Source organism: Hirundo rustica, chromosome Z (assembly GCF_015227805.2).
Source record: "Hirundo rustica isolate bHirRus1 chromosome Z, bHirRus1.pri.v3, whole genome shotgun sequence".
Classification (NCBI taxonomy): domain Eukaryota; kingdom Metazoa; phylum Chordata; class Aves; order Passeriformes; family Hirundinidae; genus Hirundo; species Hirundo rustica.
The window spans coordinates 18669145-18811857 of NC_053488.1; the positions used below are offsets into that span (position 1 = coordinate 18669145).

A 142713-nucleotide genomic window follows, 5' to 3' on the forward strand; every position below is an offset into this window, starting at 1 on the left:
TCATGCCGTAGTAATTTTCCCAAGGAGGGAAAACTAACAGTTCCTAATAATGATACATTCTAATACAATTGTGAACTGCTAGCAAAATCTACTTGGATGGGATAGACTGAATGTCGTACTTTACATTATGGAGGTGTTTTGTATCTCTTCATAAATCTTATCCCTCAGGTTTTTATGTCATGCTCTTTAGACTGGCAGACTGTATGAAGTTGAGAGTTAGGTAATGTCTCTGTTGAATAAATGAACACAGGAAAAACTTCTAGCACATTTGCTTTCACTGCTAGTGACAGCCAGTATGACATGGACAGGGAGGGAAGGAGCATTTTCATTTCCCTTATATGGGTTTTAGAGGCCTTACTACGGGGGCATGCTGGCAGGAAAATTTAGAAAAAGCATGCACAGATGCACAGCCCATTCTACACCAGTTTTCTGTCTGAAAAGTGGAATTCAAATCAGAATGTTTCATGTGTTTCACAAACACTAAAGTTATTAGTAAAAAACAATGTGTCTGCATCTGTTTGAGCATATTCAAATTGCTTCTGAAATGTTAAGTCAATTGTTTTAGAACACTTGAGGGATGGTGTAGTTTGCATAAACAAAGAGTGGGAAGAAAATTAGAGAAGTAAATATCTGATAATTAAAATATGTTCTAATGGGAGTGTGGACAAGAAAGCTCCTCTCATTGGTTTTGCGTAAAAAAACCCAGTAATTTGCACAGATAAGAATAGCTGCACTTACTATGCTTTTTTCCTTAAGGTTTTTTTTTCCTTGATTTTGTAATTTGGAATTTCTGAAACAAATTGTATGACTGAACTATGTAATCAGTGAGGGTATGCAATGTATGAGATACACACTGCAAGCAGAGTACAAGCACACGGATTGGATCTGTGATCAGAAATTCTATCAGACTACACCTGCCAATACTTTAATCTACATGCCTTGTAAGACACTGATGTGTTGCGTGAGCGACATGTTCTCTAACCATTAGTCTGGAGTTTTCCTCTGGATTATCAGAATTAACAGCTGTGGTCAGCTGGTCTCAAAATCCGAGGACTTGGTTTTATGAAATGTTACAGTGATGGTGTGTTTACCTCTTCCCCTGTGAATCTAACACTGATAGCATCACCATTTTAAACACAGACAAACCAGAATAATTTTCCATTACCAGCAGCACTGAGGGTCATATAGAGTAAGTCTAGATGATGCAAATAATTGAATAAGTTAATTATATACTGGTTATTAATTAAACTATCACAAGAGGACATTACTCAAAGACTTCAAGAAGTAGAAATTAATAGTTTTCCCAGTTCGTAATTGCACTACAAGCAAACATCTTTTGGGTAGAAATAGGCTACATACGCAGATTATCTTACATAAAACAGCTGGCATAGTCATGCATTGCCAGTTTTGCAGCTAGTGAAATAATTTAGGGAATCATTTATGGTTTATGGAGAAATTTTTCCAGTTACTTTGTTACAGAGGTTATTTTGTGTATTACATAGGTATTTTTAAAAGTTCACTATAGAACTTGAGTCATATAGAGCTAAGAATGCCTAGTTTTCTATGGATTTATGTCTTGAAATCTACATCATGCATTATAACTCCTTGGTGTCTAAAACGGGCATTTCTCAGAAGCATTTTTCTAACTTCAGGAACTTTTGAGGCGTCTGTTTCCATGAAGAAATTTTAACTACTCAATGACCAAACTAAAGATAGTTTTGGCCAGCCAGGGGTTCAAAAAGTTATCACAGTGGGAATTCACTCCTCGTCCATATTTGTGTCCTATAAGGATACCAGGTTTAAATGCCTATATTTATTAGTTCAGTTTTGGATGAACTAATCTGTCCCTTAATTCACTGGGTATATTGTTTTAAAGTCACTGAAAATGGGGCATGAAGACATGGCATGTCACAAACTGAATATATCCCAAAATAGGTAAAGGGTCATTTGACAGATTTGTGTGCCTTCTTGCTGTATATCAGGTGTATGTTCAAATCAAGAATTGTAGTGAGGGAAAGTCTCTAATGACCATTTTGTAACTAGATCCATTTATAAAGTAAGATGAAAACTGTAAGTAACATTCCACTAACTCTATTTCATATGTTATAGAAAGTTAAAGTCCTTTTCCACAAAGACAATGGGATATCAGACAATCTGTGTACTCTGACAAAGAGCTAGTCTGTTGGAGACTTTGTTCTTGGAACTATAGATTAATCACTTCATACCCTGTGTGTCAGCATTATATCCAGAACTTTAAGATTTCATCTACTCATTTGACTTTACATTTTTAAAAAATTACATTTCATACTGTATGCTTAAAAGCTTGCTATGGGAATTAATTCAAAAGACCATAACATGATAATTTCAGGACTTTGGAATAAAATACTGTTCCACATTCAAACTTCGTGGTTGAAGCTGATTTGATTTTCAAAGATCAAAACAATTCAATATAAATAGACAACACACAAAGCACAAAATCTTAGAGGAGCAACTAAATGGTAAATTTTAGGTACCATTATTAGGTAAATTATAGGTACCATTCAGAACAGTGTCATAAATTTTCAAAATCTCTTACATCTTTCAGGTCATCACCAGGATGTTGTATTACCTACAGCCTTGTACAACCTAAAAGTTAATGGTTATACAGAATGAGGCATTTTCTGGATAGCAGGGGAATTAGTTATGTTTAAGTGGTCTCCTGGTAATCTGTTTTGCGATATTTTCCTTCAAGGCTAAGGTAATCAGTAGACAAAAAATCCTCCTACCCACCAGCAAAGACTGGAGACAGCCTTTGTCTTGTGGGAAGGGCTGAATGGCTGCAGCTATGTTCGTTTCTTGAAACTCTTGACAAAGCACTGTAGAAGAGTGCTGCTTTGACAGGCAAGAGCTGCTGCTTCAATCCCTTCCCCCAGAGAAGATCAGGGACAAGGTGAGTAATGAGAAGTGCGTGTTTAAGTGAAGTCTTCTGTGCAGAAGGACCGTCTGTGGCAGTCGATGCCTGTGTATGCAGTTATTGATAATCATCCAAACCCCCACAGAATTTCTGGACTCCTTGCTTACAATATTAAAAAGTAACTCAGGATCGATTATTTATTTTCTTTAAATTATTTTTATTTTTAACCTGGACTCGCCACACGCTGTATCGCAGCGCTGTGGCCAGGTCCTTTCTGCGCTTCCTGACACTGACAAATGTCAAAGAGACCCGAACAGGCATGGAAAACAAAAAGAGATTATAAACTACATGTACCTCGCCAGCTCCCCGCACCAGATGCAGTATTTCGTCCTTCTAAAACACAGCAGCCCGTGCTGTGTTTTCGCAATTTTCTGGATCGTTTTCCGAAAGTTTTTTTCCCTCCCCCGCCCTTCTCCCAGGGAAGCAGGCCGGGCACGCAGCGAGGCAATCCCACCCGACTCCCACAGCCTACCTGGCGCCGGCCCCACGCCTCCCTGCTCCAACGGGGCTTTATGCCACAAGTAATGGGGGCACTCTCGCTGTCCCGAGGGATGTGGGGGGACGCAATTAAAGAAAATGGTTTCGTCTCACAACACTGCTTAGTCTCAGAATTCCCTGTATATTCCCCAAAGCCATCTGAAATTTCGGTAATACACTTTTTATCCTATTTGCCTTTCTGCGGTGCTGTAAAGCCAGCATATAGAGCAAGAACAGGAGCAGCAATCCTTGAGATTTCAACACACAGAGTCTAAGACCAAGTAATTGCTCCCTTTAATCTCTTTAGCACCACCGCTGCCTCCCGGGACACAGAGTACTGCTGGGCCACTGGCGGCATTGTCGCTGTCTCCTGGGACACGGGAACACTGAGGGGTACTGGAACAACGTGGGGCACGGAAACCACTGGGGTACTGCTGCTGTGCTCCGGAACACTATGGAGCACTGGGGAGCAGCGGGAAGCACTGGGGACACGATCACTGCCCCCTCACGGCGGGGGTCGGTCCCGCACCCCTCACGGCGCCCCGGGACCCCGGGCGGGAGCACATCCGCCGCGCGCCGCCTACGTGCCTCGCACCCCGTCCCGCGCGCCACCAAAACACGGAGAGGCGCCAAACAACGGCGGGCAGGGGGAGAGCTCCCTCGTCTGCGCATGCGCGGGCGGCGCTACCCCCGGGCGCGGGGTGGGGCACACGCTCGCCGCGCGCTGTGCCCCGATTGGCCGGGGAGAGCGCACGCGCCGGGGTGGGCACGCTGGCCCCGTCCCCACGGGGGGCGTGTGCCCGGCGGCGCCGCTCGCTATTGGTGGGGCTGGCGGCTGCGTGCGCGTTGGGCGGGGCGGCGGGCGCGGCCGGGCCATGTGTGCCGGGCGCCGCCGCAGAGCGGCCGCAGCCGCCGCCGGCAGCGCCGCGCCCGCTCCGGGGAGCGGCGCAGAGCCCGGGAGATGTTCTCCTTTTGGGGTTTCCCCTGCGGCCGCCTCCGCCTCGTCGGCCGGGCGGCAGCTCGCCGCTCCGCGTTGCTCTACCAGTGGGCGGTGGCTTCCCCCGCCCCGCCGTGGCCGCCGCTGCTCGGCGGCGCCCACCGGCGCCTACTCACACTTGGCGGGCTGAGCCCCTCCGCGGCGGCGGCGGCCGGGAGGGGGGCGGCGGGGGCCGCGCCCTGCGGATCGGGGGCGGCGGGGCGCGGGTTTCGGCCGTCGCGGGTGGCGGTGGTGGTGAAGACGACGCGGTACGAGTTCGAGCAGCAGCGGTACCGCTACGCTGGGCTCTCCGAGGAGGATCTGAAGCAGCTGGTGAGCGGCGGGAGGGGCCGGCGGTCCCGGCCACCGAGGGCGTTGCCGCCGGGGCTGCAGCGGGGGGGGTACCCAGCGTGATGCCCGACTCCGGCGAGGGATGACCGGGGTTATGACCAGTTTCGGGGGCGTTTCCGGAATGATGTCCTCCGGGCCGCGGTGTCCGAGTGCCCCTGGGGCTTCCCTGGGCCCTGGTGGGGCGGAGCCGGCAGCCGTGGTGGTGAGCGGGGTCGCGGCCGATGTCCCCTGCTCTGCTTCTGCTGCCGGCAGCTCTGTCCTCTCGCCGCCTCCCTCCCCGGGCCCCCGATCCTGATGGAGCCAATGAGCGGCATCGTCTGGGAGAGGGGCACGAGCCGCGCCGCTGGACATTTATCGCTTGCAGGCTGCCGAGAGATTTGTGTAGTTAAGCACGTTTGGGTTTTACCCTCGGAGGAATCCCAGCAGTCCTTAGCAAATTGCAGTCTTTTTCTTGCTGTGTGTAATACAAAGATTAGAGAAGTGCGAGCTGAGGAAAACACAATGTTGTGAAGAATCCACTCTGTTTCTTTGGGTGGACTGATTCGCGTTTCCTCAGTTTTCTTGCCTCATATCCTCACTCCATCCTTCTGTATTTTTCTCCACCCAGTCAGCCAGATCCATCTCAGATCCACCCTTCTTGTTACAGTTTTTAGAAAAGCCTTTATCTTCAGTCTCTAAGAAACCTTCAATGTAAAGGGGGTATACTAAGGAAAACAACTGTCTCTGAGAGTTGATGTGTGCACCCAGCGTCTTGTTGTCTTCATCTCCATCATGCTCAATGACCTCACCCAGTTCTCCCCTTACCCTGTGGCTGTCTCCTTCCAGTGTTCATCTACCACTGGTGGGGTGGAAGATGGTACCTGCAGGAGTTGCTTTGATAGCAGTCTGTGAAGTCTATGTCATGAGTTCATACTATTATGCCTTCATTTCGAGTAAGTCCATTACCTTAATTTGTCCACACATTAGCTTGTGTCTGTCAAGTCTGTGGTCTCTTACAACTGGAGATGTTTCAGATCTCTCTTATTTTGGACTAAACTTGTACATGTGCTTAACTTACATAGCAAGGACAAACAGCTGCATAGCCTTGCTTTGTAAAGAATTGGGATAAAATGTACAGTATCTACACCAACGTCTATATGCTTCAGTTGGTCATCTGTCTCCTATGGAATTCTTGCCCAAACATTTTTTGTATAGGTCTGTAGTCACAGTTCAAGAAGTTTAATGTCAAGTCTGTGTTGATTCTCATGTAGGTTCCTGTTGCTGAGGTGTCCCAGTACTTCCTTTCATACAGTGGTTAGGGGGCAAAAAAGGTCTCTCACAGCTTAACTGTAAGACTTTTTCTTTACATTTAGCTTTTTGTGAGAAACTATTTATTGTTTTTGAGTACAGAGGTTGTCCTCAGTGTGCAGCTAAGCCCCGGAAAAGCAGACTGCGTGCGTTTGGTTACTTTTTACTAGCTGCTTCTGTACAGGCAGGACTGGGACACTAAATCAGTGAATAGTATTGCACATCCTTTAATGTGCTCATGACTGAATCTAGTGGTAGCTGTAGTTTCTTTTCTCATGATAATGTGTATTTTGTGTGATTGGTAACCTGTATCACTCTGAATATGCATTTTTTTGAAAAGTAATTGTGGTCTCTGTGATTGTAATAGTTGCAGGATTACATTAGAGTTTGTCCTTTATGAGAAACTTACAGGTACACAATAATTTTTGACATTTGTGACAATTCTAGAATTTCTGTTCTAGGACTGCTGCTTTTTAAAGATCTGTCTTTACCCTTAAAATACTGCCTTGTGAGGAATTGCAGCAATAGAACTTGGTGTCGCCAGGTAGACAAAGCCCAACTTGCCTAACTATGTGTGTAGCAATATTGAGTTAAGCTCTTGCTGTATGGGCGTGAATAGAAAGATTGGTGCAAGAACACATTGAAAAGGTCTTTTAGAATTTTGTTTTTGAAACAGAAAATAAGAGAGCAAAGAAATTATCCTGGCTTCCCATTTCTCAAATTTTTTAGCTAACCTGTAAAAATTTCTCTATTTGCATTCTGCTGTGACTCTGGTCTCAGATCTTTTTTTTCTCAGACTGAGTTAATGGTAGCCTCACTGAATATGTTATGTGAAGTTTCAAAAAACTCTTATCCTCTCTGCTGGAGAGAGAGATCACTTTGTAGCAGAGTAATTATTGTGAAGTGTCCTTCCCCTGCCATTGTGGGCAGCTTGGGAACACGATGCATTTTGTTTTCTGGTATTAGCTGCAGTCCATGCTCCCTGTGTCTCTGTTTCTTCTGGGGAGACTTTGGAAGCTGCTCCAAGGCAGCTGATCTCAGAAATGAGTACAGACACACTGTTTTGTGTTTGCAGCTCAGTTGTGTTGAAGGGCCGTGCAGAAGGCAGGGTGGGACTTGAGTTCATGGGAAAGCCTTCTTCTGGGATACAGGCAAAGAGTGAAAGCAGAAGAACATAGCAGAGGTATGGCTCCTTTGGTGCTCAGAACTGCTGGCTGACCCAAATGTGTTGGTGGCAGGGGTTGCGTTGCAGGGACTCAGGCTTGGATGATCCTGAGGAGGCTTGTGGTGTGAGTGAGCCGGCACAAAAGGAGGCATTGTCATCCTCTGTCATGGACCTTCCAGTGTCCAGACACTGGCTATCTGAGATACAAAAATTCAATTGCAAGGGAATGTTGGAGGCTTAAATTTGAGCAACCATGCCTGGGGTTGTTGTCTGCTTGTTGTGAGCAAAAGAGTTGTCTGGAAGTTTCTAGAAGATAACTGATGTCTGTACTTGGAAGCTGCAGATACCAGTATAGTACGACTAATGAAAATTGTGGGCCTAATCAGTTCTGCCTGATCACCAAGACAGGAGAGCAGTCCTCAACATAGCTGGTTCAATCAGTGTGTTTATGTATTAAGATGGAATATGCAGTAAGTAACAGTGCAGAAATGGTGCCTTTGGGCTCACATCCTAATGAGATGAGATTTGTTCCATGTTTAAGGAGGCTGAAGATGAATCATTGGCATACATCAACAAGTACTAAAATAGGATATGGATCATATTATATATTATCATCTATGATATACACAGGGAAAGTCGCATTATCCTCCAAGAAGCAGAGTACCAGTAATGAACGTGACTGGCTGACATTTCTAATAAGCCATGAAGGCCCTAGGCACCTGTGGCCTTCATAGCTTACCATGGTGGTAATGGCCAGCACCTTGGTGGCCTTTCTTTTGGACACCCGGTAAGTTGTATTATAAAACACTATGAAATGTTGCAAAGCCAAAGCTGCAAGGTCACAATTCAGAATTCTTTCTCTAGGAGAGGTAAAGAAACAGGCCAGAGAGCAGGAGCGCAAAACTAGTGGAGGAGGGATGGAGGGCAAGGGCTGCTTTCACAGATCTACTAAATACTCTCTGGAGTGTTTAGTAGGTCTGTGAAGGATGAAATAATCCATTACCTCTCTACATGCATGTTGTCCATGCCTGCTCCAGGAAGTTGTTTTTACCTATCTTGTAGCAGACATGCTTACAAATAAGTTGTTAGAATCTATATAAACACATCTGACTTGTAATTAGTAGTCTCATTCTGACCTAGTCTGAAAAGCATAATTAAGTGTTGTGTATGCTGTGGTACAGAAGAGGGTTTCAGAGTCTTTCATTCAGAAAGGAGATTAGAGTTCTATAAAAATAGATTCCTAAGACCACAACACAAAAATGCTCCAAAATGACCCAGCAATTTTATAAGTGCTGCATTAGTAAATTTTGTGCATCATAACATGCAAGAAATATTTTCTTTTCCTTTATGAAATTTAAAGGGGCTGTTGGATTTCTAAAACTTGCAGTTACCAACTTTGAGTAATAATGATCTTTCTCCCAAGTCCCCACAAACAGTTTGCTTACCAGAAGTGACAGCAATTTGTGTTTCTTGTGCCCTTGTTTACTGGGATTAGCATCTAAATATGACTAGTTACAAAAATGGATGATCCAGTCAACTAATACTGAAGGCTGCTTCCTGTTCTGTTTATTTCACTCTCAGTAAATCCAGGCAGAGGAAACACTGCTGTTGTCCGTATGTAAACTAAGAGAATATAATGCCCCATTAATAGATAAAGCTCATTTTCTGACTTCTGGTTTCTGTTTTATTTGATAGTGCAGATGTGATAAGTTGCTGACTTCTCACAGCTGTAGGTTATTTAGGGAAGATGAACAATTTACCTGTCCAAACACATTTCATACACAGTTCTAATTATCTCTGAAAACGTCTTGTCATATGAAAAGCTGCATTTGTCTTGGTCTTACTTGGAAGAAAGTTGTTCAGTCTGGACTACAGTTGATATTCTGTTGTGGCTGGCTTATGTGTCTTTGTTTGGAATAGGGAGGGAGAGCGAATTGGAGGTTTGGAACAAATTTAGGCTCTTCTGGACTACTGCGATTAATTGCTAGGGGTGGTAATCTCAGTGATGTGAAGTTCATGCAGCTTTATAGAAAACTGGTGTTTGGTTAGGGAAGAGGTAACCTATTTTCAGGATATTGCCTCCTCTGAAAGAGGCCAATGTGAACTCACACAGGTGGTGCGTAGGGCAGCAGCAACACCCTGAGCAGGGCTGGCCAGGAAGGAGGGAGTGCTGCCCAGCAGGTAGGTGAGCTTCAGCTGGGGCTCCTATGTTGGCACCCAAATAACCCCACAGAACTAGGGGATGGGGTATGTGGGCTGGTTTGTAGCAGACCGGTGTCCTCCCACCCTCCAGCTCGTAATTTATATGTGTACAGCACCAGTTGTTGCTAGCCTGTGCAGTAAAGTTTTCATGTTTCTTAGAAAATTCCCTGTTGTGGGAAATGTACTGTTTTACCTTTAACTTGATAGGTGATGGATTTTTGTTTTTAATTATGGAAATATCCTTTGCTATATTTTATATTAAGTGGTGAAAGATACTCTTTTAGTGTCACTTTTGAATTACTTTTTGTAAGTACTAGTGTTACAGGCTTGTAACTTTCATACCACCACCTGAAGATATGGTTTTGGAAAATAGCCAGGTATTTTGTTCTTAGGTTTCTTGTTTAGAAAACTGCACTTCAATACTGATGCCTGTGATCCTCTCAAACACTTAACTAGAAACTGCTAGCCAAATACTTTCAGAACACTGGGATTTTTGCAAATGGAAGGAAGGCAGCAGAATGAAAAAGCAAGATGCAAACTCCAAAGTTCAACTGAATTCTAATTTAAAATGAAATCTGGTGATTTAGCAGACAGCTAAAGAAGTTACTTTTCTGAAAATCAGTAAGTATTAGGGTGTTTAACCCTGTGTCCTCTTGTGGATCCAGATATGTAAGGTATATTTGAAGGCAGTATCTTTAGATGGAAACTTCCTTAATGAATGAGGTGATACTGTGAAGTTTTTTATTGTTCTGTTGAATTCAGACTACCTCTTCTTACCTTGTAATGTGAATATTTTCAGTAGATGTTCTTTTATGGAGCACATAAAGTGTTTTAAGGCTGTTAGGACTGTACTATTCTCTACTTTATCCTGAAGAGAGGAAAAGTACTAACTCAGTTTAGTGAATTGAAGCATCCAGAATTCAAGACACAGGTTATATTTCACCAGGATTATCTAAAACTTTTTTGGTTGTTTTTTTTTTTTTTTCCAGGAATAAAAATTTTGAACTAATCCATTGGAAACAAAGATGAGTGTAAAAGCTTTCCAAGTTACACAAACATGGTGTGCATTTGCTTATTTGTGCATTTGAAATTTGTTACGTTTGCATCAGTGTTAAGTCACTTCATTTGCATCCACTTTATTAAAAAGTTTCTCCTATGTTGTTGTTCTAAGAAGGGTCTGGAAAATGATGGAAGCTATTAAATGAAGTGTAGTAATTATTTTTTTCTGTAAGATTTGTTTTTTCCAGTACACCATTCAAGTATACTCAGTCACATATAGCAGATAGATATAAAAGTAGGGATTTTAGTGTAATTCACCTAAATTAAGCTTCTGGGACTGTATCACCAAGCATACGGTGCTTTATACAGCTGAAGAAGGCTGTTTCTTGGAAGTGACTTTAATACTGGTTTTAAACTAACTTTAATGCTGACTTCATTAGTTGTGATTTACAGCATCATGTTGGTGTTGTTCTGAATTAATGACTGAATTGCCCTGATTTCACAGGTTTTCTAGAAATCTCTTAGTTCAGAAAGCAGTTACCCTCTTTATGCAACAATTTGCTCTGCGTTAGCCTGTGAATTGCAAACCACTATGCGTAGTCTTCCGATGTGGTTAAAATGACAATAATGCTTTAATGTGGTCAATGAAAAATTAGCAAACCATTCATGGCATTTTAGCTTTTGTTCATGTATGCATCAAACTTCAGGAACATACTGTTGCAAGTCAGCTATTGCAGAAGTAATGGTATACAAAATGTGCAATATCTATACTTCACAGTCATTTTTCTACAGAAGATATATTAGTCTACAGCAGCATTTGAAAGCCTGCTGTGACTGTGTAATGAAAGTGAGGGGTCTAAATTACTGATGAAAAAACTGAGGAAAATATAAGGAAAAAATATTCCTAGCTTAAGTAGCCCATTAGACTTCTTCAGTATGAAGGGTGATGCAGCAAACTTGTAATAACATAGCAAATAGCCAGGAGCAATATTGGGAAAAAATGTGATCAACTGACAGGAAGTTAGTAAATCAGTCAGTAGTGCTGGTCAGGTAGCTCCAGCCTTCTTGCGTTTTTTGTGTGATAAGTACTGACTTAGTGCATTGGTTAACTTAGCACATTTTTTTTAAAGCAAGTGTCTGGAGGCCTGTAAATATGTAGTACTCCAGACTGGGAAGGGAGGAGAAATTAGATTTGATGCTGTGACTTGCAGCTCAACAGTAGTTTGTATTGGAAAACTTGATTCATGTTCAAGGCCATATGGAGAACTTGACTGAGCCTTGATACTTCTGATCCACAGTAGGAGTTTATTTCAGGAACCTGATGGGTTTCTCTGATGCTTTAGTTAAAGCAAATACTCATTATTAAAGTCTTCCTGTACAAAAATGCATTGCCTTTGTGGATTGGATTTTTTAGCTATTAAATTACCAGAAGCCAATGCGTTTTAAGTTCACAGGACCTGCAACTGCTCACTGAGACTGGTTGTAAGGTTCACTTTAGAGAGGGTTTCAGAGCACTGGTGCAAGTCTGAATGAGATAAACTGCAGGCCATTGAAGGACGTGGGTGTCCCAAAATAGATTAATCCACCGGTACTGCAAACATAATTATTCTGAAACTGGCCCTGTTGCTAGCAAAAGGTTGAGTGTATTGGGTTTGTGTCACCAGGTTTTGGTGGTGGGGAGGACTACATGTGTGGCTTCTCTAAAAAGATGCCAGAAATTTTCCCCCATGTCTGACAGCTGTTGCCATATAGATCCAAGATGGACCCTCACTGGCACAGGTCAAGCTGTTTAGAGGTGGGAGTGTCATCTCAGTTGGTAAGGCATTTAAAAGGGGAAAAAATATTACTGTGCAAATGTAATTGCACTCAGAGAGGAGAGGAGTGAGAATGTGTGAGACAAACAGCTCTGCAGACACAAGGTCAGTGAATAAGGAAGGGCAGGCAGTGCTCCAGCTGTCAGAGTGGAGATTCCCCTGCAGCCTACGGTGAGGCAGCTGTGGCCCTGCAGACCCTGGAGGTCCATGGAGGAGCAGAGATCCACCTGCAGCCCCTGGAGGTCCATGGGGGAGCAGAGATCCACCTGCAGCCCCTGAAGGAGCCCACAGTGGAACAGTGCCCAAAGGAGGCTGTGACCCCATGGGAAACCGTGCTGGAGCAGGCTCCTGGCAGGACCTATGGCCCATGGACAGAGCAGCCCATACTGGAACAGGTTTGCTGGCAGGACTTGTGACTCCACAAGGGGCCCACAGTGGAGCAGCTTGCTCCTGAGGGACTGCACTCTGTGGAGGACCCGGACTGGAGCTGATTGTGGAGCCCATGGAAAAGACTTATGCTGGAGAAATCTTTGAAAAATTTTCTCCCTTGGGAAAGCCCCAGACTGGAGCAGGGGAGGGAGCTCCTCTACTTGAGCAGTGTCCGAAACAACTTAAGATGAATTGACTGTATCCCCATACTTATGTCCCTGTTCACTGCAGGTGGGGGGTGGGAGAGCTGGGGCAAGTGGAGGGATGGAGGGAAGATGTTTTTAAGATCTGTTTTACTTCTTATTATCCTGCCCTGATTTTGATTCATAATAAATACAGTTAATTTCCAAAGCTGAGTCTGTTTAGCCTGTGATGGTAACTAGTGAGTAATCTCTCCCTGTTTTTATTTCAGCTTGTGAGCCTTTCCTTATATTTTCTCTTCCCTGTCTCATTGTGAAGAGGTATGATAAGAGCAGCTTTGATGGACACCTGGCAATCCAGCTAGTCAGGGTCAACATGCCATATTAAGCCAGTGATTTATCAAACAGTGATATTCCATAAGTCTGGATTTTTTCAATAAATACTTAAATTTGTCTTTTCTACATATGGTTGCCTTACTGTCTTGAGTCTTTATCTGTAGCCAAACCACATAAGATCTGATCATGCATTTACTATTTCTAGTGCAAGAACAATTAGACCACATTTCCCCTTTTAAGAAATCAGGCAACTTCTGTGAAAGGAGGGTTATTAAGAGTCTCTCTCAACCTGTCTTCACAGGAGAGGTTCTCCAGCCCTCTGATCATCTTTTGTGTCTCTCCTCTAGTCACTCCAACAGGTCTGTGCCCTTCCTGGGCTGGCTCCCCAGAGCTGGATGCAGTGGTCCAGGTGGATCTCAGCAGAGCAGAGGGGCAGAATTCCCTCCCTCCCCTGCTGCCCACAGGGCTCTAGATGCAACCTGGGGTGTCTTTCTGGGCTGTGAGCTCACATTGCTGAGCCATGTCCAGCTGTATTCACCAACACCTTCCAGTCTTTTTCCATGGCTGTTCTCAAAGCCAGTATCGATATTGCCCCAACTCAGGTGCAGCCCCTTGCATTTGGCCTTGTTGAATTTTATGAGGTTTATACAAACCCACCGCTCAAGCCTGTCAGGGTCCCATGGATGACACCTCCAGCATATTAACTGCACTACACATCTTGGTGTCAGCCATCTTGCTGTCACTGGTGTGAGTAAAGCACTTGAAGCTCAGAAATGATACTTGTTTCCTGCTATAAATCAAAGATAGGTGTGTTGTCCTGTGCTTACCATGAAAGTTAGTGTCATGTCCAGACCTGGGTATCTGTTGTGTACAACCACCAGATTCAGCTTCCCCGTCAGTTCCATTTGATGACTGGTAACACTAAACCACTCAAAGTTGTGGTTCAAGCTTGCTGTGCCTGCCCTAGCAGACCCTCTTCTGTGGGACACTTAAAATGTGTCGTCAAGATAAAGATTTCTGTTGGGCAAGTTCTGCTAAGGATAGCTTCTCAGTTTATCTATTTTGTTGGTGGTGTTTTATTATTTAAGATTCGGAAGCTGAACCATGATTTAATCCCATGTATTTGTATGTGGATTATTTTTACATTTTGAAATAGAGAAGCTTAATATTTCATTTGAGTTCCTAAGAAATCCAGAACTTCAGTGTGAGGAAAACTGCATTTGTTTTTAGCATGACAAATCAAGCTTTAACTAGTTAACACTAGAACATAGGATAATTACTTGCCTGTAGATTGACAGTCTTGGACTTTGATAATTAAGGAAGTTTTGAATGAAAGTCAAGTTTAGTCAGGAAAGCTAAGGTGTATGACTTGAAGCACATCCTATATTCAAAGCTGTTTCTAATTCAGAAATTAATGTATTGAGAAAAATATTTTTCTATAGGTCTGTCAAAATCTTGTTTCTTTTAAAGCAGAATGAAACTGAACACTAACTTTGGCTATACTGGGGACACGTGGTTAAATCTCAAGAGGCAATCTTTGAAAATACAGGTGCTTAAAGTGCTGTACTCTGATTAGAAAGATTGTTGTGTTAGTGCTAATCGTGTTTTTGTCTTTCGGTTAAAATTCAGGTTTTTTCTCTTCAGCTGTTGATCTCTAAATCTGCTTGTATTGTTTGGTTGTTCTTTCTGTAGAAATTGGGTGGATTGTAAAGCAGTGATCTGTTCTTGTTTTCCAGCTGGGGTGCATATGTGGGCAAGTTCATTGTAGAAATTTGAGAGAGTAATTGTTTCTAGAGCTATGCTTTTTGTTACGTTTTTTCTTTTTTATTTTTTCTTCTTTAGTCTAGTCAGACATTTAGTTCAACTCCTGAATGACCAGCAGTCATAAAACAAGTGATTGGTACACTGAAGCATTAACTCCACCCTGGTACAGTTTAAGGCTGCATGAAAGTTAGTGTTGTAAATTAAACATAAGACTAGTAATGAGAATATTTATGCATTCATATAAGGCCAAAGTACATCTGAAAAGTTCATTTAATCTTACCAGACAAGTCCAGGGGAGGGTCACAAAGATGACAGTGGGGCTAGAGCACCTCTCCTGTGAGGAAGACAAGAGGGGAGCCTTGTTCAGCCTTGAGAAGAGAAGGCTCTGAGGAGAGCTTATAGCACCTTCTAGTGCCTGAAGAGGCTCCACAGGAGGCTGAAAGGGGGACCTTTGGTCAGTGAGTGTATTGATAGGATGAAGGGAATGGCTTTAATCAGAAAGAGGGAAAATACATCTTAGCTGTTAGGAGGAAATGCTTTACTGTGAAGGTGGTGAGGCTCTGGCACAGGTTGCCCAGAGAACTTGAGAATGCACCATCCCTCAAAGTGCCCATATCTAGACTGGATGGAGCTCTAAGCAACCTGGAAGGTATCCCTGTCCAGAAGAGGGTGGCTGGAGCTAGATGATCTTTAAGGTCCCTTCCAATCCAAATCACTCAGTGCTTTTACTAGGATGAGATGCAGGTGATTAGTTGACAAATTCACTTCAGACAATCCCCATGTTTCTGTAAGAGAACATACTCTTTTATCCTAATGCTTACTGAGCAATGCCAGTAGGAGTTGGTTATGACTTTTCCTTTCCCATTTTCTAAATCAAAGGTCATAATCCACATATGTAGACAACAGCGGATATTCTGGTGTTACTTGGCTTTGTGTTGGCTTTTGTATTTATGTCTAGAAGCCATGTCCTTCTTGTGCAGCTTTGTCCCTGTGGTGCAAACATTACTCAAGGACAGCAAACCCACAGTTTAAACCAAATTAGGTGGGACTTGCCAGAGGTGCAGGCTAAGACTACAGAAGGAAGGCAGTCAAGCAAAAGTCCCTTAAATAAGTGACTATTAGAGGAACTTAGTGAAAAATTATTCTTTCCTTAAAGAAGGATCAGGCCAGGATATTCAGAAAGAGCTGTTCATAAATATTTGATTTAGTTATTTTCTCCTTCTGTCTAAGGAATAATAGCTCCAGTCATAGGAAATGTTCTGTTTCCCTGAGTATATTTTCCACTACAAGCTCTTCTGGAAGCCTACTTTGCATTGCATTTCTGCTGTGAGGTTTAAGACTACTGCTGAAGTTATGCCTGAATGTATTTTTGTCCAATTTGTCTCTGTTTTATATGCTAATGCACTTTCTTGCTAGAATAGCTCTTGTATTCATGCATTTTATTTTGTGTGGTGTTATGGCCAGATTAACAGGCTTAATTGTAAATCAGAGCTTCCTCCAAAAGAAGAAGGTCTTGAAAGTTGTCTTCTTGCAGAATCTAGTACCTCTGTGCCTTTTTGAGGAGTTGACAAAACCCAAGTCTGGCATAGGTTTGGGGGTCTGTCTGATGATTGGGCTCAGAAGCCAGGGTAACCTTGTCCTGTCTGTGCATCCCAAGTGACTTCAAGGCTCTTTAGGGAGGTGATCATGCACACTGCAGCTGGACTGCCTGATCTTTGCCTTCAGCTCTTTTGAAGTAAAAAAAGCAAGTGAAAGTCTCAGTTTGGCTTTATACTTCACCCTAGATGCAAACCTCTTTCCAGCAGCAGCATTTGTCATAGTTCTAGTGTGGCACTCTGGTGCTGGATATGAGGCAGAAGCAGAGGTAATGAAATACAGGTACGTCTCTCTGAATATTAAGAGACGGCTTTTCACTGTGGGGGTGACTGGATGCTGGCACAGTTTGCCTGGAGATGTGGTAGAGGCTCCATCTATGAAGATCTAAAGCCATCTGAATCTGGACAGGTGAATTCAGATGGCCCTGCTTGAGCTTGAGGTTGGACCAGAGGACCTCTAGAGGTCCATTCTAGCTCAGCCATGCTGTGATTCTGTGCCTCTGACCGCAAGGACCGTAGTTACTGGTTCTTCAGAGTAGTCAAGTGAGAGCAGCTGATGATAGCTTTCCTGTTGGATATACTTGAGACTGGTTAGGCTCAGTCAGGCTTCCTATTTATGAGTCCTTGATGAATGAACTTGCAAGCTATTAATCTCTGAACACACAGAGATGAGGCTGGAGATGAACAAACTGTTGAAATCTGTGGAGCCTTTTGCAAGTCAGGGCAATTGATTAACTCCCTAGATGTAGCACAGCCATTTAAACTAAAGGCCCTAACTTTTCATTTTTCTTGTTCAGTAATGCCTGCTTACTTGTTCTAGAGCTACGTTCAGAGAGGAGATCTACACATTCAGTGCCTGTCATACAATCCTCCTGAAATGGTTCATCCAGTTATCAGAATACTGATAGTTTATTTGCTGAGCAACCTCTTCTGCTTTCTGAAACTATTGATGAAATAATTTAACATTTTACATTATGGCAAATGTAAATTACGGAACAGACTCTGTTCCATAGCAATGGCATACCTCTCCCATACCTCACCTTTCTGGTCGTGCTAGGGAAATGTTAGCTTGCCACTGATCTTGGTGGCTGAAAAACCTGCAGATGACCACACAGAGAATTACTACATTGTTATTATTCTGAGATAAAAGCTCTCTTCCATCAAGCTGAAAGATAGCATGCTGACAAATTAGCCAAATAAATGAGGTGCATAAAATTGCAGTTTGTGGTTTCTATTTCGCATGGAACTAACAGCAGGCTGAAAGAAGTGTGCTGCATAGTAGTCTGCTTGTCAGGTGCTTGTTTCATTTGCATAAGATACTAATAGAGGAACCCAGATTTTAGTAATGGTGTTTTTTTGAAATTGTTTGATTGTGGATTTCTTGTTCTTGTGGTAAAGCAAGATCAATTTGTGCTTTGAATGTGAAATTGAAAATTCTTTTAGCAAATTAGACCTGTGGAGCTTAGCAGCAGATGTCTGTGGGAGGCAAATAACTCCTTTACCTTTTCTTTTCTTCTCGAAGTAGAGGCTGACAGCAGACCCAGCAATGGGCAGTGCTGTAACTAGAATAGCCCTGTGTAATCTTGCCCTCCCTAGAACCCACAGGGGCATCATTCAAGTTCCCAGTGCAATGCCATGGATTTCTGCAGGACCAAGACACATCCAGGGTACACAGGCATTGCAGCTTAGGAGTGGAAACAAAGGGTTTAAGCATGTGAGGCAATTAATGGGACATAACACCCTTTATCCCAGTAAACCAGTGCAAGCAAGCTGGAAAAATAACCCTCAATATTTATCTGGATGTTTTCTGATCATCCACATGCCTGTGTCTGTGTGTGATCATGGATGGCTGGCTGGCAGCTACTCCCACTGTCTTCATTTAGTGCTGTTGATGCATCTAGGCAACCTGTGAATCTCTGTTGGAAGTGGTATCCCAATCCCGGCTATGAGACCACCTGAAAATTTTGTTTCTACAAGTTAATTGCCAGTTGTAAATACACCGAGTGGAACAGCAATGCAGTTCCGGGGCAGCCAATTACGTTTTTTTTCTGTAACTTCTTTGGTGCTGAGTCTATCTTACATGCCTAGCTCATGGTTAGATTTCTTGACATGAACGGATGTCAGATGAATAAAGATTTCATTTCCTGAGTATTGGATTGTGGTTGCCTTCAGTTGTCATATCCTGACAGTCCTCTCCCCTTCTCTCTGGAGTTGAGGAGTCTCTGAAAATGAGATTAGACAAGGCTGTCTGGCACCACTTTCTCTTGGAATAGTATAAAACTTTGAATAAAGGCGCTTGAATAAATTGCTGGAAGTGCCTATTTAGAGCTTCTGGCACAGATTAATTCCTCTACACATACTCTAGGAGAAGTTCTGTTTCTCTGCTGATAAATTGGTTTTAACTGTTCAAGGAAAAGGAAGCAGAGACAGTAGAATTGTAGATTAATTCAGGCTGGAAGGAGCATCAGGTGCCTGCTGCTTAAAGCAGGATCACTTTCACTGTGCATGTATTTATAGACTCCTTTTGCTTAACATCCTTTGCACCCTCTTTCTTTCACTTTCTTTATCTCCATGCACACACATATTTGGCAGTGTCAGCCCCAGATGAGGGCCCCCCTTGCTAAATAAGATAAAGAACAAGTGGTGACTGAATTACTCTCACAAAAACTTGTTGAAAAACTAATCTGCAACAAGTCAGTAATCTCACCTGCCTGCACTATATAAACTGCAAAATGTGTCCGTGGTCTAAAGAGTGTGTTGAGATTAAGTATTTCAAGTCTTCATTTTCCAGAAAGGATGAGACTAGAATGCACCTGCACAGTTTGTCTTGTTATTGTTATCAACTTGTTTGAAAAATGTGGCATATAATCCAGGGAACAGGATCAAAAGTAGATTGTCCTTAAGCTTTTTTTGATGCAGAGAAAATGTCACCTTTGTCAGTACTTGGCAGTCTTCCATTTTAGCTCAAATACAATTTGAAGGGTAATACTGTAGGTATTTCAGGCTCTGCTTTCTTAATTGTCATTCCTTTTGCTTTTTCTGTTGTATGTCTTCTCTACAGCGCAATTTTGAGCTAACTGGGCACTTCAGCACATGGGAGAAATATAGTTAGTGTAACTGTATGGATTTATGTAGAGTTTAAATCAGTTGGCAGATTCAGGAGGAGCAAATTGTCTGAAGTTGCATGAAAGTTAATGTAGTATGCTTATTTGCATATTTGTCTAGTCTGTGATTCTTGACTGTTGTGGCCATTTGATTAATTTAATGAACTAGTCAGTATAACCCGACTCCTGTGTATATAGAAATGTAATTAATGAAAGCCTTATAAAAACATATCTCTGCTGAGAGAAAATACATGCTTTTTTTATAGCTTCTATTTGCATTGCTCAAGAGCATTTACTGTACTTAACTTCTACTACTTTTAAAAACCATTGTGTCTTACAGCTTGCCTTGAAGGGATCTAACTATGCCGGTCTGCTGGAACGGCATCGCATTCATACAAAAAACGTGGAGCATGTTGTCGACAGCTTACGGTAAGACTGTATAGTGGAAGTTGAGGCTTTCAGACACAGTGCAAATACCTGTGAATTGTGTGAAACAAAATGAACCCTCATGTTACAAATGTTAATAAAATAGGAGTACTGAAAAGAGAGGGGTGCAGATGAACAGTCATTCCTGAAAGAACCGTCATGGAACTGGCAAGGTTCAGTTGACTAGCATGTTCTATTATCTTGAAAATAATCAAGAAAGTGGTACAGGATTTGTGTGTCAAGTGTTTTTAAGGCCACTATAACTGTAATTACTCCTTAGCTGTGTGACAACTTTTAAGAAGGCTGTGACAATGAGCAATACAGGACAGAATTCAGACTTTTTCTGAACTTTACAGGAACGAAAGGATAGAAGTTCGTCTTGTTAAGCGTCGAGAGTATAATGAAGAGACAGTTCGGTGGGCAGATGCTGTTATTTCAGCGGGAGGTATGACTTTATGGAAGGGAGGTATTTCAGTATGTTTTTGTAGATATGTTTCTCAAAATTACTTTGCAGTGTTTGAAGCAACTGGAAATATGCAGATTGTGAAAAAATTGCTAATCTATTTGTCAGAAAATCTGACAAAAAGCAGTAGTTATGACCATCTTGTCTACTTCTGGTATAACTGTGGCCCATGGAAAGGAATCCCAGTTCATGGCCACTGGAAAAGTTTTTAAGGTGTGAAACAGTACAAAATTGTTTGTGGAATTTATTGTAGTTTTCAACTAAAGAGGATAAAATGCTTGATATCATCTAATTTTATGTAGCCCTAAAACCTCCTCATTTTATTATGGGATATGAGGTGTAGACTTAACATACTACCTTACAGTCCCCTTGCTCAAACTGTCTTTCTTGCTTTCACACTTAATCCAGTGACTGGCGTATCAAGTTGGATGGTACAGGTAAAAGTCTGCAGCTTCTGAGCATCTTGTGCCACTGATAAGTGTTTTCCAGATGAACCAACAGAGCAACTAACCTGATTGTTTATTTTTAATATTGGATTGCAGCAGTGTTATTTTTTGGGATAGGCTGCAAATACAGCATTGCTGGGTTCCGACATAGTGTTCACTCATGTGTGGCAAACAGGCTTGATCACAGCTTTTTCTCTTCCCACTAGTCCAGTTTGTCCTTAGGTGCTTATCACCATGAAGAATTGGTAGAAAGTTTTATATCTGGAACATCCTACTACACTGTTGTAGATTTCAAAGAACTTCCCTAAAATGTCAGTTTGTCTGTAGCAAAATTTTTCATGGTTGAGGCAAGCAGCTGGGAACTGATGCATCATTTGAGGTTTTCAGAGCTTATGTCTTCGTGCTGTTTAGAGCTTGGATCTTTGTGCAAAGACTGAATGAGGTTATAGTTTTCTTCCTGTTTAACAGACAGGAAAAAAAATTAATATCTGGAGAAACCAGTACAGTTAAAGATTTCTACTTCTGAGATTTCTAGTAACCTAAGACTTCTTTTCCAAGTGTGCCTATTTGGGGCCAAATAAGACCTTTAAGTTGCCTTTTAGAGGGACAACTGGGGTGACGCTAAAGTCATTTGTTTTTATGTGATTCACAGTAACATTTGGTTTTGTTTTCGGTCTCCTGTGGGCTTTGTTTAGCAATACTTTCTAAATTTACTTTTGTTAAAGAATTTTTCTTACCTGCTGGTAAGTGTACAGAAATTTCCATAAATCTCTTTTAAAGCTTGCTTCTGCCACATTCCGTTGCCTGGGCATGTATAGATAAATTTTAATTTTTCCAGTCATGTTTGCCATCTCAAAATCAATTGTCACTATTATTCGATATTGTGTCAGTAGTTTTGTCCCATTATATTTTTGTCCAGCTTGCCTGATTTGTTATTGACATAAACGCACATAATGCTAATGCTCAAGTACATTCTGTTTGGGGTACTGGAATGTGAAGTGAAACTAACTTTCCATTTTTTTTTTCTGTAGGTGATGGTACAATGTTGTTGGCAGCCAGTAAGGTCTTTGATAAATTTAAACCAGTCATTGGAATAAATACTGATCCTGAAAGGTAAAAACATATTTGGGAAAGCAGTGCTTTATTTAATATTAGGCACACTGTGCATATGTTTTCATGGTACATGAGGCATACCTGCAGCATTTGGCAGCATAAATGTCTCTTTTAGTGGGTTGTAGATACCAAGAGAATCTGTTGGGTTTTTCTAGAAAAGTTTCCACAGGGAGTTATCTTTCTCATCTAGAGGACATTAAGTAGTATTGGACAAGCATGACTTTGTTAACACTGCCACAAATGTTCTTGCACACTTGTGTAACAGCACTTGCAGCTAGTTAACATATCTTACTAACCAGAAGTTTGAGGCTAGAGGTGGCAGTATATGAGCTTAGGAAAAATAACTTGGTAAAAGCAGCTAAGTATGGTGCCTGAACACACAGAAACTTAATTTCTTTGTGAAGAAGGTGGATCTAGTAGAGCCTCAGATGAAGGAGTTTGCTGTGATTTCTCAATGTAAACCATGAGATACCTCAGAAAACTCAGTCTCCTGAGCCAATTCCTGGCATTTAGCTGTCCTATTATAAACTCTGCAGGCTGCACCCACCTGCCCACATCAGTCTTACAGCTCAGTGGATGCAGTGTGTTAATACTGGATGGCACGTGAAACTCAGATTTCACCAAGGCTCTACCTGCTGAGAATTCCAGGTTTAGACTTCTGCTTTTGATATTGACAATTAATTTGTTTCTAGTACATAAAGTGCTGATCGAAGGTTTAATTCCTTTCATACCTTTTCTTCCAAAACTTTTCAAATGTTCTGAATAGCTATTCTGCATTACCAAGCCTTACTAATAGGGTTCAGATAACAAATGCCTTCAAATTGTCACATATTACTCATGGAAGGAAGAATTGTTTAGTCTTCTGGTTCTGACATGAGATTCTTTTGATATTAGGCATGTTGCTTAGCTGTTCATGTTGCTAGCTAACTTGTGTGTAAGTGGAGGAAGTTTTTTTTCTAACCCGCTGGGTTAATTAAGCTTAAATTGCTTGCCCAGAATGGTGACAGGAGCTATATTAGTGTTTACATACTCTTGCAGGATTATTAGCAGAACAGTTTTTAGGGGAAACATGGGAGAAATATCCTGTCTCAGACACACAGACTCCAGGAGCTGAGAGCAGTGTGTTGCTGCTGATGTGGAACTGTGCAAGAATGGTAGAGATTCATGAAGATCTAAGAAGGGTAGCTTTCCTTCATAGGGAGAATTGTTTTATTTTCCAAAGGTACCAAATCTGAACAGTAACACTGTCATTTTCATTATCATTTTTTGCTACCAGATCAGAAGGTCACCTTTGCTTGCCTGTGAGATACACACATTCATTTCCTGAAGCACTACAGAAGCTTTATCGTGGTGAGTTCAGGTAGGATTCACTGATCTTTGGTTTTCAAAAACGTAGAGGGATTGGAAAACACCTAATCACGTGCAATCCTAAGGAGCAGGTGAAGCTCAGTAAAATCTTAATGGCTCAAATTATGAATTTTGTGTAGATGTTTATAATGTTGAAAGACATGTTTGTGGTCAAGAGTGAGACTGGAATACAAATGATAAAATTGACTGCTAGTTCAGCAAAAAGTCTTTTGATATAATCTGCAATAATTGATTTTCACTTCTGACTTAGCAAATTCATGAATGAGGAACTACATTCTTGAAAAGGGTGTATTAGTTAATGTATTTTAGGACTGTCCTGGTTTAGGGCAAATTTTGGAGGAAACTTTTGAAGTGGTCTCCTCTAGAAGCCAAATTCAAGCTGCCTCTCCCCCAACTGGTTTGGGAGGAAAATCTTCTTCTAGGAAAGTGGAAACAAGCAAGGTACTCACAAACATGAAAAAATGAATAATATTTAACAATAAAACCTCTTGCAGATCTGAAGAGATGGCAAATCCATAAAGTCCTTGTCATGAGGTGTAGCTCCTCTTGGTCAGTCCCTTACAAGTCCCTCCTGCCCCATCCCAGGCCCCAGTGGTGCACATGTGTGAGCTTCCGGTGATTTTCTGGGTTTTCAGTCCAGAGCAGGCTGATCAGTTCCAAGGAAAAGTTACAGTCTGGAGAACTTCTCTCCCTCAGCTAGCTAAAAACTAGCTAAAAGCAAAAGAGAGCTCTGTCCTGCCTTCTGTCCATGCTGCAGACAGCACAGTCCATGAGAAAGATGGCGGGGAGCAAGTGCAGTGTCTGCAAACAAACTGCACACTGCTTCTCCCTGCCTCACTCCCAGACCCAGTCTGAAAGGGGCAGAACACAACATCCAACATAAATGGAACAGATGATTGGGGATACACACATCATAAAGTTACCCCAGGACAAAAACATGCCGTACAGTGGTGGCCATAAGAATAGAAGCTAATGAAACACATACTGTTAGGAAATGGTCAGTGTGTTGCATCTGGCATTTTGGTGATGGAGATAAAGTGGTTTAAATTTTGTTAACAGATTACTATAACAGAAAACATTTCTTCATGCTGAATAGAGCTTGATGTTTTCAGTATCAGATATTCCTAAAACAGAATAATCCTACTTGATTTAAAAAGAAACAAGCTGAATTTAAAGGACATACTAGGGAAGTTTTGAATACTTAGGAAGAAACAATGTTCTGTAGTATAATAACTTTGCAGAATACTTTTGTGATTACAAACTATCAAAGAGAAATCGGTTACTCATTTGAAAGTATATAGCAATTGATTTTTGTTTATACTTCTAGCATATTAAGTTTGTAAGTTCAAGTGTTACTGTATTTGTGGCATAGAAAAGTTCTAAAATTAAACAAATAGAGTTGCCAGGATAAACAACTGAAGGAGTTTCAATATGTATTGCTAAAGAACAGGTACTTTCAAATCACATATTCTAAGATTTAGAAAACAGAAGCTTTTTAGTCTCTCTAATTTGCTTAAGTACAACTTAAAGTGCTTATTCAGATAGCCTCCCTTGACTTTTGGCAATTTGGATGTTTTGTTGGAAACAAAGTTATGTTTTTGTTGCTGACATTCCTGTTCCTGCTCTTTGTGGAGCTGAAACCTGGCCAGAGTGAAACAGAAAGGATTTCTTTAATTATTTTTCTGAAATAATAGGAACTTTATTCTTAAGCAAGGATGTGAGCACATGTTTAATTTCAGAGTTCTTAGATTTGTTTGGCCCTAAGCAAACTTTGGAATAGGTGGGTAACTGATTTCTTGTCTGGAAGGGCTTCTGATATCTTGGAGTTGTAGTGGATGGTGAGTTGCCAGGAACTGGAAAAGGGCAATTGTTTTTTTCTCCTTATCCCTGGCATATCAGTCAGTGCAACAGTCTGTGCTAACATGGCCCTCGCCAACCATGAGATAACCGACATTAATGATTTATAAAGGACAAACGATAGTATATTACCCATGTTTTTTGTCTTGGTGGTCAGTGGTGTAACAGGTTCTCAGAATAGGGGTATTTAATAGGGGTACAGTCCCATTTTCTAATTTTGTAGGGGACATGATGTGTTCCAGCCATGAGCATTGTAAGGAGGCTAGTATAGTGATACTCAGGGCATGCTTTCTGCATGACTATTGAAATCATACTTGGAATTTAAGGGCAGACAGAGTGTGTAAATGAGGTTCTGTAAAGATGACAAGAGGAAAAACTAGCAATGTAGTCATATAAAGCATAAGTCTCTTGTAATTTTATGAAAAATGGGTTACCAGGATATCAACAGTATAAACAGGGAAGAGATGTGCTCAAAATGCTCGCTCTCTTGTGATTTGCTTTCTTAGTCAAAACTATTGCTGTTTTGTTTTATGAAATACCTTAGGTTGTAAGAGGAAAAGGAATTGATATCTCTAAGAAAAAATAAAAAGTCTGTTGTAACATGGTTTTTATATTCTTCTCTTGCTTCAAATGAATTCCTCTTAAGCACCTTAAATTCCTAGGCCTGGAGGAATTTTTAAAATGAGATGATACTTGGGGCCTTATATATAAAGAAATGCATAGATCAGCTTTTATGGATGTACAAATACAAACAAAAGATGTTAAAAATACAGCATGTATTTCTGTATAAATTCTTGAGAGCTCTTTATTCTTAAAAGCATTGTATCTGCCATTCATTCACATATTAGAATCAGTGAATGCCTAAAAAGGAGAGATTGTTAGATACCATTTTTGTAAGCTACTTTTGGCCAGTGTCATCTTACTTTACACATGCAAAAAACATTACGTAGTAAATTTGTAAATGTAAATAATTTGCAATTAAGTATTATTAACTTTCTAAATTTAGAAGTTATAGTGGAAGCTGTAAAACTTGAAATATGACTTTGAATATATTTAGCTTCTAATCTTAAGATGTTCTGCTTTGAGAGTGGAGACTCTCAAATCCTATCTAATTTTGTAATGAATATTTTATACTGACTTCTTTGGCCTCTCTTAGGTGGCAGTGGCGGCAAAGAATCCGACTGTATCTTGAAGGAACTGGGATTAACACAACCCCTGTGGATTTACATGAACAGCAGCTAAGCCAAGAGCAACACAGCAGGGCTCACATAAATGAAAGATTCCAGGATCAAAGTAGGTTAAAATTTTACAAGAATATAATCACTTTGCTATGATAACTTGGAATAGAAGATAAGCATTTGTAAAAGTTTCAGTATTTGAAATACCTGCTGTCAAAATAGCTGATCTTTTTTAAAATGCTGTCGCTTAGAGTTACCATAACTACTTGAGCATGTGTGTGTACACATGCTAACTTTTAAGTTAGGTTAATTGGGAGTTGTAAAAGCTGGTCTTGGACTACCAGCAAGCAAATAAGACATTAGAAGTGAGAATCTGTTTGTAGATGGTTCTTGAACACCTTCAGCTCTTTTCTTTATGATTGATTGAAAGATGCATGGTTCTGTGACTAACCTGTGTCCAGTACTGCATTTGCTCACTAAGAAGTCCTTGTCAATGTGAACCATTTGTTAATCCCCTGTACCTTGTGGTATGAAGCCTAATTCTTTGACCTTCTTCCAGAAATGTCTGTTAAGTCATTGCAAATGAATTTAACTTGGCTGGAAGAGTGACTGACAGAAGAGAAGACTTCTTTCTGCCTGGTTGCCTGTGACTTTTCAGGGAAAAGTGTCTGAATTTAAGTGTCATTACTGACCTTGGTTTAAATATTTATTGTCTTCAGTAAAGGACAGTGACTGGCCACAGAGTTAATCAGGGAAAAAAATGAATCTTTGAAGAAAATGGAGCATTAGGTCTAGAAAACAAGCCCAGGCAGCAGAATCTGTCCTCTAATGAATTGTGAATGGTTTTTGAAAACTTGTGGTTTAAATCCGTGATTCAGAACTGTTGTATTTGATATCTGCAGGGTCTGATATTTCTGGTCCACATCTTTTACCAGTGAGAGCACTCAATGAAGTCTTCATTGGGGAATCTCTTTCATCCAGGTATGTTTGATTGTTTGTTGTTACAGCAAGACACAATTGAGTTAATTTCTTTTTATAACATTGCAATGGACAATCAGTGATGAGATTTCAATGTCAGATTTCAGTTCTAGTCTATAAGTATTTAATGCTGATTGTATTATTGCTTAGTGTATTTACACTAGTGTAAATACGAATTTACAAAGATTACAAAGTGTATTTTCAAAGATGTGAGTGAAGTAATGTTAATTTCTGGGTTTCTGGCTCCTCTCTGGTTATTCTTTCATTTTTCCTGGCTTTGTTTTTTTCCTTTTTACTGATGATTTAAATATCTGTCCTTAAACTGCCTCCTCTCCTGAGTATCTTCTTAAATATCTTTTCATAAGCTTTTACTCCTTTTTCTGTCTTTTTGTCATTAGATGTAAAGATATTAGCCTGCTTTTGGCAGAAATCATGTTATTGATGGAAAATAGTTATTTCTTTTGTTTAAGAAATGTGTTTGTATCAAATCATGGTACTGCCTTATCCAGGACACATTTTACTGTCCTTTCTGTCCTGATCATCAATGCATTTTTGGCACCAAACAATAAGGACTCAGGGAATATGACTGGGGCTATGGTAAAAGACATGATCCTTAGTCAGGATTGATTTGATTGACAAACTCTTACTTGTATTTTATATTGGTTTTCATTTTATTGTTTATCTTGAAAAAAAAACCTCCAAACAAAAACAACAACAGAAAAGCCACTAGAGAGTTTAACAGCTTCTGTTTGTACAGTGCCTGGGACACTGATTGCTGATGCAAACAGTATAAATGTCCTGTGAGTGCTTTATTTTTCTGTCTGGACTTTAGCCTCAGACTGGGCAGAAGGAATTCATCTCAAAGAAACACAAATCCTGCTTTTTACTAGATCAAACCTAATTCTATTAAGAGTGGAAGAAGTTTCTTTAATGTGCAGCGATGGAGGAACACAAAGCTGTTTTTCAATGCTAAGAGTATACATTGTGCTCTTGGTTCCAGTGTATTTGAGAACCACTGAGGAACACAGTACCTCTAGAAACAAACCTCTAGTTTGTTATGTTGTTAAGTATGGTGTTAATAGGACCTTACACTTGTCATAAAGATGAATTTTCTGATCGTTTCAAATACCCAAGTCTGCTGTTTATTCAAACAAAATTACTTTAGGAGCTTCTTTTAAAGTCTTTATTCTGCATGTCAGTGATGAAAACAACTAAATTAAAGGAAAAAAAAAAACTCAGGAAACCTGTCATATTCAGCTTTCAAAAATTATATTAAACTGTATCAAGCTGTGTGTCTGTGTTTCTTACTTGTTTCCCGTTCTCTAATCTCCCCATCTTCTCAAGAGTGGTTACACAGCATGGCCTTAGTTACTGAGAGTATAAACTCTTTGACACCAAACAGCCAAGAGCTGTGTTTATAGTGGATCCAGACTGAAAACATAGCTCAGTTAGTTCTGTTTACTAAGAAAGGTGAAACTCAGTCATGCATAAAACAGTGAATGTGGTATTTGTGGGAGGGTATCTATTAATTTGAAGCCTGTATCACAGTTTGAATTAGGCACTATGAATATCAACAAGTTAAGCTGGTAAATACACTCTTGGATATTCTGAAGCTTGTAGAGACAAACTTTGGTCTCTAGGTATAACACCAGGAATTCCCTGACAGATGAACAGTAACATGTGGAAGATGATTGTACATCAAGACCTAGTACTTCTGAGTTTTAGGAATAATTTGCCCTGGAGAGAAATGTAAGCCTGCTGATTGTATAAAGCTATTAATGAAGAATCACTGCATTTTTAATTACTGAAGTGATCAAGAATTCAGGTTAAATCATGCTGTTACTTACTGATGTTGAAATGCTTAGTGTTCCTTGACATAATTTAATGAGACCCAATCATAGCATAAACACAGGTTTTGTACAACAGTTAGGCAAGGGAGGTAATTATTAGTAGTTTTATTTGTAGGTCCAGCAAGCCCTGCAGATGAACCACAGAGGTGGTTTTGTACATAAATTAACATGAGAAGTGACTGCAGAAAACGTGCCTGAAAGTTCATGCTACGAATCATTTTAGTCCATTATAAAAACTGCTGTAAAATAGTTAATCAGAAGTAGCTGTCAAATGGGAAACACTGTACAAAGCCTGTGAAATTGTGATCCAGATTTGAAAGTAGCTCCTCTAAATTGTTATGTGCCTGATAAGGCTGTGTGTTCTGTCTTATTCAGGGAGAACTTTAAGTCCTGCAAACCCAGTTTTAAATTCTCGCTTCATAGGGCCTCCTATTATGAAATATCAGTTGATGATGGTCCTTGGGAGAAACAGAAGAGTTCAGGGCTTAATGTGTGTACTGGAACAGGATCAAAAGCATGGTGAGTACATGTTGCTGTTTTGCCAGAAAATACCATTTCAGATAAGCTAGATGAACATCTTTGGCCTGTGCATTTTTTCCTTACTGAGACTCTGCTGGGCTATGGGTAAGTCAGTCTAATATTGTCAATGTCAGTATGGTTCCAGGTTTATGAGAAGAGCAGGGCAGTCATTACTCGTGGGTATGGAGAGAAGCCTTGAAAGGGTGAGGAGCTGTGGCACTGAGACGGAAGTTTTCCTTGGGTGTAATTTCAGTGAAAGATGTGGCATGCCACACGTGAAGATGAACGGTTGGGAGTCGTAGGGGAAAGAGATTCTGCTATGACTTGCAGAGAGCATACTGAGTAGTTCATAGATCACCCTACTCTTATTGGCTAAAATTAAAATGCTTAGATGATGTAGCCTAGTAATCTTACAAAAATCTGAGCTCTAAGAAGAATGGGAAAACATGTATTTGGAAGCAGTTTTAAGTCTAATCAGTTTCATTTTGAGATGTGAGAGATGTGTTTGTACTCATAATTGAAAGTTGTACAGTAGGCACTGGATTTATGTGGCAGGCTAAGATGAACTAAAACAGAAGCTTTTAATGAAATTCAGAAATGAGTATTCATGCTGTGACCATGGTTACTGGGTTTTGCTCCTCATTGTAATTCAGAATTTTGTATTCAGGCAGCATAGCTTAGTCCTGGAGCCCGCCAAGGATGAAATTGGCAGACTGCTAGGGAAACTTTCCTAGCGTTCAGTACCTTGAGAAAGCAGTCTTATTTCAGTGCTGTTCTTATGCATTTCATTTGCTTATATACTCCATGCTGAGCAAACCCAGAATCAGGGACCAAGCTCCAGGATTGCCCCTCCATTGCGGTAATCAGTATTGCTGGACTTCTCTAAACTGAGGTCAGGCCTCAGTGGAGTGGTCTCCCTTAGTCTTTTGTCTAGGGGCTCTCCTGGAATTTCAGACTTCCTGGGACTGAGAGACATTTAAATGTTCACATGCTTTTTTTCTGTAGCTGCTAAAACTTGTATAAAAGGATATCCTGATAGCATCTGCTCAGGTGCACAGGTAGGAAGTGAGTGTGAGAGAGCGAGCCTTGGACATAAACACTCAGCAGCTCCTCTGTCGTCAGAATGGGGTTGTGGTGGATCTGTATTGCAGTCTGAGGTGTTTTACTCCCATGAAAAAAGTACTGGACTGAAGATTTTAAGCTGTTTTGAGACCTGGGTACATGAGATCTGCATGGTACTCCTTTACGTTTACTGCTTTTTACACAACCACCACAGTGGCTGTGGTAAGCCTTGTGAGTGTGGGCAGAGGAGGGAGACTTTTTTTGGAGGTTTGACTTAGTTCAGACTGAGGCTATGTTGACTTCTTCATCTAAATGTGTCAAATGCAGAAGTCTGATCTGACTGTTTCTTTTCTATATACACGAGTTCTTGTGAGATTGAAGACCACACTTTAGGGTATAAATAAAGAGGTAGAATATTTGTAAAGGAGTGCTGGGTTCATAAATGAGAAGTAAGAGAATAAACGAATTAGCAAGGGTTGGATAGACAGGGTAAGAACACAATCTCTAAAACTGTCATGCTTCAGTTTTTTAATGAAGACTTAATTCAGCAATTATTGGAGTTTTAAGGCAGGGGGATTATTGACCAGGAGACTACATCCCATGCTCTTCTTTCCTGAAGATTTCACTTAATGGATTTTTAAGGTTTACAAGGCCGCAGGTAGATGCCAAAGCAAGAGTTGATATAAGACTTTTTTTTTTTTTTTTTAATAAACTCACCAGCTCACATTTAATAGCATTCTTTTTCCTTCCCAAATGTTGAATTTAATTTTTCATCAGTGTGCAAAATTCTTCGGGTTTGCTAAGTTTTTGTCCTAACTTCTCAGCAAACAAGACTTCTTCTCTGTCTAGGTCTTATAATATTAACAAGGTTGCACATCAAGCTATTGAAGAGATCCTTAAGATCGGTGAGTGGACAATGTGGCATTGCTAGCCAAGTTTATATATAGATACATCTATCTAACTGGGCCTCTTTCTCTTGGCTCAACAGCGAAAAAGCATGGAAGTTTGAATATGCCATTGAACACAGAACTGGTACAGAAAGGTTAGTAAAAAAGGCAAGATTTTTTAAAAAGTATCTTTAGCCAGCCCATTTTGTTTGCATTCTGTACTACTCAGCTTTCAACATTTTAGCACTCTTGAAGCGATAGTCTTTCTTACAGACATAAATTAGGCACAGATGGCAAACAATGTCTTACTTGAAATAAAAGCATTTATTTAGACTTCTGTATATCCTCTTCAGGAGAATTTCAGTTCTCCTAAAATCTGAAACAGTTAATATTTAATCACCAGAAGAGAGCTATTGAGTGTTCATCATGCAGTAGATCTGAAAGGAATCTTCCCTAAAAGTAATTTTTTTTGCACGTAAAGACTATTAAGCATCAAGACTTGATGTTTCCTCTTAATAGAGAAGCCACTTTTCCCTGGAGGATTGTGTGTTTCTGAGATTAACTAATTTTCTCTGGGAAAACTAATGGCTGACTCCTCTGCTTACAGTAACAAATGATTACAATGAGTCTCTGCTCTACAGTCCGGAAGAACCAAAGATGTTTTTCAGTGTTCGAGAGCCTATTGTAAACAGAGTTTTCTCAAGTAGCCATCAGCGTGGCTTCTCTTCAAAGTAAGTGTTGGCTGCAGTAGCGAAGAGTTACTTCATTCTGTCTATCTGTCAAAGTATGAGCAATCCAGGACTTTCCCCAGTTTGTGCTTTGAATGACTTGAGTATTGTTCCTGTAACAACAGGATGAAAATGTTTCCTAGTTGTGTTACGGTTTTTTAATGTTTGATCCCTGCACAGTCTTAGAGAATAAAAGAATTCCACTGTGCCCAGTTTTGGATATGTGCCATTTCCCTATGAGACACAGACATTGACAGAAACTGGAGTGAATTCAGGACAGGGCCACTGGGAGGATAAGGGGGCTAGAACAAGTGGTTTATAAAGGAAAGACTCAAGCAGTGCTTTCCTTTAGCCTGGAGGAGACAAAACTAAGGGGGAATCCAGTTGCTGTCTTCAGCTACCAAAGGATGGTTACAAATGGGACTTGAGTTAAACTCTTTTCAGAGCAGAGTATAATGCAACAGCATGATTTTATAGGATGTAAGATTCTAATTTAAAAAAAACAGTAAAAAAGTAAAAATAAGTAAAAAAAAATCACAGAATAGTCAGGCAGTCAACCAGGCTGTCTCTATAGATTGTCATATCACTGTTCTTGAAGATAATCAAAACTTGCTTGGGCAAGCCTGTCTTTAAAGTAAGGCCTGCTTTGAGCAGAAGGCTGGACTAAATGCATTTCCAAACTGAACTATTTGCTAATTCATCATTTTAATTTAGAGCGCTTGTGCCAGTGGAGGTTTAGATTGAATATTAGGAAAACTTTCATCATGAAAAGGGTTGTAAAGGGTGGAACAGGCTGCCCGTGGAAGTGGTGGAATTGTCATTCTTGAAGGTATTTAAAAGACATGTAGGCATGGCACTTAGGGACATAGTGGTAGACTTAGTAGTGCTTGTTTAGTGGTTGAACTCAATGATCTTGCATATCTTTCCCAATCTAAATGATTATATGATATGTGGAGCTTGCCACAATTAAATACAAACACATACAGCCATTAGTTATATGATCAGAATAACATACAAACAATAACATAGAAACTATTGAAAGGAATACAGTATTTCAATTCTGATTAAAAGTAAATTCAACCTTTTATATCAAAACAAATGTCTAAAGGATCTCTGAGCCAAATTCTTTATTCTTCTTGTTCAGTTGTAAAAGAGATGCCTTGAATTTTATAAGATTAGATTTAAACTTGTTAACTTAAATATGGTATAGTCAGACTCTAATATTGACAATAATATGCTGCAGTTGAAATTGCCTGGCAAGCATCCTGACCTTCAGCTTTGTGTTTGTAATTATTCACCTCTCTCTGAATGATTAATGTAACAAAATAGACTTCATTAATGTCCAAATTATTTGAATCTCAAGTGTTGCTACTTAAAAATATATATTTCACATAACATGAAGACTGCATATTAGAAGCTTAAATTAATTGTAAACTTTTCTGTGAAGATTAAGTAAATCACAGTTAAATAGTTGAATACGATCATCAGTAGCTTTCTTTGAAAATAACCTAAGCTCCAGCTTGCAACACCAAGTGTTATATTAGAGGCTGTGCTCAGACTCTGGGAGCAATAGGCTCCATTGACCAAGTCCTTCAGTCCTTGCTGGACTCTGCTAAGTCCATACAAAGCACTGATAGCTTGGGAGGTTATGGTGCTTAGAACCATGCTATGTGGAGGTTAAGCATTTACAGGCCCAAGCAAAAGAATGTCCTAGAACCATTAACTTACTGTTAAGTGCTTGTGTGAAATACTTACCTTTTAAGCTGTCTTGTGATAACTTAATTATTGGATTTTTGCAGAGTCTGTGTCCGTTCCCGTTGTTGGGATGCTTGTATGGTTGTAGATGGAGGAACGTCTTTTGAGTTCAATGATGGGGCAATAGCTTCAATATTGATTGACACAGAGGATTCACTGTGCACTGTTTTGCTGGAAGAATGAAGGAGCCTGATGTCTTATGCTGAAACATTGATGGATCCATAGAGGGAAACCATGGGGATATCACAATGCTGCATTATATTGGAAGTTGGCCTTTTCAGATGCAAGAGCATTTGGAGGAAGCTTGAAATGCTTTTCATTCCTTTGGGTTGGGGAATCATTAGCCTGATATTTAAGCTCTTTTTGCATCTAGTGTAAATATATCTGAACTGTTGCCTCTAACTTCAGTGAAAATTGACATTTTAACCTGTAAGGCAAACATGAAAGCTTTGTAAACACAGGTAAATGGGTTTAAGTATTAAGTCAGTAGCATTAAATATTCAGATGTACAGTTTTTTAGTAACAGTCTGGGACTGATGAAACTAAATACTTCATACATACACTTTTGTAGAAAAGTTGACTGTCAAGTTAGCAATTTGATGCAAGGATATACAGATTTTGGTAAACCATGATGTTGATGTAAAAGAAATGAAAATACAAATCTTTTGTATGCTTTTCAGAAATTGTACAACTTTGTAGTTTCATACAACTTGTGGCAATTTTTTTTTTTTTTGTTCTTCCAGTATTTTTTCTACTTTGTAGACTTACATCTAAGAGTATAAGTCTGGTTTAATAAATCTTGAATAAGGTAGCTTTTACTTTTTCTGTTTGGCTAGAGAGGGACTTGAAACCCAAAGGTTTTCTTGAGCCCTTTATCAGGAATATTCAAATTACAGAAATCATGTTATGGTGGGATATATTCCTTCACTGAATGGATTAACTGGCAAGCAGATGATCAGAGACACTAGTGTAAGTGGCTATAATTAAGAAATATATTTGGCCTTATTAAGTTGGATGCTTTGGACTTTTATGTTTTGAATTTCTTGTATTCAAAAGAGAATGGGATATGCTGGGTAGTAGGAGTTGGAGCATAAGCTAATACCTATGTTGCCCATTTTTCCCAAAATGTTTTAACCTTCTCAAGAAAAGTTAAATTTTTAATCCTATTCTGAATTGTGGTGATATGTAAATGACAACAAATTAATTTCACGTCTCTGTCTGCTCACCTTAGGTAATTGAGTTGATAATAGGAAAAAAAAAAAAAAAAAAAAAAAACTCTGATTAAAGAAGAGCGAGTGACTTTTTAAGCCTTTAAGAGAAACTGTGAACTGTGACTGCCTTTTGAAATCTGTGCTTATAATTGTATAGAAGAGGCAGAATTTGACAAAACAAATATTCTACAGCAGGAACTCTTCGCTACATGACTTGAAAATAGTATGTTTTCTACTACTTCCAAGAGTGAGTTTTCTTCAAATGACTTTTGAATGAAGAGACTTCTGTAACAGATGTTCTCAGGTCTAATGGAAATGTTCTCCAGTATGGCAAATCAGTGTATTTATTGCCACTTGCAAAATGCAAACTGCTCTTTATTGGGAAGGAAATGGACAAATGGTTTTTTCCTTTTAGACTTAGACTGAATAGAACTTAAGACATAATTTAGAGGATATTGATTTGACCAGACCATTCAGTTCTAGGAAAATGTGAACTTGATGGAGATGTCTGAATAAGCTGTCACTGTACATTTCACTTTCTGAGTGCGCTGCAGAGTTATTTTACACTATTGTTGTGATGATTGTAGACCCAGAGGGGAAAATCAAAGTAGCTGAATAAAATTTCAAAAGTTGGTAAGCTCTTACTGTCTAAAATAATGCACAAAGCTTATCTAAAGGTAAAGACACAAAAGACTAATCTTTCTAAAAGTTGTGTGCACACAGAATAGGGTGTTCTAGTTATTCTCACTCCATCTGTAACCAGTTAGATTGTTTATTATGTGCCTCTGTCAAGTACACTAGTCAATATACTGTTATGAGTCAAAAAATTCCCAAGCCCACCCATGCCATTAACACTAATTTATTACTTCCTAGGACTCTACCACTCTTACATCAGATTTAAGAATTGAACATGTGCACAGGAAATCTATGGCAGAAATCCTACCCCTTGCTTATTTAGACATTTGTGAGCTGTAATGTTTTAAAGGAGAATGGTTAGTCTGGTCAGTAAGCATCTCTCTTCAGCATGCATGTCATTATTATGAACATCAACACTAAAAGGCAATTTTAGTTTTCAGGACCTACAGCTCCAAAGTATGATCTAGATTAGGACTTAGTAAACTATTTTCCAAGTCAAATTCCTAACTTGGCAAAATGGAAGCCTGACCTACTCATGAGTGGCCTCTACTGGTTTTGTCTGTATTTAATTGCAGTTGTGTTGAAGCATTTACTGGTGAATGCTTAAATTGACTAGGATGATTCCGAAATCTATAATTAAAGGATCCTTTATGACAAAGGATTGCAGTAAAGACAACTTATTTGGCAGACAATATTCCAGGGCAGGACTGAGTCTTGGTTTAATGCTGATTAAATCTGCGTGGACTGGCAGTGATTTTTGCACCTCTTCTACCTGCTGAGTCAAGTCTATGGTATTTTCATTTAATACTAACCTACACTGTGTTCTAGACCTAAACTAGACCTGTTAGTCTTTGCTTTTTTTTTTTCTTTTTCCAAGTGGTGTTTATACATTATGTAATAAAAACTAAAAGGTTAATTGATAAATGAAGCTGTCCTGTGCCTTATTTCAACCTTCAGAAGTTCCATGTGCTCAGTTTCTTCTCACTGTTTCAGGCTGTGTTAATGTTTGTGAGCACCCATGAATTTGGTTCTGACTATATACACATGTAGTACAGACACTAATCAATGTAGCAGGTTTTGTTATGGAGTGCTTAGGGCTATTTATATCCCTCAGGAAGGGTCAGTTCAACACCTTCTCCAGAGGGCTTTCATTACATGTCTACTATAGCTGCCATCATAATCATTAAATTGACAGGCATGGGATGCTGATCCCCCTTCTAACACTGAATCCTGGAATGTGAAATTATTCCTTCTAGTTAAAGGCCTCATACTGTTCCAATTCTGTGCAGTTTTAAAGCAGAGCCTAATAAATGCTGAACGTATTTATGATAACACCCTGTCCTTTAAACAACCATTGATGACACACTGCTTGGAGAAATTTCTTTTTGACCCATGACACAAAGTTGGTGGCAAATCAGGGAAAGCACTCAACGACCCATCAGTCATTCTGTACAGTTCTACCAATTTCTTAGATATTTATTAAATGCAATAGAAGTTGCATGGAGTTACATTGTGCATAAGAAGAAGAATTTACAGTAATGCTGTGCTGCAAAGATCTACTTTTTCTTCTTGAAGTAATTTAAGGTATAATTCTAAAGCAGCAAACTGAGGCAGTAGAATATTCTGTATCCTCTGACCTCCTACCACTCCTCCAATTTCCACAAGGTATGTTGCCCATTAACTCCTTTGTAAGGGATACAAGCCCATTACTAACACCTGTACTTACACTGTTAAATTTAATTTAAAAAAAAAACCAACTTAGATTAACAAGATAATGCATTATTTACTATATTCTAAAAAGTAAAATATCAAATTCTAGTACTCATACAACCTTTCCACAGTAATTAATCTGTTCTGCAGTACTACATATTCATTCCTGAATGCTTTTTCTCAAGACTGCAATGAGAAAAGGTGTATCTATGCAATGGCCTATAGTAATACATTGGCTGCTCTTAAAAACATCCATGAATAAACTCAGCTGCTTGGTTAACTGCATTCATGGGAAAAACAGCAGCATGTTTATGTCCTACAGAGGGTCCAAGTCTTGCCCTAGGAATCATCAGCTGAAACACCCACTGGAACATTCTATGTTTATGGATGAGGACCCTGATAACAGGTGCAAATGAAAAGTTCATTTGAAGTCATTACCGGTCACCCCCTCCCCCCCCCCCCTTTTTTTTGTGTGTGTGTGTGTGTGTGTGTGTGTGTGGTTTTTCCTTTTTGGACAGTTATTCAGCTTCCCCTATGACTTTTAAAAAATATCAACACTAGACAATAGTGGTTAGTGATAAAAATACAAAAAGTGAAGTGCTACTACAAGCAAACTAATACAAAAGAGAAATTTATGTCTCTTGATAGCACCAAAGCATCTCTCCCTTTTAGCATTCTTACACAGCAGTCCTAGGTTCTGGTTTTTGGTCATATCTAGAACTCTTTGAGCCCTCTTCCTGCAAAACTTTTACCAACTTATCAATTGCAGTTGAAAGATCTTAGGAAAAGTTTTACCTATGATCAGGCTCAAAGAAGCTACATTAAGTTTCCGTAATATGCAATCAGAAAACCTGGGACCACATGAAATAATGGACAATCAGCATCTATTTTTACAGATGCTAATTCTAAACGGACTTTTTAGACTGTATTTGGCTAAAGATGAAGGCTACTAAAGACAAAATTTCTTTTGTGGCCTCCTAAATAAAAACTTCACTATAGCTCCTTTAATGCTGCTTAACTTGTAAGGTATTGAGCTGTCTCATAGCTGCTTCTGTGTAGATATCCCCAATTTACTGTTTTCAAGTTTGATTCATTCATCCTACTGTACCTTTTCTTCAGTTACATAGTAGAACAGATTTAATATATAAGTATTCATTTTGAATTCTGCAAATTCCTTAATAAACCTTATAAAGGTATCTGGCACCTCTGCAAGCTGTTCCAGAAGCTGCAGACAGTTGCTAGAGGCTGACATTACTTAATTACGGTGATTTGTTCCATAATATTTTTTTTTTTTCCAAGATCCCCTGTAAAAAAAGAAAAACTAAAAGAAATATTCCATAATTGCTCACAGATAATCAAATTCTAAAGGTTTTAAGTACAAAAAACTGATATAAAATATGAAACAACATTAGGGTGTAATACCAAGTTAGAGAGTAACAGTACTATGATAAAAGGTGCTCCAGCACTTTTTTTTCCCTAAGGAGCTTCAACACACAGTGTGTCCATGGCATCCAGTGCATTGTACATGATCACAAGAAACTAGGATTTCTCAGTGTCAATCTGCATTTGATGCCCCAAATCTCATGGCTCTTTTTATTGCCAACAGTTGGCCTTGCAATGCTGGTGAAATGTGAACCATTGATCTTCATGTCGGGCAGTGCCTCCTCGAGGAGCTGCAGAGAGCTATCAGTCACTATTCCAAATACCTGAAGAGTCTTCAGTGTTCGAATTTCACCAAGCTCTCTAGAAAGAAAAATATGAAATTAATCATGAAACGGAAATTTTCTGGGGTTTTTCAGCCTGTACCCAAGCTAGATAACTTAATTTCGACTAATTTTTTAGAAGAGGGTAAACTACTTAAGCACATACTAAACTGCAACTAGTACTCAGCACTGATACTTCAGGAAACTGGCTGAATAAATTACTTCTTTGTTAATCTTTCGCAAAGACTGAAAATAAACTGATTCTTCCCCTTTCATATCCTTGGACTTAAAACCTGAAACAAGTAAAGGAAATTGCCCAAATGAAGTTCCAGGATGTGTCTCAGAGGACACAAGCCCCTGAATACGATCAGTCTCCAATTTGCAGCAATGTTTTGGTGAGTAGCCAGACCCCACTTCTTGACTGCTTTACATTTTCCCAGTCACCATCTGAACTGTGTATCTTATAAGCAAGTACTGGACAAAATCAAAAGGCTGAGGCATGTGCTGCTACAGCAAAGGTGCTTCAGATCCTCATTTTCAATCATCCCGTTACTCTCAACCTTTTTTCTTGTTTTTGGCCATTTCCTTTGCGTTGACATCTTTCCTGAAAGTATCGGGATTGAAAGCTTCTATACTAATAAAAGAAAGAACGACCTTACGAACCAGTCACTCTAAGCCATGTTTCAGTCACAATCAGTAACTGATAAAAGCGCACACAAAAGCAAATATACACAGCTTACTAGTCCAGCCAGAACTGTCAACTCTGCCAGATTTACCAAACCTTGCTGCACAATCAGAAGTCTGGCACTGACATCAGTACTTGTCACTAGCAGGACAGCAACCTCCCATGCCAGCACTGAGTACCCCACTGGTATTATGGCACTAACAAAAAACACAAGGCATGCATGGAGCAGACAGTTCCATGAGGATAGCTTGCCGCACTGAAAGATTATGTCAGCTTTGGTTCCAGTCTGGATTCTCAAAGGGTACAGGTTCGTGCAGTTGCGTTATTTTATCTTAGTTTTATTCCCAATTCCTCATACCATTAGGGGTTTTGAAACAGTATTGGCAATTTTAACCTAAAATAAAGCAAATTCAAGTTAACTTACCCTCTGCATGAACAGCAAACCAAAGCTAATTAGCGTTTACTTACACTAAGGCAGCAGGTGATATCTGGTAACATCGGCTAAGGCACAGGTGTTGTAGGAACACAAGTTGTTTAAAATACTGGAAGCACTCAGGCTTTAACATCATGCTGTCACTGTACAGAGAACACATTAAAAAAAGGTTTAAGTATGAAACAGCAGTAAATTTGCTATTTTGAAAATTCAGGCAGAGGAATTTATTGAGTATCTACTTTTTCTACCACAGAAGTATGTTTTTGCTGAATATGGAAGCTACCCATGTCTCATGTGCATGTGTTCGGCATGCAAAGGGGCAAGTGAAGCAGAAGTTTCTCTTCACAGTCAGTCTGCAGCAGAACTTATTCCATGAACAGGTTAAGTTCTTCAGAGATTTCAAAATACTGTAACTGACTAGGTCAAAACCAAAGCACCCCTTTTTCTACGGTTACATGGCCAAGTAACAAATTTGTATTAGAGATTACTTAAACCCTCTCTAGGATGCTAGGCTAATGAACTGTAAGCATCTAAATACTTCAATTCTACCAATCAATTACCACCTCTTGTTAGTTAACAAATCCTGTAGGTATCTGGGGTAACAAAGACATCTTCAGTTACTTACCTTTACCAGTGCATTGTACATGATCACAAGAAACTAGGATTTCTCAGTGTCAATCTGCATTTGATGCCCCAAATCTCATGGCTCTTTTTATTGCCAACAGTTGGTGAAGTGTGAACCACTGACCTTCATGTTAGGCAATGCCTGACCAGATTAGGTCATGTCAGATAGCAAATCTTTTGTAGGCTGAGTAGTATTTCCTGGACATGCAGTGTCCAGGACACATTGCCTCAGTGCTAATCCCCTGAACCACAAGGATTTACGGACTGGCTACACAGGTCTTCTTACCTGAGATCTAAATGGACAAGCAAAGGACATCTCTCCACCAGTGTTTTCACATCTGAAAGAGGTCACAGAGTCAGTCCCTCATTCAGTAACAAGACAGATGTGCTTTACACAGCCTACTCACATCCACATATGTTTATTTATACCTTTTCTACTGGAACCCCACTACTGAAGCATAATTATTCAACTACAAGATACATGCTTAAAACTTACAGCATACAGTCTGCCAGTGAAGATACCATAAAAGGACTTCTTTTAACCCTCAGCGAAACAGATCTATTTAGTTCAGCATATTATCCCTAGAAGTCAGTTCAACCATCAACTTAGGAAAATTCAAACTATATTTTTGTAAAATCTACTGAGACATAGTAACAGTGAGCTGCCTGAAATACTTACATGTAGTAAAAAAGTAACTAAAATTTTCCATGCATCAAATAGCCTTTCAGAGCACCAAATCCTTTAGGCATCTCCATTTTATCCACCAAAAGTTCTTTACTTATGACAAAAATTACGGTTTTTCTGATTTAAACTGTAAATTTTTGACTTTCTTTTCACTGTCTGCAAGTAGCACTGAATCACCTGTGGTTCAGCTATTACCTAAAAGCCATAGCAAGGTGCTCAACAACATTCAAGAGAATTCTGTATATCAGAACTCATGTGCAGAAACTAAACAAAACAATACCTTAATTATGATGATTAATGTACTATTCAAGTTTTAGGCCTGATAAATTGCACTGAAACAGAGTAAAGTCACTCAGAGAAAGTGTCTGACAAACAGAAGAGGTCAGCACATGGCCTCCAATGGCTCAATTAGAGGGCCCAAGGTTCAAATTCCTGATGTGGAGACGATTATGTAGCATATTTGTTTATGGGTTTGGGGCTGAGATAAGAAGATTTGCCTATTTCCCCACAAAGGGAATGCATGATGGGGTCTGTGTGATATTTAAACAGAAACAAGAGGTCACCCCCTGCATGTCATCCAATGCCCTATTGTCATATTCACTCATTGCGAAAATTGAAGTCTCTTTACCACAAAAGGACTTTCACCCTTCAGCTGTGCTCTTGTTCACTATGATGTACCCTCCCCCAAATCTTGACTTACCTGCATTTTCTATAGCTTTCCAACTTAATAAGACTTTTCTTCCTAGAACTATTAGCAAGTAAATGGCTAAATGTTGATTATTGAGATTATTTGCCTTCCAAATTAACTGGTATCTGGATGTCAGTCTGAAACTCAAGAACTTACTATGACTGTTCTCTTTTAGAAGATGCTTTCAGAAGACACAACCGCAGAAGCCTTAAGAACACTCCAGGAACAGTATCTGGAAGGCTAATTCATAACACACAAAGTCCTGCCTCCAGGACTTACTTCAAAAGTAAAGGCAGTTCCTTCTAGCTGAAGAAGAAATGAGTTTTCATTTCACTCTTCCTAAACTCAGAAGAAAAATCATCTCACCCTTCATGCCTGAGGCAGAAATGTAAGAGTCTCTGACAGCAAGAACTTCAAACTATACAGAGCACAAGTTACTGTTAGTACACGATTCTTCTATACAGAGTGAATGCCAGCCATAAGAAAATATAAAGCCTGCTGTTTCATCCCTTAGTGGGATAAAGATTTGTCACACTGCTGTTTACCTGCTATTTGTAGATTCTCTCTGTATCCACTTAAATTTAACTGGGTGACCTTTGAAGTAACATGATTGACTGCTGCTTTGACATGGGTGGCTGTGAATTCACACCAGGACAAGTTTAGCTCCTCCAGCCTATACACAAATGAACAGAGTTGTTAACAAAAATGGCTGAAATGCAGTTCACGTTCTAGAATTTTCTGTTACAGCTGATACTTTTAAAGAAAATATTTGTAACATGCCTACTGCCAACTTACTGTACTCATGACTAGAAGTTCTAGTAGGACAATAATTAAGCAGTAATGAATGGAACAGGTTACCCAGCCAAATCAGTCTTTGGAGATTTTCAAGATCCAGCCAGAGAAAATCTTCATCCAACTGGACAGTGCTAATTTTAAACCCTGGTCTGGGAAAGGGGTTAAAGTGACTTCCCAAAGCAACTTTCAACTGGAATGATTCAGTAATATCATAGGAAGTGAAGGCTCTCTCCAGAACTGCCGCAAGGAGACACTCACTGTCTTTTCATCACGTTTGTGACCTGAATCTGTTACAACTGAACAGATGGTCACATTGAGAGGAAAAACCACCATCCATTATTAGCGGTGGTCAGACGACCAATTAATCCTAATTAGCATAAAATAATTCACAGTTTTATGTAAACACTGGTCATGCTGTGAGTTCAACTCTATTTAAGTGCTTGATTACCTATAGCCTGTCACCATGGGGCTGGGACAAGGTATTGTTCTGTGTGCAGGTGCTGTAGCTGTAACCAAGGGACAAGACACAGTGAGTGCACAACTACAGCACTTAGCTAGCACTTTCTATATCAAATGAAAAAACAGTTAAATTGCCACTTGCATTCCTAGGATCAGGTCTGCCATCTGCTATTCACTGTGAACTGCACAGACTGGCATCCCCTAAAGAGCTCATGATCTGATTCGTCAGACCAAGCAACAGAAAGATTAAGGCTTTGGCTGCCCACTAACTCACAATTTGATTAAAAAACATGCTTTTGCAGAAGGAGTAATTACATATGTTGTCCTGCAGATCACAGGAAGTCAGCAGAAAGACTGGGATATGAATCTTGAATTCACTGGGGCCCAGTTCAATGACATTCTGCCAGCAGATAGTTTAATCACTGGAGCTGCCAATCTGAACACAGCCCTTCATAAACTAGAAGGTTATTGAAGGATTATTCTACCATGGAAAGGCACAGTGTTTTCTTAACCATTCATGCTGTATTTCTGATTGCAAAGGGAGCTCTAGAACTCCACTTTCCAGTTCCAAGACACACACTTCCATCTTTGTGAGAATCACATACTATTTTCAAAAGAAAATCAAATTTACATGATATCAAAGGAACACAAATGGGATTTATGCATCCAAAAAGATGATTCAGAAAATTCATGAAAAACTACTGAAATACATCTTTGCTATTAAAGAAGAAAACAGCTTGATGGAAAGAAATTACCTGACTATTCAGCTAATAATCAACTCTTAGGCATTTAGGAACATAAACAGGCATATTAAAAAGAATATTAGTTACAACAATAAACAGGATGTCTAAAGAAAAAAAAAATCCTTTGTTTTAGGAATAGCAAACCCCGGTTTTGTCTTACATAGAACAGCTGCTCAACATCAGCTCCAAGGCCTCTGCAGAAAACCCTGAGCACCCACAGAGATTTAGTCGTATCAAATCGGGATTTCTAGCAATGGTCCTATAGAGAGAGAGAAAAAAAGAAAACTCTGACAAAATTTCAATGCTGGAACATTGCTTGCTTTGCTAGCATATGACTGTTTTTAAGACCTAATTTCTTGGACAGGGAATATTGTTCATTAAACATGAAGTACTGCATCTTTAATCAATTGACCAAAGTGAGTCATGACAGGTCTCAACTCTGTACTTGCTGCATCAAGGCACAGCATTAAAAAGGATACCTGCCTATTTACTTGACACTGCTGACAAGTCTGCATATTTACAAACTACAAAGTTTACAAGGAAATGGTTTCTTTTCACTTTTTCCTGTTGTATGCTAATAAACATACAGCACAGCTTATCAGAGATGGCTACACCTCTACAAAAGGCAAAGCAACCATCTCATTTCTGGTGTCATCCCTCTGCAAGATGGAGGTTAATCAAGGACAAAAATCCATGTCCAAACAGCTTCCCCTGAATGCACATGTTTGCAAGACTAGAGCACACATGCAGTTAGCAAAACCTGGAACATTCAGTATGGACATTTGTTCAGAAGACAATAAAAAATCCATATTTAGTGCCTGATTAGTACCCAATTTTCAGATAGTTTTAACTGTTACAACTGATAGTTTAAAAAAACCAAACTATACTGGTTTATTTGTATTTGTATTTATTCTGCTTCCCCCTTCCTGGAGTGAGGAAGGCATCAGAAAGCAGGACAGTCTGACCTATGGTCCCTGGCCTCTCCACAATCCCCACGTGTGACTCAACAGGAGGCTGACTGCACACCCATTAGTGTCTTCGCAAAAAAAGCTTTGTCTGCTTGACAGAATCTGTAATCTTCCAAGACTTCAGAAGTTCAAACAAAAAAGTGAGCAACAATGCAGAAGCACAATGGGCACCAAGTGGGAGACCTACTGAGAGCCCATGGAATAGTAAATAACTTGCACATCAAACATGTGAGAGCACAAAAATAGGAAAATAAAAGTAGCTCTGCTGTACAGCTTAGCTTAGCTGTGGGAATATGGACACATAAACCCTAGAGAGGTGAGCAGTTTCTCCAACCTCCAGCTACTCTGGGGAATTGGAAGGGGAAAAAAAAAAAAAAGGCACCTAAAACTGGACATGTCAAAAGACTCCCACAATGAACAACTTTCCACTGCATTCTTTCACTAGCCTGCACAAAATCATAGCACCAAACAGAAGGTATTTACTGAATATTCCTACACACGTCACTCACTTGACGATGCTGTCAGAAAGCACTAGACCCTCCAAGCTGAGGTTCTGCAGCTTTTCACACAGACAAAGAATACTGTGGAGATCTGCAGCAGACACTGTGCAGTTTGACAAATCCAGGTGCTGAATTTTAAGAAGACTAAAAAAAAAAAAAAAAAGGAAAAAATAAAAGAAAGAAAGAAAGGTTACTAAAACCGCATTAAAATTGTTCAATGAATTCTCCATATCACAAATATATCCCATACACTACAAGCATGCAAATCTTGCAAAAACTATTTCTACTGATTTCTCGTAACACCTGGAAGTCTATCCTGCTGGAGTAAATTTTTTTGTGTGTGTATCATATAAAAATGCTGGAGATTATGATAATTCTTTGCTCTACAAGATAAAAACAGCAAGGGCGGGCATTATGGTGCTTGATATTAAAAAAAAATTTAAAAAATCACATTGACTGGGTTTTAAATAACTGACAAGTAAGTGCAGATCCTCCTGTTTCAACACAGGCCTAACCACTAATTAGCTCTTCCACACTCCAGAGACAGCAGAAACACTGCTGCTGGTTGCTATTACCTTAAAACCAAAACCACACAGACTGAATATTTGAGACTCAGTTTCAGGATCCAAAACATGCAAAAAAGCCTTACTTGCTTGTTTTAAACAATGGATCCCCAATGCAAGATCTCGGGCAGCGGAACACAGTAACACCTGCAGGCAACAACTGTCCAAGCACTCCTGGCAGCAGATTCCCACCAGTCAAATCAAGACTCTGCCAGAGAGATTCATCAAACCTGGGGCATAAATTTTTACTTGTTAGTGAGTTATAATGGGTAAGGTGTCAAAGCTGTGAGTACAACCATGGAAAGCTTTCAGTATCAAAAACAGACTGAGAGAAGGGAAAGCTATTTAATAGACTACAATAATGTTAAAACATGTGACATATCTTTTGGTTACACATACCTACATATGGCCTAAATTGAATTATATGTGTATAAATAAGATGAGAACCAGACCATTTAATGGTCTGTGGAAACAAAGATTTTCCTTAGTACTAAATTACGGGAAGTAATACTTACGAAAGTCGATGCCATCTCTTGCAAATCATAGAAACTTTCAGCAAATCCTTTAGAGGCAAATAGACAAAGATTGCCAAAAGTAATTCATCTGGAAGTGCATCCAAAGAAATACCTTTAGGGAAAAAGCAAAACATGTTCTAGTTAAATCCGCTTCATTTTTGCCTGCTGGTCAGATGCCTTGTTTGGTTTGGTTGTTAAAAGCCCCTCTAGTTTCTCTGTAGGCTATACATCACCTTATACCAGACATCAGCCTCACTATTCATCTCCCTTGCAGCTCATCATTGTAGGAAGACATTTTAACCATCTTTGCCTAGGCACGAGTGGTAAATGCAAAGGTTCCTGTAACATTCACTTTGTATACATCATAAAACCATGGACACTACTCACATACTCACTTGGAGAGCAAGAGAATCTTAGTTACTGCCTTTGTAATTTAATGCCTGTATAATTCTCTGGGTTTTTTTTTTCTCCTTCTGCTGAAATGCCCACTCTTACTATGCATGCAAGGATCCCAGAAGGCAGCTGAAGGTAAGCTATGCTTCTATGTGATACACAGAAAAAGACCAGGTACTACAAACTGCTTCCTAAAACATGCATGCTATCACCACTCCAAGACTTGTGTGAAACAATGTGGTGCAATTACAGCTTCTCTCAGGGCTCCAGAAGGTGTCATGATTCACATGGGAGATTTCTGGGTGGTAGAGCTCAGTAACAGCTGCCTTTGACCCAGCATTCCATCTTAAATAAGAACAGGACTGTCTGAAGGCATTCCCACCTTCTGTGTGGCAGCATAATGTCTGAGGGGTGCTTATTTATTTTGTATCCCATACTCATGAGGACTAAAATCACATTTTGACACCAGGGAAAGGAACCTAGTATTCAGTAACACCCCTTTCAAGAGGCCAAGAGCCCTGCTCTTTCCCTTTCCAGCCCAGCAGCCTTCCACCCTTTGATGTGCTTTCCCTGTAGCTCTCTGGCACAGTCCCTCATGTTGCTCATTTCCATCAGGAGCCCCATTGGCACACCTCAGCCTGCACTCCTTCCTTACCCTTCTCCTCCTGCCTCCAAACAGGTAATTTTTGCATTGACTTTGGCTTTAGACTGCTTGATTTTAGCTTGTTTTTTCTCTGTGTGTTTTAACCATCTAGTAACTGAAGTGAACACTGGCAACAAGCTTCATCACACTTTTGATTTTATAATAAACCTACTTTTGTTGCTGATTCTTTAAGTGACCTTAAAACACTGATTCACAACAGAGCCCTGCTGGGCCGAAGTGCCACCCATGTCCGATACACAAGAGCAGACAGGCACAGGGACAAGCAGCACAACCCCCCAGCACACATATACAGGCGCTCACAGGATTAGGCAGCAGAGAACCACGCTTTTCATTGGCCACAATTCTGGAGCCAGACATACCACCCTTGTTTACAGACATACAAAAAAGAGGATTGAGCCACTAGATCTGAAAGTAACATTCTGCTGGATAAGAGCAAAAGTAAACAGTAAAACAGGGTGGACTTGTGATGCCCACTCTCCATCTCTATTGAAGGGTGAGCAGGACCTGGACCAGGGTGACAGTACCTGACTCTGCCTCTCGGAGCAGCCATGGCCGGCGCACGATAACAAAGTCCTTTTCGTTGTCCTTCACCTTCTGCCGTTTTGGAGGAAGGCAGGGCGACGACACCAGCAGGTCCTGTGGTGTGTTCTCATTGCCCAGCTTGTCTTTCTTAAGGGCTGACACTCCCATCCCCGAGAGAAGCTCAGAGGTCTTGCCAGAGTCCCATTCCAAGCTGGTGGAAACATTAGTGCTAGAGGATGGGATCTCCTGGAGATGCTTTCTGCAGACACAGCAAAACCCAGAGGCTCTGAGAGTACTGCCAGACTGACACCAAGCACAGGATGGGGATCCTTGAAGCATTTCAGTCGCTCGTACTCCACATCCACGCGACTAAGTGCGGGATTTGCGGGCGCTGGAAGCACAAGCAGCGGCCACAGCGCAGGCGTGTGCTCGGTCTGCCAGACTTCGGGGAAGATCCCGCCAGGGATCCGCTCCCGGATGGGGCGGGCGAGGGACCGGGGAGCAGAGCCAATGGAGGCGGCGGGATACGGCAGCCGCCCAACACCACCAAGCCCAGACACAGTCGGAACAGCACCCGGTGGGACCCTCGCACGGCGGGGCGGCAGCGCGGGCAGCGGGACGGGATGCACGGGGAAGCGGGGGAACCTCTCCCCGCGGCTGCCGCCCGCTGCGGTCGGGACAGAGGCGGCCCGGGGATCCCGCGGATCCCGCGCACGCCGCCGCCCCACCAGCCTCAAGGGCAGAGCCCCCCGCTCCTCCGGGACCCCCCACGAGGCCCCACACACACGTGTGATCCCCGCACCGCTCGCACGCCCAGGAGCCCTTTGCCGCTCCCCCGAGCCCCACACCCCCTCCCGGGGTTCCCACGCACAGCCACCCCCGCGCAGCCGGGGGATCCGAGGAGGTCCGCCAGGGCTCACGCGCAGCCCCGGCGCCATACGGCTCCCGCGCAGCCTAGCATCGGCACTCGCATCCCCACGTCCCGGTGCATCCCCGCGTCCCGCCGCATCCCCGCATCCCGCCGCATCGCCGCATCCCCGCGTCCCGGTGCGCCGGTACCTGTACATGGCGCTGGGAGGCCCGCGCACTCCCCGCGCCTTTCAGCACCGCGCCATCCTGGCGCCGGCCGGAAGCCGCGGCGGGGGAGGGCGTAGAGGCTGCCGGGAGTTGTAGTTCGCAGTCCTCTGCCCGCCCGGGGCGGGGCTGTGCCGGGCCGGCGGCGGAAGGCGGCGAATGGCGGCGGCTCCGATGCGGAAGAAGCCGGGAGCGGCCGCCGCTCCTTACGCCACGCTATGAGCCCGGTGCCGGCCGGGATGGCAGGCGGCGGAGCCCCGCGGGGGACGCGGCGCTGAGCGGCGGCTCGGCCGAGGTGAGGCGGCGGTGGGCGGGACGCGGGGCCGGGCGGAGCAGGGCCGCAGATGCCGAGTCACGGCCGGACCGGTTCTCTTGAACCAGGCGAGAGCCGGGTGGGAAGCGGCAGCCCCCGGACACGTCCCCTGTGGCAAGGACGCGGAGGGAAGGATGGTCGCGGGGCAGTGCTGGGTGAGGGCGGTCGGCGCGTTCTTTTCCAGGCTCTCATCCCGGGTATTGCCCCCTCGTCAGGGACTCCGAGCACGTAGCGCGGGGCGGTGCTGGTTCCGTGTCCGTGGAGCTCAGTGCTGTGCCGCACAGGCCTGTGCGCACACGGCCGGGCGGGGAGCGCTGGCGCATTTCACCGTGGAAGGTTTTCTCTGGGAACACCTGCCCTTGTGTGACTGGTCCTGACCCTCACCATGCTAGTTCAAACCCTGCAGTCTTTCCACACCGGGTTTCACTGCCCGCGGGACTTTCAGCAATGCAGCTCTTCCTGCGTTTTTTTCCCCCCAAACTGCTTGTTTTGAAATTGGTGGGAATGGAGAACTAATTCTGAACACACCTACAACCCCGCTCTTAGTCGACCACTTGCTTGCAAATGCTCTCCTTTGTTTACTGCGTAACAATGGAGAGAGGTGCCTGCAAAATTGAGGGTGGTGAGAGAATCCGTGGCAAAGACTACACAACTTTAAGTCATACACAGAGAATGATGTGACTCAAATTGACATTCATATAATCTTTTAAAAAGTTGTTGTTTTGGGTTTTTTTACCGTTTCCAGTTTTAACTTAAGTCATGGAACAGTTGTTGAAAGATTATTTAAGCAGATAATCAAATTAAAAAGAAGTGGAGTTCTGGTTAAAAAAAAAAAAAAGCTGAGTTTATTTCACCTTTTCTGCAGCCCCTTTTTTCTTCGTGAATCATGTCACTCATCTTTCTTAATGTATGGGAAATTGAAAGATGATTTTGTGGAAAATCCAAGTGTTTTTTACAATCTGGAAATTAACAAATAGCCTGTTTGCCTGCATTCAGTGTTAGGGCGGTAGTCATGTGACTGTCTTACTGACACCTGCTTTCTGTGAGTGCATTAGTCTGGTAGCCCAGATAGTGATTTCTATTCTTTTTTTAGGTTCTGTACAGTGCTTGCATTTGATTCTATTTCAGTTCCTCCAATAAGTGAGTTATCTTCTTCTGTGTGTTATTTTCAGCATACTTCCCTAAACTGTTTGACACCTTCAGCTTCTGTGGTACTTAATATATTAAAAATTGGACTTGATCTTGGAGATCTTTTGTAACCTTAATGATTCTGTGATCTTTTAGTAGAGGACAAGGCAGCACCATGTAAGCAAATGAGCTTGCCATGGTTTTGTACTGATGGTCCCTGCTTGCTTATGCATACAAAAATCTTATTGTTCCTTGGTCAAGCATTTGTCTTGCATTTAGTGCTACTGTGTGGAACCTAGTCTTCTGCAAAATCGAGAGACTACTGCCATTTTGAGTGGTGTCAGCACAGCATTTTATTTCTTAATTAGAAGATACAAAATGTGTTTCCCTAAATATTGATCTATTATCAATTAAATGTTTAGTCAATTTAAATTTTTTCTTCATTGCAAAATAGCTGAACTGTCAGGTACTAATAAAGTATCAGTCAATACACAGACTAACTAGAGTATCTTAGAAAAACAAAGCCATGCAAATTGCTTTCTTCATTAATCTCAGGTTGTTTCTCTCATACAGTGCAATCAGATCATACCTCTGAATGGTATTCTTGGGCAGTTTGTGGCTATTTTCTTTCTTTAGATATCTTTCTCACTGTACAGAGATAATGCCGGTCTTTGTTGTCTGTTTGTAAATACTTACTATTTCTCCCAGATGTAAGGGGTAATGTGTAATAATAAAAATAAACAGAAAAACCCAAACCAACCGACTAACCAAAGAAAACCCACAATGCCATCTTTCCTGTAAACCTGAAACCAACCTAAAAGAAATCCCCACAACACACTGTGCAGGCTTGGATATTAAAATGGCTGAAGAGGCTATTTGTGTTGTTGCTTTGTTCTTGTTCTTCTCTGAGTTCTGAAATGTAAGTTTTCCCATTTTGTTGTTTTAAGATGCAAGTGTCAAGGGCTCTTGGTGTGGGGCAGTTCTGTCAGTACTAAAGGCTGTAATCTACTACTACATAGCTGTAGAGTGAGGTCTTTATGATTCTTAGCAGCATAATTTTGCCGAGCAGGGTAGGCTTCAGAAACCAAACACTAGGGATATTTTTTGCCAAGTGAAATTTACTGGTAGAACCTCAGTAAGAACTAGCAGATTATTCCCTGACAGAAAGGCAGAAGGTCATCATTGAGCTGGCCATTGATATATTGCTGGAGATGGCAGCTTTTGTACTTGCAGGTGAGTTGTGAATTCGCCTGGAGGTGAGAGATGCTGTTTTTCAGGGTGGTTTTTTTTGTGGTGTTTTTTTTTTGTGGTGGTTTTTTTTGTGGTTTTTTTGTTTGTTTGTTTGTTTGGGGGTTTTTTTGGTTTTTTTTTGTTTTTTTGTTGTTTTTTTGTTTGTTTGTTTGTTTTGTTTTGTTTTGTTTTGTTTTGTTTTGTTTTTGGTACGTTATGGCTCTCCATTCTGTCCCTGACTGTCTCTGATAATCCCTTTCATAGCTTGGCAACTTTTTTGGTGGTTTCTTTGGTTTGGAAAACCTTAAGGTTTTCTTAAGATGTAATTATGATCTTTAAAAATATGAACTAAGGCTGCTTGGTTTTTCAGGTGTTTCAGCTGAAATACCCAAAATCTCTAGAAATGCAGCTTTTTCAAATATGTTTGATCTCTACCTGAGAATGCTTGAAGAACAAGAAAAAAGTCTTTAGTATTGTAGAAATATCTGAGATACCAGACAGGAAAACTGGAAGCATGATGGCTGTCTTTATTAGTAATGTTTGAAGGGATAGGGAGAGCTACAGATTGTCAGACTCCTCTTCCTTTTGAATTCCTGAAAAAAAAAATCTGGCACTAAAGCTATTTGTAAGTACAAAGAATATAATAGGCAAGTAAAAGACAGTATCAATTTGTCAAGGACAAATATTTGAAGTAATCTAATCTGTTTCAGTAATGACTGATACCCCTACTCTATACAAGAAGATCAATTTATAATCTTAGATATTGCTTAGTAGGACTTTGATTCTGTTCCTTAGGTTGTTTTTGCTTTGGAAAGAAATCCGGAAAGAGCCGCTCTTGTGGCTAAGGAGACCATTCCCTTGTCATATACTTTTAATGATTTTCAGAGTTTCCCTAATAGAATAGCATGACAATTAAAACTATAGAAGGCACATAACTGTGAGATTCCAGGTCTTTCTGAGAGTGGTAGTGTAAATAAAAATACCTTAAAGATTTGGAAACCTGGCGGGGGAGGGGGGGCGAGGGTGGCAAGTGGAAACAGGTGCAGCTGAGTGGGGTTTTGTGCCTGTGTTAAGCAGGAGCAATCAACCACAGACATACAGGATAGAGAAAATAGTGCTGTTCCCTAGAGGGAAAGAATTTGGAGGCCTTAAAAAAAGCTGAATTTGTGAAGGAAACATTCTGTTATCCTATTTATGTTTTCTAGTAAGGCATGTGAAGCAGTGTTTATCCTCTGTTCAGGCCTCCTTGGGCATTTGCTGGGAGACCAGGGGAATCCTTCATAGATAAACTTTACTCTTTCTAACCCTTCTTTAAGAATATATTATTGGAGTGTCTTTGTTAAATTTGGTTCTGTATTAAAGCTCTAAATAAGTGTGGGTTTTTCATTCTCTGCTGTTTTTCCTTTAGTAACCTGAGATTTCTGTACCAGTCAAGAGTAGTTCATTTGTAATGTAGATGTCATGAGTGCAGTTACTCTTATGTTGGCAGGGTAATTTAATACTGTTGATAATAGGGAGTCTAGCATAGAAGGGGAATTAAGCCTGAACTGAGCCCTTTATGGTGCATGCAGAGTTAGTAGCTGGGTAAAATTAAGAACTTAACTGGTTTTGTCTGTGTCTGAAAAGAAGCAGGAAGATCCTAAGCTAATGCAAGAGTGTGTCCTTGTGTTCTAAGTTGCACTTCCCATGCCAGTGTTTTGGCTTTTAATCTTGATTTTTTTAATCTGTAGTTGCCTGGTTGTTCAGAAACAGTACGCCAATAAATACTTCTCCATTCCTGGTGAACACTCTTGTTACTTTGTCACTGCTTTAATAGGAGCATCTTCTGAGCCGTTGAAGGTTGTGCAGTGCAAGAGAGTTCTTCTGAAGTAGTTATTTCAGGATATTTTTTTAGCGATTCTGGAATTTCAGCCAGCTGATACTAGGCAGCTTTATGCCAATAGTGAGATGGCTGTCTAAATAAAGTGATGAAACAGGATGATAGGTAAGGAGCTTATCTTTCTTTGAGCTAACAACAAGGTTCAGTGAGTGGTAAATGCTGCTTTCCACAGGAAGGCATAGCTTTAGCCTGCAGTAATGTATTTTAAGGCCTGATTCTAGTAGCACAGGACCCAGATAGGTCTGCACTGTTGGGTTGGATTTAGTTCACCATAAGAGCTCCTCTCAAGCATTGCATTTCTCACTTCGTGGATTTTCTTCCATTTAGTCTTTCTATGTGGAGAGCTGGTTTTAAATTGTTTCTGTCTAAAAATTTTAAACTGTTATTTTGAAAATGTGTGTACATTAATTCAAAATAACTATTATTAGTCTGTCTTTTGAAAAAACAGGCAAAATTTTTGTGTTTTGTGATTAAAATAGGAACTAGAGAATAACATAAAGATGTAGTTTATTGATAACTGCAAAGTCAGTTTTGTATTTGAAAGTGAGTTAAGTTGTGGTAGGAGTCACTTCCGTCTTTATTTTAGCATATTCAGTACGTTTTTATAATACTTCTGGAAGTACCCTTATGATAGTAGCTGAGTGCAGCATCTTGCACGAAAACTTTTTACCTTCTGTTTTGGTAGAAGCTTTTTAGGTGTGACTGTAATAAAACTTTGTGACTAATGAAGTGATTGCTGTATAATTTTTTTGTTTACATGGCAAAAGGTGTGGCTGTAATGGGCATGAAAAGCCACATGCCTGATAGCAGTGCCGTAATGAAGCTGGTACATACTTGTTTTGTTATTTTTGCTTCTGTGGAATTTGCTGCTATACTGTAAATACAAAAGACTCTCCTGAGGAAACAAGAATGGTACAATAGAACTGTCAAGGACTTTCTTTGAATAAATGATTCAGAAATGGGTGAGATATCTTGAGTTTTTAATGTACAAATGATCTAGCTAAAGTAGAGACAGATAGTATGGGGATAGTTTGTCCTGATGGAAGTGTTGATGGTTTGATAAACATTTTTGATGAAAGGCAGAAGAGAAAAAGTGTGTGGATCTTTGACTAGAAACAGGAAGGTAACTTGAGTTATTTTCAGAATACAGAATGCTCTGTGTGTCACAGCTAATATGGTGTAAACTGACTGCTCTTACTATTTGAAATTCAAATGTGGAAGTAGAAAATGAGGAGAAACAAATTTCATTGGGAAAAGGAAAGTCACAGAAAAATTGTTTCTCTGTGTTCTCAAGGTAGTAATAGCATCACAAACTTCTGATTTTTTTTTTAGTGTAAATAAGAGAGTTTTCACTGCTTAGTATTCTCAAGCATAACAGGATCTGCTTAAGCAGTTTACTGAGAAATTAGTAAAAGAAGCGGTTCACTTTACCAAGTTCTAAGGAGATTTAAAAGTAAGCAGAGTGGAATTTCAGTAATAGCATTTCTTTTAAATCTTCAGAAAAGTGAAAGTACTGGAAGTTTTAACAGCAAAGCCAAAGCAAAAACTATTTCACTTAAATCAAAGTAGCTAAATGTTAATCTTGATGGAGAGGCATGTCAGACTAGCCACAGTAATTAACTTTATATTTTTAATAATGCAAAAATGCCTGTGGTAAAGTTATGCTTATTAAAAAGGTCTGAAGCAGTTTAAATAAAAATGTAACAAATCAGTGAAATTTTCTGTAATGGATTTGTGCAGCTCACTTTACCTTTGCATAATAGCTTGTCTGTATGAACTTTCTTACAGCAGTACTGACTGTAACTATAACTAAACACAAAAGGACAAGCGAAACAAAAATATATCATGGCTAACTGTACCAAATTAATTGAGAAATCAATTGTTTTTCTAAAGCGCAGGAGGAATAGGAAGATGAATTGAAATTCTTGAAATTTCAAACGTAAAAGAGGTATATTACAAGTAGACTGACACACTTTACTATGTTTTTATGCTCTATTAACTCTTATATGCAGACTTTAAATGTGTATTTGAGGTACGCTCCATTACAAAAGTTGTTCATTATCTATTCAGAAACATTTAATTTAAACATTTAACCTTTTTTAAAAGTTAGTTGATTACTCCTAAAAGGAGGAAAAAAAGCAGAATAGATTTTCATCTTGAAATTTGTGCTGGACCTAAAGTTGGGGTAGTAGTTCAAGGACAGAGATTTGCCTCCTGGGTCTGTTGTATATCAAGATGATGAACAGGAGTTGTCTTCATACGTTCCTGGAAATGATAGCATTGGAATGACATATTTTGATTTCTTCAGAGGGCTTCAGGGCATCTTGCTGCAAGTCTTTGGTTTTGTCTGATAAGAATTTTTTGGTCTTGTCTGATAACAATGTGAAGTATGAAAAGTTTGTTAATATGTTTTAAAGTGTCCATTGAACAACTCTTCTGTGTAAATACCTTCCAGAGATGTTAATGTAATGAAATGGCTTTTTGTCTTGCAGTTCTGATCTGCTTTCCCAAGTGAGTGTGGTGTGGCTGGAGCCAACATCTAACAATGAGTGGTGCAGCGCTGGGCCTTGAGATAGTGTTTGTCTTTTTCCTGGCCTTATTCCTGCTTCACCGGTATGGAGACTTCAAGAAACAGCATAGGCTGGTGATCATAGCAACATTATTAGCTTGGTATCTCTGCTTCCTGATTGTATTCATACTGCCTCTGGATGTCAGTACGGTAAGAAATGTGCAGGACTTCCTGCTTAATTGCATCAAATGTGTGTGGTATTTCTCTAAACTAATGATTGCAAAAGACCGACTCTTAGAAACTCTAAAGAAATCTTCCATGTATAATCTTAATAAATTAAACATGACAATGTCTTGTGTTTATAATTAATTTTACTTTTTGTTGGTCTCATGAGATAACAAATCTATTTCAAACATTTTTAAATTTCATTATTTGTTTTAATCTGTTTAGGCAGCATAAGGACACTTTCAGCATTTTACTTACTTGACTGCAGATTGCATGTTGATTTGAATGTTTATTGGTATAATTAATTCCAAATGTAAACCTGGAGTACAGGAAATGTCATTAAAATAGGACTTACTGCTTTTAAATAAGTATTATACCTCTTTGGTCACTGATATAAATAAAATGTCTTTTAGACTATATATAATCGATGCAAACTTGCGGTTAACTCCAGTCCTGCAGAAAGTAATGGCTCTTACGTTACTCTTGCTCCAAGGTATGACCTACATGTCTTTTCCTTTAAACTATATTTTATATTCTTTTTTTAATTGATAGGAGCATATTCTGTTTTTAACACCAATAAATGTTATCTGTGTAATGCAAAATTTGAAATTTGTACATATATAGGACAGTGGGGGAAAAGATGATGGAAACTGGATCTTTATCTGCTGGTAGCAATTACATAGTAATTATATAGAAATGGTAGCTGATTACTGAACTATTCTTTTTTTGTGTTACTAGACTCCTTTGTTTTTGTTAAAGCAATAGGACTAAGCTTTTGAGCAGTCCTAGTTATGAGGAGAGACTTGGATGAATGTTGATCCTTTACAATCTTAAAGACTTTAAACCTGAAAATCCAATTTTATACCTTTAATTTATACCATATGAATGAAATTAACTGCTTGTCTTTTATGTCAGGGGCATATCTAATTGCTTCTTATAATTACATATATATGTAATTGCAGTCAATCTGAAATACACTGTATTCCACCAAAGTAATGATAGCCTGCTAGTTGTGTCCTCGCAGGAAGAAAATAATCCCTAAACATGGAGAAGCAGACTAACATGGGCTCTTTCCATGGCTGCTCATCCATTAGTATGCACTGGCTGTTTCCTAATGTAATTGATGTGTGCGGTGTAGTTATCTGTAAGATGATCAGAGCCTTTAAGATGTCAGTTGATGTCTGTGCAAAGTATTGGTAGCTTTGCTGCACCAAAGTGGGGCCTGGAAGAAAGGTGAACTGGTAAAACGACAGGCGTAGTCACACAGTATTGCACCCTATACTTGAGACCACCCAGTGGATGTTAGTTAAACCTATTTAATTATATACAAAATTTGAAAACTATTCAGTAATCTTTCAGTTTACCTATATGCTGTGTCTCTCTCTCGGAGCCCCCTGGCTCTGTTTTTGCCTTGCCTAGCTTGAGAGAGAAACTACAGCTGGAAGGATTTTTCCCTCAGGGTCCCAAAGATCCCAGAGTGGCTAGAACCTTTTCCTTTAGAGAGAGCAGGTGTCCATCAATGGCAAAAGGAAAGAGTCTGCCCTTGGTCCGGGGGGAAATCAGGGCTTTATTCAGTTTGTGGTCCTGCCCCTGCAGGGTCCGGTGCCCAGTCCAGTCCCTGTCCCAAGAGAAAGATCCAAGTCCTTCTCCTGGCTTTTATCCAGGGGGAAGAGGCTAGAGGCAGGGACAAGCCCCTACCCAATCAGGGACAAGGTGGGAGTGGAACAGAGTTGGATTACATTGTAGTGTAGGAGAATAGGTGGGGAAAAGGAGCAGGGACAAATTTCGGGATGATACATTTTCCAGGGGATACAGAAGAAACCATTACAAAACCCAGTATAAAAATGAAGTACAATATAAACCCAAATAATGCACAACAACACCTATAGCTTCAGACAAACTTTTTTTCATCGAGTCACAGAATGGTTCGGGTTGGAAGGGAACTTAAAGATCATCCACTTTCAGTCCCCTTCCAGGGGCAGGGACACTTCCCATTTAGCTTGGTTGCTCACAGCCTCTTCCCACCTGGCCTTGAATACTGTCAGCAGCGGAGCATCCACAGCTTCTCTGGGCAACCTGTGCCAGTGCCTCACCACCATCACAGTGAAGATTTTCTTCCTAATCTCTAATTTAAATCTGCCCTATGTCAGTTGAAAACCATTGTCTTGTCACTGTGCCCATATAAAAACTCCCTTTCCCAGCCTTTTATAAGCCCCCTTTAGGTACTGGAAGGCACTGTAAGGTCTCCTGGTGCCTTCTTTTCTCCAGGTTTAACAACCTCTGCTCACTCAGCCTGTCTTCATAGGAGAGGTGCTGAAATCTTTAGTGGTACTACCTGTTATGTTAGCTTAATTTGATACTTTTGAAAATACTTAGGCTGTGCACATAAAAACTTACAACTCGGGCTTAACTAGTTTCACCTGGAAAACACCAATTATTTCTCATTAGGTAATCCTATCTAAGTTGACTTTATTGCCTCTTGACTCACCCTTGCTTCATTACCCAGACAGGCGTGTGGGGTAAAAACCAAACTGCCTTAGGGGTAGATGGATGCCTTGTCCTTTAATTTTTTTTTCCTTTTTTTTTTTTTTTTTTTTTCCCTGAAAGGATTCATATGACTTTTCTAGTCTTCTGAAGTGAACACTGCCTGTCAGAAGAGTATTAGCTTACTAAATCAAAATTTATATATGACTGACTTTTTCCAGCTGGGTGGCAGAAGAAACAGCTAATACATTCTTTGTATGACTAAGCACTCTAGATGATGATATGCCTAGATATTTTTTTTAAAACCTGCTGCACTAACTAAAGTTTAATGCTTCTCTGTCTAAACAAATGTTCTTTCTGTGCATGAAATAATTACTACTGAAAACCAGAAGCTGTAACCTTTAAATGCTTCATTGAATAGTCCTCTTCAGTCTTTGAGCTTCTGGGTGTTTTTTCTCTAAGACAGATGTTCTGTCCAGATACATTATTTGTGGTTAGGAGAATGATAAATAATTTTAAGTGATCATTCAGTTTATTTACTCGGGAGATGGTTGATTGTTGACTATGGGCTCGGGTAGTGTTGCACTACTTGTATGTTCTTTCCAAAGACCTGTCTAGATAGGAATTTCTAGAAGATGTTTTTTTATGCTCGTGGTTTTACAACTAACAATAATCTTCTTTACATTGTTACAGCAAGCAAAAATGTTTCAAACCTTGGAGTTATATTCCTGATGGAATTATGCCAATTTTTTGGCGTGTTGTATATTGGACATCTCAGTTTCTAACATGGTAAGTAAGGCAAAAGAATATGGCAAAGACTATGATGTAGTTTTTATGTGGACCATCTTAGGAGTCATACGATTCTTTAAAAATGTGGCAAAGAGCTTTTAAATTGTATGTTATTTAGTTGTGCATTTTCTGTAATAATTACTGTACTAATTTAGGCATATTCTTTTTTTTTTCTTGTTTCCATGTAAGCAAATTTCAGGTGGTGGCAGCCATTTACCCTTGGTTCACTTTTGTAGTTAAAACTAAGCAATTTACACATGTAGGTGTGTATGGATAGATTGAAAAAAAATAAGTTTTAGGCAACCAAATACCAAAATAGTTCCATTAATAATTTGGGTGATTTTTTGCGTAGTATCATAAATTAGTTGATTTTATTGAAAATAATGTATATAGCTTTAGGTATAGCTACAGAAAAAATATGTCTGTGGGGTTTTGGGTTGCTGTGTTTTATTTGGTTTCTGATCAGCCTGTCATCAAATAATTATTTTTGTAGTTGCTCAAGGATATCAGGGTTGGTAGTTATCACAGAATTTTCATAGCAAAGCTAACTGTATTGTTTTTATCTGCAGCTTGTTTAAGGTTTGCCATCAGACAGGTACATCTAGAATAAAAACATCTAAGTAGCTAATTTCTTAGAAGCTTGGGATCTTAAACTTTAACACCCCTGCCTCAGTAACCTGACACTGCTAAAGTACTTTTGTGGAGCGGTTGGTGGTTTGGGTGCTTGGGAGATTTTTTTGATGGGGGTTGGTGGGGTTTTTGTTTTCTTTTTTTTTAATTGGCTGATGTGGTTTTGTTTTGTTTCCTTTTCTCCTAGGATTCTGTTACCTTTCATGCAGTCATATGCTAGATCAGGAGGGTTCTCTATCACTGGAAAGATTAAAACTGCTTTGATTGAGAATGCAATCTATTATGGCACTTACTTGCTGATTTTTGGAGCATTTCTAATATATGTGGCTGTAAACCCAAACTTCAATTTACAATGGTAAGAATAACATTGTAAACACTTCATGAGTTCTTTCAGAATTTTCATGGATAATTGCTTCTGTGGATGAAATTGGTCTTTCTGAAAAAAACTAGTTTTAGCTATAATATTTTACTAGGCAGTTCAAAAGTTATGTAACTTTTTATATGAAAGGAGCTTTTTAAAGTACTTATAGAAATTTGGGGTTTGGGTTTCTGATTTTGGTATAGACAGCAGAGGAATCCTCTTGTATTTACAATGGTGCTTTTTTTCTCCATATGAACACATTTGCAAAGTTAGTGCAGAAACTTCCAATTTTTCAAAACAACTTATTTCAAAAAAATCAGTATTTCCTGTGCAGTTCATCTGAATGCTGTAGAATTTAAAGGTGAAAAGGAAAGTTAAAATATTTGACATCTATAAATTGGTTATAGTCCTCCATACTAGATGGAATACAAATCTGAATACAAATTTCTGAACATGATATTCTGAATACAAATCCTGGGTTCTAAGGCTGTTTCTTACAGTGACTGCCATTATGCTATTTTGACCTCACTTTCTGTAGGTGTGATAAGTTCATGTTGTTTCCTCATGGAACATACTTCTTTAGGAGAATAGTTTGTTTGAGAACAAACAAATTCTTATCTTCCCTCCATAGTGTGCAGAACATGAAAGATACAGGAAAATTGTGGCAGCTTTTAATATGGCCAAGCAGCAGGCCTGGCTCCAGGTAAAAATTTAGGTGATACCAAGTCCATTCCTGTGAACTTGGAAGCCATATTGGTACATACTGATCCTTCGAGGCTGGTTTCTTGCAGGTGGAATAGGAGGATATTGTTTGTTTGCATTTTTAATACTGTTTTGTTTCCTTAGGAACCAGCTTCAGACTATTGGAATAGCTGCTGCAAACACATGGGGTCTGTTCCTTCTTGTGTTGCTTTTGGGTTATGGTTTGGTGGAAATCCCTCGTTCTCACTGGAATGGGGCCAAAAGGGGTTATCTGCTCATGAAGACTTATTTCAAAGCTGCCAAACTGATGACTGAAAAAGCAGATGCAGAGGAGAATTTAGAGGATATTATGGAGGTAAGTAACTAGCTTTCCCTGTGAAAAAAAGTGAAGGCTGCTGTTAGTCGTGTCTGAATTCACTGATGTTGGACAATTGTAGCATGAACTTACTCTAAAATATCTGTAAACTAAGAAAATAATCACAGCGTGCCACTTGATAACACTCATCCTGTGCAAAAGTCAAAAGAGAAATAGTCCTTGTTGTGGTTGAACTTAAAAGTCATAGCAGCTTGATAAGCATTATTTGTTGAGTCTGTTCTTTTACTGACCTTTTTGGAGTAGTACTGGTCACTAACAGCATTTCAGAGTGAGCTTGAACAGTCAGTGTACAGATGCTTCACCAGGGTTCAAACTGTGTACTTTTTTTATACTCTGCCCACAGTGTATTTCTGGAATCCTGAGAAGAGTTTCCAAATTGTACAGCCAAGCTTACATGCTTTTTGAGAAGAGAATATATAGATAATTGCTTTTTTCAAAATTTCTTTTGAGACTCTATTGTTCAATGTCCGTTAGCAATAGGCTCTAATGTAGTTCAAGAACAAAATGGAAATTTAGCTGTTTGAATAGCTATTCCTGGTTCTTCTGCTGGGGTACCATTGCTTGGAATAATATGTGTGAACTGCTGTAGGGTAGGGTGGAAATTTGTTATGTGTCAGTACAGATTTGTAATAGAATCTTCATTCATCCGTAATGCATTTTGAAGAAACTGTTAAAAATGTCCAGGTGGGCTGTCTTTTCCACTTGGGAGTGCTGCAATGCTAATTCACTAGTAAAAATGTATAATTTATGAAAATTTATTTAATTGATGGCTTTAATTTAGCATAGTTAAACTACTCTGTTATTTTTTCTCTCAATAGGAAGTCCGTAAAGTAAGTGAGAGTATCAAATATAACCACCCCTTGAGGAAATGTGTTGATACAATACTGAAAAAGGTAACCAGTTGCTTATCTTCAGCCATAATTATTCAGTTGGGAGGAGGTGCTTCCTGTACATACAGAATACTTGTACATTACATTTTTTTTGCTCTTAACTTAAAATCTCTGTTTGACATCGTCTGAGTTTCTGTTGAGACTGATTTGAAATTCTTTGTGAAATACTTTCTTATGACGCATGTAATTATCAGATGTATTTTGACATAGTGTTGTAGAAAGAGAGAAAAACGTATGCTTAGAGAGAGCTTTTCAGTTGCATGAAATCCCCCAAACTTATACAAATAATTAGCAAAGGCTGCTTGCTACTCTTTTGCCTCCCCGTTAATTTTCCCTTTTCCTTCCAGTGCCCTACTGAGTACCAGGAAAGAATGGGTAGAAACATGGATGATTATGAAGATTTTGATGAAAGACAGAACAGTTATCCCAGTGAAAAAAGTTTGGCCAAACTTCACAAGCAGGTATACTAATAGATGGGAGAATGCTTCACTTATGCTAATGTAGTGAGAGTAAATGCTGGTCAAAGATTTTCAGTGTACTTCAAAATGCTGGTCAAAGATTTTCAGTGCACTTCATCTGTATTGTTGAGTATAGTGGGTTTAAGCTACTTAACAGAAACTTTTGTTAGTAGAAGAAAGCATGGACATTTGATCCCAAGTGATCAAAATTCTGGATGTATATGCAGGGCTCTTTGTGTGGTGTGTCTTAGTAGTGTTGTGGGTGTCCATGAACAAGTCTTGTAATGGTTGATTGACAGTGCTTCTGAAAAAAGAAATTATAGGAAAAGCTTCATATTTACTGAGATGCAAAAATAAAGTGGTAGATTGGGAAAAGTAGGATTTAACTGCTACAGACGGTTTGTGATGAGAGAGCTGCAATACTCAGTAATCATGTGTGTAGTACTTTTATGATTTATGTATTTAGAGAATTCACTACCTGCTTTTTTGAAGATAGAGTCTTTGTGGTTCTGCAGTGCTCACATTTTCAAGGGATTTTTGCCAGGATTTTCTGCCATTTTTTGAAACAAGTACCTTGTAACCTTAATTTCTTGCAATTTATTGTAGGTAATCTATTCAGTGCAGAGACATCGTCGTACACAGGTCCAGTGGCAAATTCTTTTAGAGCAAGCATTTTACCTGGAAGATGTGGCAAAAAATGAAAGCAGTGCAACTCGACAGTTTGTTCATACCTTTCATTCCCAGGAACCAGAAAATAAAATTATTCAGTACTTCTATACACCAACGGTTGGTAAGTGCTGTCATGCAGATTTTGAGGATGTTAAGGTATAACTGATAACATTCTGTAACAAGAACCAATTATTTTATTTAAAAGTTCATCTGCAGCAGAGGGAAGCAAGTCTGCAATATTAATGCATTAATGAATTGAATTAGCTACCAGATACTAATTTATGCTCTTGGCCACAAGCCTCAGTTTTATTTACAAATTCAGTAGCAATTATGTGTTGCAATAAAGCAATAGCAAACTTTGAAGCCTTTTGTGAGGGAGTTCTGTTTCTGGTTGTGTAATTTTCATTAACCTGTTCCAGATACGTGTATGTTTGTTTTTTCCAGAGTGGTACTGGGAATGCCTTCTCCGACCATGGTTTTACAGAGTGCTTGCAGTTGTGCTAGCCACATTCTCTGTAATTGTTGTGTGGTCAGAGTGCACATTTTTCAGCACAAAACCAGTTCTGTCACTATTTGCGGTTTTCATACAGCTGGCAGAGAAGACATATAATTATATATACATAGAGGTAAGCTGGAGATAATCACATGAAAAAAATATTTTCAGATCAATGCTTACGATAACAGCAGTAGATAAAAGAATAAAAAATAAATCTCTAAATAAATCTGTCAACTTTCACCAAGTCTTTAAATATATGGAACTCAGCTTTGTTTCTGTGGAGGAAGTCTGCCTTTTGCCACTTGTTAAAACACTCAAATACCAGGTGAAGGCATGACCCAGCTGGCCTGAATATCATGTGTAGAGTAATTACTGAAGCACTAGCTTGGAGCGTAGGTGTTAATTAGACTTTCTGTCTAATCAGCCATGTGTATGACCTCAGTTTCCTAAACAGGAATTTGTGGATGACCAGGAATCCAGTAACAGGTGTAGCTAGCATATGTGTGCACAAATTTATCAGTAAAGATACTGAGCTGAAAAGTTGCAGTATACTTAGGAGAGGCTTATTTGAAAATGCTTGGATTTATGCCTTTTTTTGTGGGAAGAAGTGCCAGAGCAGTCTTAGTAATTATTGAGGCAATTACAGCAATTTTATTTACATTAACAAGAAGTAGTAGAATGTTTCTAGCGCCAACTGAGTTAGCTTATATGTAGAATGTTATAATTATCATTTCCAGTTTAAGTTGTTCTGAAGAACATGTGACAGGCTATCTGCTGAACACATTAAAACCTTTAATGGAGTTCTACATTTAAAGAACTTAACCACACTTTTTTTCCCCCTAGATGGCCTGCTTTCTTACAATCTTTTTCCTAAGTATCTGTGTTTACTCTACTGTCTTCAGGATCCGTGTATTTAATTATTATTACTTAGCTTCACATCATCAGACAGATGCATACAGTCTGCTTTTCAGTGGCATGTGAGTATTTGGTATATGTTTTGCAGGTGTTCTATCAAATACTGCATTGAAAATGTCCATGAAACTTCCATTTACACTCTTCTATTTGTCATTTACTACACGTATAATTCCTAATGAGCTCTACATCATTCTTCTATGTTAGACCCAGTTATGATTTTGTAGGTAATGTAAGAAACTCTTGTAAATGCTGTTGCCTCTCGTATTTGTACAGGTTATTTTGCCGTCTTACTCCACCATTGTGCTTGAACTTTCTGGGCTTGACCCATATGGATGCAACAATCTCTCACAAAAACACTCAGCCAACTGCTTATACATCTGTAAGTAAGAAAATGTGGGTTTGAGCTTTCAATAAGGTTTGGAGAACAGGTAGGGTATTTTTAAATACATCTTACAGTGAGATTCAGATATTCAAATCTTTTCAACCTTTTCAACAGGGTAACGATACTTGGTTATAAGTTAGGAGTTCAGTAATGATTTCTAGAAGTCGTCAATAACTTTTTTTTGCCTCTTAATCTTGAGAAAGTAAAGTATTATAGAGTTCAGAGTGGTCTTCTTTCCTGTATCAATTCCTGTTAGTTAATATCAATCAATAATTATTGCTTAATTAATTATTAATTAATCCTGTTAGTTAATATCAGTATCAATTCCTGTTAGTTTTAGCTTTCACTGGCTTTAGCATGTAGGGCATCTGTATAGATCAGGAGCAGTCCTAACATCCTACTTAAAACCAATGAGTTTAGTTTTATTGAAGAACTGGTTTCTGTGGCAAGTTACATCTTGTGTCTTTGTTAGTAGCTAGATTCTTTGTGTTGTCTAGGGACTCTTCACAGCAGATAAAAAAATCCACCAGATTTGGCCTTGTTTTGGAGTCAGTGAAACTAGAAAATCTAGCATTTTGGATACCTCAAAGTGCTGGATGTGACCTTTACATCTACTTATTCTCAAGCAGATCCATGATAACATTGCCTTTGTTTCAATTACTGTAAAGGATTGTGTATTTATGTAGAAAGGCACAATCTTCATGGGTTTATGTAGAATATAGTTAATTAGAGCTTGTTCTTGTGGATTTTTTTTCCCTAGATAATGGGATCCATGAGAGTGCTGTCCTTCATTGCAGATGGATTCTATATATACTACCCAATGCTTGTTGTCATTCTCTGTATTGCTACATACTTCAGGTAAGTGGTATGCAAGATAGATCCTCCATGCTTCTTTACATTAATATAATTAATTTCATCTAATTCAGGAGGAGATACAGTACACCTTTTCCAGCAGTTGACTTGTGTCATTCTAAAAAAAATGTAAAACCTAAATCCATAGATTGCTATTTATACAGGAGAAATGTGTACATATAAAAAATACAGATTGTATTATCTCATAACTGAGTTTAAGTTAAACACCATTCCTAGATTTTAAAGGGTGATCTGTTCAAACTTTGGAGCCTGGGGACATTTAGATTCTACTTTTGAGATTAAAATTACCACGAGAAAGCTGTTTTCAGCAAAGTTTTCTAATAAATTAAGAAGCACTAGCAGCAGTTTTAGGTGTTGAATTTTCTAACAGATATCAAGTTTCTGATGTGTTACCAGACTTCTGGTAATGCATACTGGTTTAAGTCATTTGATCTTGTTTCCCTAAGCCACAGTTTGTTGGTGGTTGGAGGGGTAATTGCAGAAAACACTGTTACATTCTTTCTTTATAATTTCAAAACGTCTGCTTTTGAACATTGTAAGGGATGACATACTTGTAGTCTGATCTTGCTGAACTACAGTTACGTTAATATCTTCAATTTGCATTACCATTCAGTTAGAAGCAATCTCTGTATTTTTAGTCAAGTACAGTGTATGTCCATTAATATTGTATGTGCATCTGTAGATGGTAAGACAACAACTATCTAGTTACGAGTTTTCCCTGCCTACCTTTAGGTTAAGTGATGGTGGAGCTAAAAAAAAAACCCAAAAACCAAAACAAAACAAAATATCAACAAACAAACAAAAAACCCCACCAACAAAATATGCAACAAATAGGAAAGCCAATGACAAGAAAAGAGAAGTTTGTGTGACCTTTTGTCCACGATAATCATCCTGGGCCTTGAATGCTGTAGCGAAAAGGAAGAATAGAAATTAAAGGAGAGAGGGTTGCTTTAAAGTCCTCTGCTGGTTAAGATACGTGCAAAAGTAAACGTTGAATAAAATCTGTTGAGGAAAGCTGAGTCTCCTCTGTGTAATCCAGCAGTCTTAAAGTTAAGGTAGTATAAGGAAAAAAATGTATCAATACTCCAGTCTGGAGGAAGAAAAACAGTAGTTGTGTTTTCCGATGTGAAGTTGAAAAGATTTAAAGTGGTTTCATGCTCTGTAGTTCCAGGACTGGCTTAAAAAATGTGGACCAAGCTTGCTATCTGCTGCCAATGGCTATCCAAAAGGGCAGCTGGCATCCCTACAGCCTAAAAGTATGCAGTATGCATTCTCCTGAATGAAACCCGGAGGTGAAAGTGGATTTCCTATTTTATTACTGTTTCAAAACCACAGAAATTATAATAAGCAGAAATTTTATAGTAATTTTCTTTTGGCAAAGAAGAGTTTATGACATAAGTAATAAATTCTGTTTGTAGAAATTGCTTTGCTGCTGCTGCTGCTGTAGACTCCAGGACGGTGTAGATAAATGTAGACGAGAGATCTCTGAAGTTGGGTTTTAGAAGATGAGGTTTATTGTAAAGGATATGAGGCCTTGCTCTGAGCTGCCAGGCGCAGCTCGTGGCAAGGCCAAGGGAGGTGGGGGAAGGGAGAGGTAGGGAGTCGAGGAGAGCAAAAAGCAAAGAGAGCCTCCCACCCTTGAAGCCCCCAGATAAGGGGTCTCAAGGTGGGCTGGAACAGGGCTTGTGCCAATGGGGTTACAGATACTTGATACTTCAGGGGTGGGGTTACAGGTGTGGGATGAACTGTACATTGGGGGTGAGACAGAACATGCCATTTGACCTGGGTCTGGCTGCAGGTGACCTTCAGCTGGTCACATAACTGTTTCAACAGACATCCAGTAGCTAGGACATCTCAAACATCAAAACTTACTTTCAATTCTATCTCACCTACAGGTTTCTCATTCTCAGAATATAGGCAATCATATTTATAGGGCTTTTTGGCTTCATCCTCCCCAACATCTATTATATCTAATTACATTGAAAGCGAGCATCTAATGTTAAAAGCATTTAAAGCAAATGTTATTTGCACTACTCTCACACTATATGCATTTTAATCTCTCTGTTTGAATAAGGTTATTCCATCACTTCCAATTGTATGTAAGAATGTGGTACTGTTCTGGGTCACCTAGGTCACACTACTGTTCTGGGTCACCAGTTACTGTTCTGAATTTTCTATTTTCTCAGCTGGTAAAGGCTTCTGTGTTTTTCTTTTTTACTTGGATTGTTTATACAGTTCTGAATAGTTTGTTTTACATTTTATTCTGTAGTGTATCTAAAACTAGTCCTTGTAAATTAACAAAGGAAATTGCTTCTTCTTTTACCAGTTTAGGAACTCGTTGTTTGAATCTTTTGGGATTCCAGCAGTTTATGGGTGATAGCGAAATGACCTCTGATTTGATTGATGAAGGAAAAGAGCTTATCAGAAGAGGTAAATTAGGTACTCTGTCATAGTCTCCCTGTAAAATCGTACTACCATAGAATCATCAAGGCTGGAAAAGACCTCTAAGATCTAGTCCAACCCTTAAACCAAGACTGACAAGTTCATCACTGAACCATATCCACAAATGCCGCACCTACACATCTTTTAAATATCTCCAGAGATGGTGACTCCAAACTTCCTTGAGCCTATTCCAATGTCTGACAACCCTTTCAGTGAAGAATTTTTTCCTTGTATCCAAACTTCCCTAGCACAACTTCAGGCCATTTCCCCTTGTCTTTGTTACTTGGAGGGGGAGACCAACCTGTAATGCACTACACCCTACTTTCAGGGAGTTGACAAGTGATAAGGTCTCCCTGAGCCCCCTCTTCTCCAGGCTAAACACCCTCAGCTCCTTCAGCTATTCCTCATCAGGCTTGTCCTCCAGACTCTTCCCCAGCTCCATTGCCCTTTTCTGGTCTCCAGGATCTGTGTTTTTCCTGAATTGAGGGCTTTAGAACTGGACACAGGATTTGAGATGTGGTCCCAGCACAGAACGGCAGTCACTAACCTAGTCCTGCTGGCCACACTCTTGCTAATACAAGCCAGGTGCCATTGGCTTTCTTGGCCACCTGGGCACATCCTGGTTCATGTTCAGCCACTGTCAACCAGCACTCCCAAATCCTTTTCAACAGACTGCTTTTCAACTGCTCTGTCCCAAGCCTTTAGCATTGAGTGGGGTTGTTGTGACCCAATTGAAAATTTAAAGGAAAGTGGTTTGGTGAGCATTTCCACCAGCTCCCTCTGTACTTTCGAGCTGATGTGGCCCCACAGACCTGTGTCTATCCAAGCAGTGTAGCAGGTCACTGATCACATCCCCTTGGATTTTGGGGATTTTATTCTGTTTCCCATCCCTGCCTTCCAGCTCAGGGAGCCTTATATCCAGACAACAACTGGTCTCAGTCTTAAAGACTGAGGCAAAGTGCCTCAGGCTTTTCTTCATAATATAATGTGGTTTTGGATTGCATTTGTCTGAAATGTTGCAGGAAAAAAAGCATACTGTTTGTCAGTATTTTGAAAGCTGTACTGAGGAAGGCCACAGCACAAACTGCCATAAACTTAGAGTGCTGTGGTCACTATGTGAAGTCTACTGTTGGATTTCATTAACATCTTAAAGTACATTTTATTGATCCAGTATCTGAATTTTAGTTATTTCTAGGTATCTTACAGTGTGTTACTGATCAAATAATACCTTAGCCGGTGCTTGTGTAATCTGTCATAAAGGATGGTTAACATTTAAATTGTCTGTATCATCAACAAACTGATCTTTCTTTTGTAAGTGTATTATTGAGCTGCACAAATTTTCATTTCCTTCAGTCTTTTTTTCTATGTCAACTAGTGTTTTATTAGAGAAGGCATGTTTTTTATGAAAAACTGGAATTATCTGCTGTTTTGGAAAACTTTTTATTTCACATTACTTTTTACTGAAAATGTTTCTTAAAGTTGCTAAAAAAAGTTGTAATTTTTGAGTAAATGTTTAGAAATTAAAATTTCTGGATACAGTGTTATATTATGGAAGACTTTTATTCCCATAGTTGATGAAAAACAAAACCTGGATTTACTTAGAGTAGTAGTATTTCTTTTTTTTGGAGAAAGATCAAAGTTTCATTCCCTTAAATAAGAGGTTATGATGACATTGATACTGTGATGTTATACTTCCAACTTTATAACAGATATGGACACCAAGTATTTGGGTCACAGCTTGGGTCTCACAGAACTTTATGAAGATCTTGATTCAAAAAGTGCTGAAGTTTTTTCTTAATATCATACTTTCCCAGTTATTTCGAAGGTTTTGTTTGTTTTTTGTTTGTTTGTTTGGGTTTGGTTTTTGTGGGTTTTTTTTGTTGTTGTTGTTTGTTTTGTTGGGTTTTTGTTGGTTTTTTTGTTGTTTGTTGTTTTGTTGGGGTTTTTTGTTTGTTTGTTTGTTTTTTTGCTTTGCTTTGCTTTGCTGTGTCAGCTGGTATCTAAATGTTATACTACAATCCAAGATACTATCATGACAAAATAATTTTGATGAGAAACTCCATAATGATAGACAAGCAGCTTTTTGTTTTGTTTTAATTGTGAGATTCATCTATTTGAATAAGAATTTTTGTTAGGTAACTTCAGATTTTCATTGTTTATTTTAAAAATTGCTAATGATTTTCTTTACATGGGGCTCAGACAAAGTTTTGTTTTTATTTTTAGAGAAAAGAAAACGACAGAGGCAGGAAGAAGGTGAAAACAGAAGAAGGGTATGAGATTTGTTTAGGAAATTATAATATTATACTGCAATATCTGACAGGATTTACCATGGATATTTAATTCAGAATGATATTTCACAAAAAAAAATAATCCCAAATAATTGATGGAATCAGTTTAATCTTGCCAAATAGTCTTGACTGGGAGCTCATTATAGAAGGTTAAAGGACAATTTTAATGACACTACTTGGACATCATTTTTACTCGGTGTGCTGTGATGCATGCCAATAGGTATAATAAGCATTAAAAAGAATCCTGATTTCTAAGAAACAGAATAATTCTGAAATGGCTTATTACCAGTCTCTTATACTGATACTGCTCTGCATGAAATAACTGCAGTTACAGGGTTCTCATACTGAAATGTGGACTCCTCGCAAACTTCTTGTTTTGTGCGCTCATTGGAAAGTCAATGGCACAGGTTCTTTCTTTTCTTTTTTTTCTTTTTTTTGCCAGAGGAAGGAATTACATCTAAGACAGAATCAATAATTTCCCCTGAATAACAACCAGTGTTTTGATTCAAGTAATGTTTTCTGTGCATATTGTATTGAAAGATTTGTGAAGCTTTAGTTTTTCACTAATTTATAACAAAATCTAGTATAGAAAGTCACAATGAAAGATAGATGAGCGAAAGGTTGCATGCGAGATAGTACTGGGACTAAAACCTCTTGGTTTTCCAAACTCAGGTATAATTTAATCCTCAATGACAGCCAGTACTGCATAGACCTTTCTTTTGATCCTTTCCCTCCATCTCATAATTTTAAAACATGAACTTGTTGGGAAGGAAAATAGCAAGTGTATGATAATATTTAATAAACACTGAAATGACACCAAGCTGTGAATTTTCTGTGCTGTGTGCATAGCGTTATTTTTACATTTTGCCACTAGATGGAAGTAATGATCAATAAAAGTAGCAGTTCCCACCATAACTTAGAGCAGTTTGCTGAATTTTGAGAGCAGATTTGAGATGCAATTTGTTTTCTAAAAGTCTTTTTCTTAAGAATAGTTACGATAAGTGGTTTAGTGAAGCAGCACATTAAGATACTGAAAAGTTGTTGTATTGCTTTTTCCTCCCAACTTACGTTTTTCTTTGTGGTCTTTTTTCTAGGAATGGAAGGAGCGGTATGGAAATAGAGATGATTCCACCAGAAGCAGAACTGTCCACACAGACCAGAAAGAATCCAGCTTCTCGGAGACAAATGCCAATAGATGTAAGCTTTGAGGGTTGTGGGGGAAGTTTTTGTTTTGTTTTGTTTCAGTACCTTGTCTGCACAGCACTGGCTGTGAGAGTAATTTCAAATATTTTCCTTTTTGTCTTAGATGCTGTGCTGATTATGTTCACTTCTGTGGCTCAGTGCCACCTTGCCATTTAAGGCACTCAAAAGAGTACTGTATTTCTTTCCATCTCCAACTAGCTGGGATCGGAGATTCTGGTTACTCTTCAGACCAATTTCTTGGTCTTATGGGATAAGACCCAGATAGATAGATACAAGTATGATATGCTATGATATGATGATTGCCATTAGAGTAGCAGTTGTCAACAAAGAAGTTCTGTGATACATCTTGAAGTTGGGTGTTGTAAATCTTAAAATTTATATCTTCTACTTGTAAATAAACTATCTCAGACTGGAATAATGAAGCAATCAGATGATTAACAAATGTAACATCACATAAGTGTATATACTTTCATTTAATAATGTCTATTAGCAAAATACATTTTTGTGGATACTTTAAACTTCCAAAAAGTGTGTCAGAATGTGCACAGGGTTTTTTTGTATTTTTTGTGCTCTTGTAAGCTAATAACAAGTAAAATGAAATTGAAGAAAAAGGAGGAAAAAGGGGAGGAGGAGGCAAGCTTTGAGTACACTTTTAAGAAAACAGTGGTAGATTTCCCCCTCCTCTGTACAAAGTTGTAAACCCAAATTTTAGTGGTAACTAACTGAAATTGCATTTTAATGTTCATCATGTGATTATATAGCATTCCAACTCTAAAACAAGCCATAGGTACTGACCTAGGGAAGGTCACAGAGTAAACTGCAAAACAACTGTATTTCACTAATTCATGAGCTGGATTTTTTTATAGACAAACAACCCCTCCAAACAGCTTAGTTAAAGCAGGAAGCTGGGAGGATAAATGGGTTATTTAAAAGTAATGCTTGCCTGTAGTTTCTCATTTTCTGTCATTCTTTGCAAGGTAGATCTCAACCTTATTTGAGGGGTGAAAGTTGTACTTGCATTTCTGTGGGGATGCACAAATTTGTAGTATTTTGATTTTGTAAGTTTGGTTTAATACGAAATCTACTCTAAATTATTGCACTTTTGCTTTGGGTGAGATTGTTTTGTTACTCTTACGGGTTTTTTTAAATTTGATGTCTCCATATAATTCAGGCTGTTCACAAAGCAAATAAGTGTCTTTCATTCTTTTCACTTATTCAGCACTATCAAAGTATAATCGTTCAAATGGTAGGACTGAAAGAGATAGAATAGAACTCCTCCAGGATGCAGAACCTTTGGATTTTAATGCAGACTCTGTTAATGACGACCCCCTTGAATCAGACTCAGGAAGGTGAGGAATATTCTCTGTAATTTCCAGTTAATAGTTTCTAATGTCTTCTGTTTTCTGACCTATGACAACTGTATCAAATAATTTCATAAAAAGAGTTTTGTAAATGCAGTTTATAATTTCATCTAACATTTTCCTTTCTTCCTTTTCCCCTATGATAAGGAAATAATTTAATAATCTGTTAAAACTTGAAGGTGTTCCAGGTTTTTTAGAAATGTCAGAGTAAGATTTGAGCTGGATATAATGTTATATATGGCATAATTTGAAAAATGCTGCGTAAAAAACTGGCAAATGACCTGCACGTTAAGGAAACATCCCAGTGTGACCATTCAGGGGGCAGTTTGAGGGTCACACTTGTGCTGGGACTGAAGCCCCTTCACCACAGGCAGCACCAGTGACTGAAAGGGTCCCCCTTTCACTCTCTACTCGCCCCACTCTCACAGTCAGAAGGTTTCCCTTTCCAGCTCAACCTCAGGTTTCCCATAGTAGAGTCCTAGATACCTGGTTCCTTTAATTGTGGTGCAGTGACAGCATGCCAGCTTCAATTGGTGCCTCCAGGGAGGAACCCAAAACAAAAGAATCCCTGAGCTTTTTCACCCTCACAGTCCATGTGAACCATAATCCAGACTCATCCAGCTGTGCCCTTGGCTCCTGCACATTCTCCAAATGTCCTGGCTGGGCCAAAGGTCCCTGTGCCCTTTGTTAGTTGTTCATGGCACCTTGCCTGGGGCTCCCATTTCCTGCCATCCAGGGCGCAACCTGCAGCTGCACACTGAGCTACCCAGTCTCAGTGTATGCCTCAACAGACAGATGTACAATATATTCGCTAATTTCCTACAAAGCTCAACTGGAGAAAGCTCACTTGATTTCCCAGTATAAAATCTGTTATGAAAAGGCTGCAGGAAAGAATACTGAATGTTACAGGATCTGTTGCAGGACTACAGTTGAGTGTCAGATCTCAGAACTACTAAAGTAAATTAAAATCTGAAGTTCCTGAATAGACTGCACTGTGTAGCTCTGTCTGTGGTAGAGAATTTTGTGATTCTGTGACTGCAACACCAAATTTCTTCAGTCATAGAATACCTTATGTAACTGCTAAGCTCTGCTCATATTTAAGAAACAAGCAATACGTTGTATGGGTGCTTCTTTTTCTGGGGTGGTTATGGTGTAGAACCACTAAATGACAAATAATTTAAAATTCACATAATAAAACCTATCATTCATTGGTTTTCAGCTAAAACTAGCTTACCTAATCAAAAAGAGTCACAAAAAGTCATTGTTTCAGTGGACTTCTGTCTGTAAGGTCAATAAACAAATGCCGGCTCAGAAACATGCAAAGAATGCTATTAATGGCACTGCCAGGTTTCACAGTTTGATTTAGACAACTGGTTTCCTCTCATGTCACCGCATTTAAAAAGTTTTCGGTTTTTAAACACAAGAATTTTAAGAGGAACTAGCCTAGAACTTCTGTCAGCAGTGGCTTCTATGCAGTGTGAAAGGGATTGTCTGCTAAAAACAGGAGTATTTCAAGCACAGTCTCAGAAGTCTTCAGCTATCTATACGTGCTTTGCAAAGTGGAACACTGTAAATTTCTTCTTTAAAAAGAAAACCAAGAGCTTCAAAGCTTAGTTGAGTTTCACCTAGTAACCTTCATTTGATTTCATGGAGGTAATAAGTCAAGAGTTAATTGCATATGGAATTTCAGTTAATTTAGACGGAACTTATGTAATGTCGGTTTTCAAAACTAGAGGTCCTGCAATAGATAGAACATTTTTGGACAGTAAAGGCAGTTAGGACGCCAGGTTCTGGCTTTGTTCAGATTTTAGTAAATACTACAGCGAGGAACTACATTGTGCTTGTGGTGTGCATTATTTGTGCTTTTAAAATGCTTCTAAAATACATTTGACCACCAATTTATGAAGTTTCTCTTTTCCCACTAAGTATGCAGGCATTTGTTTTCATGATCTTTGATACTGTATTTCTTCTAAGAATATCCCATGAAATGTACTGTTAAGCAAGCTACTTTATGGGTGCCATTGTTTGTTTGCGTTTATTGTGTTTTGGGTTTTTGTTCATTTGTTTAGTTGTTGGTGTGGTTGGGATTTTTAAAAAACGTCCTGTTCAAGCAAAACATCCAACTTCTTTCCATTGTTTTAGGAAATATAGTTCTTTAAGACTCCCTGTATTCATATAACTGTTTCTCTTGGTCACATGAGGTTTAATTTAATGACTTGTCTTTCAAATTCTCATGAACGAATTCAATACAACATTAAAGTCTGTAATTCACTGGAGTTAAGAAGTAAGATTGCAGTGAGAGTTAGATGATTTCATGGGTCTTTATTTTTCTATTTCCTGTGACATTCTTTTCATTTTTAAAATTGATTCTGCAGGTACCAGCCTGGTGGAAGATACTTGTCAATGTCTCGAAGCAAAATATTTGATGATGTCTAAGCTCATCAAAGCTAAAGAAAATTCAGTGGAAATCTAGCTCCTACTCATTGCTTGGAAAATTCTGTATTTGTGAAACACTGAACCCATCAAAGACTCATTAAAAAAAAAAAAAAACCAAACATGAAGGAACAACTCTTTTGGAAATGCACGTGTATAACTTCACCACTTGTGACGGGAATATGCTTCTGCTATTGTAGATACTGTTGTGCATCAGTGTGGGCTTTTGTGTCATGACCAAAAGGAGAAAACTATTTAAAGTTAATAGATGGTAAACTTGTAAATATACCTAGGGCTCAAGTTGAACTGCAGCAGTCTAAGTTTGTGGAAGAGATTCTTGGAATTTTTTATTCTGTATTTCAACCAGTGAGTTTTAACCAGAGAGCATATTGATGCATCCAAAGTGCAGTTATATCAATTACTAAAATAAATACTTTTTATCATTTTTCTATTTGGACTTTATGCCCAGTCCAAAATCTGCCTTCAGTGGTATTTGAATCAGACGCCATATAAGAAGAAAGCCTGAATGGCAGACTTTCTTCATAAAAATCGTAAAATACAAGTTCCAGTATTTAGAGGGCTACAAAAGAGACTATGACTTGCTTTTTTATAAGGAGTCACATGGAAAAGACAAGATGTCATAGGCACAAGTTACTCCTAGTGAGATTCCAGTCGGACACAATTGGAAATTTTTGTGCAATTAGAACAATCAGCCATTGGAGTAATGTCTGCAGAGAAGTAGATGTCCCCAACATTGAACAGTTCTAAAATTTTGCTGGACAAGGTGCTTGGTCATCTTGTCTACACTATGCTTTTGCTGAGAAAGGTTGGACTGTAAAATCATAGTCGCAGAGCAGTTTGGGTTGCAAGAAACCTTAAAGATCATCTCATCTCATGTCCCTCTGCCATGGGCAGGACACCTAGTCCAGGTTGGTTGCTCAGCCCTCCATCCAGCCTGGCCTTGAACATTCCCTGGGTTGGGGCATCCACAAGTTTTGTGGCAGCCTGTGCCGGTGCCTCACCACCCATGCAGGGAATAATTTCTTAAGATATCTAATCTAAATCTATCCTCTTTCAATTTTCACCAATTTCCTCTTGTCCTATCACTACACTTCCTGATGGAGAGTCCCTCTCCAGCTTCCTGGTAGGTACCTTCAGGCACTGGAGGGTTTCTATGAGGTCTCCATAAAACCTTCTCTTTACCAGGCTGAACAGCCCCAACTTTCTCAGCCTGTCTTTCATTGAGGGAGGTGCTCCAGTCCTCTCACCAACCTGGTAGCCTCCTCTGGACTCATTCTAACAGATCCCTGTCCCTCCTGTGCTGGATGCAGTGCTCCAGGTGGGTCTCAGCAGAGCAGAGGGGCAGAGGACACATTTTGCTCTCTGGGCTGTGAGTGCCATGGCTGGGGCATGTCCGGCCTCTCACCCAGCAGCACGCCCAAGTCCTTCTGGGTAGGGCTGCTCAGTTTGTTCTCTGCCCAACCTGTAAGCTGTGCCTGGGATTGCAGTGACCCAGGTGTAAAACTTTGCCCTTGCTTTGAACAGACCCACCTTTCAAGCCTGTCCTGCACGGCTTCCCTTTCCTCCAGTATTGACTGCAACACACAGCTTGCTGTCAACAGATAATCCTTGAGGTTCCTTCCATCCTCGTACTCTACAATTCCATGAAATATTCTTGGCATAAATTTTGGAGCGATATGTGTTGGTCAAGAAAGGCTGTATTTTTTTCTTTTCCAACATTATATGCAGATAAACGATTTTAGCATGTGTAAATAGTTGAAATTGAATATGGACCTGAGTATCACTGTCATATGAGCGTATGTGCAATAGCAGGAATACATTATTGAAGATACAGTGTCTGCTTAAGATCTTTACAGATGTAATGATTCAAAATCTTGGCACACTAGTGTTTTTGTAATTGTAAAAGAAACATGCTATGAAAATAGAGTTGCATACTGAAACATGATAATTTGCACGCACCTCAGGCACGGCTTCAAACTGCAGAGTGTTTCTTTGAAAGAAGGGAATACATAGCATGACTAGGTAATAGCAAACACTTTTTATATCCTGAATACCCTGGTTGCATTATCAGTTTTTAAGGTGCCTGCATTTTGCAGTCAGTTGTTGCAAAAAGAATAATACTTTGCCATTCAAAAATGCCAATTATTAACAGTGTAAAAAGGCTTCATTATTAATTTCATTATTCTAGGCATATTTTTAAACTGTAGATAGTTGAATGAATTTTCAAATGTAATCATTAGGTAAAAGATGTGGTCAAATTCATTATAACTTTGGTAATTTGAATAATTTAAAATGTTGCTTTTTTCCAGTTTGTCTGAAGTCTTTACCACTTGGGAGCTTTCTTAGGTGCTTATTGCAAAGTTACGTTGAAAACTGAAAGAACATGTTTATATCATACATTCTTTATCATGCTTAAAAAACACATCCCTTAAAGCAGCTAGGAATGAGTTATTCTGAAAAATAAGTTTTCATGAATGATATATTCTGCTAATTTTTAAAAATAGTCTGTGCTTTCTCAAGTAATTGTTTATGGGGATCTAACTCTACCTCGTGTGATTTTAGTATACACGTTTTAACAGCAGTGGTGTTTGTAATACATTGATCTGCCTGTTTTGAAACACTGAATTGTTACTATGAAGGAGAAAAAAATCTTTATTTGTATAGAAGTAATTGTATTAATAAATTGGCGACATACAATAATTGTCAGTTTTGTTCTTAGGTGAATACAGTGAATGTCTGCCATGCCCACAGGCATTCAAGCTCATGCAATTTCCAGATCATTCATATGAGGCCACTTTTTAGTTTGAGTATTTTGTGTTTCTAAAAGCTGGCTCCAAATCTTAGGCTGAAATCTTATCAGGGACTGGAAGTTGAGAAGATGAGTCTCCCTTTATTCAGATATTTCTTTAGCAATTCTATGGTACCACCTAATTTAATTTATTTTTGAACTACTGAATAGTTCTATCCTGAATTCATCCTTATATGAAATGCATTGTATATGTTCTTGGGCACCCATCCACATGAATGTTCTTAGACTCTATATTTCTGTTTTTTAAATTTGTATCTCATTTAATTGTTCTGCAGTTTATTTATAAAAATCTTTGGTAGAAATAAAATTCAAACTCTTTATTTAACTCTTGAGATATCACTGCAAAGGATCTAATTCAGGGCCTGTAGAAAAGATATTAGGAGTGTCTTTTTCTGAAAATCTGTGACATAACCTTACCTAGTCCCTGGTGAACAGACAGTTCACAGGGATTGAGCCTTCTTGGGGCCTGTTTTTTCCACTCTCAGTGAAATGGCTGCAAACAGTATTTTCAGGGGAAATGTGGTCAGTATTTTAAATATGACAGGTAACTAGTCCCTGGTGCAGATTTCATTGGAATACAGAAATTTGAAGAGTTGACTCTATAAATTAGTTGCAGTGGGATTTCAGTTTGTAACATAGACATTCTGAGCTCGTTAAAGTGGGAATCCATTGACATTTTTGATGTTGCAGTGGAGTAAGGGAGAACCAATGGCTGCATTTTGAGCTCTGAAAAGCTCTAAAGAGTTCTCAGTATTGTGCTTGGCAATGTCTGGTGTCACATCCTCCCTGGATGCTGTTCAGTTAAACAAGGAGTTGATAAGTGAAGTCAGGTCTCATCTGTAGTGTGCATTGCTGACCAGGAGCTATCCAGGCTCTAATTACATGCAATTTATTGGTTAATTAATTTAAAGTATGTTTTGAAAACTCATTATGGGTTCATATGACTGAATCTGGAATACTTTTCAATAAAGAAATATGGTGTATAAGTATAAAAGAGCAATATTTGCTGTTCACTTGAGCTAGTTTCAAAAAAGTATGGTTACTTTTGGTACAAATAATGCAGAACTTGGCTGGGAGCTATGGCCCTAAGGATTTAACCTACTCCAGAGAGCCGTGGATGCCCCATCCCTGGAAACATTCAAGTCGAGGCTGGACAGGGCTCTGAGCACCCAGATCTAGTTGAAGATGTACTGGCTGATTGCAGGAGAGTTGGAGTAGGTGACCTTTACAGATCCCTTCCAACCCAAACCGTTCTGGGATTCCATGGTGCTTCTCAGCCAGATTGTGGCAACTCTTGTGCTTTCTTTCCTGCTACAGCTCCAGTCCCAGTAGCACTATAGCTAAATGAAGTTAAAGACTAGCTTTGATATGTTTAAGCAGTGACTTTACTGTAGACTAACAATGTCCTTGCATCACTTCTGATGCTTCTGAGTAGGCCATTTTACATACAATTCTCTTGCAAACTGTGCTTTTGGGAACTGAGTGTTAACATATTTTTCCGTCAGTGTGTATATAGAGTTATATTTATTTGCTGCTAAAGAATGTCAATTATATATTTCTTTATTATTTCACTTCCTGAATTACTGAGCAGTTAATGTATACATTTCATCATAATTTCTGTGGTTTTCTCTATATCAGCAAACACCAAAAAAACCACCCAAAACACCAAAAATCCCGCCCAAATTAAGTACAAACCTTTGAAGGTCTTCCTGTCAAAGATTTAAATGAGTGACAAGTATGTGTGCAAGTCACAATGTGAACTTCAAAAAGCAGTGTGAAAACAGTACCTAATCAGTGTTGGAATTCTTAAAAATATGGATAGCTAGAAGCTGTAGTCAAACTTATTGCTCCTACAGGATTTGTAGTTCTCTTTTTCTTAATAAATATTTTGATATGTATATTGAGAAATTAGTCCCCTGGTCAGCCAGATGGTTACATCTCTCAGCCATGAAGTGAGGAAGTGTTTTTATGAGGGAAGGTAAAATATATGTAACTTCTAATCTGTGCTCATAGCGATGCTTTGGGCAAACAAAGACATAGGTTCCTATTTAACTATAGTAACATGTTAAGAAAAAACCCAAACTTTATACTTCTATAAATGGCACTACTGGAAAAATCATGGTATATGATCTGCCTTTATTTTGCAATCAAGCACTTGTAAAGTAGTCATTAACAGTATTAATAGGAATGGTGGAAGGCTGCTGTCTTTTCAATATTTATTCATGCTATTTTAAAATATAACGTGAACAATGATTTTTACATAGGAAGTATTAAAAATTATTACTATGATTTTCTATAATTATGGTAATTTGTATTAAATTTGTCTTGGAATACTGTAAATATTATGTGAAAAATACTACATTTTTTTTGGTTTTCATTAATACATTAATTACTTGAAATCAGAGGGGCATTCATAATACAAATAGAGATCACTTTATGAAGGAAAACTTTTTATGAGGCTTCTTAAAGAAAACTGACGGGTTCATTACAGACAAATAGGTGCATCTTAATTATTAACGATAGCACTACTAAGGGGATATATTGTGTCCTAGCTTTTTAATTTTTCTTTGAAATAGTTACATTTTTCAGAGCAGCTTAGTTGTGAATCTTGTGAACTTTCTGAAACTTTTACATTCCTTTTCTCTAATGGGCTCTGCAGGAGTATGTACTGCTTCATGGCAGTCACCTAATACTAGTTGTGCCTCTAATTAAGTAGTCTAATCTGAAGCTGAGACACTCCTACACCATTTGATTATGTTAAAAGAAATTCAGCATTCCTAGGGGGAAAAAAAAAAAAAAAAGGCACATTGAACTAGATCCCTTTTAAATACATTAATTGCTGTGGTTGATTTTATTGCATTATATTTGGTACCCTCTGGGTCATATGGTAAGCCTAATCAGGTTTATTTTTTGTTTTTCTTAGAATGCATTGGAATGTAATCAGGTTTATTCTTTGTTTTTCTTAGAATGCATTGGAATGTAGTCCTCAGCATGCTTTTGTGTGCGTGTGTCTTTTCGTATGCAGCCTCAATTATTTCCTCAGAATAATGTTGCTATATTTGACATATTCCCGTAAAGTAGTAGTTTCAGAGTGATATCTTAGCTGTCACCATAGAAATTAATTATTTTCTATAGAAATACATTGTGTTTCTGTAGAGGTATCTGGAAGATAAGGGAATTAATTTGTAAGTATAGGTTTAGTAATAGATCTTCATTCTCCAGTGTGTATCAAGATAGGCTGTAGGAGTGCTGCTTATGGGTAGACTATTTTCTTTTGCCTTATGATACAAGTATGTATGCATAACTACCTTGTTTTGAAATTCACTGAGTTAAACATTTTTCTCTGTAGTGCTCTGAATTACTGTTGTACTGGATAATACTTTTGAAATGTGTGTTACAATATATATAGTCAAATACTCAAATTGGCATGAAATAAATAATTTCTGCAATACATTTTCCCTGGTGTATTTTAGATATTCATACTTCCCTTAGGTGTTTTTGAAAATAGTCTTTTAGAGAAACTTGACCTATTTTTTTTTCCAGGTGAAAGTTATACTTTTATTAAAGGTGTGTTCATACTTTAGAAGACTGTCCAACCTTGTTCTCATTATCATTTTGAATCTTCTTGAAGACACATTAAAAAAAGAAATCAAGAAGCATATTTCATATCTGGTGTTGTCGGGGAAACCTGTGAGGACTCTGTGTGCAGCTGGGACTGACTTGGCACTGAGTGTTTATGAGAGGCATAAGCTGGAACGAAAGGTAGGATCCCTACATCTCTCCCTCTTTTCTGTGAGAACTCATACTAGGACATAATTCCTTCTAGTTCCTCCTGGCAACTGGTGAGAATAAAGGCAAGAGACCGATCTACGGCAGCTGCGAGAAGACAGGCACAGCAAAGGAATTGACTCCATCTCATCTTCTAAATAAATATGCTTGCATATTTATTGCTTTTCTCTTCCCTATAAAATAAAATAAAGAAAGAAAATTGTTGTGGGTTTTTGTTGTTGTTGTTTTTGTGGGTTTTTTTTGTTTGGTTGGTTTTTTTGGTTGTGTTTTTTTTAACTTATTTTTATTTTATTTTATTTTAAATATTTTGCTGTCTCTGTAAATTGAGGGAAGTGATTCTGCCCTTCTGCTCTGCTCTGGAGAGACCTGCCAATGCTTCATTCAGCTCTGTGGTCCCCAGCATAAGGCCATGGAGCTGGTGGAGCAAGTCCAGAGGAGAGACACAAAGATGATCAGGGAGCTGGAGCACTCCCCTGGGAGGAAAGGCTGTGTTGACTTTGTTCAGCCTAGAGAGGAGGAGGCTCCAGGGAGATCTCACTGCAGCCTTTCAATACTTTAGGAGGGTTTACAGCTGAGATAGGGATAACAGTTTTAAACTGAAAGAGTGTGAATTGAAGTAAAATACAAGTATTTTACAATGAGAGTGGTGAGACACTGGCACAAGTAGCCCAGAGAGGTGGATGTCCCATTGCTTGTAACTTTCAAGATCAGGTTGGAGGGGGCTCTGAGCACCCTGATCTAGCTGAAGATGTTCATGTTCATGTTGCAGTGAGGATGACCTTTACTTTCTTCCAACCCAAATTATTCTGTGATTCTGTGAGTGAGCTGTGTATTTTTTTTTTTCCCCCCCCCAGAGGTCATTTGAATAGGGAAGTGAATCATTCTCCAGACAGTAAACCAGCCACACGCTTCTTCCCGACTTAGTGTGTTAAGTTACTACTCTTAAATCTACCAATCTACCATCTGTGCAGTTCAGTTGATGGGAATTGTCCTTATTCAGTACTATCTTCCAGTTATTTCTTGTCTGATGTATATTTGCTCAGAGAGCAATATAAATTCTGGTGTTTACTTTTTAGCAGTTGCTAATGAAACTGCATTGAGTGTTCAGTGGATTTTACATCTTCTGAAATACCATCTGCCTGGCTGTAAAATTACCAGGCTTGTCAATTAACTCTACCCTTCCCTCTGCAGCTCCACCTGCAGCGTGCTATGGTGTTTGTTCATCCTCATCTCTGCTCTGCATGCTGTGATAAAGATCTTTACCCTTTATCTCCATAAACATCCTATCTTTCACATCTTGTTCTGCATTGATTCATCACATGCCGTTGCCTTCAGGATTTTTTGAGAGCTTTGTCAAAAAGCCGAAGTTAGTCAGGGCCCAGCTGAGAGAGAACAATTTTGCTTCCCTTCACGGGCAGCATGACCTGGACTGCAAAGAGAGATTCAGCTTAAGAACAGAGGTCAGGTATTGGAGTGATTTATGAACGTGGGCTGCGCACAAACACAAGAAAAGCTCTGGGGTTCCTCCCATAGAAACATCTGGTTAAAAGTGTGTGTGTTGAGTTGCTCAGTCAACATCAAAGCAAGATGTGCTGTAACTGAGGCAATGCCTAGGCACGTCTGTGGAAATCTGCTAAGCCTTTGAAATCCAAGTGAACACTTCCAGTTAAATAGTCCACACTTTAAAAAAAAAAAAAAAAAAAAAAATCCAGAGTTTAGGAAAGGTCATCTTTTCTAAGTAAACTTCATGAAGGCCAGATGCTGGTGGGAATTTTCCTAGTGTATTCTCTGTTCCTCTTTTCCTCCAGAGGCTGCTACTCCTATAAGCATTTGTACTCCTAAATCATCACATTTTTTACTTTGGAAGATTTTGCTGGTTTTAAATCTTTCTTGAATGAGTGTGCTTGACATCACCTAAAAATCACAAACAAGAGTATGAGCAAAAGCCAGATTTAATATTAAATTACAAAGCACAACCAATTCATTGGTAATTCACTCTGCTTACAAAGGACAACTGAGGACAACAAGGGAAAGCAAGCAACAACACAACCAAACAAAATCTAGGCAATCAAAACAGAAATTAATTGAAAACTACATAGGGGCACGCGCGCGTGTGTGTGTGTGTGTGTGTGTGTGTGTGTGTGTTGAAAGACAGTCTAAACAAGGATGAAAGTTTACAAGTTTAAGCTTATACCTTAATTTATAGCTTAAGTTTACAATCTAAGAGAAATCACTTAACAGCATTTAGCCTGAATTATAATTGTAACTTAACTGTCTCGGTTTGAAAGACAGCTATCTGCTAGGGAGAGGTGGCGCCTCTCTAGGAATGGGGAATTCCAATCCCTTCCCTCCAAGTTATTATAATTTAGAATATTAAAGAGGCTTTTCAGTCAGAGCTATGGGGAAAGGAATAACAGTTTTTTACTAGTAAGTATAACAAGGCAAACAAACAACAACTACAGCATTAATAATAAACAGAACCAAGAACTCTGAGGGGCTTTGTCTCACAAGCCCCGGGCAGTCTGATCTCTTGGGACCCCGAGAGCACTAAGCCAAAACGGTGGAAACTCGGGGGCTGATGGCTGGAAACATTGGGCTGTCCCCAGCAGCGCGGGGGTGTCCCGGCGGGCAGAGTGAGCAGTGCTGAAGAAGCCGTTACAGCTGGACAGGGGCTGGCCCGGCTCCAGCAGGGTAGGCAAGGAGCTCCAGGGTCCTGGGCACTCCAGCAGATGATAGAATTCCCAGGACCGGACCCTCCGTTAACAGCGGACTCCATGCAGCCAGCAGTCGCCCGACCGTCCTCTCCGATGCCGAGAGCAGAAGGGCACCCTCAGCTCCTGGAGCCTCTGAGCCTTTCCCTCCCCCAAACTTAAGTGATCTTCCCCCACCCTTGGCACTTCTTTTGTGTGGGTCAAGTACCCTTTAAGCATCAGTATTTAGTCTCTTAGCAACTTATGGGGAGGAAAAATTCTATAGGGAAAGAAAAAACAAACAAAACTAAACCTAACCCCCGATACTTAACCTAACTTCCAGATTTGCCATAGCATATGCACAAAGGGTATGCACACAGACATCGTCAGTGCAAGATAAGGTAGCTGTGGAAAAATCTCCCTGAGAAGTCCGTGGAAATACTCCCTTTGGATGCTTTTGCATCTCCAGTGGGCAAAGGGTTGGGCCTCACGGAGTGAGGATATTGGCCCAGGACATATCGTGGTTCAGTGATCCTCCAGGCATAGCAAGCCTGAGGGTTTGCTGGCTCTGGCAGACGTCACCCTCTTTTGGTTTAGGGCAAATTTGGGAGAAAATCTCCAAACGGGATCCCTCCAGAATAGCAAATTAAAGCGGCCCCTACCCCAACAGTTTCAGGGAGAGATTTCCTTGGAGAAAGTGGAAAAAAATATTTATTTAACCAAGTGTTCACAAGCACAAAAAAATTAACAATATGAAACAACAAAACCTCTTGCCGCTCTGAAGAGAGATGGCAAAATTAAGAAAGTCCTTGCCGAAGGTTGTAGCTCAGCTCACCTAGTCTCTTATCAGTCCCTCCAGCACCAGAAAATGCTGTCCTGGGGACCATGGGCTGCAGGTGTGAACTCCTGGTGCTCTTCTGGGTTTTCAGTCCAGAGCATATTTAAACAGTCCCAAGAAAAAGAAAAAAAAAAAACAGTCCAGGGAACTTCTCTGCCTCAGCTAGCTAAAACTAACTAAAAGCAAAGGAGAACTCTGTCCCACTGTTTGTCCATGCTGCAGACAGCACAGTCCATGAGGAGGATGCAGGGGAGCAAGTGCAGTGTCTGCAAACAAACTGCGCGCTGCTTCTCCCTGCCTCACTCCCAGAACCTGTATGAAAGGGGCAGAACACAACATCCAACACAAACAGAACAGACGACTGGGGATACATGCATCATAAAGTTACCCCAGGACACCTCCTAAAAAGGAGATTGCTGGTCATGGGCCCGCTGCAGTCCAGGAGAGCTCAAAGGGCCCCATTCTGGACTTTTTTTATAGGGTTGCAAGAGAGCAGGCTTTGGTCCTAGCAATGGTTTCATCCTCGCCACTCTTTGGGTCAGCACTTTCTTTGAAAGTGTGGGAATAGGAATGTTATGCCATTCAGGCCAGAAGAGTATTTTCCAAGGCTGGTCATGAGAAAAACAAGCTTGTTAGGAGTTCCTTGGAGCTGAGAGTGTTTCTGATAGGCTTGGGAAAAGCTGAGCCAAGGTGGTGTTTTCAAGGACAAGGCCTAACAAGATCAGATCATACTACAGCCTGGAAAGTAATGGTGTGGGGTACACCACCACAAAAATCTCTGGGTATTATGAAGAAAACACAAAAGTGGTGTGTGACTCCCAACATATTTCAGTGAGCAAGCAACAGCTTTCAAGCCCAGGTTTCACAAGTAACTACCAGGTCTATTGCATGAGGCCTGTGGCAGCCAGTGTGGCCTAGCACCACTTCCTTCAGAGACAGCTTGTGTATGGAAAGGAATGAGGCAAAGCCAGCCTAAGGCAGAGAGAGACAGGAGGAAAGAAGTGTGTTGAGAGACAAAGTAAAGTGTGCAAGAGGGTTTGAGCAGTGGTGGGAAGGGAGGTGTGAGTTCTGCTGGCTCCTGGGATGAGTTTATCACCTTTTGCTGCTCTCAGCCTCACCATGTATTTTCTGTAGGAAATCTGATAGCAACATGCTGATGACTGGCCCCTAAGGCCTAATACGTATAGCTTTGGCTGCAGAGGAGTGACAAAAGCCTGTGTTGCGCTCAGTATTGTGCCACCACTTTGTAGCTTTTGCCCCTCATTTCTGGTATTAAACCCCAGCATAGCTCATGGCTTGATATCAGGAATATCCTGACACAGGCCAATTATGGAAGTGACTTTGGAGAGAGTGTGAGCCACCATTGTGCAATACAGAGTGCCAAAATAAAATACTTATGTTTTTGCCTCTCAGACATTTCTGTGGTGGGTTGAAAAGACATAGACACTGGGAGTCAGGCCTTCTGAACTAATGCTTAGAAGGGCTTCACAGAGCACCAGAAACTTGTTTTCTCTGAGCAATAAGCGTTGCAGGGACTGTGGTTAAAGAATACTGATGGGCAGTAAAGCAGTAGACAAGCAAGTGTACAACAGCAGGACTGGGATCGGCAGGCTCAGGGGAGCAAGTGGCTGGGCAGGGTCTGTCCCAGGTACAGAGGTGGAAGCCCTCTGCTAGAGGGGAGGACAGTATGGATTATGGTGAGTGAACCCCTTCTGCTGGTTTTGAGTGATTTGGAATGAATTTTGAGCTAGAAATATATAAAAACCTTAAAAACACTTCCAGAAAATGGGATGAACTTGTTTACTGTTGAAATGCTGCTGAAATATAATCAGCTATTCAACCATAATTTACTGGAAACAATAACACTAATGAGCTCAAGGAATTGCCAGGAGCCATAATTACTAATGAGCTATAAGAAGTAACAAACTTGATTTTACTCTCATCAAAATGAAGGCCTTTGTCAGCAGCAGTAGCAAACCGTGTCTTATGTGGTTATTTCTCTGGGAACAGTTAATGGGCTTGACTGAGCTCATTAGCATATTTGAACAAAGAATAAATATGAAACCAGTCATTAGATTAGCTTTAGATTCTATCCATTGGAGCCCATAGTTTGTAGACCTTCAAAGGGATCCAAGCTGTAATGTTCAGTGTGGCAATTTGAGCATACCTACCACAGGGCAAGAGGATGCTTCATTTACTTTGGAATAGATATGCTGATAAATACTAAACCAGTACCCCTCCAGAAAAGTATGTTCAGGAACAAGACACAATGTCACAATGTTGGTATCTGAGCTTTTGTTTTTTGCTCTGAAATATTTTTGCACTTGCAGAGAACAAAAAAATATCATAGTCTGCAAAATTATTCTTGGGTTTCAGTGCTAGATTCAAAAGTTTTTTTCCTTGGATGCTTACCCTTGAGTATTTTTCATTTCTCTGTTACTTTAAAATCAAGAAGTCCAGCACTCTCTGCTATCTTCCACCTTGGTTTCTGCCACAAAATCAGGAAGAGCATCATAATAATTCTTAACCTACGTAGAGTCAAGTTTCTCTTGGATTTGATTTTTCTTTCTTTGGCAACATTTTCAAATTTGCTGTGTTCCTGACTTTCTGGTGACAGAAGGTGATCATAGAAAGATGCAAAAAGCTTTTCTTTGCATGGCTTCAGAAGTAGGGATGAACTACAGAGACACGAGACACAGAAGTGTCCATCCCAGCTTGTGGCTTGCTTGCAGTAGGGCACTCTGCTACAGCACACATCTTAATTTTCTACAGCGGAGCAGGAAGGATTTAAAAATGTCATGCATGTTATGCCAAACTTTTCCTTCAAGGGACTGAGGTCTATGTGCATAACAGTGATATGCCAGTTGATTCATAAAACTGAGGCATGTGCTAGACTTCTATCTGTAATGGAAGAAAAGCAAGAGTCTTAACTGGGTTCTATTGCTTTTGTACATTTTAATTGCTACTTCCTTGTCAAATCTATAAATTGCGAATTCTTTAAATTTTAATATTTTGTAAGTTAAATAAGTTAGCTAACTCTTCAATTAATCCTTTTGAAAAGAATAATAAATATCCTTGAAGAATAGAAAATATCCTTTATTCCTGTTACCACTTCAATGCATACTTATAAGATTAAATTTCTTTCAGAGGTGTCTGCTTAAGCAGGAGCACAAACCTTGTGTCAGCAGCCTCTTTGTCAGCTGCATGTGTGATTGTCCCACTCGAACGCTGCCACTTCCCATCCCACACCACCACACACTCTTCTGGACTGCTTGCTGCTTTCCTTGCAACCGGAAACTGTGGGCTGCTTTCCAACACACCCCAGTTAAGGTAAAAATCATTGTGTTTGAAATAACCTTGATATTCAAATGAAGCAAAGTTCTGCCTTCCAGAAAACCATGGACAGCTTTCAAAAAGTCCACACAGCAGATGATGCAAATGATGAAAATCTATTTAAATATCTGTCTAGTTAGCTGTACAGTCAATGAGAAACGCAATGAGAAACTTGTTGAATATTCTACAACGCAGCTACAAACTCACCAAACCTCTGAGCTCAGTGTAACGATTCTCTCATCTTCCTCATCAATTGAAGAACCCATTTTCAGAGCAGTCTCTGAAAAGATTTGGGCAAGACTAGAGCAGAATTTTTCAAGAGGACCTCCTTCCCCTCCCTTGCAACAGTGAACGGCTGAACTCTTGGCATGGGAAAGAAGAGTTCAGTGGGTTTGGATCCGAGCTGTGACATTTCACAGTTCCCATGTCAGGAACCCTTAACACATTGTCCCCTTCCAGGAAACTTTTCTCAGAAAGTCCCTAGGCTAGACAGTCAATGAATTAAGCGCTTTGTAAACTTTGCAAAAGAAGCCTCATACCAGCCAGTGTGTTCCCTGGCTTCAGTTAAATATTAAGGCAGGGTACTGATGCTGTATCCATTCAACCTACAGAAGCTTCCTCACACTGATGACCAGGGATGTGCCAAGCTATCATGGGTTAGCACAATTTTGTTTTCTAGATATAGAGAAATGTAAAGTGTTTTTCCCTGCCCTGACTGTAGAGTAGGTTGGGGGGAGGACAAGGACCTATCAAAAAGCAGGCTGGGATATTGGCAGCTAATTGACCAATGAGAACTGTCAGTGTGATTTTGGAAGGGACATTTAAAACCGATCTGCTGCTGACCACCCGCTCTCTCGCTTTAGGCTCAGCCATGAGGTAACATCGGAGGCGGCGGGCGGCCTCGGGTCCGGCCTCGCTGCCCTTTGGGCGGCCGGGCCGGGCTCAGCCGGGGGTCTGAGGGCTGCTGCCCACACGGAGAGAGCCTGGGCCGGGCCTGGCCGGGGGTCTGAGGGCTGCTGCCCACACGGAAAGAGCCTGGGCCGGGCTCAGCCGGGGGTCTGAGGGCTGCTGCCCACACGGAGAGAGCCTGGGCCGGGCTCAGCCGGGTGTCTGAGGGCTGCTGCCCACACGGAGAGAGCCTGGGCCGGGCCTGGCCGGGGGTCTGAGGGCTGCTGCCCACACGGAGAGAGCCTGGGCCGGGCCTGGCCGGGTGTCTGAGGGCTGCTGCCCACACGGAGAGAGCCTGGGCCGGGCTCAGCCGGGGGTCTGAGGGCTGCTGCCCACACGGAGAGAGCCTGGGCCGGGCTCAGCCGGGGGTCTGAGGGCTGCTGCCCACACGGAGAGAGCCTGGGCCGGGCTCAGCTGGGGGTCTGAGGGCTGCTGCCCACACGGAGAGAGCCTGGGCCAGGCCTGGCCGGGTGTCTGAGGGCTGCTGCCCACACGGAGAGAGCCTGGGCCGGGCTCAGCCAGGGGTCTGAGGGCTGCTGCCCACACGGAGAGAGCCTGGGCCGGGCTCAGCCGGGGGTCTGAGGGCTGCTGCCCGCACAGAGAGAGCCTGGGCCGGGCCTGGCCGGGGGTCTGAGGGCTGCTGCCCACACGGAGAGAGCCTGGGCCGGGCCTGGCCAGGGGTCTGAGGGCTGCTGCCCACACGGAGAGAGCCTGGGCCGGGCCTGGCCGGGGGTCTGAGGGCTGCTGCCCACACGGAGAGAGCCTGGGCCGGCTGAGCCCCTTTCCCTCGCTTGTGGGCAGGGGAGAGGGGCAGCTGCAGCTGGGCAGTGAGGGGCCATGAGCTCAGACCACGGCAGAAGGGGACAAAACATGGCCCAGCCTAATCACCGCTGGCAGCCGAGAAAGCAGCCTGCAGCTCCGTAACAGCTCTGAGCTGGACTGCCCTGGATGAGACCGAGGGGTGGAAAAAAGGACCTTTACCAGCTTCCTTTATCAGCACGGCCTTGCATTTTTTCTTCAGCCCTGCAGCCCGGTGCGTGCACATGGCCTTTGCAAGCCTGGGCAAACTTAACCCGTTCTTAGCAACACAGAACTTTTAAAGCACAATTCTTCCTCGAGAGAAAGAAGAAAGAAAAAAAAACAGACATGGAACAGACACTGCATGAAGCCAGTTAGATGAGATATGAAAGAACTAATAATATTGGAATAGGATTGAAGAAGTGGACTTTTTTAACCAGAGTTGTCTAAGGTAAATTATGAAGAAATGTTCTTTGCATTCTGCAATGTTCTTTGCATTTGCTGCTGTTCTTTGCAGCATCTTAGTATTATTTGGGTAGAGTGCTATTCTAATCAAAATTAAGGTCTCATGTAATAGAGGTTTATTTGGGAACTTTGAAACCCCCACTCCTGGGTCAAAAGGAGGTCTCAGCCTTTTGAGACAAAGACAGTTTTAGATCAGAAGAAGTATTTGTAAATAATACCCCAGATACACTGTGGATAGAACATCACAGTCTGCGAAAACTCCGGGTGGCAGCAGATGTGTGACATTGAGAGCACTGGACTATTTTGTCTTGTAGCAAACATCTTCATAAAAACATCTTAGAAGGACTCTTCTCCTAGAGTAATAAGTAGTTATGTCTAAGTAGTGAAACTGACTGAAAATCCTAAGTTGTGTCTTTCTATGTTGGTCAATAAGAAAGTTAATAGTTTGTAAGAGAAAAGAAGAGTGTTTTAAGGTATCATTCTGTTTTAGTTTAAGTTTTTTCTTGTTTCTCAACTTTTTTTCTTTTCTCAGTCTTTTAATATAAGTTAATAAAACTATTTTTGTTCATTTTTAAGCTTAAGCCTGCTTTGTTTATTTTTCTCCTAATCTCTCCCTCCCACAAAAATATTAACACTAAAACCTCTACATTAATTGGTGTTTCTGTCTGGTTTTATTAAATTAAAACCATTACACATGCAAAAATCCAAAACCTTGAGAGAAAATGTTACGCTATCCAAGGAAGAGGTGTGTTGCTTTTTGTGCTTCTTTTTCTTTCCACATGCCTCAGTTTGGGTAGCAGGTGTAAACTGAAATGTTGGTGGTAGATAAAAAAACTACACTGACCTGGATTTCATACCTAGAAATATTTTGTATTTTCTTCAAAGTACAAGATCCACCAGGGATATACCTGGACTTGAAAATGCAGGACTTAACTCTCTGAATGTGTTAATCTAAAATCTGTTTTATGTGGCTGCATTAGCTTTTACTAGGAATAATGTAGTAAAGAATTGGACATGCATAGGAAAGGGATAGAGAACTTCCACTCAATGACTTTTGCAGCCTTGCTTCATTATTTGAAGTCTGTTATTTGAAAAGGTACTGTCTGGGACTGTGAGGAATGGAGATGGGCTTTGGAGATAAAACAAACTTCTTAAGGAACTGTACACAGGAATGACAAAGATAGTGTACCTGCCCTCCCACAAACCTGTCAGTGCTGCTGGCAAACTCTTTTTCATATATAGCAGTGCAGTCCTGGCCATCAGAGCAGTAGTTAGTACATTGCCAGGGACTCTATTCCCATTTAAAATCCCATGATAGCTGCAATATTTTCAAGTGGGAGATATTTTAATATACTGCCCTTAACTCAGCCTTCAATGCTTTCTTCTGTGGGTTCTTCAGAGGCTGAAATCTTTTCTTCACAAACAAGGAATTGGTAACACATGCTTTTTCACCACTTTGGGGTGGTGAAAAAGTGGCAAGGAGTTCAAGGTTTGTTGTGATTTGAATCCCGTTTGCAACAATGTCTGCCGGAGAAGAGGTCAGGCACCAAACCTCTCAGAAAGACCCTCTGCCTGGGGGCAAGCCACTAAGTCCTCACCCTCCAACTTCTCCCACTTTGTTCCTAAGAAACAAGGCTGTGTTTGTGTCATGTAATGACAAACCTTTCAAGATAAGGTTGTAGCTCCAAATTTTCCAAAGGTCCAGAGCCCTCCGTTTTTTATTTAGATGAGGTCTGGTTCCTTATAGATGACGAGAGACTGGTGTGACAGTGCAGTTAGGAATACCTCCTTGACATTTGTGCCAAACCACTGCTGAAAGCAGCCAAAGCATCTTTCTTGATGCTGAATGCTTATTTTGGTTATGGCAGGACAGGGCTGTGCCAGGTCAGTGCAGGCAGGGAGCCATGTCAGCAGAAAAGCTGGACTCCCACACTGGAGTTTCCGCTTGGAGGAGCCTATTATGCTCCAGGAAGCTGCACGTCATGGACTGCAGCACAGCACTACAGCCTCTATCCTTGGCAGAGACAAGTGGTGGTGGACTGAACATGCAACTCCGAGAGCTTACATAATATTTATAGTATAATTAGAATTAACATATGTCTTGTAATAGTCTACTCTAAGAAATGTTTTGTTCCTTTTTTTGTGAGCTTTTTTGGTTTTGTGTGGGTGTTTTGTTTTTGGTTTTGCTGGTTTTTTGTTTTGTTTTGTTTTTTCTTCTTGGCATCATCGAAACAGCCATCTTTGGTGGCATCTGGGTGGTATGACTGTTTGTACAGAAACTTGTGAGGTTTCATCCATCAGAAGATAGTGACTTCCCCCTGCAGATAACAAACATGCCAGATTATGCAATTTCTGGGTAGATAATGTTAGCAAATTCTTGTTAGCTTTATCTGGCCTCAAATGAAGGAATGGTGTATCACAAACATGGCAGAAGTTGTAGTCTGGTTTCTTGTTCGCTTGTCTGAACTAAATTTTCCACTAGCATGAATCCATTTGAGACAATATGACTAATTTGTTTTGAAGAAGGATAAGACTTCAGACAGAGAAAGTAGTTTACAGACACTTAAATGATGACTTGTGGCAGTATCCTAGAATAATTGTGTCCTGGTAGCTGCTAGTAGTTTGTGCTGTGGCAGGATCCCCATCAACATCAGTGTCTGTAATGGATATGCACAACAATACACCGAGGAAGAAGATTCACGTGTGTGGAAGGCCAGGGACTGGGACACTAATGTTAGGGAGCAATAATGATATCAGGCACCTCATTTCTGTTCACTCAGGCCTAAACATAAAGGTTAGATACTACACTTCTAAAATCAACAGGAACTTTGCTAGGGAGTAATGTTATGACTTGACTGTTGGAAAGTATCTTGAACCACAGCAGAGTGTGTAGCATGTTGTAATTGCCAAATGGAGTTTGAAACATTTGGGAAATCCTGCTACCATTTCTGCAGCATGGAGTGTGCCTACTTCTCTGCATTTCTGCATTTGATGCCCTCTGCAGCATGTCTCTGTAGATCTGTGCCACTGTCCAGTGCTCCTTGGTCCCTTCCCACACATGCCACACAGGTTTCTACTGCGCTGTACAAGGTGGGGTCATGAATAATGGCCTGGGAGCAATGTTCTCCTGCTCCTGGTGGCAGTCCCACCCAACCTGATAGCAGACAAGAGCACCTGGATTATAAAAGGATGTCTTGGGTGCATTTGGGGAATTTAACATAGATTTTGTTGTTCTTATTAATTGCTAAACTAGAGGTCAGACAGAAGCTCTCTGGCTGGTGTGCAAGAAAGAATAAGTCACAGAAAAGGCATGTTTCCTCACAGGTTGGACAGGAGCATCTGTGGTGGATGATCCAAATAACTGATGTCAAAATCTGCTGGGCATCAATAAAGACATATTATCATCTCTATTTAAAATCATTCTTGATTATCTGCTAAACAGGGTTGAGTAAGGGGCCTACACAAAGACATCATTACCCTGGAGCCCATAGAAAGAGAAATACCACCTGCCTAACTTCCCAGATGAGAAGGAAACCACCATCCCATTTCAAGGGAAATGGTAACAGGGAGGGCAAAGAAATCTCACTGCTGAGACAGACCTCAACTCTGTGGGTGTGAAAATAATGACACACAACCTAACAGTCTAACTTCCCACTAAAGCAGTTTGCAGCTGGCAAAATATGTCACCTGCCTTGGAAAGAGCAGGAGAAATGTTACAGAGTGCCTTTTGGCCCCCTTCTAGGAGCTGAGTTTGAAGAGGCTCTCATAATCCTCTCTCCTCCACTGTGTTATGTTCAAGGTCTTGTTTATGGGCAAAAAGAAAGAACACCTTTACATACAAGTAGAACCAAGATTTTATTAATTGAGATATGCTGAGTATGTTATCTCTAATCCAAATCTGATAGAGAAAGACGAAGATTAACAAGGCTGTTAAAGCTGCAATATGGTTAAAAGTGTCAATAGCCATATTAATAATACAATTACAATACGCTTATTTTTGTCCTTTTTTTTTTTTTTTTTTTTAGGATTATGCTCACCCTTCCAATGCTCTTCTATGTCTTAAAGTCATACAATCATAGAACAGAATACAATGAGTTGGAAAGAACCCATCAGGATCGTCAATTCCTGCCCCTGGCCCTGTACAGGACACCACAAGGGTCACACCATGGGCCTGAGAGCATTGTCCAAACACTTCTTGAACTCTGTCAGGCTTGATGCTGTGACCACTGCCCTGGGTAGCCTGTCCAAGTGCTCAACCACCCTCTGGGTGAAAACACTTTTTTCTGATATGCAACCTAAACCTCCCCTGACACACATTCAGGCCATTCCTTCAGGTCCTGTCACTGGTCACCCCACAGAAGAGAGCAGTGCCTGACCCTCCTCTTCCTCTCGTGAGGGAGTTGTAACTGCATTGGGGTCTCTCCTCAGTCTCCTCCAGACTGAACAGACCAAATGACCTCAGCCACTCCTGACACAGCTTCCCCTCCTGACCCTTCACCATCCTCGTCGTTCCCCTTTGGACACTCTAATGGTTCAACTCCTTTTTACATTGTGGCACCCAAAGCTGTCCCCAGCACTCGAGGTGAGGCTGCCCCAGTGCAGAGCAGAGCAGGACAATCCCCTCCCTTGCCCAGCTGGTGATGCTGTTCCTGATGCCCCCAGGACAGGGTTGGCCCTCCTGGCTGCTAGGGCACTGCTGGCTCGTGTTCAGCTTGCCATTGACCAGGAGCCCCAGGTTCCTTTCTGTGGCACTGCATTTCCAGCATCTCCTTTCCCAGTCTGTCTGTTCATCCAGGGTTGCCCTGGCCCAGGTGCATGATCCAGCCTTTCCCCTTGTTGAGCTTCATGCAGTTGGTGATTGCCCAGCCTTCTGATTTGTCGAGGTCTCTCTCCCAGGGCCTCTCTGCCCTCAAGGGAGTCAACAGCTCTTCCCAGTTTTGTATCATCTGTGAACTCACTTAGCATCTGTTCCAGTCCTGTTTCCAAATTATTTATAAAGGTGTTGAAGAGCACAGGTCTGAGGATGGAGCCCTGCAGAACCCCACTAGTGACAGGTCACAAGCCTGATGTCACTCCAGTCACTGTAACCCTTTGTGCCCCATCCATGAGCCAGTTCCTCAGCTACCACAAGATGTGTTTCTCCAGCTGTCAGCTGGACATTTTGTCCACAAGGATCCTGTGAGAGACAGTACCAAAAGCTCTGCTAAAATCCAAAAACGTTATATCAATTCACTTCCCTTGATCAACTAGGTGGGCTATCCTGTCGTAGAAGGCAAAGAGGTTCCACAAGCAGGACTTTCCCCACATAAAGCTGTGTTGGCTGTGGCTAATGCATGCATTGACGTTCCAATACTTCCCAGAATAAACTTTTCCATGATTTTACCAGGCACTGAAGTGAGACTGACAGGCCTGTAGTTTCCAGGGTCCTCCTTCATGCCCTTTTTGAAAACTGGGATAATATTTGCAGTCAGCCAAGATCTCTCTGGATTCCCAAGATGCTCATAAATCATCAAGAGAGGTCTTGTGATGACATGCTGAGCTGATGACCAGCTCTTTGAGGATTCTCAAATGAATCCCATCAGCCTAACAGATTCATAGGGTTCCAGCTGGAGCAGCAGATGCCACAAAAATTCAGGGTTGAGAGGGAGTTGACCATTCTTGCAGTCTTAGTCCTCCAGCTCAGGGCACTGAGACCCGTTTCATCCATCATGCATGCTGAAGACATACACAAAGAATGCATTAAACAAGTCAAAATCTTCAGCCTGCAGGCTTAAAACTGCAAATCTTCAGCTTTTGGTGTTCTTTCTTGAAAAATTATCACATTGATGCTCTAGGATCTCCTTGAGCTCATTTGTCTGTGTTGCCTAAGATGCAATTACATTACACCTTTTTTTCCCCCACTGGTCTGCAGCTACATTTTACAGCTGAATTTACTGTATGTGATTTACTTCACATATACTAAATGCCTTGTTTTTTGTTTGGGTTTTTTTTTTTTTTGGGGGGGGGGGGGGGTGGGGGTGTGTTGGTTTTTTTTTTGTTCTCTTTGTTACTTCTAAACCCAGGTGTGTTCAGCTCCAACTCTGTATTTTTCTAACTGACCACTGCTGGGGAGCAGCAAGGTCTCCACTGCCAAGCCTGTGCCCCAGAATTCATCATTTCATGCCCTGTACTGCTCTAAGCTCCATGCTGTGTCTCCATCCTGGTATTGTAGATGTAAATATCTCCATTACTCAGGGAAGTACTAATTGTTTTTTGTACCTATATAAATCTGCACCATACAAAGAAAAACAAAATTAAAATTAATTGCTGCATGCTAGCTATCACTTAGAGAAATTGCTGTCACAGAAAGTAAAACAAATCTATAGGCAGATCAAGAAAATTTCAGAGAGAGCAAGCCCTTGTCCTGAAGCTCTGCAGAAGCATGGTGCTTGTTTCTAGCAACGGCAGTGACACATTATAGGGCTACCCTGCTGCACTTCTTGCCTGCCCTCTCGGCAAATTAGGCAAGCTGCCATGTAGAGAAGGCTGTTGTATTTCTTTAGTGAGACCCAGACGACCACCGATGGCAAAACGAAAGAGCCTGCTCTTTGTCTGGGGGGTCGAAATTATAGCTCTATTTGGTCCAGATCTAGTTTTAGCTCCTTTCTCATCCTCGCCAGTGCCAGAGAGAGCCCGGCCCACCCTGTCCCGGGGCTTTTTCCCTGGGGGAACAGGCCCAGAGGCAGGGACAAGCCACTGCCCAGTCAGGGATAAGGTGGGAGTGGAACAGAGTTGGGTTATATTCCAGTGTGGGAGATGGGCACAGCCGAGAGGGACAAACCACGTGATACAGTTTCTAAGGGGGACGGGGGAAAACATTGCAAACCAATGAAACACAATATAAACCCAATTAATGCATTACAACAGAAGGCCTTTAAATTTTTAAGCAGTTGAAGTAGTACATCCAGTGCAAGTCCATATGTCTCTAGTTGAATATTCACTCATGAAAGAGATTATCCAAATTTTGGAAGTTTTAGAGATCAATAGCTGTGAATGAAACAGCAAAGCAAGGAGATGCTCTTTATATTTTTGATTTCCAAATTAAGCCTTTAGTGCACAAACACACATTTCAGAACCTTTCCTACCACTAATACTGCACTGCCTACTGGAATCAAAAGTTTACATCAAAGGCATGAGAAAATCTTCCTTGTGATATAATTCCCTCAGCATTGTTATTTTTTCATTTCAGTGGTTTGTAATACACAGGGAGTAGTAAACAGATGGAACTAGTTTACATTTGCCCGTTCATGTGAATTCATTTTAAAAAAAGGACTTTTATAGTGAGATTTGTTTTGCGGAAGACTTTAAAGTCATTGTAATAGAGAGACAGAACAGTATAAAAAGACATCTCTAACTCATTGTGGGGATTTGGCAGTTTCTCCTAGTCAGCATTGACAAACGCATAGTTCACAGTTCACGAGTTCTAGCTGGAGTTTCCTGGCTCAGTGGTCTGCTTCTTCTATGAAGAGCATGCCCAGGCTGGATGATGGAGGTTGACACTGGAAAAAACAAACCAGAAGCAAAACTATACAGAGCCAGAGGTAGTGGAGAAGGTTTCTATCTTCATTTTTATCCCATATGCATGCCCTGTGAAAGCTGTGGGCTCGGGTCAGTACCCCATGCTGTGATGAGGTCCCCCATCCCTCTGCTGCACATTGTGAATGTCTGTGGGAAACATTTGCTCCTTTGGAAGCTTTGGGAGGGTTGACCCCAAACTCCCTTGGGCATGCTGTTCAGGTCGGGGATGCATGCACTTATTTTAAGAGAGACACTTTCCTAAAGATCTAAATTTTAGAGACTTATGAAATTGGAAGTGATGCTAAGAAATTTTAATTCCACCAAAGCTGAAAAGTAGCAGGCCCAGGAAGCTGAGTTTACCTAGCCTGGAATTACAGATCTTTAAATCTGACTTATCTGCCAGGGCAAATGGGAAGAAATGAGGAGTTTGTCAGTGTGTGCCCAGGTGGTCAAGCAGGCCAATGGCATCCTGGCCTAGATCAGCAATAGCGTGGCCAACAGGGTCAGGGTAGTAACTGTTCCTCTGTGCTGGGCACCATACCTTGAATCCTGGTTTCAGTTCTGGAGCCTTCATGTCAAAAAGGACATCGAGGTGCTGGAGAGAGTTCAGAGAAGGGAAACAGAACTGGGGAAGAGTCTGGAGCACAAGTCTGATGAGGAGCCAGCAGAGGAATCTGAGTGTGTTTAGCCTGGAGAAAAGAAGGCTCAGGGGAGACCTTACCACTCTTAAAATCGCCTGAAAGGAGGATGTAACCTGGTGGAAGTCAGTCTCTTCTGCAATGTCTCAAGCCAAGGATGAGAAGAAATAGTGTTAAGTTATGCCAGGGAAGGTTCATACAATGCGTCTGGTTCCATCCCTGCACCAGGCGGGAGATGACCTCTGGCTAGCTCGGGTCTGCTCAGCCACAGATGTTCCCAGTTCGGATGGGCACGCTGGTTATCTTTACCTGCTGGTCGGCTTCTCAGCAGCAGCTGGACCAATAGTGTCGTGACAGCACGGCAGCAGAAGAAAAGATTGGCTCTCATCTTAGCAGGTTAAAAGATGTTTATTCAGGCCCAGCTGCGGGAAGTCCGCAGCTGGTCCTAACCTCAGGCCAGGGGGGCCAGCAAGTGAGAGAGGAGAGCAGAGCTGAAGAGGATTTGAATCTCCCTCCTCCACCTTATAAGCGGGGGAGGGGTTCAAGGGAGGTTACAACAAGACAACAAATCAGGGGATCCAGGGGGTAACAAGGTGTCCTGGGGTGACTGTGTATCCCCAATCGTCTGTTGGGTGCAGGGGGGAGGGCAAGCGCGGTTTGTTTTTCCCCAGGAAAACTCTGCTCATCGGAGTGACCTTGAAGCGGGGGAGTTGGAACACGGCAAGACGAAAGAAGCTCTGTTGTTTTTTCCCCGGCAGTTAGTTAGTTTAGTGCTAGCGTAGTTAGACGCTGTAGAAGAGCTGAAGCTTTTTTTTTGGTTTTTTTTTTTTTGTCCTTTTTTTCCTTCCTTTTTGCTTTTTTTGCCCTCTCCTCAGAACTGTTCCAACCTCTCCGGACTAAGGACCTGGGGAAGCACCGGGGGCCTCCACAGGGGACCCACCCCACCAAGACCAGCCCTGCACATCTTCTTTTCTCCCAACGTCAGCGGAGACGGAGCGGTGGAGCACAGTGACGACCCTCAAGAGGAGACTTTCTTTAAGTTTGTTATCCCTCCGTAAGCGGCACGAAGCTCTTGTCATCGGGTATTGTGCTGGGAGTGCCTTGCCTGTTTAATAAGCAGGTTTTTTCCACTTCTCTCTGAGGAAGTCTTTTTTCCCGAACCGGTTGGAGGAGGGGAGGGGGGCCCTGTGGGAGGGTTTCTCCCAAAATCTGCCTGAAACTACCACACAAGGTGTGCCCACCCCCAAGCCTCTGACCAACCACCTCCAGAGGAAAAGAATTCCCCCCAGGCTACCTATCACCTGAAGCCCTCTCCTTGAGATTTTGCAGCCTGGGAGGGCTCCTCAAAGTGATGGACAGGCTGCCCTAGAGCCGGGGTGGGGGGGGGGGGGGCAGAGGGGATGGACACAGATAGGTGGGGGGTGGGAGGACTGATACAAAACACCTTATTATACAGAGAACACAAAAGGGAATGGACTGTTACAAAACTGGGGATACAGTGAAATGAACCATAACATTTTATAAAAACCTAACAAAACACTTCTTGCATCGCCACAATACAAGATATTAGGAAAAATATTTTTCTATGAAAGGGTGGTCAGGCATTGAAATAAATTGCCCTGAATGGTGGCAGAGTCACCTTCTCTGGAAATGTTCAGGAGGCATCTGGATGTGGCATTTGGGAATATGTTTAGGTATGATTATTGTGGTGCTGGATTGACAGCTGGACTCACAATCATCTTGAAGGCCTCCTCCAACCTTGATCATTCTGTGATTCTGCCACTCTGAGGACCATGCTTAGATCTTTGTCTCCTGTTCTTGTACATGTGCATCTGTGCTATGCAGGCACTTTACCTGGTTGCCAGCAATGCTCTTTCCAGTGTTGCAAAATGTTAGGCCCAACCCATACCTCTCCTCCTTCTCAGGCTTTGGTCATGAGTCCCAGCAAATCTCCATTAAAGTCCCTATCACAAGGTTGGCAAGCCTGTTGGCAGAGACATTCTTGCAGGACTTTTACAATCACATCACCTCTTTCCTTCTAGCCCTTATTTATGAGTTAAGATGCATTCATCTGTTTTGAGACCTGACTCTGTCTTCTGTCTGCTGACTCATCCCTGAGTCTCTTATTCACAGCTGGAGAAAAGAGACCTTCACTGAGACAACAGCAGCTCTTGCGTCAAGGGGGCAGCATCTCAGGCCTGTTGTGCACCAGAGCCAGGCAATAGCTCATGCTCTGGGTGACAGAAGTCACTCCTGAAATGCAGAGGCCATGGAACGAAGGGGCTCTGGGCCATCACAAGGCCCTCTAGAGTGATGGTATATCATCAGCCATGCTGATGAGTATCGCCAGCATGCTGAATTGTGCTGCCGCGTCAAGCATGCCCTGGTTGTGAAAAGCATCCAACTCACCACCAGTACATTCCTAGAGTCAGAAACCAAAACAGTTCCTGCTAATTTGGAGAGGAAGCTCCAGTGAATAACAAGGAAATAATACATCCCATTTGTGGTAGTTTAAGAAATGATACCACCCCCACAGGCTGAAGTCATAGCTGAAGTCAGTTTGGCTCCACGGGCTGGCATGTGCAGGGTTCCCTGTCCTGACAGCCAATCCAGCTTCCCTCTCACAGCCCCCCCCTTCAGATATTCCTGCAGCAGTGCTTGGCGTGGCTTTGCCCTCTCCTGTATTACTGACATTGCTTCCCACCACCTTTTCCTCTCCTGCCTAATGGTGCATGCATGATCCCAGATACCTGTAAAAATCTACATTTCAGAGGACTGGCAGAGTTGTAAAAAGTGATCAAGACTCCCCCTTTTGGCATGTGCCTGTGCCGTAAGCAGACACACCACAACCACTCTTCCTTCCCCAGGACATTCCAGCACTTTGTGACCGTTTTTAGGGAGGCCTCTCTGAGCTTGCTGAAAACTTCTCCTCTCTGGTTTTGGCTCCTTCCTCTTTGCCCTCTTCAGTTAGGACAGATTGTTCTGGTTGTCCTTGAAGCAAGCTGCAGATTGTTCTTGTTCTATTCTTCGCTACTTCCCCCACTTTGCAATGATTAAGGACAGCTTTTCAGCATCAAAAGGTATTTGATCCTAGAATGCTGGTCTCATTTAACTGTTTTCTTCTGTGGACAAAAGAGAGAGAGTTAAGCACAGAAGTTACTCATGCATGTCAGAACTCCATCACATCCTTTCACTGTGGTTGACAGAAAATTGCCAATATTTTTGAGAAATGTAGGAGAATTAAAAAACCCCTAACACCCACAAAATTGTTTTTTCTATTTGGCCAGAAATATTCAAGAATGTAAATTTTCTTTATTTCAAGGCACAGGCTAAAAATAATCATTTTCTAGTAAACATTAGTTGCTTAACTTTTTAAAAACTGAAATATCTAGTGTTATCATTTTCCATTCTCCAACTGAGAACAGATTTGTGGTATATTTTCAAGAAGAGAAAAATTTTAAAAATAACTGCCTCTTTTTCTGGAGTGCTCCTGGTTTCAAATCACTTTCAAAAAACTTGTCAAGTGCATTTAACAGCTGACATAGCATTAAAAAACCCAAAATCTGTTTGTGCTTCCTGTGAGCAATGGAAAAAGGCAATTAAAGGTAAAGGTTAGGAATGCTGTAGTTGTGGAGCCAGGCAGAGCAATCCATCTCATAGGCGCTGTTGGCAGTGTGCGCCCTTTGGGCTGGGAACACTCCTCAGCTCAGAGGGCTGAGAAGAGGGTCACTGATGTGGGGTCAGACATACGTGGAGACTGGGCTGTGGCTCTGTTACAAACCATGCCTGGGGCTGGGATCCAGCAGGCAGGTTGGTGGCGACCACTCTCTTAGGAGTTAGCTCAGTAGCTTAAGCAGTCTGCATGTGCCAGGTGGTCTCTGCTCTGGAGACCAGACATTTAATTTCAGCTGGATAACTGCAAACCACACAGGGAGACAGCATATTTGGATATAAAAGCATTATATTTAGAGTCAGAGTTCAGTTGTGTTTGGAACTAGATGATCTGTAAGGTCCCTTCCAACACAAACCATTCCTTGATTCAGAATTTAATTGGATTTCAGCTTGGTTTAAAATCAGAATACTTTTCCCTTGACAATGTACTTACCAGGAGGGTTTCTTTTTTTGTGTATGTGAAACTTTCTTAATTTTACTGGAAGGAAAAAAACCACAGTGGCCTATCCTGTAAAATTAATCTTTGCTACATAGCGTTCTAGAACCTCTTGCTTGCTATTTCTTTCTAAACCTGTATTCCACACAAACAACCCTGCTGATTTCCCTGCTATGGACACACAGATATGCTCATACCTGTACTCATAGCTGAAGAGCTTCTCCACAACAATGGTCACAGGTGGCACGTTAAGAAACAGTGCTAGAACTTAGTAAACTAAACTGCAAAAAAACAGGGCCACTTTTTTTTGAGACACTTCTTATAAAGTTTATAAGGAATTTCTTGCACCTTCCCTCTCACCTAAATTCAACAAAAAAATCTGAATTTTTAGCAACTTCAGTTGACTTAAATTGATTCTGTCATGAATTTATAGATCATGTTAGGCCTCACAGTATATTTTTCTTAGTTAATTTAGTCCAGTGCTAAACTACAAACTGAGCAGAGAGTTTAAGCTGTTCAGACAAAACCAACAATCAAATAGGTATGCATGTATTCAGTGCTAATTTGAAAATGATGAGGAAAAACTTCAGAGTTTGGATGAAATCACTATATCATTTGTGATTAATTCTAAATTCACTGAACTCTGCTTTCAGCTTTGTGCAGAGTAACAGCACATACAAATAAATTTTGCCACACTCTAATGTAATCTTAGACACCTGAAAGCCTGTTAATAATTTTTCAGATTGGTAACACATTAACCATCTCAGAAATGGCATAGTCCAACTCCCAGAGGAGTGTAAACATCCGTGTCTGTCTGTATGTGCCTGGGCTCACTGGCAGAGGGAAGAAAAGGCAGCAGAATGCAGCTAATATCCAGATTTTTTTTTTTTTCTTTCCCTTTCTGTCTTTATTTCTTTCTTTCAAGAGCCCAGGCCTCTTGCTCTAATCTGCTGCAACCCTCTGAAAGTCAATGCAAATTCTGTACTTGAATAATTTCTCTATTCGGGTAGGAGGCTGAATTCCAAGGGCAAACTTTTTCGCTGAAAACCACTTCTCTGGCCTTCAGTGCTTGTGTTCTGTCTTTGCGAGTGTGTGGATAGGCAGCAACCCAGATAATGTTCATAGCCCCTTATCTCTTCTGCATTCCTAGGAGGTCTCTGGGAAGATATTCATAAAACAAAGATAGTGGATGGAAGAATGTTACATTTTCACAAAGGCAGTATTTCTGAATCAGTAAATTATTAAATAAGCATTGTTCCCTGGTTGTGCATTAATGTGCAATCAGCTGCCACATGATATAAAAGAATATTCTAAGTCTTGCACAAGCTTCGGTTTAGTACCAGGAAGTACCTGTTGATGAGAGATAAGCAGCCTGCCAGGGTGCAAGTGGTATTAGTCTAGCAGTTGCCTAAAATAATTTTCTGCTTTTGCCAGGAAATGATACACTTTTTCATTCTTGCTCAGTGTTTCATCCATGGCCAGAACATGGCTCTCTCTTCATTTCCCACATGCTTCACACTGACTTGTACATGCTGCCTTTGCCATCAGCCTTGATCTTACCTTGCTGCTGCCCCAGAGGGCCAGGAAACACACACAGGCTATTCTATTCCTACCCCTAAGGGGTCTATCAATATCCTGATTCCCTACCAAAGTGGTACATCATGTTACTGACAATGTTTGTGACCTTCTGCAGACAAAGTTGCTAATAGCTGTTTCCAGGCAGAGAGCATTTTTTCCTCATTACATGGGTGTTTAACCTTTTCAGCTTTCTTCTTGTTGCAAATGAAGACAAGCTTAGCATCTCCCCAGAGGTCCTAACTACCAGGAGGTCTTCAAAGTGGCAATTAATCATCAGGGAAAAAAAATATACACTGGTGAGGGGCTTCTTTGTGAACCACAACTGATAGTCTTTTACTTACTTGCTTCTATCATATTTTGAGTAAAGAATTGAACCAGAGAGTCTTTTCAGCCCGATCAACTATGAAAGCAGAGAAACATGTTCTATAAACACAACCCTGCACAAGGCCTCCAGGGCAGTGTAGCATTTTTCCACAGCTACTTTCCCTTGGTCTTACCACTCCGCAAGGGGCAGCGCAAGGTGTCTCCCACTCTCCCCTGTTCTCCAGCCCATGTGGTCAGAGACAAGAAGAAAAGGCGTTATTTTAAAAAGAGATAAAATGAAAAGAGCCTCAAAACCCCACAGCAACTGTCCAGGGAGGCAGCGTAATTGCAGGTTGGGACAGCCACAGCCTCCAATGTCACCTTGGAGACCAGCTGGCAAACTCCAGGCCTCCCAAAACAGGGGGGGCCAAGGCAGCGGGTGTGTAAACAAGTAAAATGAGATGGAAAAAGAAGCTTTGCAAGTGAGGCCACGGCCCATTATCACCTGAACTTGTTGCTTGAGACAGAACACTATCCAAGCCTCCTGAATACTTCCTAGTCCTGAGTGGAAACCCCAAGTCCAGAAGAGTATTGCAGGTAAAGGATTATTAGATTTATATTTAGAAATATAAATATGTGTATATTTATAAATATATATGTATATTTGCAAAAGCACAATTGCAGTAATGTCCACCTGTCGGAAGGTTGAAGCTGGATGTTGCGGTTCACAATGGAGAGAGAGATATGGGAAGCTGCTGCAGAGGGGTCAGGGGGGCTGGGAAGCCAGATTTTTAAGGTGTTTAGATGGCTGTCAAATGCTCCTGCAGTTTTCATGTTTTTAATAATATAAGGAAATTATAAGAAGTAAATTAAATGTATGCAATTTGTTTAGGCCACTTAATCTCTTATTAGATCCTGAGATCTTATGCTCTGGGGTGGGTGGTGTGCTGCTTGTGTCTTTGGCCAGGACAGGGGCATTCAGGAGCCTGGGCAGTCCAAAGGAAAGTGTCTAGATGCCCATCATACTGCAGTGGCTTTTAGGATTTTCATAGGAGGCTCTTCGGCTCAGCTGAAGGATAGTATCTAAACAAATGTTACAGAGCTTAGACTGAATCAGACTCTTTCCAAGTTTAATCCTCAGGCACAGAGGAATGTAAAGGGATCTGATTGCTGAACATCCTAAGATTCTTCTGGAAAAATCTAACCCAAAATCTAAGGCTTTGTATTTGTTAAGAATAAATGCAATCATTTCTGTTTGGCCTGCGCAACACAACATCACCTATAGAAACAAACAGGCGTGGGGTATTGTAATTGTTCATAGCCTAGGCTGTTAAACAAAACAAGACTCTCTAGCATTCAAAATTAAAATAAACACTGCTGGTTAATGTCACTGAGGGAGACATCTGATAGTCTTGGATGAATACACAAATTAAAACCATGTAGAATTACTGTTACGACCTGGTATTGTTTTATTACTGGTTTTAAGATGTAACACATTTGTACACTATGCAGAGAATTGTTATATTCAACAAACCCTGACTGCATCTTTACTTACTTCACATTATCTAAAAAGAAACAAGAGCAAAATGAAAGGGGAGGAAAGAGCAAGTGTATTACTGTGATTCCTCCCTCTCTGCACTGATTTGGAATCTCTTTTCTTACAATACAGCCTAGGAAGTGTTTACCTCTAACTTAAGCCTGTAGCCAACAGAAATAGGAAAATGGTGTGTCACTGTGGACCAGGCTTGCATGTAGCAGGTTTTATATTTGCCTTGTTTTCTGTATTTTTGGATGTATAAAAAGGGTTATAAAATGCTTACTGTCATGTGGCACAGGAAGCCACGTCCTGTTCTAGAAGCCTTAGTGTAATGTGAAAGTGCAATTACTTTACAGACTTTAATTGCTGACTTTCATATAGACACATGTTGTTGGTGATATAGTTAGTGAACATTATAGAAGGAAGGATGCAGATTTGCAGAAATGCAGATTTGCAAAGAGTAGAAGAAATATTTATTAGTAGTACTTTTAACCATGATACTAGGCGGCGGGGGGGGAAGAAGTGGGAATATCTTTATCTATGATATTAATGAGATTATTGCAGTGCTCTGACCCACTTCAGAAGGAACACTGGAAAAAAAATAAATTTGAAATGTTCAAGAGCAACAGCAGAATTATCTGACATCTTGAAATTCAATTTGTACCAGGAGTCCTGAGCTATGCCTAATTACCCAGCCAAAGTGAGTTTAAAAGGAACCTTCAAGTACTTAACACCTGGACATATTTTTAAAAGGTAGTTCTTTAATCTTGTAAAAGAGAGTAAAACAACATCTAATATGGTAGAAATTCAGACTAGAAACAATAGATATTAAAAGAAAAATTATTCAATACTGGAACAACTTAGCCTAGAGATGGTGAGTTGTGAGGCAGAAATGATTATAGAAATAGAAGCAAATGTTATTCTTATTGCAGAAATTACAGAGAATTGGCCAGTTTCAATGGCTTTTATTGGGGTTCAAGAGATCATAACAGATAACAAATCAGATTATCCATCCCTAGCCTCAATTCATGAGATTTGCTTCAATGATTATGTGATGCACATTGCAGTATTCTGGAAATTATTTCACTGAACCTGAGACAAGGAGATGCTACACTCTTTTCATGTTGTATGTGTTTGTATATTTCTGCAGTGTGCAGTAGGGATGAATTATGTCCTCGTATTTACAGAACTCCATAACGACATAACATAGTGTAGAGAGAAGCACACTGCGCAGTGATATGATTGCATCCTGTACTCCATATATAGTTGCTATATATTATATGTAAACAATAGTACATTATTATATAATGTAAATATATTTTGCAATGGTTTATGTAACCTCACTGTATTTTAAAGTCTTTTCAGCTAAATATTTCCCCTTAAGGACAGGTCATTGTTTGCAGAAAACATTTTTGGCTGCTGATCTCACACAGCTGTGAGATCTTCCTGGTCACTGGTTAATGAGTTCCCAGAAGAACTTTGCTTGCTCTGTCTGAGGCAAAGGCCAAAATGCTCTGTATTTTACCCCTCTAGACTTCTACAGTAAGCTAGTACTGAAACCATTTGGGGAGTACAAAACCATTTTATTTTTTCTCTTTTTCCAAGCTCAGCTGGGGTCATCTGAAGTGGTTATTGTCAACAGCCATAGCCAATACTCTGTAAACAGGAGTGGAGTAGTTAAGATGAAACAGTTTAATTCCATGTTTCTTAGAAGTTTTGTCTGACCATTTCAGTTCACGCTTCTGCATGTGGAATGACAACAGGATTGGAAGTGCCACATGCACTGACAGTGCCTCACAGGGCTGCTCAGTTTTATCTCCTCATTCCAGCACTGCCTCAGCAGAGCACCAGTGGCTCTCTGAGTCTAGTGCTCCGCTGTAACTTTTGTGACTCTTGTGTGCCCTGATCCCCTGGTGCTTGAAAGGCTGGAAAATATTTTGTGAGTCTTCATGGTCTGCTGCAGATCAATCAGTCAGGCTATGGAACAGGAGTCTTGGTCCTGAGCACGTGCCCAGGTTTCACTGTGGCCCCAAAATACCAGTATGGGCATGGACAGTCCCACTTTTCTTAGCACTAGGCAGAAATAATCCTTGCAGGAGAGGGAGTGGGCATGCTGCCTTGGTGGTGCTGTTGCAGCACTGCAGAGGCACAAGCTGGTTTTCCCTATTTTTATTCCACCGTTTCCCTCTGAAGGAAGCTGGAAAGCCTTTGCTGTCAGCACGTGAAATGCTGGGGTGCTAAATACTGTGAAAGTTTAAGGTATTAATTTGTTCTGCAGTTATGTTAAAAAAGCAGTAGGTGTCATATGTAGGTGACTGCTGTTGCTCAGATATGCAATGGGAGAAATCTCAGCTCTGCCAAATTAAGTGGAACAAAAATTTATCAAAGGCAAAGGTCCTCAGCCAGGGCAATTTTTATCTTCCTGTGGTCAAATGATAGCTGCAAACCTGGCCAGGCAGAAGAGGCTTGGCAAGGATGCTGTGGACACAGAGGGAGCCAGACACTCCTGACTGCACCCACCAGCTGTCACAGTGTTCTTACACTATCGACAGAAAAATTCTTACACACAGTTTCCTGTCTGCATGTGGATTAATCACAGGGTGGCTGGCTGAGCCCTCCTTTCATGGTCGGTGGCCTATATTGGCAATTTTCCTTTCTGATATAAAGATATAAGGAAAAGGAAATAGAGGGTCAAAATGGGTCCTCATAGATACCAGGAGCATGCAAGTTAGGAATTTGGGGTGCTTTGTATGCTAAGGCAGGTTTCAGGACTATGTCTGAATGTGAATCCATGCCACATCAGTGTTTTCATCTTCCAGATGTCGGGCACAGCAAGGCATGACCGAGAGATGGCAATGAAAGCAAAAAGAAGCCTGTCCAAAACGACTGACCCTTTAGAAAGACTTCGCCTGCAGTGTCTAGCAAAGGGATCTGCAGGCATCAAAGGACTTGGCAGGTGAGTATGCAAGACTTCAAAGCCACTATTCAGCCTAATAGTTATAGCTGCAAGAGGCTCGCATCCTAAACAGGGACCAAAACTTGAGTTTCTTCATTTCAGTGCAAATGCCAGAACCCACAGAGCCTGGCATTGGGGCTTATATGTTTTGGGACACAGGACTGACCTGCTCACCTTTTGAAGGATTGAAGACTGCAAATCCCTCATGAGAAAATCCTTCTGTGAGACCCAGAACAACTCCTGCCAGAGAAAGGAAGGGAACATTAACCATATAGCGCTCCTTGGTGTTTTCTAAAATTATCTTAAGTATTTCAGCACGGGAGATTTAAAGCTTCCTTCCCTTTAGGGTATGATGGCCCCATAAACCACAAATGGATCGAGAAATTTATCAAATGGAACTTTATCTAAACATGGAACTTCATATACATGGGCAAATTGCAGAGGGCAGGGGACTATAATGGACAGGAATACTGTGGTAGCTTTTCCCTCATTTAACTTCAGTGTGTAATATTCATGCACCCAATCTAAACAAGTCATCTCTACTGCAAATAAGTGTAGGGGGGTTGCAGGTTGGGGTTTTCTTTCCTTTTTTTCCCCCTTTTTTTCCTCTCCCCCCCTTTTTTTTTCCCCTCAGAATACAGAACAAGGAGGAAATGTTTTCTTAGTAAGGTGACTCTCTACTCCAGTACTGTGCTAAACCACTGCAGCACTCTCCATGTTTTCCTGCGCATTTTCCTCAAATTTCATGTTTTCCACAGAGTATTTAAGATTATTGATGGTAACAACAGCAGAACCCTGGATTTCAATGAGTTTCTGAGAGGACTACGTCATTATGCTGTGATGATTAATAAGGAAGAAGCACAAGAGCTTTTCCGGATATTTGATAAAGACGGCAGTGGAACAATTGATTTTGATGAATTTCTTGTTACACTGAGAGTGAGTCTGGGAATTCATGTTGTTATTGGATTAAAATATAGCACAACAGAACAAAACAAAGTAGAATAGAATATTTGCAAATAAACAGTTGTGATTTTTTTAAATTAATTGTGGCCTTGATTTAGATACCAAAATTCCTGTGCTTCAGTCTGGGTTCAGCCCATCAATCTCACTTCTTTTTGGCCATTTTATGATGCATCTCTTCATAACATGAACTTATTCAGAGGGGACTTTCTATATCCACCACAGTGATTGATTTTGTCTAAAGTATCTTTGCTCTGCTGAAGCCTAAATCGTTAAGATAGAAAATATTAGTACTCAGGCTAATTCATAATTTCTTGTTGGAAATATTTTAAATGGGCAGATCAGAAAAGTGTTCTAGGCAGCATTTTTTTCTTTTATTGTCCATTTGCTATTCTACGGGTAGACACTGAATAGTCTTAACCGTATTGCTCTTTTGAGGATATATTGCCCTTCCTAGCTCATGGACAGTGTAGATTATCACCAGTATATTGTCCCATCTACCCTGAAAGTTTTGCTGCTAGCAACAGCAAGTACTTGAATTTGGAACTGGGCAAACAGTTGGCAAAAATAAAATGATTCTGTTAATATTTCTTTACAGCCTCCCATGTCCAATGCAAGAAAAGAGATCATCATGCAGGCATTTCAGAAGTTAGACAAGACTGGAGATGGCGTTGTAACAATAGAAGACTTACGTGGGGTGTATAATGTAAAATATCATCCCAAATACATAAATGGAGAGTGGACAGAAGATCAAGTTTTTAGAGCCTTTCTGGATAATTTTGATTCACCTGATGACAAGGACGGGAAGGTAAGTGAAGCAACTAGTTGCAAGCCATGAAATCACCATCTGACATAGAATTTGACTTAGGCCAAAGTGTGGGAGTAATTACAGTACCAAACATCCATGTGCATCACATTTATATGGAACATCAAAGTAGATGCATAACCTGTGCACAACACTCCTGATACAGCTAGCTTGCGCATTCTGAGGCAAAGGTACAAGGGTGGTTGTGAGATGGCATTAAGCCTTGTAGCCTTAATAATCAAATTTCACAGATTATACAAAGTACACCTTCAGACTACCCCAAAAAGTTGCTGACTTTGAAGATCCACATATTTTTCACTTCTTTAGAGAATAAATACTAGGATCTAGTTCAAAAGCAGGTTCCCTGCTTTGTTAAATACTTTACAATTAGTTCTTCTCCAGTGTAATTACTGAACATGACTTGAAAATCAGTCCATAACAGAGACAGATTTGTCTACAGAGAGTGGGAGGGAGAATGGGGCTGGGACTACTGCCATGGGCATGTACCCTGAGGAGCCATGAGCTGGGACAGAGCTGAGAGCCCTTCCTGCACTCTGGCTCAACTCTCTGTTTCAGGTGCAAAGCCTGCGTACCTTTTGTGATGGACTTCTTATAGATCTGCTTTGCAATCATCTCTGAGCAAAGCAGGCTCTTTCCCCTTGTTATGTGTCTGCAAACTTCTTTGGTCTGAACTTAGAACTGCTGACCAGCTCAGAGCAATCCTGTATATCCGTGGTTCACGAGGTGATATTCTCAATCTGAGCTGTTAATAACAACAACAATCCAGGCTGTAAGTTTTTATCAGTGCTTTGTGGAATGTCTTTAACTCTTCCCACTCTCCAGGCTGCACCTGGGTTTTCAGGGCTGAATTGCACTGGTGACTCCTACTCTCTAATTCTCCACCCGAATCCTTTACTTGCTTTGTTCCCACCACTCATGGGTTTTATCTACTTTGGGCATGATTTTGTGCTTAGTAGAGCTGACTTTCATCCCTTCTGCTGCAGTGTCATCCTCAGAGATACCAGTTTGGAGCCAGCTATTCCCTTCCACCTCCACAGCAGTGGTGACATCTGGCAAATTTCAAACAAAATGTTCCTGCTTTTTCTGCTGAGGTCATACATGAACACATTAAATGAATTCCCAACTGATCCTTGATGAGTTCAGTGCCTGGTTACTCTGAGCATCCGCCTCTTGTTCAGCCTCTTGTTCATCAATCCCAGTGTTAGCTCACCTGATTACTGTTTCTTCTGAGAACAGACAGTGGCTTTCCTGAATCAAAAGACACTAATTATACTGAATACCTTAAATGTTTTTAGCAGAAATGCCTCAAGCATCTGCTGAGCATTTGCTGGAAAAGCCCTCTTCACCATGGTCTTGCTGGGTGCCCCTCAAATAGTCATGTTTAGTGAGGCTTGTAATTATCTTGTGGTGGTAGGACAGTCTGAAGTGGTCCCTTTTCCCTGTTGTCATGTTTTTCTAAGTTCTCAAACACACAATGCAATCAGAGCAGATATCATGGAATCATAGAGTATGATGAGTTGGAAGGAACCCATCAGGACCAGCTGGTCCAAGCCCCAGGCCTGCACAGGCATCCAGAAATCACACTATGGTCTGAGAGAATTGTTCAAATGCTTCTTGACCTCTGGCAGGCTCATGCTCTGGCCACTTCCCTGAGGAGCCCTTTCCAGTGCCCAGCCACTCTCTGGGGAAGAACCTTTTCCTCATATCCAGCCTAAATCTCCCCTGACACAATTTTATGCTGTTCACTCTGCTTCTGTCACTGTCACCCCAGAGAAGAGATGAGTGCCTGCCCCTTTGCTTGCCCTCACAAAGAAGCTGTAACTGCAATGAGGCCTTCCCTCAGTCTCCTCCAGGCTGAACAGACCAAGTGACCTCAGCTGCTCCTCACATGGCTTCCCCTCCAGACCCTTCACCATCTTCTTGGCACTCCTTTGCATACTCTGGCAAAGTTAATTGCATTTTTAATTTTGTTTTGTATTTTGTTATGTGTTGTTTATTCAAGGAATGACCTACACAATTTGAGAGTTAAGGCATCACAAGACATGGACAGTTTTTCTCTTCTCTAACTTGATTATTTGCATTTTTTAGTGGTAATTTTTAAACCTCAAAATACCCATGAAAGCTATTCAAAACTCTTAGGTATTTGAAAGAATATTTGCTTCATTAAGGGAGACTTGTTTAGAGCAATGATATTTTGTCTCTCTGAGTGGATATAAACTTCCAAGTTTCTTCTGAATTGCATCAGAAACCCCATCCACTTTATTAATAACTGTGCAAAGAACTAGATTATAGAATCACTGGGAAATAGTACATTAAAAAATTGTCTGCTTAGGCAGCAGTGATTTTAACTTCAGTTCCTGGTAAAGTTAGTTAAACTTCACATATGTCATCTCCATCCAAGTGTTATGGAGGACAAAAGCTCTTGTTTCTAGCAAAGTGAAATTAAGTGAATTTTAAGTGTCTTAATCCCTCCTGTTGGATTCCTTTTTGTTAGCAGCAACATGAAATAGCAGATGTTCAGTTTCATTAAGAGTTCTTCTCAACGTGTGGTTTTGACTTACAGCATTAAATAAAACCAAAGGCTCATTCTCCTATTTTTAATTTCTCTGTCTCAGGTCACAACAGAAGAATTCATGAACTACTATGCCGGAGTCAGTGCTTCAATAGACACAGACGTCTACTTTATCATCATGATGAAGAATGCTTGGAAACTCTAATCATGTAGTTAAAGAAACAAGATTTTTCTTTCACCTTTTATAGGTTCCTCTGATTAAGTGTTGTGGTGGTTTGGCAAGGCAGTGATTTTTCTGAGGAAGTTATAGCAAAACCCAATCAGTGACTAGGCATGAAAATTGACAGCTAATATAGCCATTAGAAAGGTGACAAGCCTCTGCGAATACACAGGGTTAAAAATCAGAGAAATCCTGGGAAGAGTCCTCTTCCTTCTGGCCTGAGGAGCAGGTAACGACTGGGCCCCAGGAGCTGCTCCATGGAGCGGGCTGGGCCAGCCAGGCCCCGCCACTCCGCCATGTTGGCAGAGCCGGCCTGGCTTGGCCAGGCCTCTGGGCCCAGCAGCTGCCAGCAGGGGAGGGGAAGCCATGGCTATTAACATCCAGCCAACCCTAAGGGCTGCCCCGCCGCCGGCCTGGCTGAGGGAGATGTCCGCCGGACCCACCCTGATGAGACCAAGGGTCGCGGGAGGCACCCACCAGCCTGGCTGCAGAGATCCTGGCCGCCGTTCTGCAGCCCCTCATCAGCACAGCTTTGAAATCCAACAGCGGTGCAGCCAGAGCAGCCACTGCCTGGCAGATATCACATGATGTTCTACAGGCCTGGGCGAGGTGTTAACTCTTTCCTTGTACAGATGAAACTTACAAAGCATTAACCCTTCTCTGAGTGAGAGGAAAAGATAGAGTGATTGAAACGTGGAGAGACACAGCATGAGACGGAAGTCAGTGAAGAGAGAGTAAAAGTTCCAAGCTGGAAGGAGGATGGAGGAGTTGCCTAGTTTGGGCTGGATTTCTCTTGTGAGGCCATGGAGACTGGACTAAAGTATCCCTTTAAACTGTGGAAAAAGATGCACTTTAGGGAGATTACAAGAGTATTTAAATTGTAGAGATAAGCAAAGGGATTTGCAGTGGACTGAGTAAATATTGAAGTAGTTGTGGTCTTGTGAGAAGCTTGAACAGAGAGAGATGAGATGAAGATGAAGATCTGCCGCTATAAAGAGAAAAGATCTGTGTTCCTTGAGATGAAAAAATATCCTTTGCTTTTGGAGCCGTTCATCTTTAAAATGAACCCAAATGAATTTCATGGCCCATGTGCAGTTGTGGGAAAAGCTGCCAATGGGAGGGACCTCACGGTTTGCAGAGTTTTCAGGTAGCTGCAGATTTGTGACATGGGAGCCACCAAAGAACTGTTTCTTGTGGCAATGTGTCCATGGGATTTCTAAGAGAGACTTTTCTCCCTAAGAATTGATGAAAGACTATTTTAGAGTGGTGATAACTGACTGAAAATCCCATGTTCTGTCTCTTTATGTTGTTAGTGAGAAAGCGAACAGTTCTGGGGGGAGGAGAAGTGTTTTGAAGGTTTCATTTTGATTATTATTTTTTTTTTCCTCTCTTGTAGTTGTGTTAATAAACCTGTCTTTATACATTTCAAGTTTGATCCTGCTTAGCTTTTCTCCTAATCTTATCTCACAGCAGAAAGAGAGTAAACGATTCTGTTAGATACTCAAACAACTACACTAATTTTAGGAAATAGAAATTGACAGTTTTGACACCACTACATTTATTGGTGTTTCCACCCAGTTGTGAACTAAAACCATCACAAGTGTATACACAACAACATCCTCCTGTTCGATAACAACAGTTTCCAGTAACTGTGCCTATTATATTCAATCTGCAGAATCACTTCCCAGATGCTCCTGTAGACTCAGCCTCGGGAGATCAGAGCATAATCAGAGAGTAGATCTGGTATTTGGCCACCCCACACATCTGTCCTTTTTCCCCTTGCACCCCTGGTATGTCTTTTCTGAGATGAGCTGCTCTCTTTTTTTCTGATATGTGTAGTAGGTTGCTGTGGCTCCTGAGCATCCCCTCTTGCAAGGTTACATTCAGCTCTGCTTGGCAGAGGATGCAAGAGATGGAAACCAAAATATTCTGGAACTGTGATGGTCTTGGACAGGCTTCTATAAATGGAAGGAAGTCTGTCCCAAGAGGGACATGTAGACCTGTCACCTGTAGCACTGCAGTTATCTCTTGGCTTCGTGGGTCTCACCAGTGTGATGGAGCAACTTCTGATCTTGCTGCTGGGAAAATGTGATTCCAAGTACCCGGAGACTGGAGGGATAATCGAAGAAGGGAAGACATGTTCCAGGATAAATGCAAAATGCTTTTTAAAGCCCTGGGTTTTTTCCCTGGTTCACAGCTAAACACAGAGATTACTTTCCTGTGCACCCCTGTGCAGCTTCTTATAGATTTTCACTTCCCTCCTCCTGCTTTGATTCCTTTATTTCTGTACTGTGAGATCATTTTACTTATATTTTTCTTCAGAGGGGATATGTGTGTTACAGTATTATTTTGTCTCTGTTCCTGGAATATTTGCTGACCCAGTAGCTGTTGCTTGTACATACCTACACTGAAAGTTTACTTTTACTTTTTTACTTTACATAAAACATTTTCAGTGTTTTATGACAGAGATATGACTTCGGGGATCTTTCTCGGAAGTGAAGAACTCATAATTTTCTTATCTTCTGTTTCTGATGCTGAATAAAGACTGGGAACCTACCCTTCTTGTCACACCGATGAGGCTGTCTCAGTTCATCTTTTGTCCTTTGTCCATATAGACAGGGGAAAAATGGTACACAAAGAAACTGTAGGAAAAATTCCTGAAAAACTCTAGTGTTTGAGTGTGTGGTGTCTAATTTTTCCTGCTTTGAAACCTTTTTCTTTTTACTTCTACTTTCTACTCCTCTCTCATTATTTTGCTGCTCTCTCCGACTGAGAAGCTGCTGCTGTAGCAAAGAGTAAATGACTTGCACATGGCAGCATTTGCTCCATTTTAGGCTGGCAGCCAGCTAAACGCAGTACAGGTCATAGAATGGACTTCAAAACCTTTCTGATGAAGCCACAGCTCCTAGCCTGCATTGTTAAGAGCTCAAATACTGAAGTCCTGAGTGCTTGCCGCACTGATCCTCTGCAAACCCTATTTTTCTTTTGTCCAGCCATCATCTCAGTATGGGCAATAACTGCTTGCAGTATAGTGAGGGTTGTGCAAACTCTATAATTTTCTTGACCAGTAAGCCTGCGGAAACTTGCATACTGGCTGACACTGGAAACTGGTGGAGAAACTCTCTTTATTATTGCCAGCCATCATAAGAGGAGCCTTTACTTACTGCAATTTTACTGAAGTTCTAATATATACAAAAACCAAACTTACTATCAAATAGGGGCTGTACATCTCACAGCTTAAATAGAATCCATTCACTTCTCTTTTATTAATTAATTTCACAACATGGTGTCACGCTGTTTGTCTTCTCTTTCAAACAGAAAGAAAGTAATGTGGATGGACTGTGGGAATCACAAAATGAAAGAAGCATTTCCTTTTGACTTGCTATCTCATGTCTTCACACCCTGCAGTGATCTGACAGGCTGATATTTGTTCAAGTGAAGTGGAAATTTTAATCTGAATAACTGCAGCCAGTTTGTCTTTGGTACTAATACCTTCCAATTTTATTTAATCCCAAACCAATATACATTTTCAGAAGGGAAGATTGGTACTGAAAGCAACTGTGCTTTTTTGAAACTAGCAGAAATTTTGTCTCTAGCTTCTGGGAGTCTCAGCTGAGCCTCTGGCAGCTGAGGAAAATCCTGTGCTTCAGGACAAGTTTTCTACACTGAGCTGGGTTAATGGGATTTGTGTGGGGACTTGAAGGACATGATCCAGGAGAGCTTAAACCCCCTCACCCTGGTGGTATATCCCTGGTGCTCTCAGAACAGTTCCCAGCTCAGGTTGGCATGTGTTTGGACTTCATTGCTTATCGGCTACGTTTCCTGAGAACGTGGTTCCCAATGGAGTCATTTCAGCATTTGCACAGAACCATGTTTCCAAGGGCTGGTTTCAGGTGCTTTCTAAGTCAGTGGCAAAGTCTCCATGTTCTGTGGGAACAGAGTTGCTCTTGGAGCAGTCTGAATAACAACTGGTAACTTCAGAGAAGGTATAGTGCTTTCAGGAAAAAAATAAATAATCTGGGAAACAAAACCCATGATTTTTCACTAGTAATCAGATGCTGTAGAACTCAAATTGGAACCTGTCCTCTACAAAATGTAATTTGATTAATAAGTGTGCAAATTAATGGAACAAACACAGGCATTAGTTGCTAGAGAGTAAAATCTCTACTGGGGAACATGCAGCCATAATGGCACACTGGATGCATACAGTGGACATTCAGAGGAATCATTTTTCAGGGATTAAAGGAAAGGTGAAGGGATTTGAACCAGGCAAGAGGGATTTTCAAGACTAACAGCAATGGCCCAGATCCTCCTTTCAGCACTTCACTCTCCCTCTCTGTGATTTGGGAGACACAAAAATTAAGCTGAAAGGCCCTTGTTCAGCTGCAGCTGCAGTGTGCTGGTTACAGACACAGCAGATACAGGAGATAAGTGGTGATGCTGTCCTGCCAGCCTGTGGCTCCACAGCACACACAGCAGATTTTGGGAGATAGGTAGCAAGGCACACCATTGTATCGGGTGCTAGCATCAAGACGGGAGATCTTGGTTGGTGCTTCATGTTCGAAGCACTGTTTCTTCATTCTGATTGTGCAACAGATGCTAAACAGGATGGCACAAACCACAGGAACATCTGAGTCTGCAGGGTTGGGGGCAGTCCCAGAGCTGGAGGTTTTGCCTGCACCTTGAGTTCCAGCCTTCTGTGTGGCACACTGTCTCGTCAGGATTTAGGTCTGCCCTTCCCAACAGTCAGCACTGAAGTTTGCTCCAAAAATGTTGTTACAGCCCTGCGGGAAAGAGGGAAAAGGCTCCCTTATAACTCTTCTAGAACTCTGCCCCTACTTCCTGCCTCTGCATAAGCCATCAAGGCACCTCGGTGACGCCACCCCACTACCCCAAAAATGCACAAGGTACAGGGAAAAAGAGGCATGGGGCAGCATTTTTTTTCTGGTGTGCTCCTCTGGGAAGGATGGCACTTCTGCAGCTTCCTTCACTATATTTTCATTCTGTGCTCTTTGTGGCTTCATGGGAGTCTGTGAGAGGAAATTTTTGGCTTGATGTGATACAGAAATGAATTTTGGTTAATACTGTCTCCTGCAGAACAAAATTCTTATTCAAGCACCTTAGTTTAATGTAAGCCCCACTCTATGCCCTATATTCTTGAAATTAGACCACAAGAGATTTTCAGTGATCTGCTTCATTCTGCTGCTCTCATGACACAAAGCTGTCTCGGCACAGGCAGATGGCAGCAGCAGACGTTTTGCAGATGAAACCACCTGCGCACATTTCTGTATAAAAACCAACTCGCCTTTATGTGATTCCTTGCTCACAGTGCTGCCTCATACCTCTGCAGCCACATGGGCAGAGCAGGGCTTCGCCATCTCAGCTGTCACCGGCAGAAGGAGCAAGACCAGTGATTTTGCTGATTTTTGGCCTGCAGCTCCTCTTCTGCCCACTGGTAGAAGCAGCAACAGCAGCAGCAGAAGCAGCAGTACACTGAGGCTTCCCAGTAAAACAGGTAATGCCCAGAGCAACCTGGCACTGCCAGCAGCTGCCTACTGTCTGTGTCCCTGTGATTATAGCTTGACCTGTATCTTTATCTTTCCTCTCTTGTAGGATGATCAGAAAGCAGGATACCCAAGAGCCTGTGCTTAGCATCGAGTCTTCAGGTGGCTGAAAGCTGCCTATTTGCAGCAGCCCCCTGGCCATACCGGTGTGCCTCAGCTGAATCTTAGGTTTCAAAGCAAGCTTGGTTCTGGCCCAAGCACCTCTTCTACACTCATGCCTGGATGTTTGAAGCCACCCCAGGTAGAGCAGCCCCACTTCCACAAAAACCTGGACCCAGGCTTTGCCCCAGCATACAGCACTGCTGCAGATCCCAACAGGAGCTGCAGCTGGAGACTGGGGGCAGGATCCAGCCTTTGTTGAATATCTTGGAAAGAAAGAAAGAAAGCACAAGGTGTTGTGGAAGTTGAATCAAGCCTGGTTTTGTGTGGAAAAGCAGAGATTGTGGTAAAATGTGAGAAGTGTTTATTTTTCTGAGATAAATCTCTTCCTTTTTTTCATTGAAAACATGGAACATGGTATATTTTCCAAAAGCTGCAGTGTTTTTTTTTTTTTTTTTTTTTTTCTTTTTTTTTTTTTTTTTTTTTTTAACTTTAAAAAGGTGGAGTGTTTGGGGATTTTTTTTTTGCTTATGTACATTTTCTGGAAAAACAATTGTCAATTGTCAGAATATGTTAGAGAAGCTCCAACTTTGTGGCATAGATTGATTCCTTTAGACATTTTCATCAATGCATTTCTGTTTTGTGTCTCATTTTTTTCTGTTTGTTAAATCTTTGGGGCTTTTTTACATTCATTCAATGATTGTTCTGATGTTGGACTAATGTAATTTCACTGTGACATGTAAGAGTTGTGCCATCAATATTTAACAATAACAGGAAAAACTTAACTTCCTTTTTTTTTTTTTTTTTTTGAGCCCACAGAAGCAGCCCTGTTTCCCGATGAAAGAATCTCAATCCATTTGCCTTAGTGTCATTCAACTAAATTCTGCATTCGAGCTTTCCAGACATCCTACTTTCAGCTTAGTTTGTTGTGTACTTGATTTTTTTCCTCAGGTCCCATCTGAGCAATGCTTTCTGAGCAGCTGCATGATGTGATGGCACCAGCAAGTGCCCAAGTGCTGGGCTCTGACACGTGGCTTTGTGCTTCAGCAGGTGGCACTTAGAAGCCAAGGAAAATCCATCCTGACAAAAACCTGCAACTGCCATGTGAGCAAGGGTTGATATAGTCAGTATAATTTAGCAATTGCATTTTCTGGCATTATCTGTTGTTTTCCTGTGTGTCCCATTAGATTTGTTTTGCCAGTGCTCTGTGACACACAGGAGTGCTAATTCAGGTGGTTTCATGATCACAGTAATAAGGAGGTGTTTGACTCTACAATAATTCTTCACAGAGGTGGTAAATCTTCTTTATATTGCATTTTATCTGTTCTTAAATGATAGTTTCAGAAACCCCACAACTGTAGAGATAACTAGTTTGATTTAAAAGTGTATTGACTAAAATCCAACTGCTTCTCCCCCGAGGCTGCAGCACTGCTGTATCGCTGTACAAATAGAGGCCTTCAAATCAATTAACACCACTGCTAAGAAGTTGTACTTCTTCCCTGCAGAAATATGCTGCCAGCATCACCATGTTCCTTGCTGCCAGAAGAGATGGCTTCATAGTCAGCTTCTGCCTGCCAAAAATTGCCCTGAGTTCAGCCACATGTCCCTGTAGCAGTGCTCATCAGGCCAGCCTTTCAAGATTTATTTCATAGCCCAGACTTTAGTGCACACCACAAGCATTCAGCTATCCCTCCCCCTGGCAGAAGCAGTCCTCCTCTCCCCACACTTAGCTGGCTGTCTACTGCCCCACTGGCACCCACAGAATTTGTGTGTGGTTTTTTCAGCCTGTGTAATGAACATGCACAAGGGGAGGAACAAACTGGTAAAGGTGGTAAACAAATTAACGCTTTAAGCTGGGGATGAGTATTGCCTTGAGGTGTAATTAGCATTTTTTCAGCTTCATTCGCATTAGACGGTTACTCGTTGTTATAACTGACAATAGTTTAAGTTTATTCGTCTAAGAGACATTTGCATAGTGCAGGAGAGGAGTTTGCGTGAGCTGGGTATTGACAAGGGGAAAAGCAAAGATGGGAGGGCATCTGTGTGGCACCACAATTGCGGGAGAGGGGCAGGAGCCCAACGGGCGCAAGGCAGAAGGGAGCAGGCAGCTTCACTGTATCATAAAGCAGCTACAGAGAAACCACTATCAGCGAGCTGGGTCTGGGTGTGGAGCTGAGTAAGAGCACTGGAAGCAGAAGGGGGGAGAAGGAAAGTTGTGCTGAACTAAAGGAAGCGTATGCAGGGTGTGAAAATTGAGCAAAACCCCTGTGTGATTTCTGAGGCAGACGGGAATTTGTGGACCACTCTGGAGAAATTGTCATGTAGAACAAAGAAACTACTTGACAGATTGTCCAGGCATAACCATGGCTGTATCCTCGTGTATGGTCTATATATAACTTGGTCATAGACAGGAAATGCTTGTGGTGTTTCTGGCTTTGGTGCATATTTGGCTTTATTTTTTTTTCCAAAACAAAGCTGAAAGTGGTTTTATCTGCATACATCCAAAAAATGCATTACAGAATTACAAAAAATTAAAGGAAGAAGAGCACACATTGCAGAGGATTTTCCTGATGTGCTTCTGCTTCTCCCTCTATCCCCTTTTTGTTTGTCACTGTGTTACTGGAAGAGGGTATCATTCCAGTATAGACTGTTGGTATCTACAGTCATACTGCGCAAGTTCTCACAGTATAAGCATTATCAGCAGCTCTTTCTGAAAGAAATACAAGCACTATAAAGCAAATGGATGCCCAGGGCTTTGGTCTTTTTCTTTTGCATCAATTAATGCTTCATCTGGTGGTAAACAGCAATAAAAACCATTCTGTAGAATGTCACTGAGCCAAATCAGAGACCCCTTTGCACAGAGTAGCTGTTTCCCTGGCGCTGGGTGGAGGTGGAGGAGGTGGAGTGCTGCCTTGGGAAGGCTGGTTTTGGCTTGATGTGGTCCAGAATTGCTGTTTGGCTTGTACTGTCTCTTGCAGCATTAAATTCTGATTCAAGCAACTGAGTTTAATGCAAGCCCCACTCTCTGCCATATATTCTTGAAACAAGGCCACAAGAGATGTTCAGTGATCTGATTCATTCTGCTGCTCTGGTGGCACCAAGCTGTCTTGGCAGAAGCAGATGGAAGCAGCTGAGGTTTTGCAACATCTTTGTGACCATTACCAGTCAGAACAAATCTGAGCGTCTCATCCTCTGAGGATAAGAGAGTACTCTTTTCACCCTTAGGCTCTGGGAGTGTGAATATAACTAGGTAAAGGAGAATTTAAAAGAACTAGAGTAACTGAGACTGCACAATGAGGTGAACCCCAAGTCCAGAGTGCAAGAAAGCAGCTTGGATGTCCCATGGCCACACCATTTTGCTGTCACGCAACCATGTGGCTGTAGCAGCTTTATCTCCAATTGTGTGCTCCAGAATATGCAGCATCCAAGGAGGTCTGTGAAGTGGCTCAGCCATAATGTAAAAAAGAAATTACAAATGTAAAACTATAAAGAAAAAAAGTCACAATGCAAAAAAAACCCAAACAAACAAACAAAACCCCCACAAAAACCACCAAACCAAACAACAACAACAACAAATCTCCGGAAAATTATAAGTTATTAACAAAACAAATTAGGTCTTCTGATCACTGGCAGGATCCATCCATCTTCCTATGTCAGATGTCACATGAGAACATTGTTTGTCCAAATTCACAGTATTTGTGCACAGTCACAGATATTGGGAATAATGCTAGTAAAAAAACATGGTCAGACCAGCCTCTAGAATGGAAGGCACTCTGGAATGCTACACTAATAATTGCATAAGAGTTGCAGAAAAAGACAGCATCATGCGATTTACTGACCTAATTCAGCTTCTAGGAAGAGAAAGGACTTTGTTTCACCTAGTTGGTACATAAAATGTTGAAACCCTCAAAAGTATTAGCAGAAGTACCTGTGGATCCTGTAATTGGCTTAAGGACAAATCTTTGCCAAAAGCACGAAGTAGTGGCATTTGGGGTTTGCTTTGTTTTAATTTGCATCTCAAAAAAAACCCAAACAAAAAACCCACAAAAAAACCACCCCAAACCAAAAACTAAGTTCATCTCAGGAAACATGTCCCTCAGGTGGGCCCATGTAATATTTTTGCTGGGCACTCAGCTAACTGTCAGTGTGGTACTCAAGCTCCTGAATCCCCAGGCACCTAATACTTGACAACAACTCTATCTTTTTGTCTTTTAACTGACTGGGGGTGGGGGAATTAGTCTTGACCTACCGGTGTTTAAAAGAGATTGGGTCTATTTAAAAGCTATTTATTGCCATATTTCTTGCTAAGGCAGTAATAAGAGCTTGACTTAAGATATTAATAAGAGCTTAACCAAGAGGGTAATGAAAGACTTCATTAATTTCTACGAGACATGCTGTGATCTTCAGCTGGGACTGCATTGTCACTGCTCTGGATTAATCAGATTTGAGGATCAAAATCAGGTTGATCAAATTTAATTTCTCCTGCAGTGATGACTGCTAGCAGCATACTGAATGCTGTGATAGGCTAATTCTCACTGGAATGCAGGAGAACCCACTTCCCTGCAGGTGTAGCATTGCACCATGAGCAGAGTGTGCGAGGGAGGTGGGAACTCACAGGGTATAGGAAAACAAAACCAGAAAGCTTCAGTATCCTTCTTGTGGTAGAGAAAAAAAATGCATGCTGTAATTCTTGTGAGATTTACTGAACTTTGTAGAAGTTGGACATTGTGACATAGGCTTCCTCATTGTTTGGTGATCTCATGTCACTGTTAGGCAGCATCTGGGATACAGTGTTGTCATTTAGGGGCTCTGGATAGGGCTGGCCAGAAGGATCCAGGGAACAAATGGAAGAAAGGTTGAAACCATCGCTGTGCAGGGGCACCCTGTTGCCGTGGCAAACCTCATACATGCTGGAGCTGCAGCTGCCCTCGGTGACTGCAAACTGGCTGGTGCCCAGGAGCCTGTGCAGGGCTTCAGCGGGCCAGACTCCTTTGTCAGACACCAGCAGGGTTACATTGTTTTTGTCTGCCATCGCAGGGATAATTTTCAGGTCTGATCCATTCCTGAATTTTTCTGGAAGGCTTGTCTCTGGAGCAAGCGATGGCTGCAGAAAATTTTCCAGTTCAGCTTTTGTCCAAAGGCCGTCCACTTTATGGATATGAACATAACCAAAACTCTCTGGGTTAAAGCTTATATCAAAATTCTGTGCAGCAAAGGGAACACAGTTAGTCAGCAGTGGGTGGTAGTTTAAGAGAAAAGAGAAAAGATAAATAAAGATAAATAAAAGATAAAAAAGATAAATAATTTTGATTATTTATTTGGTTTTAGAAGGGTATTTACTATTTCTTTAACTCTGGATGTAACCCTAGGTTAGCACAGAATAAATTATCACATGTCTGAAAATCTCTTTCCCTTTTAACTTCATCTATCCTGTGTCCTCCTCTGGGCAGTACCCCTGGAGAGTGTTTTATGCTCTATACAGTGTTTCAGAGACTTTTCTGAGACACACATTTATCTCATGCCTGCCATTTTCACAGGAAGGAGTGTGCCCACTCAGGTGGTTTCTTTCAGTTTTACCTTCCTAATTTAGCAGCAAGTGAAGTAAAAATTTGCCACGACTTCCTGAAACACGTTAGGAATTCATGAACTGGAGAGCACAGGGGCTAGGAGAGCTGTGTTAGGCCTCCTATGAAATTAAGAACATGCTAATGTACCTGGAGTGAACAGAACCAGTGACTTTCTTGTCCATCTGGCTTTTGACTGGCAAAGCAGTTCATATACTGCATGATGTATGAACAATACTGCTGGCCATATCAGGGTACATGGATATCACCAGGGATGTTTGCAAAAGGTCCCCATCCAGCCCCATGATCACAGTTTCATAGAATCACCAAAGCACCTTGGTTGTAAAGGAACTGTGGAGTCCGACCATCTGTCAGAAGCAGGACCTGTGTTAGGTTATTCAGAGTCCTATCAAGCCAAGCCTTTAGCATACTCCTAAAGGATAACCTGCCTTGTCTTTGGGCAGTGGCAGGCCTAAACACAGGCTAGAGTGTTTAATTATTTTCACTAGAAAGATTCTTTCCTCGTATCTGGAAGAAGTTTGCCTTGAAGCAGCAAATGCTTGCTGTCTCTGGTCCTGTCACCACAAGCCTTGTGGTGAGAGCACCTTTCCCATCTCTCTACATACACCTTAGGTATTGGAAGTTTGTAAGTAGTACTCCCTACCCTAAGCTTCCTTTTCTTCTATTAAAAAACTTAATTCATTCAGCCTTTCTTCATACATCAACTTCCTAAGACCTCTCTAGTTACTTTTCACAAGTCAAACCTCAGGCAGTAGATCAATTATGTGTTATTTCCATACCTTTGACTGACATCTGCATGAGCAAATGTGGCCTCTCTTAAGTGAAATGTAGAAATAATTTCTGAAAGATGTCCTAGTTCATGCAGAAAATTCACATATTGTCTCTCAGGAGCATTAGTTTTGTCCCCAAGAGTCTATACTCAAGTATAAAGAAAAGTAGAAAAACATACATTTTTTGGCTTCTTGCATAGTTGTTCCAGCGTTTTTTTATGGTCAGAAAGGTTTGGCCATACAGTAGGCTTGATCCTGAAATAGCAACAGTAGACAAAAAGCAGCATAAGAGGACTATGTTGAGCTATCAGAGGTTCATATTGCATCATTTTTACTAGTTCCCACAAAGCCTTAGGGCTGGCTGACATTATCCAGAATAGAGACAGAGAAGCCTCAGAATAAACCAGACAAGAGAAGAGGAACTGTAAAGGTCAGCAAAAAGCCATTGTTCTTTTGTTCTTTGGAGTGCACAAATTGTCACAGTTAAAAGAAGACCCTTCACTAAGTACTGGAAATGCAGCAAATAATACTGGCAAAGAGTGTGATGCTTGTTTTCATCTAGCTGTGTTAACAGGGTTCTGTGTAAGTGATAATTTTCTGCAAGTGCAAGAAGATACCGTGGTTAAAGTGGAAATTTGTTAATACTTGCTTCTGCATGTTCAATTAATTCAAAGAATGGCTTATTGTCCTAATCCTTGGCCAGCAATCTGAGCTTCAGACATCTGTTCTGTAGCCTTGTTCCACAGGTCTCATTTTACTCCCTTAATTAGCAATGTTCTCATGTGGCGCTGCTTGATACTCTCAGCAATGATGCACCTAGAGAATGTTGTCCAAATGATATTCAATTGTTGCAGTGTTATAATTTTACATGTATTTGAATATATATTTAATCTTATTTATGTGTCTGTGTGGCTGTGTATATGCAGATGTAGAAGAACCTTTTCTTTTTTAAAATGGAAATATTAAGTCTCACCTGTTTTTGCTGCAGTTTTATATAAGCAAAACTTGTAGCAAAGTTGGAGACCTGCATGTTCCCAGTAACAGTAAAATGCAAGAACGAGAAATCTTCAGCTACCTCTATACTTCTGAATAAAGAAGCACTAGGGCAGATAACTCCAGTGTCTAAAATGTTTAATTATTAAAATTGTTTGCTGCATGGTATGGCTGTGGCCAACTAGCTTTGGCCAGGTAATCCCCATGTGTTACTCTGGAGTTGGCACTGCCCAAGTGTTGTCCCAAAAAACATCTCATACAGAATTTCCTCTCCTGAGCTGGGTGTTGTGGACAGACTGCTCTGAATGGTGTTGAACAGTCCTGGGCAAGTTTCCGTCTTGCTTTTGCAAGGAGTTCATCTTCTACAGTTGAACTTGGATTTTATCTTCCCAGATTCTAGTTTCAAAACATTATCTTTATATCTGTTCATTTTCTTACGGCTGTCAGCTCTAGTGAGCCTTGTCAGTAAAAACATATTTACAGTTATCCACCTACAGCTGTGTAGCAGATACACGAAAAAACCCTAACGCAGACCAAGGACTGCTTGGGTAATGAACGTATCCTTAGTCCCACTTCTGATCCCGCCTCATGACTGGCTGGAAGAGGATTTGGCCAGGCTGGTGTCTGACACCATCAAGCCTCTGTTGCAGAAGGCTCTGCTCTGCTGCTTCTGAAAACACTGCAGAGCAAACACCCTGCTGACTCAGCCTGTGCAAATGAAAGAGGTCATCACCCTGGCATGCTGTTTCCACATTTCTTAGGAGTTTACTAAAAACCACAGGTCCCTTTCTTTTTTGGATTTTGCTTTGTGAGACATATTTGCCTCCAGTGGTACACTGAGTCTTTAAGTCTTTTGTGGTGACTTCGACTCATCAAAAGTCCCAGTGTTTTGAGCTCAAGACTGAAATCTGGTCCAAGAGGCAGGTCATCTTCTGCCTGCAACACTGTCTCTTAAACTGCTCATTTCTACTCTTTGCTTGCCATCAGCTTGATACAGAGTTCCAGAGATGGAGAGAGAATAGTTCACAAGTATAACGGGGAAAGCAATAAGACTGTCAGAACAGGTTTGGGTTCCAGCACCTTTTCTGATTCAAAGAGATTACCTGTTTTCCCAAAAAACTACGATCATTGCAATCATAACAATGGACAGCATGAATCCAACGATGGAGAATATAACCATGACCACACTGCTATCTAAAGGAAAACAAAGAACATCAGCCAATGCATATAAATGTGTCACTGTTAAGCCACCATAACAGTGATGTCTTTTCAGATGATAAATTAAGAATTAACACTAATCATTGCACTTGCCTATCACTGGGCTGATATAATGGCTCATTTCTCCTGCCTCTGTGAAGGAGGTAAATGGCAGGCTGCCAGAGCATTAGCACTTGGTTGCGCTTTGAGCTGGGTTCAGAAACTGGATTAAAGCAGCTTGAAGTGTGCTATCACCTCCTGTGCACTGAAACCAGCATTTGGTGTGTCCTCACAGCAGCAGAGAGATGACTTTGAACACCCGTAATGCTGAGGTGCCCCTGGGGACTGAAGGGACTCAAAGACCACAAAGATTATCCATGTGCAGTCACACATGTGCCATGTTCACACCCCTGCCCAGGGTCCTGAAATGGGTCACGTTTCACAGCTCTTTGTGCCTTACCCAAAATGCCTGATGCAAGCCCTTCCTTCTCCTGGCAAGCCAGCCAGCAGCAAGCAGTGAGTCAGCCTTCATCTCCCTCTGCACCCACACCCTCATGCTCTCATGGCAGCATTTCCTCTGACCTTATTGCCTTTGAGTGAGATTTAAATCTTCACGGAGAGCCAGCCCTAGACCAGAGCAACCCAGCTGCTCCGTGAGTCACCTTCTTGGAATGCCTGTGTCTGTGAGGGCTGACCCTGCTGTGGCTGTGGGCTCTTCCCTCCCCATTCTCTCATCCCTGCTGCTGCTGAGGCTGTCTAGGGAGCCCAGATCCCCAGCTCTGCCTTCCTCCAGAAGGACCAAAGTGTTTTCAGCCCTTACAGCTTTCTGTGGAGTGCTGCTCTCTTGTTGTCCTGAAGCTCTTGGAAGTGCTCCATTCACTCCATGTGCCCTTAAAATAATCTCCATTGGGCTGAGAACGTACTTTCACCTCATACGATACTTCATTTTCCAGGTTTTTCCCCAGCAATTTTATCTGAAGGTATGGTGACTCTATCGTCTAAACACACACACACAAAAATTACAATTATTTTTCCAGCAGGCATAGAGAGTCATCCTCAAGTTCATCAAAATATGTGAGATCAGGTGCATCCCTGAAATATGGTGCTGTTTATTCCATCTCTCTAGCTATTACACAGGTGCTTATCAGGGCATCAGCCTAGTAATCCAGATAGTATTGAGAAGAGAGACAAATGCCGGGTAAAAGCTTTATGGAAAACAGCTGTGAGTATTAACTGTGCTTTGTGGCAGCTGACACTGCTTCCCTGAAAAGCCTCAGAGGAGAAATGGGGAAAAAATACATTTTTGCAGCATAAAAAGACAAATGTCTGAGAGGGCAGTTACAGGGAAGAAGCTGAAATCCTGCAGTGCAGCTCCGGTGCTCTCCATTTCAATGTATTTTGCTGCCTGAATCAATTTTCTTTTTCCCTTAAGTTCTTTGGTGATTGATCTTTGTATATTTTCAGTCTAATCAACATCGAGGGCAATTTAATCTGTGAAACAGAGAGCAGTTAATAGGCAAGCTCTAAGTGATGGCTAGGTGTTAGAAAAATAAATTACTTGTGAGTAGAACTGCCTTGTTAAGGTTTGGGTCTTGGCATGCTTTGATGATGTGGGACCTGGGAGAAGGTTAACAAAGCTTGGGAAGGATGTAGTGATGGTAATGGACACAAAGAGTGCAGAGGTTTTGGGCCATAATCAAGGACATTTGGCAGAACCCCCAAGATAAGGAAGAAACTAATAAAGACAACTTGGTGACTGTGCTGAATCAGCTCTGAACTGGGTAGAAAGTAATTCTGGCAGGAGTAGATCATGACTGCTGGCTCATGGCCCACCAGATCATGCCACTAACTCAAGAGAAGACAAAGACTGAGCCTGCAGGCTAAATGGCATGAGATGTGAGAGAATCACTAACTGATAGAAGATGGAACACTAATTAATTAGAGAACTATGTAACTTATGGTCAAGGAACACTAATTAGTTTGTTGGCTAAAATGTATAAAGAGTGAAACATTTTGTTTTACTATTAGTTTTACTATTGTTTACTAATAGTTGGTGTGGTTGATTTGTGGAATACTATGGAGCACCCATGCTTGTGCAACTGGAACAATCAATGTCTCTCTCAAGTGTTTAATTAGTGGTTTGTTGCACTCCAGGTAACAAATCTGATTTTTGGGGACAACACTGTTCCCTCTGTAAAACTCAGGTGTAATCTATGCTTTGTGACTAGCTTTTGCATGGCTGCCCTGGTGGCAGGGGACATAGATCCCTGGAGCTGGGCAGCCCTAGTCAGACCTGCAGCTGCAGCCTCAGACAGCCTGAGGGTGGGAGAACTGCAGGACTGTATTGGAGGTCTGGAAACATTCAGTGGAAAAGGAGATGCGAAGAAACTTGCAAAATAAGTAATGAGGTTTTGCTGACTGCTGAGCACAGAAAATAACAGCAAAATCACCACAGAAAACTTTGAATGGTTCAACACATTATGTTTTCTATTCCCACTGCAAACCCCAAATGAATGCCTCTTTTGACTGATGAAATTTCCAAATGCCAAATATTGGGCCTTTCCAAGTTTTCAGATGGAGATCTGCAGAAATGCAGATTTGATCATTTTTACATGATACAGGTAATTTTGATAGCATTTAATTTTGGAAATCAGTGTAAGCACACCAATACATCACCACTTACCTTCCAAGGACCTTCTTTCTGCCGATAGGCTACTTGGTGTACTAATTTGTCCTTTAGGTATTTCTTCCTTGAGTGTGGTGTACAGTAACGAATAAGATATTCATTTGCCTCTCTTTCATATGTGATATTTATAGCGAATGGTACTTCAGGCTTAACTGCAAATAATAACAAACCAGGATACAACAGGAGCAGAATAATGTTACTAGAAAATAAACAGAGTTTGAAATGTAAAAAAAGTCTGCTTCAAGTTACAGCCCTGCAGGGTGACCTGTCTTGAGGAAGAGCTGTCTCGAGTTAGGCAATCCTCATGCTGAGCCCCAGCTTATCCTTACACCCTGATCCTGAGATCCCTGGGCTTGGTTTTGACCTGCTAGAGAAGTAGTTTGATTCATGCTATCTATGGGGTGGACAGTCCCTAAGCTGCACAGTCCCTCATCAGAGATGAACAAAATACCCCTGCTTGGCAGGTCATCTACACTCAGGAGCAGCTTCTTCAGCCATGGATGGGATTCAGTCTATGTCCCAGTCCAGGCAGTGTCACAATCAGCCTGAATTCCTCTTCACATTTTGAATGGAGGTTAATCATGTCTGTCTTTGAAGCAGGGGAAACACCACACTCTGATGACACCCCAATCCAGGCTACATGCCCTGCTAAGAAGACATTTCATGCTGCTTTTATGTCATCCAGATTGACCCTCAGGCTTTGTGCTGGGCAGTTTATTCCCCAGTAACCCCCATAACTTTAAAAATGTTCAAAATGTTAAGCGTCTCACCAATGTCAGTTACAACCAGACTCCTGCAGACCCTTCTCTTCATCTCAGAGTACATGCAAACATCTCTGCTTGAGAGTATATCAATGAATTGTAAGAAGAATACATCTTCCTTTTTCTTCATGTCAGAGCAGGCATAATTGTTGTCTTCCTTGGTACTGTTGGCCAAAGTGACACGACAATTTCTTCTCAGTGTTAATATGACTTGACTACTTACTATGTATCCTGCTTGCTCATTTCACTCATCTCACTGAAGTGAGACTCCATGTGAAATAAGAAATAATGCAATGCAAATAAGGAGTTGGAGAGATTGATAGTGTTTTTCCTTGTGGTCCCTGAGAACAATAGTAAAGTGACATAAATCACATTAAGCGTCATAGAGCTCTTGAGAAAAAAATACAATTATTTCATTGGAGGTGTATGTATTAAAATATTTGCATCTTTAAAATTACCTTACCACTACTATATTTAAATATAGGGCAATGTGTTTTGATGTTCTTTGAAGATAAATGGAAATTTCCTTTGACTTAGGTGGCAGCAAATAGAGGATCAGCCTGCCCATGAAGAAATCACATGGCAGTTTTAGTGCTTTTTTCCATTTCTGTGGCTCCCATGTTTGAGAACTGCCATAAAACTTCAGTCAAAATCCCATGAAAATAGAAAAATTCTAATAAACTATGAGGAAAAAAAAAAAAAAAAAGAAATATTTAGTGACTAGTATATAAAGATTTACAAAAAAATATCCATTTCTTTTTTTGGCTGCCACACAACTTTCAGTTTCAGGAAAAATAGAAAAAGGGAAAAGGATCCGTATGCTCAAGAAACAAAATCTGATCTTCAGCTTGGTGCAACAGTGAAAAAAGAAGGTGGAAAGAGTTTCAAGGCCTTGATAGGAAGTGGAGATGACTGATGGGTTTGATAACTCTTGGGGGTTTGTGTGGTTGTTTTAGTGTATTTCTTGTATGTCTCTGTGTGCAAAGACAATAGCTGAGTTTTTGTCTTTGTCTAGATGCAGACATTTTCTTGGATGTGGAAAATTAACTTTCTGCTAGAGAATTTTCTGTGGCAAGGATCTGTGTCTTCAAAAAACATTTTTTAAAATACCATTTAAATTAGAGTAAAAAGCTCCCCATTCATGCTGGACTACATCTATATTACAGGCGTCCCAGGGCAACAGAGGCAAGATCAGAATTATTGGAGATATTATTATCCCCTTTAGAGACTCTTCCAGCTCTTTCTTTTCCTCATTAGGGAGCTATGTTCTGCTTCAGTAAACTACTCTTCTTTGTTGAATATAGTACTCAAACTTGGCAAAACACTCTGAAGCAGCATTTTGCTTTGCTGCCCGTTTCCCTGCATGTGGCAACGTGACTCACTAGTGCACAGCATTTCACTTCCCAGGCGTTTACCAAGGGACAGATTGACAGCACTTACCACAGAGATAGGGTGTGGTTAGCATTGTAGGAAGGCAGCTCAGTGAAATTGCAGGTCAGGCTGCTAAAGGAGTCCTTAATTTCCAGCTGGCTGAAGCAATCAATGTCAAAATTGTCTGGTTCATCATCCCCGAGAGTCCCTAAGGAGATATTCACAAGATGTTACTGAAGTAAACCTGTGAGTGTATTTGAATTGTAGCTCCATTGCATAGGAGGTTGTTTCTCCATGTGGCTGCCTGAAAGAAAGAGAATCAACCCTGTTGATTACCTGTTCTGTAAGAAGTGGACAAATCTTGTCCAAAATTAAGTTAAAAGCTGTTTGCGCCTTTCAAGGTTGCTCTCCATACATGCCAGTGAAGTCCACCCACTTGCAAGAATATTTTGGTGCCATGAGGCAGCTAAGCCGTATTTTGATTGTACTGGAAAGCGTTCTGAAATGTCATGAATTTGGGCTCAGGAGGAAAATCTCAGACTTTCTGACAGAATGCATGGCTTCCTGCAAATTTGCTTCAATGACTAACAACACAATCATGATTTGACTAAAAGCATAATTCTAAAATCCTATTCTTGCCAGGTATGAAGCCACTGATGCATAAAATACACTTCTGAGAGAAGTCCTCTCTAGCAGATAATGCCAGTTCAGCCCCATTTCATACAATCTCACTCACTACAGCCAAGTAGATGGAGAAAGGGTTATTGTAATAATAATAATTTTATTTATTATTAATAATAATAACGTCATTATTATTACCCCTTGAATGGATCCTAGGGGCAGGAATGCCTCTGAGTCCTTTCACCAATGGTTAAGGGTATCTGTCATGATAGATAAACTCTTTCCTGAGAAAAGGGATTATGCCTGATCCCCTGCTCAGTCCTCTGCTACACATTCCTAGGCCAGGTCCTTGCCATGTGGGGCACCTGATGCAGTGAGAAAAATAATCACAGCATCAAAGAAAGGTTTGGGCTGGAAGGGATCTTAAAGATCATTTACTTTCATCCACCATGGGCAGGAATGACACCCACTCTATCAGTTTGCTCAGCGGCCCATCCAAACTGGCGTTGAACTCTTCCAGGAATGGGGCATCCACAACTTCTTGAGGCAGCTTGTTCCTGAGCTTCACTACTCTCTAAGTATAGAGTTTCTTCCCAACACCTAATCTAAATCTCTCTTCTGACAGCTTAAAACTGTTCCTCCTTGTCCTATTTCTATCTGCTGTGGGGTATCATTGACTCAGACTCACAAACGGAGTGGGGAAATGTCCATTGAAAAATTTCCAATGGAAAATCCCTCCCAGAGAAAATGATGGTCAACCCTTGCATCTGTAGTCAGATTTTGAGTCAGAGAAATCCAGAAGTCAGTCAGAAATGCAGAGAAACACACAAAAACAGTGCAGGCAGAGGCTAGGAAGGGAACTGCTGCCACCAGCTCCCTTGATGGAATGGGAGTATAGGATGCTGCACTAATCCAGAACCCACAGGGAGATCTCTCCCTGACGAGCTAGTATTTACGGGCCGTTTGTCACCATGAGCAGCTGGTGCTAAGAAATTATTACTAGTCTTCTCAGCACAGCTCAGGGAGCCCAGATCTCCCTGAAGGACAACAAACGCAGTGTCCTCCTACCAGTGTTGCTTCTTGGAGGGGAGAACCGGTGCAGCACAGAGACAGAGACAGACACACACAGATGCAGATAAAGCAGACCCTGCACAAAGCTGCTGTATTTAACCATCACATTAAAGACAGAGCCAAAGAGTTCAGCTCAACTCTACAAGTCCTGCAGCACTTTCACAGAGGTGACAGTCTTATCCAGTGCAGCCCTGTGCCCTAAGGGCAGGCATGCTTGTACAGAAATATGTAACACATACCGGTGCATATTTGTACCACATACAGTTGCATATTTGTGGGTAAAAGTGTGTACATAAAAATATGTGTATTCAAAATCTGGGGGATACCAAGTAAGCTGAAATGAATCTGTTTAAAAAGGAAAATAACCCACCATATTTTATACAGATATACACTCCCAAAGCTGATGTTCACAGACACATCACATCCTAGGCCTCTCTCAAGATTTTACTGGCAACTGCCAGGAGACTTGCTTTATACTCAAGGCAATATTAAAACTTAAAGGTTAGGATGAATAATCTGCCTTTCTTTGGTGAAAGAAAACCTCCTTGGTGATCTCTGTATATGTAAATTATATATACCAGATTTTGCATCAGCTCAAAACCCTGACAATCATCCTATTAATAAATGGCTTATCAAAAAAAAAAAAAATTCAACTATTCATTATTTATTTGCTGAAAAGTTACAGACATTTGAATTAATTCTCCATCAGTTTGGCTGAAAAATGAAAATAAAAAAAAAATATTAATCTTGCAGTTCAAACAGCCATTCAAGGTTTAACCAATGCAGAGTAGCTTTGGTGCCCCACTGGAAGGAAAGCTGACTTTATCACTTAGACACTGAATTTCCACGTTGTGATTTTATGGTTCCTTATTCATGGAAATAACATAATAACCATGGAATACATGATAATTAAACCTCAGGAACAGTGTTAAGTAAGCAGCTTGAGATGCTATTTCTGCTATCATTTTTCCTTGGGCTGGCTAAGTTTTTTTGTCTGACATAAGTATGCACGTATCTCAGCCTCACGTCTGCCTTAAACCTCAGAACCGCCACGCACAAATGTCTTTGCTATGTGAATAGTTTTGGTGAGTCTGACATGACTCATACTGCTAAGGACTCTTCACTCAGTTAAAAATTCACAAGACTATTGTAATATTTGCTGTGAGAAGGCCAGACAGGCAGAGCCATGAACCTGGCTCTGCTGAAATCAAGGCAGAGCTTGGGAAGGAGCGCTTCTGAACTGAGATAAAAACAGCTGTCATAGCTACAGTCATGGCAGGTCCTTCACAGAAATGGTTCTCTCTTGGGTTTGGAAAGCATCCAGCAGGATGGTTCAAACCACAGAAGGAATCCGTGGTTTAGGAGAAAAGGATGTTAGCAGAGGCTTTATGCCCTAGAGCTGCCAGGACTTCCAGCAACGTGCAACACCAAGGGCACAGGTAAGCACTGGCTCTCTATGGACAGAGTAATTGTGAGACTCTAGCACTGATGTGGTTCAGGCAGAACCTGTTTTAGTCACAACAGTTTAAGTGCTGGAGAAACCCTACAAGTGTGGGTAGGAGGACCACTGAGAGTGCCCTGCCCATGAGCCTCCCATGCCACCTGCACCCTCCCTGCCTGCCCCTGCTTAGCTCTGCCTGTAGCTTTCTGAGGCCTTTTGGGGATCTTCTCTGCTTCTTCCTAGCTGGGAGACAGCAACTGGTAGGCAATCTGATGCTCAGAAGAGAGGAGGAGATGGAGGCAAGTGCTGCAATTAGCTCTTTCCTCCTCTGCCCATAGGAGTGGCCATAAGGCCAACTTCGTGCGTGAGTTGGCTACTGGCACTTTGTAAGGAGGCAGGACAAATCAGAGAGGTGAAGGGTGAAAGTCAAATATCCATCATGGGTGATTTCACCCTGGATTACTTAGTTTGTTGGCCAAACACAGGAGATTCATTAAGAAGTCATAAAAGCTGCTAATTGCTCAGCGGGAATTTTCTGAATCTGTCTTCATGTATAAGGAAATCATGATTTACTCATGTTAGCAAAGGTCTGACCATACCTGATTTTTGCAAACACACCTGATTTTGGGAAGCCCTGAAGATTTCAGTGACACTAACAATAAATCACTAGCATTGAACATTCCTCACCATAGTTGCTTTCTGAAGCTGGCTCTAAACAGCTGCCAGTTGTATGAATACATGGCAAAGAAAAACCCCAGTGTGGTTAGATGCAATTCTGAGCCAGTCTCTGTTTTCTTTTAATGAAAAACTTATTGTGAATATCCTGTCTACATCCATACATACGTATGTACAACTGTCTGGATACATGTGTTAAAATACATAACACCCAGGGAAAAATTATACTCCCTAAGTGAGAGACAGCATAAGAACACAACCAGCCTCCTCCTAAAACCTGAAAGCTCTTTTTTTCTCAGACAATTGAGCTTTAACCTTCCCGTAACTGAGTGATAGCCCATGTCCTTCAGTGCACAAACTCTTGTCATTGCTGTTGGTTTAGTATCTTACAAATAAGAGTTTAGCAGATCTGGGACTGAATCTCTAATCTCTAAAATTTTTTATCTCCCTGTTGAGAAAAGGAATAGCAGCCTGAAACTGTTATTTTATTTCTGCTTATTATGTTTTTATATTCTGCTTATATATATTTTTGATCTTGATACTACTAAGTAATTTTCACTTCTCTAAATGAGATCAAAAAGTCTACAATAAAGCTGAATTTAAAGTGTTGTTAATTTATAATTACTTGCTGTGTAGAAGATGAAGGCTGTTAGTGATGTGCTGTGAGAATCCCCTGCCTGAGTTGCTGCATCAGCCATGCTACAAGGGAGACTGGGACAATATCCCAGCTACAGCTGATGAAACTGCTTAAAGAAAACGTGCAAGTCTGACTTTTGAAATGGAACAGTTTGGGCCAAGTTTGAGTTACATCAAAACATTTTATTTAGAGGAGATTGGCAAGAGCAAAAGAAGCCAGAACCTCACCCATCTCTAATGTCAGCTATGGGCTGCAAAAGGATGAAGTTATCACTGTTCCCAGGCATAAGTTCCCACATGAACACCAGCTACAACAAGGATTAATGGGTCTGGCACTGCATGCCCTGTGCATACAGTTATTGTCTCCCTTATTTCATATGGATTTGAATGTTATAAGGACAGCAGATTTGGGCATTAAATTAATTAGGTCTCTGCCAGCTCCACCTAAGGCACTGGCACTAAAGAGAGATTGGAAGTTAAAACACAAATGTATTTAATCACACAGTTGCGTTCTGGAGCTCTTAGGTTTTTCAATATCATACATGAGTGGAAAGATGAAGATGAAATGACTCACCATCACCGTCTGCTGAGGTGCAACCACTTTCCCCAAAAGTGGTGTGAAGGAGCATGGCGAAAATGCTCAGTACAGTACTGGGCTGTGTCATCCTGAGCACGCTGCATGTGTGCAGTGGGGCTGTGTGCAAAACCCGCACCGCTCCTTTATAGCCGGCCCCGAGCAGAGCCACGGCCCGCCAGCGAGGGGAAATGTAAACATGCCTACGCACAGCGGGGTTGGTGGCAGCAGGCAGGAAGCCAAAGTAAAGATAACTGCCGAGCTTTTACTGTGAAACAGCTTCCCGCTCCTGGACTGAGCACGTTCTGGATCAGACCACCAACTCATTTGGGCAAGCCTGGTAAAGCCCAGTGGGAAAGGGAGCATGTTTCACGGTCAGTGCTCCTGACTCAGCGGGCGTGATTTGTGCTGTTGATCTCCCTAAGAGCATGGTTTAGTCCCGGCACCCACTTTGCTCCCAAGAGAAGTGCACAGGTCCAAGGGAGAAAAATCTTCCAGGTATTAAACATTAAGTATGAAAGTATAATTGCTTTTGTTCTTTACCAGATTCAAAAGCAGCCCTGCCATCAGGTGATTCTTTATTCTTGTGAGACCCTAGCTGGAGCACTCCATTCAGCCCCAACATAAGAAAGACAGGGGCGTGTTGAATCAAGTCCAGAGGAAGCCAGTAAGCCAGTAAGATACTGAGAGAGCTGGAACACACCTCCTGCACAGACAGACTGAGAGAATTGGGGTTGCTCATCTCACAGAAGAGATAGCTTTTGGGGAGATTTTATCGTGGCCTTTCAGTAAGTAAAGGAGGTTTATAAGAAAGATGAGGAGAAATTATTTACCAAGGCCTGTAGTGACAGAACAAGAGGAAATGTTTTTAAAATAAAAGAAGGTAGATGTAGATTTGGATTGGGCATGCAGAAGAAATTATTCCCTGTGAGGGTGATGAGGCTCTGGCACAGGCTGCCCAGAGAAGCTCTGTCTGCTCCATCACTGGAAGTGTACAAGACCAGCTTTGAGTACCCTGGTCTAGTGGAAGGTACACTGTACATGGCAGGGGGGTTGGAACAAGGGAATCTTCAAAGGGTCCTTTCAACTCCAAATCTTCTGTGATTCTATGAAGTCCACATAAGGCTATGCTGACCCAGAAAAACCTGTGATTTAAAAGACTAATCCTGCAAAACCTGGTTCCCGAGAGCAAAGTGGCACATCTCACGTTTTTTCAGGCTTTGGACAAAGCAAATGTGGGAAGCCAAAGATAAAGAGGTGTCAGATTTTCCTTTGAACCCTTTCCGTGGCTGAATACACTGACGCATACTAGAGTGTAAAGCAGAGCCGTGCACAGGGCTGACTGATGTGGCTAGCTACGGGTGAGCTAAGGGCCCAAAACAGAAGAGAAAGCTCTGGCACAGCCCTGGCTGCTCCAAAAAAACCTTCAGGTTGGAGGTGTAAAGGAAGATGAGGGTAAAGTTTGTAAAAATGCCCAAGCAAAAAGAAAAATGATGACACTGTAATAAGGAGACTTAATATGGAAGCCACATCAGCTCTTTTGTTTGCAAGGAAATAACTGAAAATGCTCACCACGGTGAAGAAAGCTCAGGTCTCCTAGCTAGAAAAGTTTCCTTCTTTCCAGGACATCAGCAACTGTCCTGCAGTGTCTCTTGCTGCCCTAGGCAAGGGGCACTGGGTAGCCAAGGCACTGTTTCTGGATTCCCCTGCCCAGTTTTAATATGAAGAAATGACCACCTTTCCACAAGAGTTCAGCGAGGCTGACTGGAAGATCTCCAAAATCTGTATCAAGCCCCTCCTTGGGGCTGTATCATGGACCCTCCCTGGGGCTCCCCACTGAAGCATTCCCTGCAGGTGCACAAAGCCTAGGTAGGTACAGAAGAGTGGGTTGGGCTCTTTGGCCAGCGTGTTGGCATTTATTGTGTATCGATTATGTGCAATCATGTGTATTGCTGTGTCAGGACTCTCCTTGCTTCACTTCTCTCTGGCCAGGGAAAAGCACTATTCATCTCGTCCTAACACAGACATTAAAAAGACAAAATCTAAACCCCTAAATGCATTTATTTTCCTCCACTGAATTAAGAGAGAGACCAGGTTGAGGCAGACTAGTTATCTGCTCAGCAGACCTCTACACCATACCTCCCACCCACCAAGAGAGGGACCTGCCTGGCCACCCACACAAAGCAGGAGCTGGACAAGGTGCAGGGGCCATGGGGCCGTTGGAGGTGGCACCACCATGGGCTGACTGAGCCTCTCTCGAGAGCTTGACTTCTTTTACAGAACTGTTTGTGTCACTGCTAAATTCACACAGTGTCCCTTTGAGAAGTTCCCTCTCTCTGAGTCAGACAGAGGGACTTTAGCTGTTACTTGTACTCATCTCTCATGCTCAAGTTTTCTGTGTTTGACCAGAGTACATTGGAGCCAAACTTGAATTAGTGAGATTGATTCCTGGTGATTTCTCATGCTTAAGGCCTACCCCTTGCTTGCTTTACAAAAGACTAGTTGAGAATTTCAACACTTTTCTTAATAATCTTCCTTATTATATTACTCTAAAACCCCTCAAGGTGATTTCTATCTCTTTTGCAGCCAAAAATGTCATTAAAGAAAGGCTCTCCTGTTCAAATTGGTCACTATCCAGAAATGATACCCTCTCACTTTAAATTTGTCTTGTTTATAATTGAGTGGGCTATCGCTTTGATCTTTTTTTTTTTTTTTTCCTGTTTCAGTTGGAACAAACTAAGAGAAAAAGTCTTTTCAGACATAATATTTTTGTTGAACATGAATAATCTTATTATCAGAGCTGTGCTGCTCAGGGGATTTCCATGTTGTTATGGCTACATTTTGTCTGGGTGGGGAAATGAGGGACCACAATGAAAAGAAAAAAAACTAGTATTGAGAATAACCTGAAGCAGACGTACATTTTGTTTTACTTCTGCACCTCTGCTTCAGAAGCT

General features: G+C 41.0%; 5 protein-coding genes across 10 annotated transcripts; 3 read left to right on the top strand and 2 right to left on the bottom strand.

Annotated features, from left to right (window-relative positions):
* Positions 1 to 4345: 4345 nt before the first annotated feature.
* On the top strand, positions 4346 to 36993 carry NADK2 (NAD kinase 2, mitochondrial). Of its 3 annotated transcripts, none has more exons than XM_040090395.2 (12): positions 4346 to 4739; positions 19933 to 20021; positions 20375 to 20463; positions 21959 to 22040; positions 23317 to 23400; positions 26422 to 26558; positions 27346 to 27424; positions 29647 to 29790; positions 31702 to 31757; positions 31841 to 31894; positions 32347 to 32470; positions 34267 to 36993. In XM_040090395.2, exons 1-12 carry the CDS (start codon positions 4392 to 4394, stop codon positions 34403 to 34405), a joined length of 1425 nt encoding a protein of 474 aa, XP_039946329.1. In that variant the 5' UTR covers positions 4346 to 4391; the 3' UTR covers positions 34406 to 36993. The 3 variants fall into 3 exon arrangements, with proteins under 3 accessions (XP_039946329.1, XP_058280120.1, XP_039946330.1); XM_058424137.1 differs by having other exon boundaries at positions 29695 to 29790; XM_040090396.2 differs by lacking the exons at positions 4346 to 4739; positions 19933 to 20021 and adding an exon at positions 20890 to 20918 and having other exon boundaries at positions 20374 to 20463.
* Positions 36994 to 37516: 523 nt separating this feature from the next.
* Positions 37517 to 49853, bottom strand: SKP2 (S-phase kinase associated protein 2). Of its 2 annotated transcripts, XM_040091181.2 has the most exons (10): positions 49779 to 49853; positions 48722 to 48978; positions 47141 to 47252; positions 46712 to 46855; positions 46072 to 46206; positions 44755 to 44853; positions 43143 to 43270; positions 41511 to 41562; positions 40636 to 40743; positions 37517 to 39522 (listed from the first exon to the last, which is right to left on the bottom strand). In XM_040091181.2, the coding sequence occupies exons 1-10, from the start codon at positions 49784 to 49786 to the stop codon at positions 39309 to 39311; spliced, it is 1257 nt and encodes a 418-aa protein (XP_039947115.1). In that variant the 5' UTR covers positions 49787 to 49853; the 3' UTR covers positions 37517 to 39308. The 2 variants fall into 2 exon arrangements, with proteins under 2 accessions (XP_039947115.1, XP_039947114.1); XM_040091180.2 differs by lacking the exon at positions 49779 to 49853 and having other exon boundaries at positions 38242 to 39522; positions 48722 to 49073.
* Positions 49854 to 49952: 99 nt separating this feature from the next.
* On the top strand, positions 49953 to 79547 carry LMBRD2 (LMBR1 domain containing 2). 2 transcript variants are annotated; one of them, XM_040089720.2, is made up of 18 exons: positions 49953 to 50088; positions 56836 to 57062; positions 57491 to 57570; positions 60255 to 60350; positions 61168 to 61335; positions 62188 to 62398; positions 63238 to 63312; positions 63657 to 63770; positions 64374 to 64557; positions 64881 to 65062; positions 65776 to 65909; positions 66121 to 66226; positions 66990 to 67087; positions 69429 to 69532; positions 71768 to 71814; positions 72927 to 73029; positions 74255 to 74384; positions 76772 to 79547. In XM_040089720.2, the coding sequence occupies exons 2-18, from the start codon at positions 56889 to 56891 to the stop codon at positions 76830 to 76832; spliced, it is 2067 nt and encodes a 688-aa protein (XP_039945654.1). In that variant the 5' UTR covers positions 49953 to 50088; positions 56836 to 56888; the 3' UTR covers positions 76833 to 79547. The 2 variants fall into 2 exon arrangements, with proteins under 2 accessions (XP_039945654.1, XP_039945656.1); XM_040089722.2 differs by lacking the exon at positions 49953 to 50088 and adding an exon at positions 50123 to 50261.
* Positions 79548 to 101702: 22155 nt separating this feature from the next.
* Positions 101703 to 117072, top strand: CAPSL (calcyphosine like). Of its 2 annotated transcripts, none has more exons than XM_040090351.2 (5): positions 101703 to 101769; positions 111061 to 111197; positions 111956 to 112133; positions 112756 to 112965; positions 115599 to 117072. In XM_040090351.2, the coding sequence occupies exons 2-5, from the start codon at positions 111061 to 111063 to the stop codon at positions 115698 to 115700; spliced, it is 627 nt and encodes a 208-aa protein (XP_039946285.1). In that variant the 5' UTR covers positions 101703 to 101769; the 3' UTR covers positions 115701 to 117072. The 2 variants fall into 2 exon arrangements, with proteins under 2 accessions (XP_039946285.1, XP_039946284.1); XM_040090350.1 differs by lacking the exon at positions 101703 to 101769 and adding an exon at positions 107120 to 107301.
* Positions 117073 to 123848: 6776 nt separating this feature from the next.
* IL7R (interleukin 7 receptor) lies at positions 123849 to 139878 on the bottom strand. Its single transcript, XM_040090131.1, has 8 exons — positions 139760 to 139878; positions 134811 to 134949; positions 133380 to 133534; positions 132607 to 132761; positions 130744 to 130921; positions 129830 to 129920; positions 127913 to 127988; positions 123849 to 126581 (listed from the first exon to the last, which is right to left on the bottom strand). The coding sequence occupies exons 1-8, from the start codon at positions 139848 to 139850 to the stop codon at positions 126078 to 126080; spliced, it is 1389 nt and encodes a 462-aa protein (XP_039946065.1). The 5' UTR covers positions 139851 to 139878; the 3' UTR covers positions 123849 to 126077.
* Positions 139879 to 142713: the final 2835 nt, after the last annotated feature.

Coding starts and splice junctions, on each gene's coding strand:
- NADK2 (XM_040090395.2), top strand. CDS start 4,392: ATGTTCTCCTTTTGGGGTTTCCCCTGCGGCCGCCTCCGCCTCGTCGGC. Junction 22,041..23,316: donor ATAAATACTGATCCTGAAAG/GTAAAAACATAT, acceptor TTTTGCTACCAG/ATCAGAAGGTCACCTTTGCT. Junction 32,471..34,266: donor CAGCGTGGCTTCTCTTCAAA/GTAAGTGTTGGC, acceptor GGATTTTTGCAG/AGTCTGTGTCCGTTCCCGTT.
- SKP2 (XM_040091180.2), bottom strand. CDS start 49,058: ATGCTTCAAGGATCCCCATCCTGTGCTTGGTGTCAGTCTGGCAGTACT. Junction 44,854..46,071: donor CTTTCTGACAGCATCGTCAA/GTGAGTGACGTG, acceptor CTCTCTCTATAG/GACCATTGCTAGAAATCCCG. Junction 43,271..44,754: donor ATGTTGAGCAGCTGTTCTAT/GTAAGACAAAAC, acceptor ATTTGTGTATAG/GCTGGAGGAGCTAAACTTGT.
- LMBRD2 (XM_040089720.2), top strand. CDS start 56,889: ATGAGTGGTGCAGCGCTGGGCCTTGAGATAGTGTTTGTCTTTTTCCTG. Junction 64,558..64,880: donor CTTCTATACACCAACGGTTG/GTAAGTGCTGTC, acceptor TGTTTTTTCCAG/AGTGGTACTGGGAATGCCTT. Junction 67,088..69,428: donor TGTATTGCTACATACTTCAG/GTAAGTGGTATG, acceptor TTCTTTTACCAG/TTTAGGAACTCGTTGTTTGA.
- CAPSL (XM_040090351.2), top strand. CDS start 111,061: ATGTCGGGCACAGCAAGGCATGACCGAGAGATGGCAATGAAAGCAAAA. Junction 112,134..112,755: donor AATTTCTTGTTACACTGAGA/GTGAGTCTGGGA, acceptor ATTTCTTTACAG/CCTCCCATGTCCAATGCAAG. Junction 112,966..115,598: donor CTGATGACAAGGACGGGAAG/GTAAGTGAAGCA, acceptor TCTCTGTCTCAG/GTCACAACAGAAGAATTCAT.
- IL7R (XM_040090131.1), bottom strand. CDS start 139,850: ATGACACAGCCCAGTACTGTACTGAGCATTTTCGCCATGCTCCTTCAC. Junction 130,922..132,606: donor AGAAAGAAGGTCCTTGGAAG/GTAAGTGGTGAT, acceptor GTGTGTGTTTAG/ACGATAGAGTCACCATACCT. Junction 127,989..129,829: donor GTAGTTTTTTGGGAAAACAG/GTAATCTCTTTG, acceptor TTGCTATTTCAG/GATCAAGCCTACTGTATGGC.